At 34.1% G+C, this 144,179-nt stretch overlaps 3 protein-coding genes and 1 long non-coding RNA gene across 5 annotated transcripts; 3 read left to right on the plus strand and 1 right to left on the minus strand.

Annotated features, from left to right (window-relative positions):
- Positions 1–22,879: 22,879 nt before the first annotated feature.
- On the minus strand, positions 22,880–33,131 carry LOC123541306 (E2F-associated phosphoprotein-like). The gene is made up of 5 exons (XM_045326734.2): positions 32,970–33,131; positions 30,923–31,101; positions 30,038–30,139; positions 28,338–28,554; positions 22,880–23,682 (listed from the first exon to the last, which is right to left on the minus strand). Exons 1-5 carry the CDS (start codon positions 33,050–33,052, stop codon positions 23,433–23,435), a joined length of 831 nt encoding a protein of 276 aa, XP_045182669.2. The 5' UTR covers positions 33,053–33,131; the 3' UTR covers positions 22,880–23,432.
- Positions 33,132–33,898: 767 nt separating this feature from the next.
- Positions 33,899–36,999, plus strand: LOC123545360 (uncharacterized). Its single transcript, XR_008369852.1, has 3 exons — positions 33,899–34,375; positions 35,802–35,950; positions 36,889–36,999. It is a non-coding gene; the product is annotated as an uncharacterized LOC123545360 (long non-coding RNA).
- Positions 37,000–42,640: 5,641 nt separating this feature from the next.
- Positions 42,641–72,152, plus strand: LOC123523350 (multidrug resistance-associated protein 1-like). Of its 2 annotated transcripts, XM_053544755.1 has the most exons (32): positions 42,648–44,244; positions 44,418–44,594; positions 45,996–46,130; positions 46,574–46,702; positions 47,722–47,838; positions 48,408–48,472; positions 48,794–48,922; positions 49,677–49,940; positions 52,018–52,213; positions 52,451–52,589; positions 53,396–53,577; positions 54,058–54,195; positions 54,685–54,831; positions 55,120–55,204; positions 55,382–55,451; positions 55,910–56,036; positions 56,307–56,483; positions 57,490–57,657; positions 58,138–58,324; positions 58,786–58,828; positions 59,548–59,689; positions 60,353–60,584; positions 61,139–61,283; positions 61,908–62,073; positions 62,447–62,646; positions 62,845–62,968; positions 63,596–63,697; positions 65,281–65,427; positions 67,003–67,161; positions 68,161–68,327; positions 69,080–69,274; positions 69,699–72,152. In XM_053544755.1, the coding sequence occupies exons 1-32, from the start codon at positions 44,203–44,205 to the stop codon at positions 69,811–69,813; spliced, it is 4,611 nt and encodes a 1,536-aa protein (XP_053400730.1). In that variant the 5' UTR covers positions 42,648–44,202; the 3' UTR covers positions 69,814–72,152. The 2 variants fall into 2 exon arrangements, with proteins under 2 accessions (XP_053400725.1, XP_053400730.1); XM_053544750.1 differs by lacking the exons at positions 52,018–52,213; positions 67,003–67,161; positions 68,161–68,327; positions 69,080–69,274; positions 69,699–72,152 and adding an exon at positions 50,757–50,952 and having other exon boundaries at positions 42,641–44,244; positions 65,281–66,528.
- A 4,458-nt stretch (positions 72,153–76,610) lies between these two features.
- LOC123541299 (multidrug resistance-associated protein 1-like) lies at positions 76,611–102,537 on the plus strand. The gene is made up of 32 exons (XM_045326723.2): positions 76,611–76,801; positions 77,978–78,154; positions 80,250–80,384; positions 81,168–81,296; positions 82,016–82,129; positions 82,985–83,049; positions 83,577–83,717; positions 84,282–84,551; positions 85,530–85,719; positions 86,249–86,387; positions 86,737–86,918; positions 87,507–87,644; positions 87,992–88,138; positions 88,628–88,712; positions 88,930–88,999; positions 89,367–89,493; positions 89,798–89,974; positions 90,373–90,540; positions 90,875–91,058; positions 91,675–91,732; positions 91,995–92,133; positions 92,439–92,670; positions 93,127–93,271; positions 93,997–94,162; positions 94,736–94,935; positions 95,270–95,393; positions 95,752–95,853; positions 98,656–98,802; positions 99,217–99,375; positions 100,003–100,169; positions 100,684–100,878; positions 101,568–102,537. The coding sequence occupies exons 1-32, from the start codon at positions 76,766–76,768 to the stop codon at positions 101,680–101,682; spliced, it is 4,623 nt and encodes a 1,540-aa protein (XP_045182658.2). The 5' UTR covers positions 76,611–76,765; the 3' UTR covers positions 101,683–102,537.
- Positions 102,538–144,179: the final 41,642 nt, after the last annotated feature.

Genomic DNA, 144,179 nt, shown 5'->3' on the forward strand with positions numbered 1-144,179 from the left:
GAAGGTTTTGTAGGGGAAATCGTAGTACCGGGTTTAGCACTTTCAAATAGGTTTCGAATCATGCGCATGATATTAACACAATATATTGAATAAAAAACTTACGCCCTGATTTATATTTTTGTTTACCTTTCTACTTTCACTTTCGAGCTCAAAATGACATAGCGCGATCACGTGATTGGGCACACTGAGATAGTCAAACTGCGATCTCGACTCTTATCTTGTATTTGTCTTGCGACGACGAATTTGAGAACAAAATTGTTCATGCTTTGTTTTCAAAATCAAAGGCTGCTTCAAAACACATGCGAAGTCCACTTAAAATATATCAATATACTGACAAGACATGTATCTACACCATGTCACCATTTAAAATATCCCGTTGTTGTTTAAATGTTTGACAATTTAATTAAGCTAAAAATGTACTTTATAATGCTTCAAACGATTGTTTTCATCGTCTTTTGTTGACACTTTTAGTTACTATATGAGGAGAAATCGAGTCCAATCCTGCCAAATAAAATAAAGGATAGTTATTCATGCCGTTTACTTTAAGGGATAGTTCTTTGACAATGAGAATAACATTATTTGAATCTCATTTTCTACCACAGTGACTATATTATAAGGAAAAGCATAAGTGCCAGATGCGTTTTATTTATTAACTCGAAATTTCGAGATACTAACTCGAAATTTCGGGTTACTAACTCGAAATTTCGAGATATTTAACTGGGAAGTTCGAGATATTAACTCGAAATTTCGAGTTAATAAATAAACGCAAAATAACACGAAATTTCGACTTCGTATCTTGCCCTTTTTATCCGCAACATTTGAACGTCTGTCCGTCTGTCAAAGGCCAAAAATGTAATGGACGACTTTTGACTCTTCGAAGTGGAATCATCCATCTACACATTCATATATTGTACCCAACATGTAGCGACTTGAACATATACCGCCATACATCAATGTATGACCTACCCCATAGCCTCTAGAGCTACTCCAGATTTCGAACTGTATCCAGGATATATACCGTCATTTACATGTATAGTATGTTCAGGTGGTAGGGGCTCGAACTAGGTCGAAAACCTTTCAGATAGGGTCAAAATATTGAAATATTCTAAAGTTGAATACTTCCCGCCAACTTCAATAACCTCTCCTCAAAATCTAGATCTATCCAGGTACCCAATCTTGGTTAATCGTTACTACACGTTCATGTAGGGTATGTCTATATTTCCTTGCCATATGGGCTCAAACTAGGTCGAAAACCTTCCAGACTTAAACATGGTTTAAATATTGATATTTTCTATGAGCAAACGCTGCCCAGTCATCTTAATCATATGACCCTGTAGGGCTACCCGATGGATACACCAGGTACCTAATCTTGGCCGGAAACCGATCTTTTTACAAAATATCGACAATTTCAACAGTGTGTCTTTACAATTGCTGTTCATTAATACTAAAAATTTTACAGCATTTGGATGTTCAAAATAAAACTTGTCAATACACTTCTTTCTTGCATTAGATACATAACTACAATTAACAAGAGCTGTCACTAATGGTGACAAATGCCCTCGCAGCGCCTTGACCTTTGACCTGATGACCTTGACCTTTGACCTGGTGACCCCAAAGTCAGTAGGGGTCGTGTACTCAATAAGTACTATCAGCATGTGAAGTTTAAAGGTCCTGGGTACAGTGGTTCGCGAGTAAAGTGCCTTCATGCAAAAAGTTAACGTTGTGACGAACGAACGAACGAACTAACGAACGGACGGACAGTTGAAAACTAATATGCCTCCCTTCGGGGGCATAAAAAGATTGTGAAATTCATCACCTAAAAGATTCGAAGCACAATTTCAAAGATGACAATATCTTAATTCTCTGGGAATATCACTAAATCTACCCTTCTCAACAGGTAGCTCATGGTTAGTGCATCTAAATTTACATAACGTAATTGCAAGATCAGTTGGTAAAATTTTAAAATATTTTTCAAATACAAACTCCCCATTATACATTCTAAAGTTAAGGCATTTATTTGAATCCTATTCCAGTTCTGTATAAACTGATCTTTGACTCTGTTTTTAACAATTTCCTTAAATACATTACTAGATTCAACATTGATTTAACCAATAATAAGAAAGTCCAAGACTGTTCCCCATTGGTAGGCCCGAATGACAAAACCTATGATAATTTCATTTTTCGGTTCAGTCTTTCATCTTTTTATTCTTTCGGCACTGAATGTTAGTAGCCCTTAATTTCATTTAGGAAATGATATATTATACTGTATTTTAAAATGAGCCGCGCCATGAGAAAATCAACATAGTGGTTTTGCGACCAGCATGGATCCAGACCAGCCTGCGCAGTCTGGTCAGGATCCATGCTGTTCGCTAACAGTTTCTCTAATTGCAAAAGGCTTTGAAAGCGAATAGCATGGATCCTGACCAGACTGCGCGGATGCGCAGGCTGGTCTAGATCCATGCTGGTCGCAAAGCCACTATGTTGGTTTTCTCATGGCGCGACTCAAATATCGAAATAATACGAAGAGGTTATACACATGCAGAATAATTTCACGAAGGTGAACATTTATACTGCACTAAGAATCTGCATTCATTGCTGCGGGTACGGCTTAGTGGTAAGTTAGTTGGTGACAGATAAGTTATTGATGAATACGTAAATTCATACGCTTCCATAATAAAATAGTGCTTAAAAGAAAAGCACTCATTTCACTTTATTTCTTCTATCAAATGAAAAACATGGTATGTAAGAAAAAAATATATCGCTAGTTGAAGGTGCTGGAGGAAATATCTAGCTCTCGGCTAATTCACCGGAGCCTTGTTACCGCCTAAACAGTTATCCTCGAGACCGATATTTCCATCCGCACCCCAATTCATGAACTGACTATGTGCGGGATTGAAGTAGAATACATAACTTTTTTTAAAATTCGTTCTGTCTGTCTGCTAAAAAAATGAACAGTCTAGCAAAAAGTAGATCGGGCAACAGCATAGAAAGGACTTCAGGAGGTATATTTGAGCCGTGCCATGAGAAAACATACATAGTGGCTTTGCGATCAGCATGGATCCAGACCAGACTGCGCGGATCCATGCTGTTCCCTAACAGTTTCTCTAATTCCAATAGGCTTTGAAAGCGAACAGCATGGATGCGCAGTCTGGTCTGGATCCATGCTGGTCGCAAAGCCACTATGTTGGTTTTCTCATGGCACGGCTCATTTATAATTCATACGAAGTGTGTAATTAATTGGCGACAATACTTAAGCAATGTCATATTTACTACAAATGCCATTTTCTGTACACGATTCATGAATGGAATTGGGCCAGAATAACGATACTGGAGTCTGATACCCGTGAGGGCTACTTTTTTTAAAATACAGTGTAAATTTATAAATAATAAATTATCGTAAATTACGTCATAATTAATAATGAAACCCTACATCATTAGTTGATATTATTAGTTATATGGCACTCGTTCCGAAAAAGCCAGTTCGTGAGCCGCGAGCTAGTTAAATGAATGGTCACCGACTTCTATCCGCATGGCACCTGGCATAGTGGTAGGAGTTGGGAGGTAATTGGTACGCACAATAAAGGTGTCCCATAAGCCAAATTGAATGGCCCTTTCAAGGGGTGACACTATCATAAACAAGACCTTTACCTTTTATTACATATGTATTTGTACTAACCGATTAATTTCAAATTTGTGATTGTACGGATATAGACATAGACATTACTTATTATATATTATTATAAAACATGATAAAATATCCAAATCAGATCATCTAAAACGAATTTCAAAACAAAACTAGTCTGCACTAGAAGAAGTAATGAAATTCCTACCGGGAAAAAATGGGTTGCAGACAGATTTGAACAGAGTCTGCTTGCTCACCCAACCGGGCATTTTTGGCGATAATGTTTTATTGTGTATCAAACTTTAAATAAAAACCGAGATATAAAACACTCTTTCCTATATCAATAAGGATATTTTCTCATGTGATTCTTATAATCTTGCTTGATTTTTCATGTTATTGTATGGACAGTTGAAAGATAATAAAAAAATCAATCAATAAATGCAGTTTTGCCTAAAATACCACAAGACTGTCAAAAGGTTACATTATACTTATTCAGTTCCTTCTTTATTTCATATAAACAATTACATCTTGAGACTTTAGAGCATTTCAATGATACGAAAACCTTATAAAGCGAGTTAGTATACTAAGATGACTTCTTACCAAAAATAAAGATATGTTGAGATGTTACGTTACATACAAGTACATATAAGAAAGAAAACAATTCCCTCTGTAAATTATTTATAGATATCAACCTGTTTATCTCTGTTACTGTATTGCCACATGGGTAGCAACTTGTGAAACTAACGCAAATTCATATTTTCAGAAATGTAGAAAAACATGTTTACCTAGAATATATGCGATGGTTGTCTCTCAAATATCATAACCTAGTGCTTATAAAACATTTTTTTTTATATTTTGAATAAGTCTTTAACCTTTAGCCTGCTGGCAGCATGTGATTCTGCCTCTGTGATCGGTGCAGACCAAGAGCAGCCTGCACGTCCGTGTCAGTAAATTTTCAGTGGACATCCATTCGAATAATAAGTGGTATTGCCCAAATTGAATGATGGTCCAGTCCATTTTAGAAATTTAGCAGGCCAAAGGTAAACGTTCTTTAGACGAGCCTCTACAGAATATGTTAAATTCAGAATGACACTAATTAATAGAAATCATGAATATGTATTACCCAATGGCCTCCGGTAGCGTGGAGTTATCAATAAAACATATGTAAACATGTAAATATATATAATAAATGAATTATGCATTACAAAGTTTGGAAATATATATAATTTAAAGTTTTACTGCAAATATAGGTACAAATCCGTGTTGTTTTTATAATAATAATGATGATAATAATAATAATAATGATAGTTATTAATATTATAATATCATGCACTCTTTTCGTGCACATATACATGTTCGAAAGTGAAATATAGATATATTACCAAATAAGTCAAACATATACAATATTATTAAATTGAATGACTTTAAGATAAAGTCCTGTTCAACGCTTTCATGTGAAGAGACGTATCGGTCAGTTTGGGAAATGTTGTACGAAGGAATGGGAAATAAGCAGACTTTTAAAAGCACACAGCGTATCAGTTTTTTCTAACCTTGAAGGGAAGAGAGCTCCCAAGCTTGAGGACAGTAAAGTGAAAGCTCCAATTGTTATACATCCGTGACACGTTTAGTCTTTGGCTGTATTCTGCATTTCGTTGGTCCTTCAATACGAATGTGTTATGAGTATAAGGGACATTCTGGCTACAACGAGTTCTTGACATGTTGCTATTTGTCCAGTGCGGTGTTTGGAATGCCACTCGGCAAGGCATTACAGTAATGAATCGTGAGGTACAGGCAATTAACAAGGTACTTTGTGGTACCACTGGTTAGATACCGTTTGATTTGACATATTCATATTTATAGACATCAACTTGTTTATCTCTGTTACTGTATTGCCACATTGGTAGCAACTTGTGAAACTTATTTTCAGAAATGTAGAAAAACATGTTTACCTAGAATATAATGCGATGATTGTCTCTCAGACATCACAACCTAGTGTTTATAAATCATTTTTTTTATATTTTGAATATTTCTTTAACTTTTAGCCTGCTGGCAGCATGTGATTCTACCTTTGTGATCGGTGCAGACCAAGAGCAGCCTGCACGTCCGAGTCAGTTAATTTTCAGTGAACACCTCTTCGAATAATAAGTGGTATTGCCAAAACTGACTGATGGTCCAGTCCATTTTAGAAATTTAGCAGGCTAAAGGTTAACGTTCTTTAGACGAGCCTCTACAGAATATGTTAAATTCTGAATGACACTAATTTTGAAATAGAAATCATGAATATGTATTACTCAATGGCCTTCTAAACATTTCTCCGGTAGCGCGGAGTTGTCAGTAAAACATATGTAAACATGTAAATATATATAATAAATGAATTATGCATTACAACGTTTGGAAATGTATATAATTTAAAGTTTTACTGCAAATATAGGTACAAATTCCTGTTGTTTTTATAATAATGATACTACTACTAATAATAATGATATTTATTAATATTATAATATCATGCACTCTTTTCGTGCAAAGATATACATGTTCGAAAGTGCAATATAGAAATGCAGATATATTACCAAATAAGTCAAACATATACAAAATTAATAAATAGAATGACTTTAAGATAAAGTCCTGTTCAACGCTTTCATGTGAAGAGACGTATCGGTCAGTTTGGGAAATGTTGTACGAAGGAATGGGAAATAAGCAGACTTTTAAAAGCACACAGCGTATCAGTTTTTCTAACCTTGAAGGGAGAGAGCTCCAATTGTTATACATCCGTGACACTTTTTGTCTTTGGCTGTATTCTGCATTTCTTTGGTCTTTCAGTACGAATGTGTTATGAGTATTAGGGACATTCTGGCTACAACGTGTTCTTGGCATGTTGCTATTTGTCCAGTGCGGTGTTTGGAATGCCACTCGGTAAGGCATTACAGTAATAAATCTTGAGGTACTGGCAATTAACAAGGTACTTTGTGGTACCACTGGTAAGATACCGTTTGATTTGACATATTCCGCTTGAGGCTGTTTTCGGGAACAAGCCTGTAATGTACATGTTAGCCAGTTCGACGGAGAATACGCACTTTTTTGCATGTCTTCGAGGCGACGAAAACACTGTAGAATAAATGTTGCGATGCCGCTAATTCTACACCCTTTGTTAAAAGTGTGTTTGATATATTTCAGGATTATTTGGAACACCTGGTTGGCGAGTTTCCATTGACATTCCAGTTTAGGATGAAAGTTCTCCACGCGATGAACATATTAACCTTTTCAGTATGCTGCTCAGGTGTAGCCACTTTCTGATTTCTAATATTTACCACTCCAGCTATATGGTAACGTCAAACAACTTTTCAGACTTTTAAAAATTCGGCGTACCTTCTTCCTTAGATGTTAAGACTTTTACCTTTAAACGTTTTCATAGACAACATATTGGCCTACCAAAATGATTTCTCCGTTGAGAAGTGACATGATACTTGGTTTTGTTCTCCTTTCTCACGAACGAAGGAATGACCCAATCTTTCGAGTAAAAGTATTCGTATTTTCTTATTCAATCTAATACGTGACAAATATTCTTTTACGCATGAATTTCTTTCTTTCTGTATTTTGTTAAAAGGTTTTCAGATTATGTAAAAAAATGCATGTCAGCAAATATTGTAATAAAAAATGCTTAGTAAATAACCGTGGTGCTAATGCAATGAATTCTTAAAGACAAGCCTTATGGCAATACGACCCTTCCTCTTTATAGTGTTATTTGGACGCAGACTGTCAGTAGTTTGTGTGTGAGAGATATTTTTCTTAAGAAATCAATACGTCTGCTTTAATATGTCAAGTCAGAAGTCAGGCAGTTAATGTATAAGGAAACAAATGGAAAATATTTATTTTATCTGACATAATTATGTTAAAAAGCAGTTATTATTTTTATCATTATACCAGATTTATATAACGCCCTTTTCATGATATACAGGTTCAAAGGCGCTTTTCATACATGTATAGCAAATGCAGCCACGCAGGGCGCGAAATTCACCCTCTACTAGTACAGACACAGAGCGACCAGACCAGCGGGACAAAGTGAGATGAAGCCCCCAAAACAGATAGAGAGAAATCCTTTTCAGATACAGGCCTGTCCGGCTAACTTAGCCTAGCTCTTTTCTAGACAGTCTGGTTCTTTAACGTGCCCTGTGTATAGCACCGATACACGCGGAGCCGTCTTTCCTGGGAAGAACCAGAACCTCTTAGTTAGCTGGGAGCCACTCAAGAGCATCTCAGAAATTTCCAGTGCCTGGACCGGGATTTGAACCCCGGACGTCTGGATTGACAGTCAAGCGTGTTACCACTAGTGCACCGGCCCACCTATATAACTCATTGTTGTGATGATTTTTTAAGCAATCATTTTGAATCATGAAAATATACAACAAAACACATGTACATGGCGCCAAAACTTTAAAACTAGCCAAAGAGACGTCTTGAATTTGTATTTAAAAAAGAAACAACAGCAAATAATGCATCCCTGTCCGAGTATTTCAATTTATATTCTCTAATGTATATCAAATTCACACATGGCTTTGTATATTTATGTGAAAGGCGGTTCACATTTTCCGAAAAATGGCATGAAAACTGAAAGTCCTCAAATGGAGTAAAGAACAAGTTTTCTTTCAAAAAGATGTATTGTTTTATTAAACTGCACGAATATTTTGCAATTTATTCATTATCAAAGAAAACTTTTGACCTATATTAAAATATTTTTAACTTTACGGGTATAGGACACCTTCAGTTATTATCAAATTTTAACATAAATCTGAAACTTTCAATACGAGAACAGCTGTCGACCACAATAAAAAATTACCGCCATAAATTCTGCAAGAGAAGCCGGACCCGTTGTCAATATACTTTCGTGGACCTAGAGTGTGCTCGCCACTAAAAACATACTACTATGTGATTTAAATATGGCAAAAATGTTCATTTTCTTAAACCCCCCCCCCCCCCCCCCCCCCCCCCCCCCCCACAAAAAAACCCCCAGCTCTTTCAGCAATACTCGGTAACATGTTGTGAACAAAATAATAAATATGTTTATATAAATATTTCCTGAATATACTCATTCTACCTTGTTGTTTTACCTCTGTTTACTTGATACTCATTCTTGAATTGAGCATATTTTGCAATTTTCGAAACCGCTGCAACGTTTTATAAACCTTTCAAGGCATCATTTTATTATATATATATTGATAATTCTAAATAATTAATGTTATTCTCTCTATACACACTTCACACTTTAACAGAATATATATTCTAAAAGTTTCCGAACATTTTTGTCCCTTCTATTGAGAAGGAACACTTAGAATTGGTACGTCACGTGTTGTACTAGTAATTAATGGCCAGTTAAACTCAGTGACCTTAGAAATAACCTCTGACGTTAAAATTATTCTTTCCTAATTGAGGCGACTCTCTGACTGATCGCGCTCTGCGGATTACATATTACTAAACCTTAAAGGATGGAACAGTGGCTTTGCTGAAACATGCCAAACATGTTATTTATCAAAAAGGTTAACATACGTCGTTACCTTCGAATGCATGGTTAATATAATAGAAAAAATAAAGCGAATCTGTATGTCAATAAGGTAGAATGGTCTTGTTCTTGCGTCCAATCCTGGGGTTACATACACTGACGACAAATATTTAAAACAGACATTGCAAGATGATCATTATATATTTATATAGATATGCCCTAGAAGGAACTTTTGCTATGCTTTAACTTGTTGAATATATGTGAACAAGTTGTTTTCACATTTGTTTAGTATTGTTGGCATAAAACGTAGCCCTATCCAGTACTGAATGTAATCATGGTAATGCTTCTTGTTATTCTTTGTATATTTCCGTACCCTATACAAAATACACTCCAATTCCTGAATATTCCTATCAGAAACACCTAAATTTGAGATAGATAAAGCCGAATGTAATTTTTGAAGAAAAAAAAGGTAGTCATCGATGCTGCATACTGATGCGCAGTTTGTAATATTGGTCGACCGTATTAATATGGAAGCCCTGGAGGAACAATTGATTTCTGTACTTCCCACTTCTGACTTCTAACTTTTGCACTTCTCACTTCCAACTTCTTGAGTTCCTACTTCCTACTTCTAACTTCCGCACTTCTGACTTTTAACTTCCACACTTCTGACTTCCAACTTCCTGATTTTCGACTTCTGATTTCCAACTGCCACACTTCTTACTTCCGACTTCTTGACTTCTTACTTCCTTCTTCTAACTTCTGCACTTCTGACTTCTAACTTCCGCACTTCTAACTTCCAACTTCCTGACTTTCGACTTCTGATTTCCAACTTCCACACTTCTTACTTCCGACTTTTTGACTTCTTACTTCCCTCTTCTAACTTCCGCCCTTCTGACTTCTAACTTCTGCACTTCTGACTTCCAACTTCCACACTTCTGACTTCTTACTTCCCTCTTCTAACTTCCGCACTTCTGACTTCTAGCTTCCACACTTCTGACTTCTAACTTCCACACTTCTGACTTCTAACTTCCAACTTCCGCACTTCTGACTTCCAACTTTCCCTCTTTGGAAGTCGGAAGTAAGTAGTGTGGAAGTTGGAAGTCGGAAGTAAGAAGTCAGGAAGTTGGAAGTCAGAGGTGCGGAAGTTAGAAGTGCGAAAGTTAGAAGAAGGAAGTAAAAAGTCAAGAAGTCGGAAGTGAGAAGTGTGGAAGTTGGAAATCAGAAGTCGAAAGTAAGGAAGTTGGAAGTCAGAAGTGTATAAGTTAGAAGTCAGAAGTGTGGAAGTTAGAAGAAGGAAGTCAAGAAGTTGGAAGTGAGAAGTGCAAAAGTTAGAAGTCAGAAGTGGGTAGTACGGAAATCAATTGTCCCTCCAGGTTTCATATTACAGATATTGGTAGAGGTCTGTTTAAATCCTAGTGAGGTAAAAATACATCATTTCCAAATGTCTAGAGGACGAAATGAATAGTATTCGCATTTTGACATTAATGTTTTATTAAAAACATTCTTGGGCACCCAATTTAGTTTGTATGAACAATTTAATAATACCTCTAAAAAGCCATTCAATTTTCTCATTTAGTATCAATCGTTTCTTGCATACCGGACGGGAGGTTCAAGTGTTACACACCTCGGTGTTGGATGACTCTGGTATTGTATGCATTATTTCTACATGGGACTCAGTGAGATTTGATTTGCTGGTGCATTATGACCATCTACAGATCCAGTTCCCTTTTGTTCCGGTTGGATAATTGTGACGTACTTATTTCTCCACTTTTTATGTCATTTAAGAACTTATTCAATTGATATTTTGGTGTGTAGGTGCGCAATAAGACTCATCATTCTATAGTTCAAGTTTAAATTTTGGATTTTTGCTGAATTCTAGTTATAAATTTTATTTATACTTATTCATTTAATCCTCGAAACTAATATATATGGTACGGCAGCGCGTAATAATGATCCAACGACAGGGAATATAACATGATTTTTAAATATTCAACACTATCGGGGAATAACCTTTTTTGCCGCTATTATACTTTATACCTTCCTATAATGTGATTTTTCATTTTTGCTTTAATAAGTAAATAAAAAGATTAATATATTTTATGTTTTTGTTTGGTGTAACGTCACACCAACACAATTATATGTCGCATGGCGACTGTCCAGCTTTTGATGGTAGAGGATTTTCACATGCTCCTAGTTAATAAATAAATATGGGGTATATCAGTTAAATAAATATTGGGTATATCAGCTAAATAAATATTGGGTATATCAGTTAAATAAATATTGGGTATATCAGCTAAATAAATATGGGGTATATCAGTTAAATAAATATTGGGTATATCAGCTGTAATCAGCTAAATAAATATTGGGTATATCAGCTAATAAATATGGGTATATCAGCTAATAAATATGGGTATATCAGTTAAATAATATTGGGTATTCAGCTAAATAAATTGGGTATCAGTTAAATAAATTGGGTATATCAGCTAAATAATATTTGGGTATATCAGTTAAATAAATATTGGGTATATCAGCTAAATAAATATTGGGTATATCAGTTAAATAAATATTGGGTATATCAGCTAAATAAATATTGGGTATATCAGCTAAATAAATATTGGGTATATCAGTTAAGATATTAGATAAAAACTGAGTACGAAGGAATTGCTTTCCTAATGGATCTTCAAAATTACATATCCATGTTGTGATTAACATTTATTGCTGTTTCTGTCTACAAATACCACGCATTAGTATGATGTTACAATAATAAACGTGTTGAAATATTACTACGATCGGAGTTATTAGTCTTGAAATTAGCTCATATATTCCCTTCTTTACAACCTTTTTTGTATTTAGTTCGGACCAAATAATTATTTGAGCCGTGTCATGAGAAAACCAACATAGTGGGTTTGCGACCAGCATGGATCCAGACCAGCCTGCGCATCCGCGCAGTCTGGTCAGGCTCCATGCTGTTCGCTTTTAAAGCCTATTGGAATTAGAGAAACTGTTAGCGAACAGCATGGATCCTGACCAGACTGCGCGGATGCGCAGGCTGGTCTGGATCCATGCTGGTCGCACACCCACTATGTTGGTTTTCTCATGACACGGCTCATTTGTTTGTTAAAATGTCAAGAAGGATGAGTAGTCGACATTACGTTTATTTGTATGAACTTTATATTTCACATATAATATAAATCGCTGGTCCACAGTTTGTGCTAATGACCATGTTATAGTCAACGCATGTCTACTGGGATAAAGTCAACACTTGGAAAACAAAAAACAAAACAGATTTGAAACTTTGTTGCGGATGTCATGTAAATAAGAGTGTTGTCAGTTAATAGTCAAGACTTCTTTTGAAATCTCTTGAATTTGATTTTTTAACATGTTTGATATCATTGGAAATTTCACTTCGGACCTCGGGCAAATGGCTTTAACTGCTTACCAGCAGGTCATTTAATAGATGATTGCAAATCATTATTATCATATCACTCCTTTGATTACATGTACTTTCAAAACTTTCATTTCGCGTGTCAATCCAAATATTATCCACTTCCTTTTAGATATGTCTTTAAATCGGAGTTTTAATCAAACACGCTAAAGAAACAAAACGTTTCTAGTATGTGAATGAATTCCAATTGTGACACTGATTTTGAAGCTTAGAGCCTTGGTTGTGTGCCCAGCAAATGGCAATATTTATAGGTTATGAGCTTTGTATCGGGAAATATGCAAGAGTTCAGCGGAAATATTGCGCGACTTTAGGAGCGCAATATTCTTCCGCTGAAGGACGAGAGCATATTTCCCGATGCAAAGATAATAACCTTTTTATTACATACACATCTACACGTATAAATATAATGTAAATATTATAAATTTGTTCAATAGCCTGAATAGGATTGACAATACTGAACTAAATAGAAAAAAATAGTGCAACTACAAACACTGAATTACGTCACGCACCCAATATGAAATTCAGGCGTCATTGTATGGAAAAATATTGACGTTTCCGGTACCAGCGTAACTTAACGGGAAATAGAAACGAGTATGTAATAAAATGGTTTATTATTATACTAAGAGTTTGATGCAAGATGAATTAAAGTCTAATGTAAAAAACTATATATAAAAAATAACCCCCGGTCTTGATTTTCGTAACATTATTCAAAACCCCTTGATAAATGAAAAAGATATTGTTTAGAATGAATAATTATAGGTTATTAGCTTTGTATCGGGAAATATGCACGAGTTCTTCAGCGGAAATATTGCACGACTTTAGGAGCGCACTATTCTTCCGCTGAAGAACGAGTGCATATTTCCCGATGCAAAATAATAACCTTTTTTATTACATACGCATCTACACGTATAAATATTATGTAAATATCATAAATATATTCAATAGCCTGAATAGGACTGACAATACTGAACTAAATAGAAAAAAATAGTGCAGCAACAACACTGAATTACGTCACGCACCCAATATGAAATTCAGGCGTCAGTGTATGGAAAAATATTGACGTTTCCGGTGCCAGTGTAACATAACACGGAATAGAAACGAGTATGTAATAACATGCAAAATCTTTAAACTCTTAAGAGTGACCTTGCCAGTAGAGCTACGAACTTCCTATCCGAAACACTGTCATATCGACCATTTTTTAATTCCTTGTTGAATTAAACAGTTATCGCCTGGACATAAATAGGACAGAATTTAAGCCTTCGATAAGTGTAACATTGACCTCGGAGATGGGAAAATTGGTAATGAGCGCGACAGGTCGTCGTGTTATAATTTTTATATCAACTGTTTAATGAAGGAGAGAATGAATGTTCATAAAATGTGCCCATTTGGACATTTTGATATGACCTTGACCTTGAAGATATTGATTACTATAATCTCAAACTCTTGTACATCGAAATAAAAAAGATGGTATACACATGTAATACACATAACAAAATGGGGTACGTACTAGACTCATGATGCAAAACAAACAACAAATAAACGAACGAACAAAGATAGAAAACACAGAAAACAAACTACTTGTATATATATATCCCTATCTATTCTATTCTCCGTCTATATCAAATGTTTTAACTGGAAAATTTAGTCGGAAACACGATACTATCAAATATAAGCCAAGTAATATTAAACAAAAATATCTTCATTAATCTGCCAGGAATTCTACATGCAAAATGAAAAAGAAAATATGGACTATAAATTGAAAGAACGCGTTGTGGAAACTTAAGAATGAGAGTGTGAACTTCTCGTAATCTATATTCAAATATTTGTTATTTTGATAACAGGTATTTCAAACAGACACTATTCAGTATCTGTTACAATATAGAAACTGGTTAAAACGCACTTAAAAGGGCAACAAAAAAGGTTTTATAGGCATTAGAACATCAACAACAACCCAGAATCATGTGGTCAACTACCGCTATTATCGAGAGCGTCATCATCCTCATCGGCGTAATTGGTAACATCATTTCAATTATTGTTTGGACGCGCGGAAGGAAAAGCCGACAAGCAAGCTGTTCCACCTACATGTGTTCTCTAGCATTTACGGATCTTCTTCTTTTGTTAACGTTTGGATATATGATCATAGCACAGTCTTATGGAGTTGGGAGTAATATTGAATGATGTATCATGTAAACTTGCGGCATACTTTTTGATCTATGTTATTCCACAAGGATCAGCGTGGATAACGGTAGCTATTGCCGCGGAACGAATGCTGTATACCTGCTTTCCATTACGATTTTATCAAAGCAACGCTAGACGGCGCTCTCTAACCGTGTTATGTCTGATCGCAGTATGTATCCTTACCGTTAATATGACAGTCCCACTGGCAATGGAACATAAAATGTTTACATTTTACAATGTAACGTATGTTTACTGTGCCTACAACCCCTCAATAGTGAATCCGAACTTGGCTAGAGCAGTTGCTGTATTTTCAACAGCTCTGTGCACGTTTCTTCTTCCGCTTCTAATACTGACTGCATGTAACAGTGTTGTCATCATAAAACTGTGTTTTAGTAGACCAGTCAGTCATAACCCCGGACAACAGAGACAAATTAGGCAAATATCAACAATCGTTGTAGGAATAAGTCTTTTACATTGCATCTGTACCATTCCAAGAGCGCTTGATGAATTAAAGGCATACATACCAGTACCTTTACCTCTTCTAAATCTTGTTCTGATAAATACTACGTACTTACTAAATAGTGGACTTAACTTCATTCTGTATTGTGTATGTGGAAGTGACTTTAGACAGGATTTGAAGGAGATCTGTGGATGTCTCTGTCATATTTGTGAACGTATATTTCGGAAGGAAAATGTGCGAACATCGATCGAGTTGACAAGATTTTAACTGATCATAATTCATTGCGGGACACTGTACCCGATTGACCTTTAGCCTGCTGGCAGCAACTGATTTTGCCTTTGCGAACAGTACAGACAAAGATAAGGTTGCACAGACGAACAGGCTGATCATGGTCTGCACTGTTCGCTATTCAGTCAGTAAATTTTCAGTGAACACCCCTTTGAATAACAAGTGGTACTGCCCAAATCAATTGGTGAAGCAGTCCATTTTAGAAAATTAGCAGAGTAAAAGTTAATAAATTTTCGACTGAATGGTACTGATAAAGAGTTGTATATATTATATTTTAATTGAATTTTTTAACCTTTTCTTGCTTTACTTGCTTACATACCTTTTGTATGGAGTAAATTTTGGGTTTAGATCATTTCATGATGATTAAACAAGAACTGTCAGTGGACAGCGCGCTCGACTATTCTCAGTGCTTGGTAGTATAATATAAGCAATGAGTAAAACTTTAGCATTACAATAAACATATTCTAAGTCGAAGAGGGGCTATAATTCAGTCAAAATGCTTGATAGAGTTGCCTCCTCCTTTTTACAGACTGGGGTCATGATGGTAAACAAGTATGCAAAATATGAAAGCAATATCTCAATGGACTTTGAAAATATTTGGGGTGGTGCTCAAACTTTAACATTTATTCTAAGTCAAAAAGGGGCCATAATTCAGTCAAAATGCTTGATAGAGTTGCCTCCTCCTTTTTACAGACTGGGGACATGATTGTAAACAAGTATGCAAAATATGAAAGCAATATCTCAATGGACTTTGAAAATATTTGGGGTGGTACGCAAACTTAAACATTTGTGTGACGCTCACGCTAACGCTCATGCCGACGCCGGGGCGAGTAGGATAGCTCCCCTATTCCTTGAATAGTCGAGCTAATGATATGCTTTATATACTCAAGTCGTGTTTTCATTTCATTCTACATCTGACAAGCATAGATTGATAATTTTTAGCAGTCAGAGGTAAAATTGAACATACTTAACAGTTTAAATGTGTAATATGTATGCAGATCAGAGTAGAAAATGACAAAACAGGGCAAAACTAGGCTACAGTTTGGATAACTGATTGAAAATTATGTCGCTACAGCTATTTTTTGGCAAAATCTGACGCATTGTCTTACGTTACTGAAAATGCCATAAAACCTTAGAAACTATTGGTATAAAGCTATAACCTTGTATTTTTTCAAGCATTTAGGTTGTTTTAGGTTGCTTGTACATTTCAAATGAAACTGGCACAATTTTAGAGAAAAAAGTTTTTCTAAATGACAGTTTGTGGCATTGTAAACTAGAATGTGTCTGTAGGACACAGGGTGTGCCCCCCCCCCCACACTGGTACATTTGTCACAAATAATTCAAATGTTTGCAATCTTAATGGGGTATAGCCTCAACAACAATTTTTTGAAAAGGATTCATTATTCTAGGCCATATATTTTTCGAGCTATGTGCATCACAAACAAAAAATGCACTATTTTGGCTATTTCAAGGGCCATAACTCTGTAATAAGAGCTAAGATTTTCAAGAAAAATGACAAGTGTGCAAGGTCACATCATGATAAAGACTCCAGCAAGGTTTCCTGAACTTACATCTAATACTTTTTGAGCTAGGCACATAATTAGGTGAAGAAGTGCATATTTTACTATTTCAGGGGCAATAACTTTAAAAATAGGGGGTGCAAGTTTATATCATGATAAAGACTTATGCAAGTTTTCAACCATTTATATTAAATACTTTTTGAGCTAGGTGCCTCACAAGGTGAAAATGTACATTTTTGACTATTTCAGGGGCCATAACTCTAAAAATAGGAGGCGGTCCCAAATGAAAAATAGGAGGTGCGCAAGTTCATATCATGATTAAGACTCATACAAGGTTTTATGAATCTATATCAAATACTTTGAGCTAGGCATGTCACAAGGTGAAAATGTGCATTTTTGACTATTTCGGGGGCCATAAATCTGAAAATAGGGGGTGGGGCCAAACGAAAAATAGGAGGTGCGTAAGTTCATATCATGATTAAGACTCATGCATGGTTTCATGAATCTATTTCAAATACTTTTTGAGCAAGGCGTGTCACAAGGTGAAAATGTGCATTTTTGACTCTTTCGGGGGCCATAACTCTGAAAAAAGGGGGCGGACCCAATGAAAAATAGGAGGTGCGCAAGTTCATATCATGATTAAGACTCATGCAATGTTTCATGAATCTATATCAAATACTTTTGGAGCTAGGCATGTCACAAGGTGAAAATGTGCATTTTTGACTATTTCAGGGGCCTTAACTCTGAAAATAGGGGGCGGAGCCAAATGAAAAATAGGAGGTGTGCAAGTTCATATCATGATTAAAACTCATGCAAGGTTTCATGAATCTATATCAAATACTTTTTGAGCTAGGTGTGTCACAAGGTAAAAATGTGCATTTTTGACTATTTCAGGGGCCATAACTTTGAAAATAGGGGGCGGAGCCAGACGAAAAATAGGAGGTGTGCAAGTTCATATCATGATAAAGACTCATGCAAGGTTTCATCAATTTATATCAAATACTTTTCGAGCTAGGTGCGTCACGAACTTCGGATGGACGCACGGATGCACGGACAAGACCAAATCTATATGCCCCCACCACTCATGGGGGAGGGGGGCACCAAAATACACATCGTGAGAATTAAAAAATTGTAATATATCACTGCAGTACAAACTGTCAAACAAGGTTAGCTTTTTGTAAAAGCTAGTCAGCGGGCTGTTTGTTATGCTGAATGATCTGTGAAGTACATAATACTGGTATACCATCTAGTAGTTACACAAAGCAGAAACAAATTTCATTTAGAAAGAGTCTCTTTGGCTTTATGTATTGTAATAGCTGCTTCTCAGCTTGTCAGTGCAATTGCAATTCAGGTGAAAAGATCTAGACCACTTTTCGGTTTTAGTTTTATTCATTGAGAAAATGTCTACATACACGTAATTTCTAAGAGAGTAGCATTTTCAGTGTCTTGTTTTCCAGAACAGATTACATTTCTTACATGTACATAACTTTAAATTTTTTTTTTAAGAGAACATTTCATACTAACTGGCTTTATATGATTTTCATATCAATGAAATGCTCTAAAGTACTGAAGTATGAGGTCTTAAGATTAAATTGTTTATATGAAATAAAGATGGAACTGAATTAATTAATATCATGTAACGAAATTACAGAAAATTTTAATCTGTAAATGTGTCTTGGTTGGAAAATGCTGTTCAGTCACTTTTAAAAAGAACCGTCTTTTCCCTAAATAATCCGGCTAGAATCATACCAAACACGATCTGAATTAACATTTGAGCCGCGCCATGAGAACACCAACATAGTGGCTTTGCAACCAGCATGGATCCAGACAAGCCTGCGCATCCGCGCAGTCTGGTCAGGATCCATGCTGTTCGCTTTTAAAGCCTATTGGGATTGGAGAAACCGTTAGCGAACAGCATGGATCCTGACCAGACTGCGCGGATGCGCAGGCTGGTCTGGATCCATGCTGGTTGCAAAGCCACTATGTTGGTTTTCCCATGGCATGGCTCATTTTACAATGCTATTATGGATTTCTGTAAAAAAAAGTACAGTAGTAGTGTTAAACTTGTTTTGACAAGTATTAGTATTTTATTGAAACAGTATAAAATTAGCGTTTTACTTCTAGCTTTAGTATATATTTACTTCCCTTTCATATGCAAATGAAGTATAGAATTGATGTTTTGTTGTAGGGTTTTATTGATGTTTTAATATTATTGCTTAGCTCCTTTGCATGATATTTTTAACACTATTTCTATAAAAATAAAATACTGTGCCCATTCCATTATGTTTTACTAAAATCCTATGAACCAATTCTGAGATATGACTCCTTGACAGAAAAAAACAAGACCTGTCACTAATGGTGACAAATGCCCCCGCAGCGCCTTGACCTTTGACCTGGACCTGGTGACCCCAAAGTCAGTAGGGGTCGTGTACTCAATAAGTACTATCAGCATGTGAAGTTTGAAGGTCCTGGGTGCAGTGGTTCGCGAGTAAAGTGCTTTCATGCAAAAATTTAACATTGTGACGAACGAACGAACGGGCAGTTGAAAACTAATATGCCTCCCTTCGGGGGCTTAAAAATGAATAAAAACACCATGTATGTACTATATATAAAATTACAAAAGCCATAATTCTTGTCTTCCTCAACCAATCTAAGTGAAACTTGCAGGGCCATATTGCCCTATAGCATTATCATTTCAGCCACATTTTAATGAAATCCTTCAATCATGCCGCAGATATGACTGCAGACAGACAGAAAATAGAATAAACACTATATATATATATATATATATATACATGTACAAAGGGCCATGTAATAAAATATAGCTTCTGACAGAAAGACGGAAAGACTTCCAGAAAGAGGCAGTCCATTTCTTTGTCCCCCTTTCTTCTTTGAAAAAGGCGAGGGCCAAAAATATTCCAATAAAATCAGTGTATCATTTGAAGAATAAGAAAACTCATTTTCAACAAGATATCAATCTCTGTTACCTAAAAAAATATATCTAACTGTAGCATGTAGAGATTTAATTGAGGGTAATATTCTGACCAAGTTTCATTAAGATTTGACAAAAATTGAAACCTCTTTGTTAGCCATCATATTATTGACCACAACGGTGGACACAAGGTGATCACAATAGCTCACCTTGAGCCTGCTTAGCTCAGTAGGTAGAGCCTTGGTTTCGGATCACAGGGTCATGAGTTCGATCCTCGTGCGGGGCATATGTTCTCCGTGACTATTTGATAAACAACATTGTGTCTGAAACCATTAGTCCTCCACCTCTGATTCATGTGGGGAAGTTGGCAGTTACTTGCAGAGAACAGGTATGTACTGGTAAAGAATCCAGGAACACTGGTTAGGTTAACTGCCTGCCGTTACATGACTGAAATACTGTTGAAAAACGGCGTTAAACCCAAAACAAACAAACATCAGGTGAGCTTAAAATTTTCTTGGAATTAGCGGATGTCATAAATCATGGTTAAATAACAAACATGCCTAAATATCTAAGAAATTACTTATGAAATATGCATAACAGATGAAAGTATTAAAGTAGTAATCTTACTGTGCTAAAAAAATGTCACTACCACTCATGAAGCTCATATCTGTATATTAGTTTTGCTCCAATATACAGAGACTCGGTTGTTGGAAAAGAATATCAAATATCAAACTAGAGCTGCTTTTGAGAAAAGCGCATGTCTCCCACAACTGCCTAATTATCTAAATAGCAAGTCAGTCTTTATATACTGTTTACTCACTACAAAGACACCTTTGAAGAGTAAAAAGGCTGATTTTAGGTAATTCAAGGGCCATAATTCTGAAGTGCCTCGGGCGATTTGGCTAGTTAATGAACTTGGCTGAACGCTGCAAAATACCAGTGTATGTGACATTCACGTAATTTAATATGTTTACCAGGTGATGTCAAACATGGAACTCCAGATTCAGCATGTTCTCCCGTAATGAAATAATAGGATTTCGTTTGATATTGTCATGTTATATAATTTCAATATAATATTTTGAGAATTGCCCAATTTTGATAAAAATTCTATAACTATGTTAACAACTAAATCCTCGACATATATTTTCTTTGACTTACCTAATGGATTTAAATTTATAGGACAATAACCTAATATTCTTTATATATACAGTAACAATATGGATAAAGTATTTTTAAAGTTTAAAAAAAAAAAGTGAAGTGTTGGTTAACAACTGTGGAAAGTTTCATTAAAATTTAATTTGTTGAAAACAAGAGCTGTCTGTGAAACAGCCAATGCTCGACTATTGGAATTGTTGTCCCAGAAGCAGGAATATTCCTAAATGTTAAAATATCTGTATAGTTTCAATCCAGTATCTGCATTAGTTTTGGAGATAGTAACTGGCATGCAAAACTTTAACCAGAAGTATTAAGTTCAAAAGGGGACATAATTTTGCAAAAAAAAAAAACATGTCAGAGGTACTTCATGCTATGACCTAGTTTTATAAACCCGAAAATGTGTGAAGTTTCAATTCAATATTTGCTTTAGTTTTGGAGATAGTAATTTGCATGCAAAACTTTAACCAGTATTTTCAAAGTCCAAAAGGGGGCATAATTTGGCCAAATTACATGTCAGAGTTATGGGTCTTGAAGTAGTAAGGTTAGTAATTGACCTAGAAAAAGAAAAAATAAGTCTCAAAGCTATATGCCTTTAAATGATAGCTATATGTACTATGGTGTGTATAATAGCCCCCCCCCCCCCTCCCCCCCGTAGTATATTCTAAGTTTTGAAAAATCAGGGTTTATTTGTAGAAAAACAAGAGCTGTCGAGGACAGCACGCTCGACTATTTAAAGCCTTGTCGCTTGAATGAATAAGAAAGTCGAAAAAAGGGGCATAATTTAGTAAAAAAGTAAAATAGGGTTATGGAACCTGCATAGTGCTTATCAGCTCATGACAGTGGACAAGTGTATGAAGTTTCATCCATTCCATTAGTGGGTACTGAATACCAGCTTACATATAAAATTTACCAAAAAGTCCTAAGTTGAAAAAGGGGCATAATTTGTAAAAATGCAAAGTTGAGTTATTGACCCTTTGCACTGCACGTCATATCATGAAATGAACTAGTGTGTGAAGTTTCAATCCTTTCCCATTAGTGGATACTGAGATACCAGCTTACATACAAAAACTTAACCAAAAATTTCTATGTTGAAAAAGGGGCATAATTTTGTAAAAAATCAAAATAAAGTTATGGGACCTGCTTTGTGCATGTCAGATCATGACAGTGAACAAGTGTGTGAAGTTTCAATCCATTCCCATTAGTGAGTACTGAGATACCAGCTTACATACAAAACCTTAACCAAAAAATTCTAAGTCGAAAAAGGGGCATAATTTTGTAAAAAAGCAAAATAGAGTTATGGAACCTGTGCAATGTAAGTCAGTTTATCACAGTAAATAAGTGTGTGAAGTTTCAATCCATTCCCACAAGTGGTTACTGAGATACAAGCTTACATACAAAACCTTAACCAAAAATTTCTAAGTCAAAAAAGGGGCATAATTTTGTAAAAAAGCAAAACAGAGTTATGGAACCTGTGCAATGTAAGTCAGTTTATCACAGTGAATAAGTGTGTGAAGTTTCAATCCATTCCCACAAGTGGTTGCTGAGATACCAGCTTACATACAAAAACTTAACCAAATCGGGACGCGGACGCGGACGCTGACGCGGACGCCGACGCATGGGCGAGTCCAATAGCTCTACTATTCTATGAATAGTCGAGCTAAAAATTGATCCATAATGTTGAACTACCTCATATAGCCATTATCTATATGATACATAATTTGGTCATTTCAAACTGATTAGAAATATCAACTTCAAGAAAATACAAGTACAAAATCATAAAGAACATACAATTACTAAAATAATTTATTCCATCAAAAAGGCTAATTTACCCAACAAAGTTAATTTCTTATTATTCAATCAACTGTTTGTATGATAATATGACATATTTATGGACAGTCATTACTACTGTATGTGCATACCACTCCCTTTAACTGTTAAATATTTCATTAAAAAGAAATAAAATACACTCAAGACCCTAGCAATACATCCTTACTTATGCATTATCGCTACATGTGAATTGTGACGAGTAAGCAGATGGATGGCCTAAATCAGGATCACAACCACAGCATTATTACAATTATACAAATAGCATATCACTAGAAGCGATATCTTTACAAGTTATATATGTATTTTTTTGTCAGATGTGGTAACTTTTCTTCTTCAAAATGAAAATAATTTCACATATTGAAGTCCCTTCTTGTGCTACTGTTTGCTGCAGTCATTTCATGCACTTCACTGTGGTAATATGGTAACTTTTTAGACCAGCCCTTCATTTGCTAAAACATTACAATCAAGACTTTGATGACCTTAACACATAATTTGACTCACATGAACATTTTCAGTAACTTGCCAGCACGTTAAAGAAATGATACACTTCATCTTCATCAAACACAGCAACAACAGTGTTACATTCCTCACATTTCACAGGGTGGAATTTATCAACATTAGTATCATTGTCACTGTTCTGACTGGCTTTCTTCCGTTTCCGAGATCTTTTATCAGTTTTGGGATATTTAAGAAATTCTGAAGTGTCAACTTTACAATTTGTCACAAACATTGCCCTATACTGGTTGTCATAAACATCATGTCTGAAAAACAACAACAGAGAGATGAAAATATGGTATGTATAGACTCATGTAATTTATGTTTATTCAAGAGAAATAATTCTTACTCAGTAGTCAGTACAATGTTTAGCAGTTTTCTCCCTTATTCAATATGAATTATTATTATTCAACTTTACAATATTACACACTGTATTAGATCAATTGCAAGCATCATATGAAACAGACAGAGCTAATACAAAACATAACTGAGCCAATATGAGAAAAACAGGGCCAATACGAGAAAAACAGGGCCAATACGGAATTCAAGCATTTTGATTGGTTCAAAAGAGAGGGCCAATACGGAGAAGCCACTTCCTTTAGATTTTTAAATGATGCCATTTTGTTTTACATCAGAGTTATAGATTACATTTTTTTCACATTTTGACAAAAAAAAAATCAACCATCATGTTCATTTAATAACCAAGTAGATCTATGACTGAGCGGGATGTACGTCTTCAGAGATTACAACGGTACTTTCGCTAGTCGGTATTGTGTAAAATTCAAGTGTTTCCTGTCAGAAATTCTGGCAGTTGTCAAGTAAAAATAATAATAAAATATGGAAACTCAGATTAATTAAAAGGATGAGACTTAAAATTATCTTTAACAAACATTTTCATAGTGTGGACTATTTGTGCAATGATAAATAGTGATTCAAGTGCTGGAAAGTGGATAAATAAATTGGCGAACAAGAGTGTCAGTTGTGAACTGCAAACAATTTCGGATAAGAATTAAACGAGGCATGGGACTATATAATATGTGCTTGGTTGGTTGTATTATCTTGATCAACACATATGTGTATAATTTTGTGTCTCGTTGCTTGCAGCCTAAAAGGAACTGACTTTTAAAGCAGTTTTTATCACAGTTCAAATGATAAGATACTCGCTAAAGAAAATAAACAGATAAATAGGAATTCCAAAAAATAAGGTAAGTTCTAGTTACTCTTGATTTTGTCGCATTAAAAATCTTCAATCTCAATACTCATAATATCTGTTTACTGCAAGTATATCTAATTATCTAAATCAGATTTTTCACCTGAACGTGCATAGCTGCCATAAGGTAACTCACAGAGTTCTTATACTGTTACCGCCAACAGTTGAAAGTTGAATAATAATATTATCATTAATCAAGCGATTTCATATTGGCCTAGTTATTTGTCCTCGGGCAGTCATATTGGCCCGAGGCCGTACGACAACCCTTGGACAAATAACAAGGCCAATATGAAATTGCTTGATTAATAACATTATATTACAGTTTAGCTAGTTTTTTTTCTTCTATTTTTAGCTCTAGCGGCTCCTAAAAGGGGCCAAGAGCCCCCATTTGAGCAAATTTGGGAGAGGGCCATACAATTATGCTACAGACAAAGTTTAATGCAGATCCATCAAGCAGTTCATGAGAAGAAGACTTTTAAGAGTATTTCTATTTTAAGATTTAGCAGCCTCTAAAAGGGCCAAGTGCCCCTATTTGAACAAACATGGGTGAGGACCATATAATGATGCTACAGACTAAGTTTGATGAAGATCCATCAAGCAGTTCATAATAAGAAGTTGATTAAAGGTATTTTTCGATTTTTAGCTCTAGCTGCACCTAAAAGGGGCCCAAGTGTCCCCCATTTGAAAAAAAATTTGGAGAGGTCCTTATAATGATACTACAGACCAAGTTTGATGAAAGTCTATCTAGTGATTCATGAAAAGAAGTTGTTTAAAAGTTTTTCTATTTTCAGCTCTAGCTGCCCGTATAATGCTACAGACCAAATTTGGTGTTATTCTGACCAGTAGTTTCAGAGAAGATGTCTTAGTGAAAATGTGGACGATGGATGCTAGACGATCCACCTATTCTAACTGCTCACTCTGAACCTTCTGTTCTGGTGAGCTAAAAACAAAGTTACATCTTTCACTCTTTTGCAATTCAAATAATCAACCATGCTTCTATTTTTAGTAACAGTGACCTTGACCCTCTATGGCCTTCTATACAAACTTTAGTTACTAATGCCTCCTTATAAGTTTTATATAACTTACATGCCAGTTAAATATTCCTTTTATTTTTTCTATTAACTTATTTTCAATTTTTAGTACAAGTAAACATAACCTAACTGGTATTTTCAATTTTTAGTACAAGTAAACATAACCTAACTGGTCCAATATGCAATGCCAGCCTTGCACATGAAAAAAAAGAGCTTCCAATTGTTTCAAAGTCAAATATGATTCTCTTTAACCAAACTTGGACTTACTATTTATATTGACAACACACAGTTTTTTTTCCTTTTACTAACGGTGGCAGGTCCCTGACCTAACTTGCAGCTTACTTGCCCTGTATGCAATCATAACCTTCATACTGATACAAGTTAGCCTAAGGTTCATTTGATTCCATTTATTCTTTACTTAACATAGTTAACAGGCACTATGTTTTCTACTTCTAGTACGGTAATAAGTTTCAGGGGCATCTGCGGCCAAGTGGTTAAGGTCGCCGACTTTGAATCACTGACCCTCACCGATCTGGTTCGAGCCTCACTTGAGGTGCTGCATTTTTCATTTGAGGGAGCCTTCCAGCTGGCTTAAGGAATGCCTCGAGGGCTACCTGGGGTCACCTTCGACCATCAATGCTGGAAAATCGCCACATGACCTATAATAGTGTCAGTGCAATTTTAAACTAAACAAGGAGCTGCGTTCAATAAACGCTTGATGCCCCCCAGTGGCATCCTTGTTGATAGATTTTGCAACCTAAGTCCAAAACGAGGTCAAGGTCAAACTGAGGTCAGGTGATGTTTGAAGATGAGGAATGGTCACAGGTTACATCTGTATTAGTATGAATTTATTCTTGTAAGGGGTATGATGCTAGACGAAACAGTCCCATTTGGTTAATCAAGAGATGGCCCATATAAAGCAACCTAAGTCCAAAATGAGATCAAGGTCAAGGTCAAACTGAGGTCAGGTGATGTTTGAAGATGAGGAATGGTCACAGGTTACATCTGCATTAGTATCAAGTCATTCTAGTAAGGGGTATTGATGCTAGACGAAACGGTCCCATTTGGTTAACCTCGTATGGACGAACGAACGGACGAGCGAACGGACAGGACAATCACTATATGCCTCCCGCATCAGTAGATGCTGGGGGCATAACAAATAAGTTTCACTGGTTTTTTTACCTGAGTAAGCAATCAAAGGGACACATTTCTTTGTTTACTTTAAGTTACCTTGATTACAACTCTACTTGTGTTATTCGCATTCACAAATTTGGTGCTATGTACTATATACAAGTTACTATCATAGCCTCATTTCACTATGTATACATTTGATTAATAGCACTTGAAAACAGAATACCTACATTTATGCAACATTTACAATAGCAGTAACATTTGTAGCCCACTACTAGTCAGCTATAATATGCAGTAACAAAAAAATTAACTGATTAATAGTTATACATAACATATATATTTTTTTTATTATATCAAACTAATTGGCATCTCATACTTTCTATAATGCAAACATTTCACAATGCCAATTATAAGCATAGGATTTGAATCAAATACCTTTCATCTAGCACAGTATTATAAGTTGTGCAATCCATAAGATCACTTTAACTTGTTTTGTGTATATTTGGACAGTAAATACGCTATTTATTTTCTTTTCATCATAAATTGTATACAAAGATCACTCGAATGGTTCTTCTTCACCTATTAATAACTAAAAAAGACTTTAAAAAAGAATGACGCTATTTTGCGTATTTCAGCAAAAAACTTGCGAACTTCCCATTAATTCATTCTGTGTCAAGACCTGCTATTTAAAGATTCCCTATCCAATTTCTAAAAATACTGCTTATGCAAAATTTTCCATATAACTAAAAACATGTTAACTTTAACGGCTAATTTGACAAAATGTTAAGTTTTACAACTGTCATGTAAGGTCTTTGCAATGATTGGAAAGTTTGAAAGGCCATCATGGCTAGCGGTTCTAGGAACGCTTCTGTAAACATTTTGACGCCCATAAAATGTACACAGAAGGTGCAACAAAATTGTTGCAAAACAAAATCACAAACCCAAAATTGTGGTATATTATTTTGCGTGCCTATGATTAAGGTTTGCTGTTAATTTGACCTCATTGTGTGGTCGACCATATACGGATGAACATCTTGGGAAGCATCCATGTATAGGTCGGTGGACACCAGTCCTCGGATGAAATGTGGAGGTGACTGATCTTCACTCGCATTAAAGCTGAAAGTGAAAGACATATATTGGCAAACATTAACCATACAAATTAAAATAAATGTTATATATAACATTAAGAGACGTCATTAAAAATATCTACCTAGCATGTTTAATGTATGAAATTAGCAATGTAACTGTGAGTAAAAAATTATATAAGTTTTCATTAGTCAGTATGGTAAATACTGCAAGTGTTGTTTTTATGGTAAAGATAAAACATTATATCTAATTCAACTTATGGGATCTGATTATTTATTGTTTAACACAATTTGTAATATCATTACATATGCATTATTAGACAATCAACAAGTATGGGTAAATACCCAATTGCATCCAAAATTATCTGGTAGCTCTGAGACTTGCAAAACAGTTGCTTCTTATGAAATGCTCTAAAGTTTATCAATGGGCAATTTAGGAAAATGTGGAAGTGTTCAAAGTTTACCTTTGACAATCTAAGCACAGGGTAGTCATACAAGCAGGGCAGTCCAGTACAGCATCACTGTGTGGAAGACGTCTGTGTTTCTGTGTGGAGATGCCATTGCCCTTGGACAGGTAAGATCGCCGCTGATTCTCCATCCATTTCTCATTATCATCATCAATGTTGGGGTCATAAAGTAGATCATCATTGCTGAGTTGTTTTTGTTGTTTCTTCTTATCACCTATTAAATAAACACATAAAAACTATGACAAAAAAAGAACGAACAGTAAACTATTTTTTCAAACAGTCCAGCAAAAAACTTGCAACTTGCCCTGTGATGTCATCTCTTGATGTCAAGATCCTTGTATGGTGTTTGAAAGCATTCCGCCTATCAGTTTCTAAAGAAACCTGCTTACATGCAAAACTTAACCAAAATTCCAAGCTAAAAAACATTTTAATTGAAAAAGGGACATAACTTTGACAAAAAAAGCTAGAGTTATACAACTTGTCCTGTAAGGTCATCTAATGATGCCAAAGGCATGTGTGAAGTTTGAAAGCATCTGGCTCAGCGAGTTCTGAGGAACCTGCTTACATGTAAAACTTTTTGTGACGCAAATACTGACACTGACAGAAGGGTGACAACAAAATTGTTAAAACAGTCAAAGCTAAAAATGCACTTATCACCAGAAAATCTGCCCTGGCCTTATATTATTTATGGGGCCCCCGTGGCCTAGTGATTAAGGTTGCTGACTTCAAATCACTTGCTCCTCATTGATGTGGGTCCGAGCCTCATACAGGGCGTTGAACTCTTCATGTGAGGAAGCCATCCTGCTGGCTTACGGAAGGTCGGTGGTTCTACCCAGGTGCCCCCTCGTGATGAAATAATGCACGGAGGGGCACCTGGGGTCTTCCTCCACCATCAAAGCTGAAGTCGCCATATGACATATAATTGTGTCAATGCGACATTAAACCCAACAAAATAAAATAAATGGCCTTATAATAATAGACATAGTACTAGAGATCAATCAATTACCCAAATAATAATCCTACCTTGCATTTACATTTACACCTGTATGACAAAAATTAAAAGGCAGAATGCAGTAACTGTATGGTTAAAAACTTAATGATAAGTCATTTCATTTAAATGTCCATTTTCATGGTAAATACTGAAGAGTTTTTTCTTGTTTTTATATATGATGTGTAATATGGTATAAATAACATTATATCTAAATTTCATCTTAAATAGTGGATCTGAATTTATTTTATTAGTCTTAAAACATTTTGTAATATCATACAATATGCATGTATTTGACAATTCTTTTGCACTGACATAAGTTTTTTCTGCAGTAATCCAGTTATAATTGGGGATTAAATATTTATCAATGGCTAGATAGGTAGGACTATCTGCAAGAACGAGTACATGGAAATTAAATAAGAAGTTTCAGAAAATCATCAATAACATGCCTGAAAATGATCAGGTCAAGACTTAAGTATTTTATTCGGTCTTAAATTATATATATAAGCAATCAACGTTAATTTTTTAATTGTTTTTCATAATTTGAAATTTTAAGTACTATCTCTACCTTATATTATGAAAAATACATGTTTTATTTATTATTTGTTAATAACAACAATATTCTGAAACTGACAACAAATAATGAAGTTAAAAATCTTCAAACTGCTTATTTTCATAAAGAATTGCAGACAAGGGCAGATAACTGTACCTTGTGTGACCATATCTTCCTCATCTGAATCACAATAGACATCATCATGAAACCTCTGTGGTTCTGTGCCCTCTGTTGTTGAGGTACCTGAACATCCAGCTTCTGTATCAACAGAAACAATACTAGCACATTCATTTATAGATAATTGAATATTTTTGCAGTATTTTTCCTTTAGCAATTACCCATACTCACATTATGTAAATCACAGATATAGTTTTTACATAATTTTTATAGACCTCAGTACAAAGACCAGTAAAGTTTCATGGAGATGCAGTCAAAGAGTGATTTCAAGAGTGTTAATCATGTTTTATAATGAACTGACATTATAGTGACCTAATATTTCCACGAAGGTGACCTAAATTCAATCATGCAAAAGATTTCAAAAGACAGACATTTAACCAGATTTAAAAAATATAAGGTAGACAATGCCGCCTCTAATGTTAATAATGTTTTTCTACAGCTTGACATATAAATGTCCTTGTTTTTGAAACCAGGATGTAAAAGACAAAAGGAAAATGTGGCTTCTGGAGACTTAGTAATGTTTTCTATGACTTGATCTAGTTACTTATTTTATGACCCCAGATGACCCAGTTTTGAAAAGAACCTAGATTTCAAATGACAAAGATTCTGTGTATTCTTATAGAAAATGTGACCTTTGGAATGCTAACTAGGTTTTCCTAAGATTGGACTAAGTAGCATAGTTTTTTGACCCCTGGGCTGACCCAGTTTCAAGAACTGAGCTAGATTAACGAAAATATGGTTAGACATAATCAACAGAATAAAGCACTTTTTTTTAATGATGGGCTCAAATATATCAGCCTCATGTTTCTTTTATAGCTGATCTCTTTCACAAAATTTAATTCGGATCAATTTTTTCCCAAATACCTGAGACTGAGCCCCTCCGACGTTCTATTTCTTTTACTTGGCCATTTAATTCAGCATTCATTTCTTTTTCAAAATCATCTTCACTGGATGAATCTCTAGTGACACTGGAGCTGTGGCGAACCATTTTCCTCTTCTGCTCCGGGGTGCCATGTAGAAGAATGTCAATTTCATCATCAGAACTTGAAATAAAGAAAAATCATTGTAAGGAAGCAAGGACTAAAATAAAATAAATTTCTAACCACAGATTTTCCAAATAATGTTTGCAACTTTCATTAATAACAAGCTTCTGGCATATCAAATAAGCCTAAAGTGACTCAGAATTTAGGATACACCATTTCTAAATGAGATAAAGAGCAACACCGCATATAATAACCTGAAAGAAAAAAATAATAACAAAAAACAAGTTTACTATCTTATCTTGATAATCTACATCAAAGTCCTAGCAATATATTACAAAACCTTGCACAATTACATTTAGATATTTTTTTCATTCCCATTTCCAGACAGACTAATCACAATGAATTATGGCACCAAATATGTCGATTTAAAATAATGAAATTTCAGTTCTACCACTTTACCATGCAGCCATTTGTTGTTTTTGCTGAACTCATCATAATCTCGGTGAGGAAGGTTTAAACAAAGAAAATGTATAAAAAATGTTTGCAGATTATCGGAGGACGGGATTTATTCTATGTCGATTTGGAGATCCGTACCTCTAGAATCAAATTCTAGAGGTAAGGATCCGTACCTCTTGACAAGCCAGTAAGGGGTACGGACCTCCTTTTACTAGAGATTAGGGTTATCTACATCTTAAATTTTGTTCAAAATAAAATAACAAATAAGACTTAACCAGTGTTCACTTAAAACTTGGATCTAAATGGTTTGCAGATACCAGCGTTCACCCAACTGTTTACCTTTTCTTTCAAAACCTAAATAACCGAGGAACTCCAAATGATCATGAATACACTGTTCCGTGCTGATTAGTTTATTGTAAAATAAACTGTTGATTACAGATTAATGAGTGAATCTAACCCTTGCAAGAATTATATTTGAAATTTAGCAAAAAAATAGACATAATAATATGCACCTATTTATTTTGTTATTTAACAACATATAATTATCGACACAGAACTGATTGTTTCATAATCAATTAACTGACATATATTAAATTTAAAGTAAAAGAAACTGTTTGTGAAAACCGTTAAACGTCCCCTGTATCTCATAACAGCTGCTAGACAAGCTTACTGTCGCTGAGTGACTGCTTTTTAATTTTTGTTACAGTTTGACCGTCACAATATAAAAACAAACTGTATACGTCGGATTAGTTCGACTAAACAGCTGCCAAATGTGTAAAAAACATAAATACCCTTACAGTAGGGTTAATTATTGTTAAAAATAGTTTGTTTTTTCACAACATAATTTAATTAACATTATTTTGTTTAATCTTTAATCTTTTTTTTCTGTCAGTTTGAATCCTCGTGATTTATTTGGTGTTCTCGGTTATTTATGCTTCGAAAGAAAATGTAATAAATCAGGTGAATGTTGGTATCTGTAAACCGTTTAGATCCAAGTTTAAGGTGAATACTGATGAAAGCTTATTTAATTGTTATTTCATTTTCAACAAAATTTGAAATGTAAATAACCCTAAATCTCTAGAAAAATTAAGGAGATCCGTACCCTTAGAAAACCCCCAACAGGCTTGTCTAGAGGTATGATCCGTACCTCTAGAATCAAATTCTAGTACCTCTAGAATCAAATTCTAGAGTACAGATCCGTACCCCTACTGGCCCTAGACACTTCCTAATGAAAACGCTACAAATCTGTCTAAACTATTTTCTTTTTGATTATCAGTTATTTCCATATTTTACAATTGCTATTGGTTTTATATCTATTTCTAGATATATATATATATCCAGATTTATCTTTATAGCTAATTTGTGATTTTTTTCTGGAACCTGATTATGTAGGCAGTGTAATTAGGACAATTTTGGTCGACAATACTTGTGTACGTATCGTTTTCATACTAAATAAATAAGACATATAATACCTGTCGACCGCTTCTTGATCGCTTTCATCATCAAGATCAAGATAATCAAGGTCTCTGTCTGTATTCATTTTAATTAGCGGCATTTTAATCTGAATTTTTATTATTTCACGGAAACGTTATGAAATCGCCATTTCGTGCCATTTTCGTACCCAAAAGTTGTGCCTATATACCGTAAAATACCGTACCGTACCACACCCGGTGTGGATCTTGTTTCTTTGCATATCATTTAAGGCTATATACCAATAAAAGAAATTGTTCTTTGTTTCATATAAAATTCAGCTACTTCAGACCAATTTTGTTACAGTTTCTAGATTTTCACTCCGTCGTAGACCTATTTTTCACAAGATATCCATACATTTGCTTCAAGAAAACGAAAAGAACAAGGGGTGTTGAATAGTATGCAGTGAAATGCAAATCAGCTGAAATCAGGTACCCTCATATTGCCGCATTTCAGAAAGCGGTCCGCAGAATAAACACCCTACTTTCGTTTTCAAGTAAACAACTCGAAAACATACGAGTATTAGCATGAAACGTGTCCTTTTTTATGTAAAACTCATTCCACGAATGAAAATAATGCCCATTTGGCCCCCGATTTACGCGCAAATGCGCGAAAAATGGAAAAATTAGGATCTATTTATTAGGGACTTCTTTCTTAAGTCAACAATTTTTCTGTTAAAGTATATATATGTAAAAGGATCCGTTACAATTAAAAAAAGTCTTATTTGTTATCTAATTTCCAACAAAATTTGAAACGTAAATGGCCCTTAATCTCTAGAAAAACGGAGGTCCGTACCCCTAGAAAACCCCTAACACTTGTGGTGTCACCCCGGTATTGAAGTACTTCTGGGTCGTTGTATCCTAGGAAGTAGTTCTTTGAAATTTCGAAGTTCCCATTTTAAAGCCATCCCTTCTTTGACATGTTATATTTTAAATGTATTTACTGACACTGTGTACATTTTGTGCCATTTCTGATGTCTTTAACAGTTGTTTTGTCTGTGTTTTTCAGGACTATATTCCTGTGCGGATGGATTAAAAAACTACTCCAGACTGGTAGAGACATGACATATGTGTATTGGAAATATAAACATGGACTTAAAACTTTGATGTGTAGCAAAAAAGTTCATCGTTGATGATAGTGATTTTCTAAGCTATATTGACTGGAACAGGGCCATTCTTCAGAAATACAGAGCTGTCAATGCTGCAATTTTGTTGTGAAAGTCACAATCCATGTCAGAAGTTGCTTGTTTTACTATACAGCCAAGAAGAAGAAATTGTACTGGGCCGACACCTATATGGGAAATAGTTAATTTTGAATATCTCAGCAACCAAAGGGTTTACAGCAATGAAACTTCACACACTAGTAGCTGATAACAATAAAAACCAGTGGCTAAAAGGATTTTATCAAGGTTTGTGAAATTTTAATTTTATTGAATTTTTAAAAATTTAATAGTTAAATTTTCATTTAAATTAAGTAACAGTCATCTCCCTTTGATTATTCAGTCGTCTGCAATAGCGCAAAGACTTTCAACAAGAAAAAGACTATTAACCGGGCTATATAAGAGAAAATCATACAGATTTTATTAATTTAAAAAAAAATAGAAAAAAATTAATTTGTTTACTTTTTTAAAAAAAATCACTATTTTTGTGTATCAGTTTTTCGAACAGTTTTTTTTAGGATGGATGACCTACTGGAACATTGCCGCAACAAACTGCAGATCAACAGTGTCTTGCATGAAAATGGAGAATGTATATTTTGGACTGGTTGTATTAACAAATTTGGCTACGGCCAGTTTCGTTACAGAGATCCAAGAGACCCACCGTCTGCCGGTTATAGAACACGAACCAGTCACCGTGTGGCATTAATGGTTCATTATAGAGATTTTGATATTTTAGGCAGTCAACAGGCATCACACTTGTGCAATAATAAACTGTGCATAAATGTTGAACACCTTGTTTTTGAGGGAAACAGTACAAATAATTTAAGGAAAAATTGTTTTTCTCATTCTAGGTGTTATGGGCATTTTGATGTGGCAGGGCACCGCTTAGCAGACTGTCTAGTGCATTTATCAAGACATTGACTATAGTTTTAATTTTCTGTTATTTTTTTAAATTTACAGGGCAATGTTTGTATTACAATGAATTTGAGATGGATATTAGTTATGCCTGCTGTTTTGGTTCTTGTTGTTGTTGTTATTTATGTATTATTTTAGTTTCAGTAAATGTTCAAGAGCTCTTTCCGTTTCGGCCGGCATCAGGCCATCATCAGACATTCTGCCATGAATGTGACGGTGCTCTTTCCATTTTTTTCTGTTTCTTTTTCTTGTAGGTGAACAACCGCAGTGTTTCTAAGGCATTAAATTTTAGAAACACTGTTTTGCTGATGGAGCCTCATCAAGTTGTCCTTTCACGTACTCGTCCGGATACTGGCCTGAACTGCGGGCTTGATGATAGGCATATTCCAGCTTTGCTCGATTATTTTTTCTGCTGGTCTTGAACTTGGCTGTTGTTTGATGATTTCTGTGTCTCTGTGACCTCTTTGAAGTTGTTTTCAGATAACTTTTTGCCCGTGGTGAAAGAGCCAGTCCGGTAATGCTTTTGACTTTTTTTTTCCACAGAAGCTTGCAATGAAATGTTCAGCTGAAGTGTTTTTGATGCCAGACTACCAGCAAAGTTTCTGGACAGGTTAATATCTTTCGGCATAGTAGATAGTATTGCCCTGTTGAACCCCTCACATTTCTGTGTTGAAGTGTTGTTTTTCACACTCATGATGGCACACTCACTGAGTCTGATCTCGAGAATTGTTGACAACAGCTCACGGTCATTTTTGTTCAGTTGCAGGTGATGAATTCCATGGGTTGGTAGAAACTTAGAATGGTACCACCAGTCACCAACACCCACTAGACCAGAGCAAACTATCGAGTCGTGTGGACAGAAGCTGCAGTTTCCAGCGTAGCACTGTATAGTAGCTGCTCTTATTGTCGGTAAGCGATTTACTACTTCTTCTGTCAGTCCATTTCCATCGGTTCGAAGTTTCTCTATGATGGCGCTACATCTGGCCTTGATATCTTTACCCAGAGCGGAAATGGCTTGTTGTCTGGCACTGTCTGTCAGTTTCTTGCCTTCGAATACTGTCTGGCTCCAGTTGGAAGTCCGGTCTTTTCTCACTTGCCTGCTGCCAAGATGATGCGGATCTGCCTGGCGGTTGACACTCCAGGCATAGCCTAGCTTATCATAGAAGTCATTCATTCCCAGATGAGCTGCCGTGTCTCCATCAGTTGTCAGTGTGCGGACAAGTAGGTCCTCATTTGACAACTGCTCAGCAATGCCATATGCCATTTTGGCTGCATGTATGATATTGTGGCTGTGCATTCAGCATGGCCACCAGGACAAGTTATGTCGAACCCCTTGTTCCTCAGATAGGCCCCTGTCCAGCAGAGTTTATTTTGTACAGCTAGTCCCACTATATACTTGTAGCTTGTATGGTTTTCAATGGCAACTCCATAGGCTTGTGAAGCTGCCTGTCCAGGTTTGTAAGAAGACACCATTCTTGTTGCATTGTAGCGGCCATCAAAGGACAGGTCTAGAAGTTGCGGGTTCTGATGTCCTTGTTCCAGATTATGCTGAATGACTAGCTGCCTTTTTTCTGCCATGTCCTCCTCATTCAGCTTGACAGTGTTGAGGCTGGCAGCATTCAGTAAAGTTTGCTATTCCGATGGCAGTATCCTGAAGGGCAGAAGCAAGTAACATGTTAATTGCTGCTTCTTTGCCGTCCCGACGTTTTTTTTATATGTTTCCATTTTATTTGACAGGAAATGGCAGGAATTACACTTGAACTGCAGTTTTGAGCCTAGTCCATAAGGTAAATTAGTTGGTCCAGATTCACAACCCTGTTCCCTAATGGTTCACATTCCATTTTCAGATCCAGCTGTCGTGGTCGAAGTTCGGGTTTCTTTGGGCAGCCCCTATCCAGCTGGTCTTCACTTACAGCTGAACTACATCCAGGATCGGTTGCAGCCTTAGAAGGAAGAAGGTAAGCAGGTGATTTGTTATTTCCTGGCTTGAAATGTCCGCCAGCAGCACGGCGCTTAAGTTTGCCCTTTGCCATGTTGAATTCTATACAGTTGATGTAAGATTTTGATGATGTCTGCTTAAAGACTGGCAGTATTGTAACTAGAAGTCTTTTTTGTGCCATTATTAACACATTCAGGTTGTTTTTTCAAGGATAATATATGCTAATCCAGCTATCAGAAAGTCTGTTTGAAGTGCAACATTAAGAGGTGATAAGTCTTAGATAATCACTTTTGATCTTAATTGATATTATTAGTAAATAGTGTGGTGTATGGGTGTGTTTTACTTTCAGATATTAGTTGCAGTAATCCTAATTGGTCTCAGTCATGGAATTTTGTCCTTTAAATCTTTAAAATATCAATTTATTTTCATTTTAGTTAGCAAATTCTGTATTTTTTAAATAAAAATGTCTTATTTTTTTTAGTAATTTCTTATTTGATATATAAGTTTACTGAATAAATAAGACATACTGTTATATAAAAGATTCTACCAGACAAGCCGGTGACACCAAACTTTATTTCATAAGAATCCATCAAAATTTTTTTCAAGATATGACAATTTTCCTAATGTGTCTATTTTCACTTGAAATACCGGTTTCCGAGCCAATTTGTCCGCAGAGTAAGCCTCATGTTTAAAGTGTTACTACGGTACAGAATTTAGTATGTGGTGAGAATGCCTTGTTGAGTATTTCTCGCAATACCCTAATTTACCAGAATATGGGTAAAAAATTTGGCTTAATTCAAATTTTGGTTAGATTTAGGTGTCACCCCGGTATTGAAGTACTTCTGGGTCGTTGTATCCTAGGAAGTAGTTTTTTGAAATTTCGAAGTTCCCATTTTAAAGCCATCCCTTCTTTGACATGTTATATTTTAAATGTATTTACTGACTGTGTACATTTTGTGCCATTTCTGATGTCTTTAACAGTTGTTTTGTCTGTGTTTTTCAGGACTATATTCCTGTGCGAATGGATTAAAAAACTACTCCAGACTGGTAGACATGACAGATGTGTATTGGAAATATAAACATGGACTTAAAACTTTGATGTGTAGCAAAAAAGTTCATCGTTGATGATAGTGATTTTCTAAGCTATATTGACTGGAACAGGGCCATTCTTCAGAAATACAGAGCTGTCAATGCTGCAATTTTGTTGTGAAAGTCACAATCCATGTCAGAAGTTTGCTTGTTTTACTATACAGCCAAGAAGAAGAAATTGTACTGGGCCGACACCTTGTCTAGAGAATCAGATTCTAGAGGTACGGATCCGTGCCCCCAGACACTTCCTTTTAGCAAGGCTGTACAGTAACTAAGGTGTGTGCATGTAAGATTTATGACCCACAATCTCGTTGGATTTGAAAAGGTATGAAAGGAAAATGCCACAATCCTCAATCACTTACATGTATATGTATTTAGAAAGAGGTTCACGTAATTTCAACATTGTACCAGTTCATATTCATCCAGAATGGAACTTTGATGAGGGAGTTCTTTTGAAAAAAAAAAACCTGGGTAATAATTGAATAAATTTAAATCAATACTTTTTTGAAAAAAAATGTTTAAACCCTTACCCTGCTAAATTTCTATAATGAACTTGCCCATCTTTCAATTTGGACAGTACCATTAACTGTTAAAAGAGGTGACTGACTGAATGGCATACAGTGCAGATCATGATCAGACTTCAGGTATGTGCAGGCTGATCATGATCTGCACTGGTTGCAAAGGCAGAATTAATAGTGTCCAGTATGATAAGGATAAAATGCAAATTACAACCCCTGAAACCATTACCAAATCAATTAATCAAGTCAGAAAGGATATGGTTTAGATCTAATCTGTTTTACAGTTTTATGTTCGATCTACAATTTCCTAAAAAATGCCGGTCGATAAAACTCCTGGATTTTCATCAAATCTCCTGGATTTTCAACTGATATCTCCTGGAAAATTGTCCCGGGAACTTGACATGTATGAAAACATATGGACGATGATAGATAGATAGATTTATTCGTGTAAATATATACATCACATTGACACAATTATCACGTACACACAATTTATAAAGCACATATTTTAACACAGTTTGGATATCACAGACATTATTGGTGACTAGTGCACGATTATGACATATATAAAAACACAGGATAACCTGTAAAAGCCTTGCGGTTTATTTCCAACAGGGTCTTTGAACATATTGTCATAATGGACAAGAGTATTTAAATAATATAAATAATAATAATAGATACAGTTATGCAGAATTAGTGCACACTGATGTTGTCAGTACATCGACATACATATATTACACGAAAAATATTATCACAATAAAAATCATATCACATAAATTCTACATTTGACTATTACTTATAATTAAAAATAGATATAACTGGAATCTTCAGCCAACTTCATATCTTAAATCAAGTGTTTTTAACTTCCTTTTTAAAAGCATATGTACTCTTTGTATTATGAATAACTTGTGGTAACTGGTTCCAGTCTAAAGTACTATTATAATAAAAAGTTGAAGTTGTAAAACCATTTACAGCTGGTACATAAAAATTGGTACTACTACCTCTACTATTATACTGGTGTTGTTCCTTACACCTTTTAAAAATTTTTTTTAAGATATGCCGGACATTTATCATTAAATATTTTATACACATGATTAAGTCTAAGTTTCTTGCACCTGTTTTCAATATTTAAAAAACCTAGATAACTAAAATCTGAAACACACAGAGAAGTTCTACATTCATAATTCAATATATATCTCACAATCTTATTTTGGGCAATTTGTAGTTTACACTTCAATTGTTTTGTGAGTCCACGATACCATGACGAACTAGCATAATCAAAATGGCACTGTAAGAGTGCATTACATAGAGTTTTTCTTAATGATGCATTTAAATAACTCTTTTGCCTATATAAAAACTTTAATCTTGAATTGACTTTATTAACAATATTATTAACAACAGTAGTGGCAGATAGGTCTTTATCCAACATAGCTCCCAAGTATTTAACCGAGTTCTGTTCCTTAATTGCATGTCCATTACAATGAACTGAAAAGTCTTGAATTTTATTGAGCTTACGTCTAGAGCTGAATAGAATACACTCTGTTTTTTCCTAAATGTAATGATAGTTTGTTATCTATCAGCCATTTACTACAATTAGCAAGTTCATTACTTAAAACAGAACTGATCACATCAGGGTTTTTATGAGAGAAAAGAATAGCGCTATCATCAGCATATAAAATTAACTTGCAAGTTTTACTAATGCTAATACCCATATCATTCACATAGCACAAAAACAACAATGGACCCAGTATACTACCCTGAGGAACACCGCAAACTATATTATCAAAATCTGACACAGTATTATTCACATGACTAGCTTGAGTCCTTCCCGGTTAAATATGAGCGAAACCACTCCACCGACTCGATACCCATCGCCTTCAAGTCAAGTGTATCAGGCATGAGTCAGAAGAGTAGTTTCCTCTAAAACCGCTTTGTAATTCATATAATAAACCATTTTTTGACTAGAGAAGATTATAACTGGTTATAAACCGCTCTTTCAAGAATTTTAGATACAATTGACAAAATGCTTACAGGTCTATAATTGGACACATCAGACCTATCATTTTTCTTAAATAATTAAAACAAATATGAAAATAAATGTCTTCCTGATATTACAGATCATTTATTTTTAGCATGTACAAGTTTCTATGTTTCTAAAGACTACTTTTTAAAACAACACTTTCTTTCCCTTCTCAGTCACGGTTGATAATGGGTACTTTTTACATTTTGATAGCAATTTTTGGAAGTTTCATAATTAAAAATAAAAGGAAATGGTGACTTTCTCGGAAGCACAGAGCACAGCAAACGTAGTCGCAGGTATACATCTCAAAGTAGACCTGCTGTAGTGGAGAGATATTAGCGGACGGGTTACGTTGAAAATCCAAGAACAAGGACATGCTAATTTAAGGATCAATATCAACAGAGCTCAACAAACCACAGCGGTGTAAGCACGGACGTGTATAAGACCAACATGCACACACACGTACACACGCGCAATCACACACACTTACACACGCACATAGCCGACAAAACAAAATAAACAGACAAGTAAGACAAAATGAGCAAACGAAAGAATACAGTGGGGCATCACAGTGGGGCGGCTTGTGGCAAAATTACTAGCTGAGAGCTCCAGTCAGTATATTGAGGGCACTTTACCTCACTAATGGTAAAGAGGAGAGAGATGGATGAGGAAAGTTACACCATCAACATACAAGAGAATATACATTGCATATAATACGAAACGGACAAAAAAGAGAAAAAACACACACCATAAGAAAACAACAAACAGACAACAAACAAACAAATTGAAAATATGGGCACCCGTAACGGTCAGTAACCTATATTAAGGAAACTGGGGTTTATATCCGTTTGGTGCGTGCCAACTTGCACTTGCACTATTTTCAACAAGTTGCAAGTAGTCAAGACAGTGAAAATTTAATACTAGTAATTCCCCGCTGAGCAATGCTCCAATATTAGTGACAAAATTGCATTAAGTAAAACGTATAAATAGGGTCAATCCGAGGTATGAGTAAACCAATGTACTCAACAACTTGTCTGAAGTCAGAGCACTAAAAGTCTGACCTTTAAGAGCACGACTAAGCAACTTGCAAGCCAAATTCCACTCTCTTATTATATCTTTATAGGATTTAGGAAAAAAAGCATTACAGAATCTTACACCTTATTAGTCATCGGATAATCAAATAGGAAAGTGTAGCGACTAACTGTACAGGGGTCAGTCACCAAATATTCACTGTGCTTTTCGATTTTTGCATTGTGTCTTCTTTTTGTAAACTTTCTAACATATTTTACAATTATCGTGTCTCCGTTTTTCGATTCTAATGATTTTGTTCAAATTTAGCGCCAACTATAACGTTTTGACGGTGGCGACATTTTGCGTAACGTCTCGTGATCTTCAACTATACAAGATGCAGTTAAAAAAAAATAGAGTCGGGTATTCAGTAGAAACCGTTACTTACGAATATCTGCTAACAGACTTAGTAAGTATGATCATCGCGTCCAGTCGTTACTTTGAGAAACCGGATAAGAAACGTATGATCTCGGATCAAATAGAACTCATTTGATGATTTCGCTTTAGAAAATTATTATTTTTTTGTTAGTTAGACATAGGTGTCAGTGACGACATACTGCGCAAGAGGTGCTACCAAATTGCAGAATACTTGTTACTATTAATTTTCCAGCAAATCTAAGCACCTTTCTCAATTACATCGAGAAAACATTTGGAAATAGCAGGTAAACAACGACGTGACTCAGAAATAAAACATTTCTTCCAGTACGGTCTCCGAAAAATACAATATTACTCTTCCCGCTTGTGTTTGAATAATGCACACTGGCATTCCACTATCAGTAAAGCTGGAAAGTCGCTCTTAACTGATTTGTGCCGGTGTAGCAAGAAAAACAAAATTTTCCTTCTTGCAGCAAGAATAAAACAATTTTCAGTGACTTCAACCTCTTTTTCGCAAAAATGTAAGTTCCTTTGTTTTTCTTAAATGACAAAACGAGGGCTCAACGCGAAACTAGTCTAAGTGTTTATAGAAATAGAAGCAGATAGACTAGTTTCGCGTTGAGCCCTCGAAAAGTGTTTTCTAAACATAAATAACTTTCTTGCGAAATTAGAAAGAATGTTTCAGAACTTGTCTGTGGATTGAAAGGATGTTTCGGTGGAACAAAGACCTTTATATTAAATCAGTTTATATAAATTTGTAAGAAAATAACTTGTATCATATTAAGTAAATTTATTATCATTTACTAAAGTGTTTCTTGATAACCCTCCTCAACTACCGCCGGCCCGCTTAGCTCAATAGGGAGAGCGCAGATCTACGAATTAACCTCTCGCCGTTATACATAACTGAAATAAAAACAAACAAACAATCCTCAACTACCAGTTTATCTCAAATACTAATCCTTTATAAAACATTTATAGATCTCGACTGTTTCATTTTTAATGCTCAAAATTGGTGTACAGTTGTAGTTTGTTTGAATTTTAATTGCTTGGTTTATGGATTTGATTCTAGTATTTTGTTTCAATGATATTGCTAAGTTGCTATTTCGTTCTTCCTTAATATAGTTCTTTTTTAGCCTGTGAAGTTTCAGTGAAGATTATTCCAAAATTCTCTTTCATTTTTTTTACATAACTGCATAATACACATATGTTGTAAAGGACTTAGCAACGTAAACTTTGGCTTTTTGGTATGTAAAAATGCGCATGGCGGATTAATAGTGATAATACAGAACCTGTTGACGTCGTTTTACCAGTCAAGCTCACTGGCACCAGATCAGAAATAAATTGACATTGTATATAATATCATTTCCCTATGTATCACAAGACATACATTGTACGTGATACCCTTCCTCTACGTACAAGAAAATATACATTTCACGTGACATCTTTCCCCTAAGGTAGACAATCGTTGTACATGATACTCTTCCCCTGTATGTAGATTTACATGGTATGTGAAACCCTTTCCCTTTGTATAGCAAAGTAGATATGTCTGTCGTACTACACGCAGGGTATGGGTATCGAATTTGATTGCATTTTATGTGCAATGTTATTTTATTTCTGGTCTGGAGCTAGTGGTCAAGTTATGTTGCTACGTTTGTTACAAAGTCAAATAAAACTTTAAATGATACGAGAAGGGTTGGGACATGATTTCTTTATCTGATTACGATAAATCGTGTCAAGATATATTGATATTGTATACATGTATGAAATACCGATGGATACAGCTTGTTAAATCAAATAGACAATAAGAAAGATAGTATTCAGGTTAACTCGTAACGACATAAGTGATATTTACAAAAGAAAACTAAATTTCATACATCTCATATGAGTTCAGTGAATATTGCTAGTTAAGCAAGAAAAAATATTTAGGATATATGTATATTAAACTTTGATATTCTTGATCTCGTTGATAATCAGAAATATTATATATTTTTGCTAGTTCTTAAATGTATGGGAAATGAGATGATCATGCTCAGTTCGAGTGGCAGTTTAATGTGCACTGCTTCTGAATACAATATTTTCAAAAGGGAAATACTTACGGACGGAAAAAAGATTTAATAATGACAATCATATTCGGATAACTACTATAGTTGTTATGGATTTACTCGATCGATTTTGCGGAGAGTTTCATTTATGGGTAAATATTTTGTCAACAAAATTCATATTACATTAATATTTCATTTTATAGTCAACTTAAAAAATCTCTTCATTCTTATATCTTCAGGTCCATTTGAGAGGTGTCATACATAACCTTCTTTGATAAATCCACTGTTTGTTATTAAAAAGCTTATCTTTTTTAATCTTGCAAAGGACACAGACTCTATACTCCAAGACAAACCAGAGATCAGTCCGTGTTTCGAAGACACTCTTCTCGTATGGATTCCTTACGGTTATCTGTGGGTCGTTCTGCTTCCGTTTGCTGTATATCTGTACAGAAAGGAACGGGATCCGCCGTTGCCATTCCACAAGCTGCTGATAACCAAACAAGTAAGCAAAGAACTTTATACATTTATAAAGGGAAATTTATAGAAGTGGCAATAATTCATTGTACATTATATAAGTCAGTAAAGGTCGGAAACTAGGTATATATTAAACATATTATGTCACAAAACTGATATAGATTATATACGGTATATATACAGTTGTTATCACATAGTAACGAGCTATTGTCTAGTCACATGTGCTTGAGACTATCTCGTTTCGCTTATTTTACATATTTACACAGAGAGCAGTCATAATTATAGATGTACATTGATAGATATTTTCTCTACATATTAAATAACCCTAAGATATAAAAAGAAATAATCAGAAGCATGTCGTTTACAAACGATGATAACTCAAATGATAATGAAATATGATACAATGAATAGATACAAAAATAGTTGAAAAAACAAAACAAAACAAAAAAAAAAAAAAAAAAAAACAACAACAAAAAACAACACATTTTATGCGAGATACTACTTTGCTTCGGGGCGTTAATTTTATTGCTTTTTATCAGGAAATGTTCTGATTTCGCATGTCTTCTAGTTAACTTTCTCCGCGTTGATAAGAATTATTCACGAGACAGAAAGTTAGCTAATATTCACGCCTGTTTTATTTCTCCAGTTCCCCGCTGTTAGTGAAAATAAAACCCTTGTGAATATTACGCAGTCTGTTGTACCTAAAATGATCAAAATCCACAGTTTAGATTTTTTGAGCAAATTTTTATGCTTTGTCTATTATATTTTACGAAATATGTGTGAAAAAAAAACAAACAACAACACAAAACAAACAAACTATGGACAGCCAAACTCGACTTTGGTGGTTTATTTTCATTATGATATGGTCATTTTACATTATAATATGGTTACATCCACAATGGTTACTTGTAATTCGTTAGTGGTAACTTGTCATTAGGCCGAATGGTAAGTAACCAGTGCCGAATGACAAGTTTCCACTGCCAAATAACAAGTAACCACTGCCGGACGACCTATGCACTGCCGAATGACATCATACCAATTCAGTGTGGAATGTTACCACATCATAATGTAAAGTGACCACATAAGGATTAAAAGTATCAGCAGCCGACATCAGAATGAAAAGGTACTACAGTATAAGGTAAAGTGACAATATCAGGAGTAAAAGTAGTCACAGTATTTATCATCTGACCATATCAAAAAGTAATATTAAATAAAAATAAATAAATAATAAAAAACAAAAAAGTAACAAACAACAACAACAAAAAAAAAACAAACAAAAAAAAACAACAAAACAAAACCAACAACAAAACAACAACAACAAGAAACACGTCAAAGAAGTATTTGCTGTTCCGTAGAAAACGGTCAAGACCTCTTTACGAAGCGGGTGCATAAACTGGAATAAATAGCATTAACATTTTATATATTACAGATGCTGACACTCGTTATTTTTATACTGGTGATAGCCGAGGTTTTATTAAAGAGAGGGACGGGCTACAGGTGCTCTGGTGATTCGAATCTCCCAACAGCTGCATACGTAGCTGCTGAAGTAAAAGCAGCGTCGTTTGTAAGTGACATTCATATTTTGTACAATTTTACCAGTTTACACATTTAAGCAGACCCAGTTTCATTAAGTTTCTCATGGCAAGTAAAGTGCATCGTCCCTTACACCCATCTCATCACATCACAGAACTAAACGAAACTCTGTATTAGATATACATTGAATAGACTCCATAACCACAAAAGAACATGTATGATAACATTGCCGGGCACAAGGACGGGGTGAAGCTGGGTTGACGCATTTTGTTTGCGTTTAAATAGATTTATTATGTCGGTTTGACACAAAATCCAACAAAACAAAGCATGAAATAATTTCGTTTTTTTTGTAGGCCAAACATAATTTTGAATACCACTGATCATTTTGAAAAACCTTAGAAGTTTTAATCGCTCTTATATTAAAATATCTTCAAAGCTGACTGGGGTTTAGTATGAAAGAAATTTGTATTTTAGATATTGATCTTGGCAGTGGAAGAGGGAATGCGCCATGTTGGAGTGAAGTCTTGTATCATCCCATTTGTTTTCTGGCTTCTTATTGCAGTGGCAGAAGTTATACCAGTATACTCTTTAGTAACAGCTAATGTAAGTATATTGTGCGTGTCAAATAACACTAAGATACACATGCCATTCAGCCGTCTCTTATTTTAATTCATAGTTTTCAATAATTTCGCTACGAAAATTGTTGCCTACTGTATATTCAGTATAGTTGTAAGGGTTGTTTTACATGAAAATTTAACAGCATGTAAAACATGTACATGTATATACATGTAATTCTACAAAACAAGTGTCAATTAATTGATATATACATTGAATTCCGGAAAGGGACTGCATGAAGGGATCACACCTTCGGACGGTTCAACGCCTTTAAAAACTCGCCATGTTCAAAGAATTGTTACATGCATTTGCAATAATGTTCCTATGCTGAAATTTCACATAGCTGGGTGGAACGTAGTTTTCAGCAATTGTTTATTTTCATTTCTTTACAAGTGGTATGCATTTTGAAAGGAGGGCAACTTAATTTAAGAAGATTTTAAGTATCTAGTAGTATGGGACAGTGCGATAGAACATGTTATGGGCAGGTAGATTGTTGGTAATACTATTTTTCTGTGTTTTGAAGATATACTCCTGAACCTTAATAGGCCTGTGTCTTTTTCAGGTATTTACTTTCTATAGCATTTTCCGGGTCCTTACTACTTTTTGTTTTACTTTTAACTTAGGGCAATTGTTACAGACATAATTCCTATATTTTATACTTGATTAGCTATAAAAGATTAAAGTAACCGCTATTTCCATCCAATATTTTTGTCAATCTGATTTGTCATTAATGCTTATATTTCCTGAACTGAAATTCATAGTATTGATGAAAGCTACAAAATAATGTGCAAAGTTAGCATACAATCTTTTTTTTAAATCTGTTTGTAATTAAAATATGTCCACACACACAAGTATATAATTCGATCCTAAAGTATTTAGAAGGAAGAAAATTATGCCAGTGCAAGACAAGAAACAAATACTGAATCACAATACAGTCTATTAAGGAAACGCAGAGACACGTTCATGCACTAGAGTATTACATACGAAACGAATTTCTTTCCTTGCAGACATGGTGCTTGGCAAGTACTATCACGTGTATCAAGTTAGTTTTCATTTGGATTCAACTGATACTTCGTTGTTTTGCTGACCAATATGGTGAATCTGATTATCAGACTTTGGAAGATGTACGTGAGATATACCGTTTCGTGTTTATTTATACTCCATCTTTTAATTATGTAATCGTAAATATTAGATTATATGATACAAACTGTATGGAATCCTATAAAGTTTTTTAAATTTTTATCAATGATTATAATACTAAACTTTCTCATTTGAACAACTACTACAAATAGTTTATGTCAAGTTTATGTGTACTAACAGTCTTTGTATGTCATATAAAAAGTAGACACGTAATAAATGTATGGTTAAACACAGTGTAAATGTGTACTAGTACTGAAACTGGAATAACATATCATTATGAATATAGCTCTACATACGCAATAAGGTCATGTATTTAGTACAGTTAAATAATTTGATGAAGATTTTTCTACGTTTTAAAAGATAAAGAATGCCTAATGGAAGATGAGCATTGGATATCTTTAGTATCATTATAAACAATACGATTTGCATACAGAACAACACATACACAAACTGTTCACGATTAATTGTTTTCTGTCAGGAATCTAATACTAGTATGTAGCTTTATTTACAGTATAATGTCCATTTCTTATATCCAGTATCTTTTGTTTCACAGGGTATTCAGTGTCCACTTGAAAATGCGTCATTTATAAACAGACTAACATACACATGGATATTTCCGTGAGTTCACAAAGTATGGATTTGTTTATTACTAATTTGCCTTGGGAGTATGTCTTTGAGATGACTCTATTTAAATTTCAGGTCAGTAGTTTATGACATTGACCGGTATATAGTGTAATACAGGTTGGTTAGGCTAAAGCCAAAAGTTGAGGAGTAAAACTTTGAAATATATTTCTGATGCTATGTGATAAAATACTGGGACCTCGGGCAAAAGTTTTTGCTATTGACCTGCAAACCATTTTATAAATGTATACTAGACAGAGAGTGCATTTTTACAAATCAAACTCCGATAATCTACCATCACAATTTCTAATTGTATAGGTTAGTTGTAGATGCATACAGGAAACCTTTGACTGCTACTGGCATATGGAGGCAAACTAAGCATCTGAAAAGTCAGTATGTGGTGGGAAAATTTTTGAAGAACTGGAACCGTGCGCACGAGCAATATGAGTAAGATACTTTTCAAAATAGGAAAAAAAATCTATATATCGATATCTAGTTTGCATTTCAATTTACTTTGCTTAAGAAATATAGATCTCAAGTCTTATAACGCAGTAATACACGTACACGCACACTACATAGTTCTGTTTGTTTTGCACCTTGATTAACTGTTTGGCAACATTGTTGGTGACGCTCGATACTCGTAATACTTAAATATTGCATCCATTTGAATATTTGTTTTTGTTGGATTTAACGCCGCACCGACACATGATAGATCATATGGCGACTTTCCAGCTTTAATGGTGGAGGAAGACCCCAGGTGCCCCTCCGTGCATTATTTCATCACGATAGGGCCCCTGGGTAGAACCACCGACCTTCCGTAAGCCAGCTGGATGGCTTCCTCACATGAAGAATTCAACCATTTGAATATAGATCTGACAACCTATAAATGGAATGTAAATTAAAGGTATATTACTTCATTAAGTTTTTTTAATAGAGGCTGTTACAGACACGGTTTGGTCAGAAACGTATTATCATAAAAGTCCCTTAGCACTGTTCATGTTAAATAACTCATAACTATAGTATAGTATGAGCTTATATCAAAATTTAAACCCGTCTAGGTGGCGTGAGAGGTGTTGCACATTTAATTACGTCTCCTGAACAGACTCAAACCAAGTCTGCTATTATTTTGCTTGGTTGCATTCTTTCTATACTTCCAAAGGATCTTTTGATATACTTTATTAAATTATATCTGTTTACATAGGGCGACAATGTCCAGACGAAGAAGATCATCCATTGATTCTGAATATGAAGAACCTAATGAAAAAACTCCTATTTTGTCAAAAGCACGTAATGCTAGCATACAAAGAGACGGGTTACAACGCTTTGACAATATCAAGCCGAAAAGAGTCAATGGACCGTCAATATTTCTAGTGATGTGGAGGACCCACCGTGGTCGATGGGCAGAAGCGACAACTTACAAAATCATAGGGGATACGTTTGATCTTCTACAGCCGTTCATATTGAAGTAATGAAAAACTTCTATATAACTAAGTTTGGAATTTAAATAAGAAAATAACGACTGACATATTATAATTAATCAGTCTTTTAGAGTAAATCATGTTTAATCTGTTATTAAGTGTAATATCTAAATGAGAAATTGTTTATGCAGTTGTGCACAGAAATTGCACTGAAAGCTTAGAACCGTAGCTAACCATCCGCCGTAGGACATATATAATAACTGCAATAATTGTAGTCTCTTTCGTCGGTCTGTTCATTTTATGTTTTATTAAGAAATAATCACAGTTTTTCTGCAGTTAAATGCAAAGTAGATTATTCTGTTGAATGGACAGACAAAGTCATACTCATAAACGCTTTGAATATTCAGAATAACAATGTCTATATTGTGTCTTTTTTCTCCAGAAATTTTAACATGATTGATAAAGTATTATCTGAATGGTCTATGTTCACTTGAAAAAAGTCATACAAAATTATATCATGTATATTCCTGGCAAATCCTTTAAAGAAATGTCTCTTTGCCACCCAAAGAAGCCTGTATATACTGGTTTTGTTAATAATAATCAGCAAGACAGCAACCAATCAAATTTCATTTGAAGCCGGTTTACAACAGATTCAACAAATGATACACATTGGTCATACGTTTTCATACTTCATCTTAATTGTAAACATTGCAAAGATAATACATTTTTTTCAAAACAGGATTTTAAACAAGCTCGTAAAAGGAACATTAATTACATCTCTAGTGCTACCAACTTAATCCTACTTTGATAATTTATTTATCAATGTTAAGCTGTTGTGCTAAAGGATAATTTGCTTGCTTTAGTTTCATAATAGAAATGATCGAAAACAAGGGATCCAACAATGCTATTCAATACCCAAAATGGATAGGCTTTGCATGTTCATTGGCGCTGTTTGTTGCTAGCATGATGAAATCATTCTTCTGGAATTTTGCTCAGTATCATCAGATGTCCATTGGCCTGAAGATGAAAACGGCCGTGATAGGAGCGGTATACCGCAAAGTGAGTATCAGGTCGTTGTGTAAAAGATCTGATCAAAGCGGTATACCGTAAAGTGAGTATCAGGTCGTAGTGTAAAAGATCTGACGAAAGCGGTATACCGCAAAGTGAGTATCAGATTGTAGTGTAAAAGATTTGACGAAAACTCTATAGTACAAGGTAAGTATTATGTCGTAGTAAATAAGATCTAATTAAAACGGTATTCCGTAAGATAAGTGTCAGATTATAGTGTATAGAGTTTGAAGGAGGCGATATACCGCAAAGTGAGTATTAGTTCGTAGTGCACAATAACCGAGGAAAGCGGCATACTATAGGATGATTAAGAGGTCGTAGTGTAAAAGATCTGATGAATGCGGTATACCGCAAACTGAACAACAGGCCCTTGTTTAAAACATCTGAGATTGACGAAAGCAGTATACTCAAGAGTAGGTTAAAAGTAAAGGAAAGCGTGTTGTTAACAGTTTACTTAAAAGTATAAGTTAACCAAGTATACGACAGAAAGGATATTGCTCTATTGAAGAAGCACTTGAAAATGTTTGAGGAAAGGTGTTAACTTAGACAAGTAATTAAAACAGATTACGATCATGGGAAAATGTATAGTGTAAAACTAAACTGAAAATCCAAACGGCTGTAGAATCGCTGGAAAAGGAGCGGTTTTGAGAAAAGTTGTTAACATAAACAAGTAAACTAACATAAACCAAACATAAATAAATTTAGAATCGTACACCATAGTCTTTGAAGGCATTATGACTCTCCAATAAGCGATAGTAACGAGTTAAACAACTAATACAATAATTTTTTTATGAAAGCCTAGTAAAAGTAGACAGCGATTACAGACTTGTATTCTGGAAAATAAACGTATCGTAGTGTAGGTATCAACAAAACATGCAAAACGCGCAATTGACACGCATATAACGCCATCTGCGAAATCACTATTGTTTTGGCAAGAAATCAGTAAGTATGAAAGCTAACATAAAATGTCCTGAGAACATGGACAAGCTGTAAGTAGTGTGTTGGTATACCTTTTATTCTATATATTTGTCAATTGTGCTTACTTGCTTGCTTCAGTTTCATAATACAATTGATTGAAAACAGAGATACGACAAACTCGAAACATTACCCTAAATGGATTGGTTATGCGTGCTCAGTGGCATTGTTTGTAGCTAGTATGATGAAAACATTCTTTTGGAATTTTGCACGATTCAGTCAGAAGTTCATCGGACAGTCAATGAAAGCACAACTTATTGGAGCTGTTTATAGGAAAGTAAGTTTAATATTGGGAAAACCAAACAAACAAGCGTTAGCCATTGTAATATCGAGACTAATAATGAGTAGGTCCTTGCTATCTTTCAGCAAACCTCATTTCTGTGTGTAGACATTTATGTTTATGTTTTTGTTCTGCTTTTTAAGCAAACTTACATGAAATATTTCTACACTAAATGAAAATAATTTATTGATATATTCTTTTATAAAACGGTATTTGAGTGTAATTGTTTTACAGACTTTCGTTCTGTCAAACTCTGCTAAGAAGACATCAACCGTTGGAGAGATTGTCAACTTGATGGCTGTAGACTGCCAAAGAATACAGGACTCTATAACGCTGTCACACCATGTCATCTCCATACCTTTCGTCACCTCCAGTAATGTCTATTTTTGTTAATCTTTCTAGATGACTAAACGTTTACTTTTCTGTGTCCACATATTGAATTAGGAGGGGTTCAGAGTTGTCATCCTCTTCTCTATTGATAATATCCACAGTCCTACACTGATGTGTGTGGTGCTGTACATTTTATTTCCTGTCGTGAACAGTCAGTAAAGCCAACCTTCTTTGTTTTTCACGACTGCGTTCTATGCTTCCAACGGATCTTCTTGTAGATTTCATTTATTGATTTGATCTGACAGGCTTCTGACAACTCGGAACCAACAGAACCTTGAATAGAAATATATTAAGTAAATTTTCCCATTCACACGTAGCGTCGACACATTTATGTAACTACAAGTAATTACTTTTCTCCGTCATCAGTGTAGACTTTAATTCAACATGACCTCTATATCTTTGAATTACGTCTCGTGTTGTTCGATGTAATTATCGAGTCCATTCAATGTTAATTCGGTGCAAGAGGGGCGTGAGGGCTGTTTCATATTCAGTTACTTCCAAATGAACTGTTTTAATCCCACCGAGTATGGTGTTATTTTCAGAGTATTCCTCAAGCTTTAATTACAGACAATGTTGCGGAAGCTGAATTTGTATAGAAGTCGAATTTGTCTTTGAAAAAATCTTATTATATGAAATTCATTGATGGTAAGATATTGCTTTGTCTCATTCTATATTCACAACATAGAATTTATTATAATAAAGCGTTTCCTTACAACAGTTATTTTATACATTGTATATTATTTTAACATACCGAAGTGTTGCAGCTGCGGTCTTATTTCATCATTTCAGTCGCCATGTTACAATTGTGGTATCTGATTGGTCCAGCCACATTTAGCGGTATTGGTGTGATTATTGTAATGATCATTTTGAACGGAATTCTTGGTAGATGGCAGCAGGGTCTACAAGGACTTGTTTTGGGATACAAAAGTAACCGCATCAAGATTTTAAACGAAATTATAAACGGAATAAAGGTTTTTATTTTTGTGAATTAGTGTTTACAATTTACTTATGAGAATCTGTCAAAAAATAAGAAATAAATCATTGTATGCTTGCTAGACTTACGATCGTTTTATCAGCACCGAATAGTTTGCTGATATTTCATTTTGAGGAATACCTCGTATCCCGACAAATATAACGTTATTAGATGTATGTATTTAATAGTCACAATTAACCCTTTGTGTTTTCAGATAGAAAAATAATAATCCAAAGTCGATACCAAATCAAGAATTATTGGTATTCGTATTTAAATATGTATTTTCTCTGACAGCCTCCTCTAATAGAGAGCAATAATGTGTCCCTAAACTTGAAACTATGGTTTTGACATGTGCAATTGTTTTTAAAATTGTGATTTATAATAATAAAATTTATAAGATGCAAACCAAATTAAATTAATATATTATATGTTTACTATTTGTATTGCATAAAGCAATTATTACTTTTGATTTTAACAGGTGCTTAAAATGTATACGTGGGAGAGACCATTCCAGAAAAAAGTTTCTTCGTTGCGAAATAAAGAAGTTTATATACTTAGAAAAGTGGCTGTTGTTATCGCAGTGGCATTGTTTCTCTCGTTTTTTAGTCCTTTCATGGTAAAAATATTTCTGTATCTTCACATTTTTATGATATGTTTATACTTCAATTTCATTTGTTACTTTTTATCTTGTTTTACAGGTATACTCTTTACTTCAGTAAGTCACCGGCATACATGAATTTAGTATTGTCAATACGATTATAAGCCTCTTCATTTGAAAAACTGAGCTTTTAAACCATTCTTGTTTGCCTTGACGAACTAAAGTTTAAAATCAAATGTACATAAATTACGACGTCACTAGTGGGTGTTCTACGTAATGGTTTGCTCTGTCTCTTCTGTTTGAATATATCGACAACAATTAAATTTCTTTATCTCTTGGACATAGAACACTGCAATGGTGAAAAAATATGTTAAACCAGTCATAAATCTATACTCACATGTAATTGTTATGTCTTTGGAAAGAAATGAAAAACTGTATATTCAATGCATTATCAATTATGCCTGGAAGAAATATTTATGAATTTACAAAATTAAAATATTCCTTCAGGTGAGCTACGCCTTTTACGTGGTATACACTTTAACACAGCCTATTCACTATCTAGACGCTCGTACAGCGTTTGTAGTTTTAGCTCTTGTCAGTACGATCCGCCATCCAGTCTCTCTCACTTCAGAACTGATCAACGGTTTTGTTCAGGTAATTGTATTTGCTACAGTTTAAAATTTTACTGATACATTTTACATTTTAGAAGTTCTTTTACCTTTTTTATCATGCCATATAACGATAGAGAGTAATAAGGTTAATATGAAAACTTTTAAGTTCCTTCTTTAGCTTCTTAATGCGCAAAATTTATAAAGATGCACGGGCAATGGCCCGCAAACACGCGGTAACAATGTGCTAAATACTTAAAATGCTTTTAAGCCAGCTTTACGTAGAACTCCTCATTATTCTATTACAATAATGAAATTACTTTTTATTATACAGGGCTACGTATCACTGAACAGAATCCAAGAATTCCTATGGAAGGAGGACATGGATACGAGTAATTTAACCATTTCGGATGCATCTGGTAAACAGAAATTTGCTTGTCATATTTCTCAGAATAATAACCATGTACAAAACGAATGTTAATGACTGAAAATATTTTCTTTATGATAGAATTAGAACAATCGTAAAAACGAATATATGTGACAGTGTTTTGACAGCATGGAAATGCATTACTTATTACTATGTTGTTTATTTTAAGAATATGCTGTAAGCATTGAAAATGGCATATTTACCTGGAACAAGGGGAGAATGAAGGCAACACTTAGAAGGTAAAGCGATTAGCAAATATTTTATAAGGCAAAAATGATGCAACAAATTTAATGATGTTATACTTTTAAATAAAATAAGAAGCAGTTATATAACGAGTTTGGAAATGAAAGAATGTTCTATAACGTAGAAACAATATAAAGAATATATAAGATAAAATACATGTACTCGTTATCAAGAATATTGAAAGATATGCATTGTAGGCTTAAATTTACTCAATACATTAAAAAAGTATCTTTTTTACCTGGAGTGGTATTAAATTGCAAGAAAGATTATTGTTTTGGTTAGTACACATATATATTAGGACAAATGAATCGCGTGGTAGTTTAGTAGATAAAGTTACTATCGTGTTAAATTCTGTTCTTCTTTCCTTGTACCCCAATGTAATTCAGTGTAATGTTTGAAATCCAACGTTTAGAAACGTATCAGGAATAGAAACATGATTTCATTTACTTTGTAGAATTAATCTGAATGTGTCTGAGGGTCAGCTTATTGCTGTTGTTGGACAAGTGGGAAGCGGAAAAACATCGCTGCTATCTGCAATGCTCGGCGAAATGGAGAAAATTCATGGACACGTGACATTAAAAGTAAAAATATTATTTACATACTACATGCTATTTTCTTATACTTTTTCAGACTGCGTGTTTATTTTACTCATTTGCAAACAAGTATTTTCATAATACAATGTATGAGGTTTGAAAAAGTTTTGGTGCGTGCATTACTGTAAGTAAGTTATAGTTCGTGTTTTAACGCCATTTCGCAAAATGTATGAAACATTTCTTTCAAGTACTTTATGTAAAACATGTATATTTCAATCAAGTATATTCCCATAAATTCAATTCTTTAACAAATCACAGGGCAATGTAGCCTATGTCCCACAAGAAGCATGGATTCAAAATTTGACAGTCAAAGAAAACATTGTGTTTGGTAATGCATTTGACCAAATCAGATACAACAAAGTCGTCGCTGGATGTGCTCTGATCTCAGACCTTGAAATGTTCCCTGGAGGTGACCAAACGGAAATTGGTGAAAAGGTAATACACCCTTGTATTTAGTCGTTATGAATTACTATTCAAACAATTGCTGGTATGTGTATGAGCTCAAATGGAAACACAGTATTCGATTAGCGTAGGCAGCTGATTACTCACCAAATGACTCCTACTTCCGAAAGTTTACAAACGATCTCTAATTTACTATGTAATTGGATATCTCATTAGTAATTTCCCCTTGATATTGTCATAAACATTCTATTGTTCTTCTTTGGAAGTTCAATGTAAAAAGAATGCTAATAAATAATGTGCTAATTAGGTAGGTAATGTCTGATCCAATGATTTTTGTTAGAAAGATTTTTCATGATCTCTGTTTGAAAACAAGACAATAACATTTATTTCCATATCAGTCAAAAGAACTCAAGAGGTGGTAATAGGAACCTTTTTAATTTTCAAACCGTTTTTAGTTTTGAATTTATCAAAAAAGATTTTGATGGGGCAATTTCCACTGGAAATTTCATCCGTGACACTATTTTTTAAAATTGAATTTTGACTTTATTTGCTAATGAATGTAAAAGTTGCTCAGAATATTTTAGTTAGCGTTAGCATGAGCACAATATGGTCATGAAAAAATTTTGAAACATGTCTGAAAGTGTGGTCAAGCCTGAATTTTACACAGTAAAAATACATTTTTAGTCAAAACATTGACACTTTCGAAGATCCTATAATCGCCCATCTTTGGTATGATGTATAATTTAGTTTATATTTGAAAATTGCAAGATAAAGCAGTCCTTCACACATTTTCAACTATTACGAACTATTTGGTCAAAATATTAGGTTAATTTTTAAAGTTTCCTTTCTTCCACAGTTTTGTTTCTTTGTAAATAGTGTACATTGCTTCATGTACGTTCAATGACCGTTTATTAATTGAAATTTTTATTTACTTGTAAAATGATTACTGGACAGTTCCTCCTTGCGTCAATTCTATTACGATGAAAATGTACATTTATTGCCCGTTCATTTGTTAAAGTTTTATACATGCCATTCATAGGGCATTAATTTAAGTGGTGGACAGAAGCAGCGGGTGAGTCTTGCACGAGCAGTCTATAGTGATGCAGATATTTACTTACTGGACGACCCTCTTAGTGCTGTTGACTCTCATGTAGGGAAACATCTATTCAACAACGTTATTGGACAACAAGGACTTCTAAAACACAAGGTCAGTTGCAATTAATACATCACCTATTAATGACTGATGTTGGATTTGAAATTCTACAATGCTACTTGACACACACACACACACACACATTGTTTAGCTGGCTGAGATGTACAAATTGTTTAAGGCACCTACATTATTCTATTAGATAAACGAAATTCAAACTTATTATATCTAATAAATTATAAATGATGTCGATGAAGCTAAATATTTTGATACATTTATACAGAGTAATAGTGCGGATGTCACTTAACGGTTTTAGAAATGCAACACAAACACTACAAAATTAGAATTGTAAGGAAATTTACTGAAACTAAATATTCTAGATAAAACAGAAAAGGGGATATAAATATATAAGAGAGTCTGATAAAACATAGCATTAATGCATCTGGTCTTTAGCATAAAAATAAATTTGATCGCGGTGCTTTAACTAATGTTGAAAATGATACTCTCTAATTTTAAAATTGTCTCGTTTACTTTCAGACTCGTATCTTGGTAACTCATGGTATTCATTGGTTGCCGATGGTTGACAACATAATTGTTATAGCGGATGGTTTGATATCTGAAATGGGGACTTACCAGGAGCTTATTTCTCGAGACGGACCTTTCGCACAACTTTTACAGACTCTAGAACAAGATGATAGTGACTCAGACAGTGACTTCACTGAAGGTATGTCTTTTGACAAGAACACAGTGTGACATACTGTTACCCGTACAGTATACACTGCCTACAAGTATAAATTGGCCTGAATTCCAGCAGTTGTGAATTTTATTGTGCAGTGCTTATGTGTTAGTTAATTATTATACATTTTGATTGTGATACCGGGAAAAAAACTAAAAACTATCATAAATAATACTGAACTACACCGTATACTTCTAAAGTGACCCCAAAACTTAAATTTATTCAATATTTTAAGCTGCCTGCATATTATGGCAAGCGCTGATTTACGAATTCATGGTTTTACCGTCGCCACATGATTTTCGCGGTGGCAGGGATGATTGTTTGTCAATATTCCTGCTCGCAGAATGGCAAATCTTTATTACTAACGATGCACGTATGAAGTAGGATTAGTTAAAATAAGTTTGTTTTCTCACATGTGGATGAATGTCTAAAACCTCTCTCCTTTTCAGGTGAAGAAACCAAAGAAGATAGGAATGTTGAAAGTATCATTAGGTTAGGTTGATTTGATGTGTGATTTGATGTGTGATCTATTCTTAGTTTATACAGAATTTATTTTAGGTCGATTGTGAAGGAAGTTCTACAACTTATATTAATCACTCTCGACACCTCATTCCTGATGGAAACCATCGCCATGAGGGTATGAGAGAAGAGGCCAGTTTCCCTTTTAATGCTGAGCGCCAAGCAAGGGAGCTACTGGTACCATTTTTCACGCCTTTGGTATGACGCGGCCGGGGATCGAATCCACGACCTCCCGCACTCGAAGCGGACGCTCTACCACTAGGCTATCGATCTATTCTTGTATGAAGAGTTTTCAGTAACACATTATATATATATAACTAGTAACGTACGCTGTTTTAGACTGTACCATAAGTTATATCAACAGTAAAGGTAATATTGCTATTTTTCAAGACATTAAGAAGCAAATAGACTAAAATTCACAAAGAAAAATAACAATTAACAATAAATTAAAATGTATGTGATCTATTAGTACTAAAGATGCTCCATTCTCCACGCATCGAACGAATCCTTTGTAAATATCAGTCATTGTATTGTAAGCAAATATATAAAAGGAAAGTTAAGAGAGCAACATTTCAGGAAAAGATGAGCTAAACTAACACGTATCTATAATCTACTCTTACTATGATTAATTACATGCAAATTGATAATAAACTGAAAGCAAAAATGATTTCACTTTCTTTGTTAAATTTCAGGAAACGTAGTATATCATCAGAAAAAGATAAGCAGTTTGGAATGTCATTTTCCAAAGATCAAGGAATGCACTTTGACGATGAAATTGATGATGGAAATAAACGGCATCAGTTAATTCAGGAAGAGACTTCTAAAGAAGGACATGTATGTTAAAGCTAATGTATCTATTAAAGTAAGAATGTCTCCGAAATAAGTAATCTAGTGTGTGCACTTCTTTTAACTAAATCTAAATTCTGGCCATTTGGGATCTGTCGGAGAGTCTACGCACTGTTACAGTAAGATAGCAAAATCACTGACAAAACTCCAGTAGGAATAACCATGTTCCAAGAGCGCAGCGAGGAAAACTTACAGACGTGTCTGAATGGATGTGTAATCAAAACGCAAAACTACATCAAGTTAAACACTTGAACAACTAGGACAACTCAAGTTCCACTTACGCAGATGCTATTGAAAATGGAACATGAGAATTGTACCCATCATATTTAGTCAAAATCTCAATGTCAAGTCCATTGCTTGACACTCAGAATTTACAGGATTGCTCTTGGAGTTAAACTCAGGCAAGTATCTGTTAGCGGATACCAAGTTTGTCGCCCCAGAGTTTTGTCCATATTGTTTCTTGGTCATGTGTGGCATAAAGAAAAACTGACTTTACCAAAGCCAAGCGAGTCTGCTAAGAGTTTGCCTTTGCGTTCTATGCAGGATGTTTTTTTTATAAATTTGATTGATAAAGCCTATCTATTATAGGTAAAAAAAACCCACATCTGACAATATTTAAATTCATGTGATTGATTTGCTTTCATTTTCCAGGTACAACTTGATGTATTCCGAAGCTACCTTAAAGCTATGGGATATCTTGCAACAACAATAGCATTAGTATTTATGACAATATTCCAAGCTATGAGCGTTTATTCAAACTACTGGCTTACGTACTGGACCGAAGACGCCCTACTCAAGAACTTATCTCTGGGTCATACCCGTGAATATGAAAATAAATTTGTGTATTACTTGGTGGGCTATACTATTATTGGGATTATCCAAGGTAATTATAATATTTGTGAGCGATGCAGTACTTTTAAGAGCAGCAATAATAAAACAGATTTGCGATTCATTTGCGATTTATGTTAAATTTTTTATATTAAGCATATTTATTACACAGAAAAGGTTGAAGTATAACCGCACTGCGTTAGAGCGTTCAAAAATACCGACGAGGACAGTTACTTGTACAACAATTGAAAAAGTGTCTTCGTGAGATGACTGTTTGCTTTGTTTGGAATGCCCAAAAGAAATATTTAACAAACTTTGTTAGGTAACGTGTATAAAACTGTTACCTTAAGCTTTGCTTCAAATATTGTAGCCTTTTTGCGATTTGCGCGAAAAAGGGTACGTTAGATATTTTCATAATTATGCGTATGCATACCAGATTTCGAAGTCTACAGATATATAATAAGAGCATCTTTGTGTGATGAACCACTGTTATAAGCAGAAATTTATTTTGAAAAACTGAATACTTGTATCTACAACGGAATATATGCATATCATTCGGAAACATTATTAAAACGGTTAAGAGTAATGTATACTTTCTGAATATTTTAGGCATTGCCATGATTTTATTTGGAATTGTAATTTCAATACGTATGGCTGTTGCATCTGGTATCATGCACAAAGCTATGTTGAAGTGTATTTTACGGTCGCCAATGTCATTCTTTGATACGACACCGGTTGGAAGAATCATGAATAGGTACGTAAATAATGCAGCGAAAAGTGGTCTACAAGGGACCTAACCAGTTATTTTGTAAGTGGTTCGTAATATAAGCTCCTACTTTTGATACAATCATTTTGAAAATATGCGCACTGAAGAACTGTATATTTCTGCAACAGCAGAATAATGTAAACCGCACTAGTTATGATGAAAATATCATTTTGCATAAAGAATGTCGTGGTCTAATATGTAAATGATACATATAAATGTATATCTTACTAGCTTAATGTAGCGCCCGGTTCATTATAAATTCTAAATTCAAAGACAGCCACTCCGGGCTCCAATTTATCCTCTGCTAGTACATTCACAGAGCGATCTGTCTAGAAGAACAATCCGGAAAAAAAAACAGAACAGAGAGAATACATGCCTACCCGGCTAACGTAACATAGCCTTTTGCGAATAGAAGTGATTCTTTAATATTACCGATACTCGCAATACATATTAAAACATAACAGAACATCTATGTATTTCTGGACATAAAATTGCTGTCTTTATGCAACACAAATTTAATGAATGAAACATTTATCAGTTTTTCATTCTAGTTTCACTGAACTACAATTTATTTGGGAAGTATCGTAATTTTATTTTGTTGTGTAATTTAAGATTTTCCAGTGACATAGACATCATGGACGTAAGAATACCTTACGTCATAAGGTGGCTAAACACGCAGATATTCCAGTTAGCGGCAATCCTTGTTGTAGTTTCTATCAACACACCAATCATCATGGTCGTCATCTTTCCTGTCACTTTCATTTATTACATGCTATTGGTACGTTCTGACCATTATAGTTCCTTGCGAAGGCAATCGAATATTTCTTCATTTGCTATTTTCTTTTGTTGCCTAATTTCTTTCATGCTTGTAATCCCCATTCGCATTTCTGTTAAACTATTGTCTGTTTTGTCTGTGATAAAATCTATAAGAAGGTTCCATAGAAGCATAGAATGCATCCAAGCAAAATCATAATAGACAAGGTTTGACTGATACGAGGTGATTTTCATAATAACATTTTAAATTTTTTTTAACAAATCAGTAATTATATAAGTTATGTTGTTGTTGCAGTTTTGCATTCCAACTAACTTGGATCATGAAATAATTCCGATTTTGGTAGTAAACAAACTTTCTATTTTTGTATTTTTTTCAGAGATTTTATTTGCCGACGGTCCGACAAGTTACTCGACTAGAATCTGTGACAAGATCTCCGATTTTCAACCATTTCAGTGAAACAATAACCGGAGCGGGTGTGATCAGAGCATACAGATGTAAAGAGAAGTTTATCACTGAACTAGACAGAAGAGTTGACCAGAACATCAAGTTTATGTTTGCTTCCATTTGCTCCGCCAAGTAAATATTAAGAAATATTAAGATTGGTATTATCCGAAAATATGTTTAGATTTGATATAACCTGCGTAATAACACTTTTCTTCATGTAAACAATAATTTGTTCTTCCTATTCCAGTTATAGAATGGAGAACCTTTACCTCGAACTTAACTGAATCAGCCCCTTTAAGGCCTCAATGTGTTCTACTTTATACATTTCAGATGGAATGCAATTTGTTTGGAAAGCTTAGGTAATCTTCTGATACTTTCAACGTCCATATTTGCATTTACAGCAGATGGATTGAATGGTGCACAAATTGGTCTTTCTATAACGTATGCATTACAGGTAACGTTATTAGTAACCTAAACGTATAAATACGGCTCACCTGTGGCTAAGTGATAAACGTCGCTGACTTCGAATCACTTTCCTCTCGCTGATGAGGGTTCGAAAACCTGACTTTGGGTCTAGAATTTAATCATGTGAAGACCTACGGGATGTTGTTGGTTCTGTTCTACCAAGGTGTACAACCATGCCCGAAATAATGCTCGGACGGGCACCTGGGGGTCTTCTTCAAACGTCAACAGCTGCAAGAGTTGCTATATGACATACAATTATGTCGATGAGACGTAAAACCCAAATCAAAAACGTATCAGTATTTGCTCATTCTTGGGAAGCAGTTAAAATATCATTTATTATATCTTTTAAACTTAAAGGCTAAAACTGGGAAGCTAGTAAAAATTATTTGTTCTGATGTTGTCTGTGTCAAATGTTTGCACAAACATATTAGTATTTGAATTTTATTTATTGTTTTTATTTAATAATCGTTTTTTCCACCTGCATTTATTTAAGACCAGGGAAATGACCATACACTTGAGGAATTATTCCAGTATCAACTTTAAACGTTATTCGATACATCGATATACTAGGTCCTCTTTTACGATACATATATTTTGTTTTAAACGTTTCTTTAAGGTGACACTGAGTCTATTGCGTGGTGCACAGTTGTTAGGAGAGTTGGAAATGAGAGTGATCTCCATTGAAAGGGTTAAAGAATATACTGAACTTTCTTCAGAGGTAAAATATAGTAATAATTCTGTATTTTTATCACGGTTATAGAACAGAGGAAACACATGCACACTGAGAGGGTCATTTAATATACAATGTAACCTTTGCTGTAAATACTTTACAGTCTGAATAAATGCATATCAGTTTGTACTAGAAGCATGATCACTAGCAACGAAAGAGTGCCTGTAAGTTGTACAAATAGTATAACATTAAAGTGCTCACGGTGGAGCTCCACACAATTTTGATTAATAAGTTCTTTTCTTTTAATTGATATGATAAAATTATTCAACTGCAGATTATATTTATAAATATATTCTATAAGATCTTCAGGTACATTTCTGTCATAAAGATACGTTTGATTAGTCTATTGTGAAGACTTCTTTTTACATAGCAACATCTCTGACATAAGTGTCACCTAAAAACGGAAGGAATAACATTAATTTTTTAAACATGACTGTGCTGCTAAGCTTCGATCTTATGAAGCATGACTTCATTTAAACTTTTACAATGTTATTAGACAAACATGTAAATCAACTCTGGCTTTGTCAGTTGTTTTTATCAAAAAATAATAATGTAATTTTGCTCCGTTTTCATTTCTCGCTAGATGTGTAAATACCGATATCATTGACCTAGTATATATGTTACTACTCCCGCACGATAATTTAAACGGCAGCATGTTTATATTATTGTTTGATTGTTATGGTTCTCATGCTTCGTTGAACTCAAAAAGGTTGTCAATGATAGAAGTTAAATGCATACTGTAATGTTGCACAAAAATAATTTCTGTATTGAAACGTTTTAATGAAGAAAAATCATAATTTAATATCAACCATGTTATCGTTTGAGTCACTGTGCGATTTTTTTACGTCCTGCAGTAGTATTTGTTTATATTTGTCCAATGTCTCTTCTTAGAGACACACTTAACGTGATGTACGGGTATTAGACTTAACGTAATGTTCGGGTATTAGATTAAGTCGGCAGCCCGCTTAGCTCAGTAGGTAGAGCGTTGGTCTACGGATCGCGGGACCGCGAGTTCGATCCTCGGGCCGGGCTTATGTTCTGCGTGACGATTTGATAAACGACACTGTGTCTGAAATCATTCGTCCTCCACCTCTGATACATGTGGGGAAATTGGCAGTAACTTGCGGAGAACAGGTTTGTACTGGTACAGAATTCAGGAACACCGGTTAGGTTAACTGCCCGACGTTACATGACTGAAATACTGTTGAAAAACGACGTTAAACCCAACACAAACAAACAAACATTAGATTAAGTTTTATTTAATATATTTTAAAAACATTTTGACAGATGCATTATTTACTGAATGACTCTCGTATTTTGCCTTTTGAGGGTCTATACTGGGTGTTTTATCTCTTCCAAGCTAGAAATCAAAAAACACATATCAACACCGTCATATACTGGAATATTTTTCTTTTGAACATTTCCGACTAAATTCCCAGGACGTCGAATAATATTATAAAGCAAACGGAAATGTTAGGTTAAATAGAATAACTGCTACTTCACTGTTCTGTAATTGCGACGTGTAAAATGTTGTTTTTTTTAAACCTTTGTTCGCATACCATACTTTACAGGCGCCTTGGACGATCGGCGCTGAAACACCAAGTGCTGACTGGCCACAAACTGGGTCTGTTGAATTTCACTCTTACACAACTAGATATAGGAATGGACTTGAACTGACTTTGAAAGGAATCAATTGTCAAATAAGATCTGGCGAGAAGGTAGGATAAAGGAAGCATGCCGAAGTCATCAAAGTATAATGTCTCACGAATATCACATACTTCTTAACGCTACTTTGGCGCTTCATGGAATCATTATATACCCTACTATAAATAGTTACACAACTGAATAGGACAAAATCTGTAGCCCGCCAACTTACCGAAAGTGGGCATTATAATCAGTTATTGGCCCGCCACTGATGATGGACGTCATTTTTTACCCTGTGTCGTCACGATAAAAAATCATTAACGTCGATATTTTATATAATCAACTTATTCAAGCAATCGAGTTATCATTATTGTGTTTAGGTATATAATAAACAACTCGAACAAACGGCAATGGCGTTCCTCACGTGGTAATTAGCTTTCTTAAACCTATATTAGGATTCGGGCTACGCCCCCATGCAATATAGGTTTAGTCGTGCTAATAACCGCTTCAGTCCCGTCATTGCCGTTTAATAAGTGTACATAATGACATTAGACTGATGCTCCTAAAAGCCGTCACATTCCAGTTGATGTATGGTAACCAGATGTAACAGGTGTTGTAATTATTATTTTAATATACATTGAATGTACGTTTTATATTTATATATTGACATTTAGTTGACCAATCGTTTCTTCGCACATTGTGGTTCATTGGTATGTTCTCTTATGCCAACTGTTTGGTACTGCGAGTTATCTTGAACCTGTATCATGCAATATGAGGAACAATGACAGGAAGAACAATTTCTTGCTAGTACAATTGTCTTGTAATAATACGGTGGACATAACGCTACTGTGAATTAGGCTTAAACTGGTGTTGTTGTTGAGTTGTATTTATCAGGTGAAATAAAATTATTTCATATTGTTGGTAAGATATGAAATAGAATAATGGTTAAATTGTTTAATATGTTTATATACCTATTTTATGAAATACCCTGAAATTTAGGTGAACAATTGCAAAAGTTAAGTAGAGAATAGAAGATAAGGTTTTGTTTCTTGGTAACAATCTGGTGTTCATAAAATTTCAGTCTTCATGTAAAACCCATATTTTTGTTTTATTTCATGTCTGATCAATGGTTTTAACCAAATTTTACCCATTGTAGTTTCGTATAAGTGCAAATTGTATTTTAGTTTTTCCACTGTAAAATAAACAAATCATAGAAGTTCAGAAAGAATAAGTTCTCAAGCGTGGTTTATCGTAGAATAACCCGTGTTTTAAGTTCTTATGTAAGAATATATCACGAAGGCCGAAGACTTGAGTGATATATTGTTTCGAATAAGAACGAAAACCTCGGGTTATTCTACGATAAATCACACTTGGGAACTTTTTACTTCGATTCTAACACGACATATTAGTATCAACAGTGTTAAAAAAATGGTAACTACTTTTTACGACATGAACTACACTTCGTGCTTCTCACCTGGATCATTCTATACACAGAGGACGACGTCACTACTTTGCAAGTGCATGGGTTATCACAAAATAACCGTTGATCAATTTTCTCCTATCTGTATATAGGTTATTTGCTTGTCGTGTTAGAATTTTACTTATACAAGTGGTTGGATCTCATTGCTAGTGCTCATGAATTGTTTCAGATCGGCATTGTTGGTCGAACAGGCGCAGGCAAGTCATCTTTAGCATTGTCGTTATTTAGATTAATTGAATCCGCTGGTGGATCCATTGTAATTGATGGACAAGATATATCAATTATTGGACTACATGATCTCAGGGAGAAACTAACGATATTACCTCAGGTTTAAACATTTTGTTTAATAGAAAATAATTTATGATGTAAATCGTGTTGCATGTGATTTTATTTGATTAATTGATTTTCAGCCTAAGACGTTGTGCGTGCTGTTGCTGCCAGTTAAACCTTTTTGAACCACTCACGTCACTCTCAGCAGTTAATATATTAGCTTTAACAATAATATTTATATTACAGGAAAGAACATGCAGAATAATTAATTTGCAAACTATATACAACGAAACGTCAGTTTTTTACGTCCTTATAAGTAACACGACGTTTATGCTACTCCAAAAATACTGATATTGTTACTTATGTTCATTGCATTTTGGCTAGTTGTTGCCTTCAACATAATTAATGTCATTAAGCGAAGCATTGAAGTAGTACTGGCAGCAAATAGAGAAAAGTTCAGTTCTCGGATGCAAGAAAAGCAATGCCGGTATAAACAGGTGCAGCCATTTTAGATGTTTATAGCCTGTTTATGGACTTGCAAAGCTTTCATACAAATATGTATATTGAAGTCTTGAAATTTTCACATACACTAAATCAAATGTATCGAAACTGAATACGGTATGTCTGGTACCAGCTTTGCTAAGGGACATAGTAGTCGCCAAATTAAAACCTGGAAACTATATATACTGTATTTTCCAATTAGATATAAGAGTATTAGAGTCCTGAAATTGATGTTTAACTGAATTTTACAAACATATATATCAAAAGTTTCTTTGAAAATTGAAATATTTCAAGAATGCTTGGTAGTGTACCTGTTGCGATATTGATACTAGAACTTTACAAAAAAACATGGCTTTGTTGCAGTGAAACTGACAACCTAGAACATTCTAATTCAGAACTTGCCAATAGTGTTATATCTTTCTATAATTACAAACAATTTTGTTGTGAATATCGTAAAAGATACATTCGCCAAGGTATTGTGCCAAACATCATCTCTTCAAATTATTATTGCTGCCCAAGCACCATCTTGATTACAAAAGTGCTATTTTTTCTGTAGGATCCAACGTTGTTTTCTGGAAGTTTGAGAGAAAACATAGATCCATTTGGCAAATTTGCTGATATAGGTCTTTGGAAAGCATTAGAATGTGCTCATCTCAAAAGAACAGTACAGAATATGCCTGGACAGCTAGAGTATGAATGCGGGGAGGGTGGAAGTAATCTCAGGTATGTTGTTATTGTAACAGTATTTTATTCATATACTACAATGTAAAAAAACAAAGAAAAGTATCGAACAGGGAATGCCACGCACTAAAAGCGCAGCCTCCTCAAAACGAACCCCCAGCACACAAACGCGTGCACCACATACACACACACACTCAACCAACACATAAGGACAAAACGAACAACACACAAACACACGCCACACACACTCAAAGCCAGCACATAAGGACATAACGAACAACACACACACACGCGCACACAAAATCAACACATAAGGACAAAACGAACAAACAAAGGAACACAGTGGGGCACCGCCTTGGAACGGTCAGTGGCAAAAACACCACTGGGGAGCTTAAACCGGTTTATGGTGCGCACCCAACCTCACTCTTACCCCCACCATGTTCCAAAGACATGGGACAGTGTAAATAAAAGTAATCCCCTCCAGGTGAATCTCTAACACACGTAATGGAAACAAAAAGGCATGTGTCCTGTGAATAATCTGAATTATTATCACCAATTACTTGTACTCTGCATGTAACTGAAATTTTCCGACTTAGGTCATTTAATTTCTTAAAATAGCAGTGAGGATGACATTATCCTGCTATAGCCATGTTGGAAAAGAAATGAACGGATGGAGTTTTTGTCTAAATTTTGAGTCAGTTTATTAAAGAGTAAACGTTTATGACAATTAAGGTATTTTTGAGGATAATTCAATGGAGAGGCTTTTTCTTGAATATATTTACTTTCATTTTCAGTGTTGGTCAAAAACAACTAGTGTGTCTTGCGCGAACATTACTTCACAAAACAAAGATCTTAGTGTTAGATGAGGCGACGGCAGCGGTAGATCTTGAGACAGATGAATTGATACAGACAACAATACGAACTGAATTTAGTGATTGTACAATTCTTACGATAGCGCATAGACTCAATACTGTACTAGATTATGACAGGTAAGGCAGTATAAAGTGTATTAATACTGATTTAAAAGTAGTTGCACTAGATTATAACACGTAAATAGGTACTAGAGACAGAACATAGTTCGTAAAAAGGTACATACAATACGTAATAAAGTAATTGAGTGTTAGATTATAACCTGTAAGACAACGAAATGTCAAGTTAAGGTTTATGTGGTATGTATTAATAAAGGCGATTGTTAAAACTCGCAAAAGACCACAAGCTCAATTTTGTGGTTTATAATGAAAAGTAATAAATTTTGACCAATAGAAGATTAAACAAGAAATCATTTATTGTAATAATTCATCATATTGCATAGTAGGTTTACTGTGAAGGTTATGGAAAGGCAATAGAAATTACAATGAAATGTCCGTGTGTAAGTGTAAAGCGGTATTATTGCAGAACTGTTCAATATTACAGAGTGATGGTACTATCAGAAGGAGAAATTGTTGAGATGGACGCACCAGGTAAACTACTTCAAAATCCAAACAGTATTTTCTTCAAAATGGCAAAAGATTCAGGACTAGTGAGCTAAATAGATTGACGATGTTCGCTGCAATTGTTTCAGTATTTGGTTGACATTGTTTATGTTTCCGTATTCTGGCTGGTACGAGTATGACTGTGAATCATACTTGTTTCTGATTAGTCCCCTATTGGTTAAAAACCAATTTCGGGGACCATAGGATTGCACTTTTCCATCCGTCCGTCATTCCGATTTTAATGTTACTTGGCACAAATGTTTCCCATCAGAGACGATTTTAATGTTACTTGGCACACATGCACAAAACCCGGACCGCTAGCTCAAAAGTCAAGGTCACACTTGGAGGTTGCTTAGAGGTCAATGTTCAACACGGCATTTTCCTGTCAGGTCTGTAACTCAACAATACATGAAGGGATTTTAATATTACTTGGCAAATATGTACTCCATAATAAGATGATGTGTCAAGCACGACTTTCAGACCCCTAGCTAAAAGGTCAAGGTCACACTTGGCGGTCAAATGTTAACATGGCATGAACAGGGTCTGTTTCGTGTCCGGACAAGAACTTTGTCATCCATCAAATGATTACAATATTGTTTGGCAAATATTTTCTCCATAATCAGACAGTGTCTTATAAGGGTTAAGGAATATGTCTTATGCGCAACACCCAGAACCCTAGCTCAAAGATCGAAGTCACACTTGGAGATCAAAGGTCAATAGGGGTTTTTCCTGTCCGGTTCATAACTTTGTCATTCATCAAGGCATTTAAATGTTACTCGGTATAAATATTCTCCAGAATGAGACGTTTTGTCATAGCGCAAAACCCGGACCCCTTACTCAAAGATCATGGTCGCACTTTGAGGTCAAAAGTCATAACTGATCTTTTCCTGTCCTGTCTGTAAAATATTTTAACAGGACATTTTCCTGTCCGGTCTGTAACTAAACAATTCATGAAGGGATTTCAAGGGACTTTCCTGTCGGGTCTGTAACAACAATACATTAAGGGGTTTTGATATTACTTGGCAAAACCCGGATCACTGACTCAAAGATCAGGGTCACACTTGGAAGTCAAAGGTCAATTTTGATCTTTTCCAGTCCTGTCTGCAAAATATTTTAATAAAAGTTCATGTGTCATATGGACCCAATTAAAACAATTGTTGGTGTATTTGTTCAGGCTGGTACGAGTATGACTGTGTATCCCCTGTTTGTTGAAAACCAGTTTCGGGGACCATAGGATTGCGCTTTTCCATCCGTCCGTCATTCCGATTTGAATGTTACTTGGCACAAATGCACAAAACCCGGACCCCTAGCTCAAAAGTCAATGTCACACTTGGAGGTCGCTTGGGGGTCAATGTTCAACAGGGCATTTTCGTGTCCGGTCTGTAACTCAACAATTCATGTAGGGATTTTAATATTACTTAGCACTAACATAGCCAATAATAAGACGATGTTTCTTGTACTACTTTAAGACCCCTAGCTAAAAGGTCAAGGTCACACTTGGCGGTCAAGTGTTAACATGACATAGACAGGGTCTATTTCATGTCCGGCAAGAACTTCGTCATTTGCCAAGTGATTACAATATTGCTTAGTATAAATGTTTCATAATCAGACGACGTGTGATGCGCAGCACCCAGAACCATAGGTCAAAGGTCAAGGTCACACTTGCAGGTCAAAGGTCAATAGTTTTGTTTCCTATAAGGTCAATAACTCTGTCATCCGTGAAAGGATTTAAATATTACTTGGCACAAATGTTTCTCATAATGAGATAACGTGTCTTACGCAACACCCTAAACCCTAACTCAAAGGTCAAGGGTCACAGTCAGAGGTTAATAGATTTTTTCCTTTCTGGTCCATAACTCTGTCATCCATTAAGGGATTTTAATAAATCTTGAAACAAATGTTCTCCATAATGAGGCAATGTGTCATGTGCCATACTCAGACCCCTAGTTCAAAGGTCAAGGTCACACTTGAAGGTCAAAAGTCATCACTGATCTTTTCCTGTCCTGTCTGTAAAATATTTTAATAAAAGTTCATGTGCCATATGGACCCAATTGAAAACATTGTTCGTGTATTTTTGTTCAGAATTTCTTCCCTTTAATATGATGATTTCTTACATGTATTTCCCATATTTTCCCACCAGTTTCAAAATGAAATGTTATCAGAATTGAAATTAAATACTTCTTTTATATTTATAGATGTTATAAGCAGTCAACAACTGTAATCCAAATGTTGTGTTATAACATATTGTATATATCGTACAATATTGTTTATGTATCATTGACAGATATCAGATCATCATGCTATATTGCAGTGCCTTCCAGTAGGGGACTTTGTATTGCATGGTAATACTTCATTCACTTGTTTTGTTATGTATTGCAATTAATGTCAGTGTATAGTTTTGTATCGTTGCATTTACTCTAAACTTTAAAGTGTTTACTGTTAAAAGTAATCATTGTTGTATACATTGAGCATGAATAAAAAAGAAAACTACTTTTGGTTGTTTTTATGCTAACAATGCATTTTCTGTCCGTTCATATTTTTGTCGGATGCTTTCAACGATGAATGAAATGAACATTTTTTAAAGGTAATTACATATACTTTAACGTTTTCATTGTTGTGGTCATGCCTCTATGTTAGATATACAATTTTTGACTATATAAGGATATTCAAAGTTTGCAAATGTTTACTTGCTTCCGTTATGCCCGTGTTGAAATTATATAACATTTATTAATAACAAATCATTTTAAGTGACTTCTCGGCAATACCTTGTTGATGTATATATGGTATACGTTCTCTAATTGTAATCAATTGTCTTTGATTGTGAATATGGCTAGGTATAGCTGGCTAGCTAGCCCTTTGGTTTTACTTTGGCATGGACACATTGCCTTCATAACTGATAATCATAATTATCAATGTTGTATTGTAAAACCGAATCTCTTTAAAACTCACTGCTAGTCCAAACCAGGCACATATTGTATATACATTTAAGTACTTATTTACACTAAACTGCTTCCAGATGTAACACAGTGTATGTATGACTTGTCGGCTAATGACTGGTTGTATAGTTCTTATCTTTTCTGCAAGGGTCATGTTCGGCATTAATTCTCCCGCATTGAGTGTACGTATGCACTGAACGTACACTATTAAACCTATGTTAAACCTTACCATAACCTTAAGACTCAATACGTGCATACATCCAATAGGGACGATTTAATGTTGGCCTATTGCTTGTTTACCCATTAATACTGTGTTTCTATCACATAGATTTAGGGATGTTCAAGTTAAATACATTATGATAGAATAGCAACAAATCCAATCACTGTTTTCTCAACCACTTTTACAATATATTTTATTGTAAATGAATAACTGTACAATCTTTGCCGGAAAGTCGTTCTGTTCATACAAACCAGGTACAATAACATTTACTCCGAGTGGTCAATGTAGCTACTGTTACGTATTATTTAACATACTAAAGTATGTTTTTAAAGAATATAATAATTATTTTAGACCTTTCTAGCGCATGATACGGTGTCCGGTTTACCAACAATTGCCTATCTGTCCTATATTGTTGGATTTTGCAATATAAATAGCCTATTGTAATTGGAGAAACCGTTAGCGAACAGCATGGATCCTGACCAGACTGCGCGGATGCGCAGGCTGGTCTGGATCCATGCTTTTCGCAAAGCCACTATGTTGGTTTTCTCACGGCCCGGCTCATATGCTATTCAGAGCAAACAGATACATTATTACTATAACAAATTGACCTGTACATTAATGATAAAATGTCAACATTTATAGGTTATTAGCTTTGTATCGGGAAATATGCACGAGTTCTGCAGCGGAAATATTGCGCGACTTTAGGAGCGCAATATTCTTTCGCTAAAGAACGAATGTATATTTCCCGATGCAAAGATAATAATCTTTTTATTACATACGTATCTACACGTATAAATGTAGTGTAAATAAAAATTTATTCAATAGTCTGAATAGGATTGACCATACTGAACTAAATAAAAGCATTAACGCAACAACACACATTTAATTACGTCACGCACCCGATATGAAAGTCAGGCGTCAGTGTATGGAAAAATATTGACGTTTCCGGTACCGTTGTTACTTAATGGGGAATAGAAACGAATATGTAATAATTGAAGATATTGGAATTCATTTGTGCATATAACGGTGATAAGCAATTTAAGTTAGTTTTGCAAGTTTGACAAACCGGAAGTAATGGCGTAACGTTATTTATCCGGATAACGTAAAATAGAACCTGGACTTGGCATACGGGAACGAAAATAATGGCAACATGTGACTAATTTATTAAAACGTCAACGTTACTACCTTTCTATAGGTAAAATATGATATTCAATAGTTTGACATGTTAAATAATTCCAAATAATGTCTCAAAGTCAGCTAGAAATTTGCGGATCTCAGTCTTTAATCATGAGCTGATATCTTAAGTCCATATGTTAGTTTAAAGGGACTAACCAACACATTTAAGGCGAAAAATAATTTCTCTCAAATATCCATAAAAAAGTGAATACGATGAAAGTGACTAGTGGTACAAACTTATTGACGTAAGATTTTTGCAAGATATTCTTATAATTGACCTAAAATATTAGGCAGAAGGTAGTAAATCGTTGCAACGCTTTTGAAATAATGCAGAAAATTTGCATTCTTCTCGAATTTTTACCAATATCTAACTTTTTTTCCACCCACTTTATCATTTTTCAGTGCCATATATACATTCAATGTCAAATTTGGTGGAAATAGATACTATGGGCGAGTAGCTTTAAAAATCTACATTGCATGAAAATAGACTCCCATTATGAAAATTTGTGTGAGGTCATCATTTTTTCAGTTTAATCTAGCAAAAATTCAAGCTCATGACCTTACTATTTTTATTTGCCTAATTTTAAGTATATTCTTAAGTTTTGAAAACTCAAGGATTAAAACAAATTCTACATTGTACAAAGTATTTTGATAAGAGCGTGCAGAACTTCCATAAGGGGAGATGGGTACGTATTTTTTATGTTGAAGTCTTAAAGTAGTTTAAGAAATAATATCTACCAGTTAAACGAGTAATTAGTGTTAGTATGTAATACCAAGACAAATTTTCATTGCGCAACTTTATGTAATGAGATGTATAATGTAGACTCGTTTTGATATATTCATGGCATATCATTTCAAATGACCACGCATACGTTGATCTTTAATGAAACGTTCTTATCTAATCTAGAACATAACTTTTGAACTGATAAACATATGAGGTGAACAGATTTTATCTTTCTTTGTGTAAGCACAGTATGTCAATGACTATATTTTCTGCCACACAGATAAAACAAAAAAAGTAAAGTAAAATATCGCTTTCGTTCATAATATAGTCTAATCGCCTTTTTTAAAAAAATATATAATAATAATTATATAATATATATAACAGATATAATTTATAAGAACTAAATCACCACCACAGTATACCCGACCAATTACAGCAAAGCGCCTAACAGTACAAACAAGCGTACACATGCCACAGCAAGTCCACTAACCCGAAGTTAGATTCGATGCTGTTTTATATACACGCCCGAATTGTACTACATTCCTACTGACTGACTGACTATTTAAGTTTAATTACGGTCCATCCGCCCTTTCAGACACAATGAAGCATATAAATGCCACGTAGAGTATAGACCGCGAACATGCCCATTATCATGTTCTTAAAGTGAGTTTTGGTTCTAATGTAGGGGTCACATTCCTACTGGTTCAACATTTGCATACATATACACAAATCTCTGTTCATGTCTCACAAATCAGCAGTGACATTTAAGTCCTTTAAACTGATTGGGACCAGAAAAGCTATATTTTCTCTCTCTGAAAGTTAACTCGATCTCGAGGATATACTGAATCTATAGAGATGTATATAGATAATATAAGTGTACGCTCTGAAAACAATTAATTTAACATTGTTTTATTTCATCAAATACCTGTGAATATAATAGGGTTATTATAACAGTAGCTTGATCTGGGATGCAGTATTCGGCTCGAGTGGATTTTGCTAGATCGGATCTCACGAGGCGCGCAAGCGCCGAGTGTGATCCGGCCTTGCAAAATCCACGAGAGCCGAATACAAAGTCCCAGATCTAGCTACTGTTATAATGACCCTTTTATTATATACCTTTACCATTTTGATTTTTGTTTTGTTCTTGAACAAAATCTTCAATGTTTATCGATATTAAATGGAACTTAGTGAAGTTTTTATGTACGCTATTTATAGAACTGCATCAGGTTATGCATATTAATAAAAAAAGTCCGACAGCATACAATACGGAAGGTACAATACGGAATTTAAAAGGTACAATACGGAATTTTTGTCTGTCTGTTCATATTTAATTGTGAAATACACGCCAATTTTTTACAGAATTTATATAGGTATATAATAAATAGCTTTAATGGCCATTGTAAGGTGCTATTGAACTAGTTCAAGGCACAAAGTCTATTCATGCCTTTACGTTATATTAAAGACAGTGATTACTGATGACAACTAAATACTCAAAGCCAGTTGAGGGATTTTGAATAAATTACAAGTTTTGCAAAATTCAGAAAATTTCATGAAAACAATGCTATTTTTACAAAATACACGCTCATGTGCCTACCTATCAAGATTAATATTCATTATATACAGCGGGAGTGGACACAGATTTATGAAACTGTAACTTTTACTTAAACAGCTGCGGCTAATGGCTAAATATGCAACTGTAAAATATTTCTCTTTGGTTTGATCATGATGAACTATATATCATATCACATTCAAATATATTCATATGCATGAAAAAGTAAAAAACAGGACAGAGATATACAGTACATTCCTCAGCGTTTCCGTTGCAACAGCATCATCAGGATCGTTTTATGACTGAGGATAATGGATAACTAATGAATTTAACTGGATTCTGAAGAATTTATACGATCCGGATCGGACAATATCTTGCATAAAGGCACAAAGTAAAGGGAACAATGTTCGAAAGTATCTGCAAAGACTATTCTTTTTGGGTAATTTATTACATTTTCATTTATGTTATATTGTGTAGTATGCACCAAACATTATTAGATTGCTAATAACTGTTTCAACTGTGTTTTCCTTTCGTTTTGAACAACTAATATATCATAATCATTGAGTTTTTAAATGCGATAATACAATGTATAGTCAGGTTTTGTTATAAGCAAAACTAATATAACCGATATGTGAAACAAACACCACCAATTAACTGATGACAAAACTTGAACTTATAAATTAAATTTGAAAGAACGTGTAATAAAAACCAATTTACGAAACACGTTTTAACTAGTTCAAACATAGGTTAAGCTCTGACTCTAGGATTTATGATCTACCTTTTAACAGAAATAATATTCGTTGGTTGCCAGTCTGTGTCTCATTAGCTAGTTTAATAAAATGGGGCTGAAATCAGAACCAATAGATAACATGAAATTATTTTCTTATTCTATATATAATTAATAAACGATAATATCGTTATTATGTCTGCTTGCAATGTTTACATCAATTCATTGTTTGTGCCAGAATTTGAAGATTTGGCTAGCAACAAAGTCAACTATTCAGTTTGTACAAAAAATACATGTTCCCCTAAACATCTAAAAAGTCATTACATTCTCCGATTTTTATATTTCAAGCATTACCTTATCTCCTTGGAGCACAGTTTTTCCTACCTATGAAGTTGGACTCTGAATGCAAATGTCTTAAAATATAAATGCCAAATGTTGTTTTTTTTACACATCAATCTATTTTTTTTTCAAGTTTATTTTAGATGAGGCAGAATAAAGTTATTTCTGTTTGACACGCCTGAGTACTTTATCCTGACAGATTTTAGAAACTTTCTTTTTAACTAATTACTGTTGTCAAAACTGAGCTATTCGGAAATATCTATAAGGATCTTGATATAATATATATCAAAGAAAGTCGTTTTATTGAACAAAAGAGAAGAAATTCTATTAACTTATTTACAGAAAAGAGGTATTTACTTGATGACAAAATCAAACTTAAAAATATAATAAATGAATTATCATTTTTTTTCGTTGTTATTAAATTATGTGGAATGACGCAGGTCGATAGAAATCTATAAAAACTAAGTCATTGGCGGCTAATAATGATGTCACAATTTCTTCTATTAAAAAACAACACATTAATATATTTCTGCGATTTTCATATTGAAGGATTCTGAAAAAGTGCTTCAAGCTACCCCAGAATTCAGTCCATGTTTCGAAGACACGGTGTTGGTATGGATTCCATACGGATACCTGTGGTTAACGCTTGTACCATATCTCCTCTATCTGTCTAGGAGGGACCAGGATCCACCTCTTCCTTGGACAGCATTTATGATAACAAAAACGGTGATTTTTTAGCTCACCTGAGCACGAAGTGCTCAAAGGTGAGCTTTGTGATCGCCCTGTGTCCGTCGTCCGTCGTCCGTCGTCGTCCGTCCGTCCGTCGTCCGTCGTCGCCAACAGTTTGACTGTTAACACTCTAGAGGTCACAATTTTGGCCCAATCTTAATGAAACTTGGTCAAAATGTTACCCTGAATAAAACCTTGGACGAGTTTAATATTGGGTCATCTGAAATCGAAAACTAGGTCACCAGGTCAAAACAAAGGAAAAGCTTTTTAACACTCTAGAGGTCACAATTTTGGCTCAATCCTAATGAAACTTGGTCAGAATGTTACCCTCAATAAAATCTTGGACGAATTTGATATTGGGTTATCTGGGGTCAAAAACTAGGTCACCAGGTCAAATCAAAGGAAAAGCTTGTTAACACTTTAGAGGTCACAATTTTGGCCCAATCTTAATGAAACTTGATCAGAATATTACCTTCAATAAAATCTTGGACAAGTTTGATATTGGGTCATCTGGGTTTAAAAAGTAGGTCACTGGGTCAAATCAAAGGAAAAGCTTGTTAACACTGTAGAGGTCACAATTTTGGCCTTATCTTAATAAAACTTGGTCAGAATGTTACCCTCAATAAAATCTTGGACGAATTTGATATTGGGTCATCTGGGGTCAAAAGCTAGGTCACCAGGTCAAATCAAAGGAAAAGCTTGTTAACATTCTAGAGGTCACAATTTTGGCCCAATCTTAATGAAACTTAATCAAAATGTTACCTTCAATAAAATCTTGGACGAGTTTGATATTGGGTCATCTGGGGTTTAAAACTAGGTCACTGGGTCAAATCAAAGGAAAAGCTTGTTAACACTCTAGAGGTCACAATTTTAGCCTAATCTTAATGAAACTTGGTCAGAATGTTACCCTAAATAAAATCTTGGACGAATTTGATATTGGATCATCTGGGGTCATAAACTAGGTCACCAGGTCAAATCAAAGGAAACGCTTCTTAACACTGTAGAGGCAGCATTCATGACTGTATCTTCATGAAACTTGGTCAGAATGTTAATCTTGATGATCTCAAGGTCCAATTTGAATCTGGGTCATTAAGGTTAAAAACTAGGTCACCAGGTCAAATCAAAGGAAAAGCTGGTAAACTCTGTAGAGGCCACATTTATGATCATATCTTAATGAAACATAGTCAGAATGTTAATCTTGATGACCTATAGGTCACGTTAAAATCTGAGTCAGGTGGGGTCAAAAAGGAGGTCACTAGGCCAAATCAAAGGAAAAGCTTGTTAACACTCTAGAGGCCACATTAATGATGTATCTTCATGAAACTTAGTCAGAATGTTAAACTTGATGATCTTTAGGTCAAGTTTGAATCTGGGTCATGTGGGGTCAAAAACTAGGTCACCGGGTTGAAGCAAAGGAAAAACTTGGTAACACTTTAGAGGCCACATTTCTGACCATATCTTAATGAAACTTGGTCAGAATGTTAATCTTGATGATCTTTAGGTCAATAGGTCAGGTGAGCGATACAGGGCCTTCATAGCCCTCTTGTTTAAATTTTCTTTGGTTTAAAGCAACACTGAGACAACTTTAGGCCATTTGGGCGATTTCCAGCTTTTAATGATGGAGGAAGGCCCATGGTGCACACCTTGGAATTATTTTTGGCACAAGCAGGTACCGACCTTCCATGAACCAGCTATATTGTTTCCTCACATGAAAAACGTCTACGCCCAGAACGAGGTTTTGAACATACAGCGTTGAGGCGCTGGTATTTTGTAGTCGGTAACCTTAACAAACCAAATTCGGAGATTCAACAAAATTCACTTTTACTGATTCTGTTGTTTAGACACCACACATGCAATTACCAACATCTTATGTCTTGTTCCGAGTTAAAAAAATCAACAATTGTATTCTAAAGTTTTAAAAGAGACAGTACGCTTTGAAAGGGATTGACACGTATATTAGCAAAGTGACGTTTAGTTGCTACATTTGGTTAATATGTAATCACTTCTTCACATACTTTTCGACATCATTATCTTACCAAAACAAGCATAATAAAAACAACAACATAAAACGAACATATGATTTAAATTTCAGATTTTGACAGTGTTTTTGTTCGCTTTGACACTGACAGATGCGTTGCTGACGAAAGAAAATGGATACAGGTGCTCAAATGGCGGTGACGTGCCACCATCCGTATACATAGCGGATGGAATCAAAGCTGGAACATTTGTATGTTTTATAAACATGGCATTTCAGTGTATATTTGAAAATATAAAACATTTTTATTTTTATTGGCGGTAATAAATGTCGTCTCAAGACAAGTAATCTGAATTTATCAGTTTTAGTAACTCCGTAGTGTGAAAGAATAGTCATACTGTATATTCCTTTTTGTTTCTGGCTAAGTCTTTACATCTACTGCATGAATTAGGATAAGAAAAATTAGTTACACCAACAATACATTTTCAAATTTAAAATTCTCAAACTGCACAGAAATATTCGTTGAAACATTCAAATTCCAACCGTTCGTGTTGCGAAGTTTTCATTGTATTTTGATAAAAGTATAATGAATATTATTGTTTTGATGCAGGTGTTTATTGGGTAGTAACCCGGTAACAATAAGGCATATGTCCGTTACTTTATAGAGGAAAGTAGATTGTTATTGAAAAAAGGGAAAAACATTAAAGTACCGACATTATTTTGTTTCACAACAAAGGCAAACACAATAACTTAATCGTTATATGAAACACGTCTGAATTACCGAGACAAGTTTCTAGTAGTTTATATATTTCTTGGACGAAATATTTCTAAATATTTAAACAATGAGATAACACATGTATCACATTTTATATATAGGCATTGTTTTTTGTTTGTTTTGTTTTTGTTTTGTTTAACATCGAATCGACACACCTTCAGGTCATATAGCGACATTCCGGCTTTGATTGTTGAACATCTTCTACACAATATCCTCTGCTATTTAGGTATTTGCTTATATCCAGGCTTTATCAATTTCAGCTTTTGATTTTGATACTGGAACAATACATGCGAGTTCTTGGAGTAAAATCATCTGGCGTCCCGTTTGTTTTCTGGTTGCTGATAACTGTAGCAAATCTGGTTCCATTGTATTCAGTATCAGCTTCGGGGGTAAGTCAAAAGTCATGCTTATCATCATGGTTTTGGTCAAATCAGTTATTTATTTCCTTCCTCTATATTTTTAACATTTCGTGTTTTCATTTTGGAAACAGTAATTGCTCTGTCAGTGCTCAATGCTGTTTCAGCTGGTATTATTTCAACCAGGACAGCTGTATCTGTACACGGTGTCGTCTGTTAAAAGTTTCCAGTGCTGTCCTCAACATATACCAGCCACCAAATATGCTTTATATTGATTTTAAATTTGTGTCTTAAATCTGGTTGAAGTGTAATTGTTCAGTGAGTTGACGTAATATTTGGTAATATTAGACGCGCTGGGCGATGCGAAGTTGATTTCGGGCGACGCAGAAACACGTTATTTATAGATTCTTATAGCAATTTAATCTTTGCATACATGTTTTGTTTTATAACTTGTATAAGTCTTGCCATTTTATTATCTATACATGTATCATAAACTACAAAGGTCTTTTAATGCATATTTGCGGTGATTATACTAGTATTCGAGTGTTTTTCGATATATTTCATCTAAGTGATGATGCCTTGTGTACTAGAAGTTCAAGTTTGACACAACATAAATACAGGAATGAATCAGAAAAAATATTATTTTTTTGTCATAATTTCGATGGCAAATCAAAATGAACGTGGCTTAAATTGTCCGAGAAATATTTCTTTGTTGCTAACTGATTCTTAGTTCTTGATGCTGTTGTTGGCAGGTCTGGTGTTCTACAAGTACTCTGCTGTGTATACAATTTGGGTTCATGTGTATCCAATTGTTTCTACGATGTTTTGCTGACCAGTACAAAAACAGGGGATATCACGGACTTGACGTATGCATGAATTGTATAACTTTAATATTTCTCTAAAATTTTCTGACTCCAATTGTTTCATAAACTCGTTTGCTTTAGTAAATTGAACATACGTATCAATTGTTTTCAATTTGTCATCGTTTACCTTTCAAATAAATGTTGACTGCTGCTTTTGATACAGCCAACCTGTAACAGACTTTAATGAATCTTGACATACAAATAATTAAGATCAGGATTCCCGATCGTTCGTTTCTGTAAACTGTTTGATAAAACAATGAACTGTTTAGACTGACCAATAAATGAAATAGAAAATATCATTCTTTGTTACTGGTAGGTTTGTACGATAAGATTTTCAGGTTGTATCGCAGCTTTTGTACCTTTATATATCATACAATAAATTCATATAAATATACCTTATAGCAAAAATTGCACAACATAAATATATACACATTATACATAAATCGTTTATCATTTGTAATTATTTACTTATACATTGTAAGAATATATTTATGTTTTGTGTTTACATACTTATCATTTGCAATCAAGTACTTATCTTTTGTAATTACGTACATAGCAATTGTAATTATGTAATTGTTACTTGTAATCAAACACCTTCCATTTGTAATTATGTTCATATCATTTGTAATGAAATAATTATTTAATCATGTATTTACATTTGTAATCGACGACTTTTCATTTGATAATTACGAACTATTATTTTTTATAACGTATTGATCATTTGTAACCACATACCTATCATTTGTATTACACACGAATCATTGGTAATAAAAAAACTGATCATTTGTTATTACGTTCCTATCATTATAAGTACATACTTATCATTTGTAATAACATAATAATTATTTGTAATTATAGCCAGATCCCTGTCCAGAGGAGAATGCATCAGTTTTGAACAAGATAACCTTTTCATGGATTACTTCGTAAGATTGTTCACTTCTTTTTTTCTGCAATCCGAATAAAGTAAAGCTATAAACTTCATGATTGTACTCGAGGTTGCTTTGTTGTTAAATCTGCCCATTTGGGATCATGGAGTAAATTCATTTTACTATAATAGAATCGTTCTTAAACTGTTGTTTTGGGGGAATGAGGGTGTTGCCCATTTCATTACCTCTCATGAACAGACTCAGTCAGATTGATTATGCTATTGTTTTGCTTGGTTGCGTTCTTTACTTCCAAAAGTTCGTTTCACAGATATATTATCTTTTGTTCAAAGTACATCTATCATATTACTAATATCGGTTTCTATATTTTTGTAATTTATTCTAAATAAAAATATTATATAACGCTTTTAAGGTTTCATCCATTTGTTTCGGATAAACGAACCGCTAATGGTATTTAAAATAAGCAACTACTTTGCGTAATTATACAGATATAATATAATATAAATATAGCATTGTTTACTCTAACGGTTATGCACTGGTACTATCAGACTCTTTACTTATTTCAGACTTGTGATAAAAGCGTATAAACAAACATTAACAAGTAAAGATTTATGGACGCAAACTAGAAGACTTCAAAGTAAAAGAGTTGTTGGCCATTTTCTAAGAAATTGGAAATTAATAAAAAATAAAATGAAAGAACGAAAAATGTAAGTTTTGCAATCTTGATTAATTTATTGATTTCTTTCGTATATGGCGAATGTTAAAAGAGGTGTGATAACTTTGTAATTTTCAATATGTTATGCTTCGTCTATAAATATACCCAGTTTAAATTACTCTTGCATCCTGTTAATACTTCCACGCGAAAACAGTGGCGCGGTTTATGTTCTATATAATGGCAAAATGAAAACATTAGGACCGTCTTATCAATATCGTTATTTACGAAAAACTTGCAAGGTACGTCTCTCGTATCTATTTTTATAAGGCAGCAAGGGCCATTGGTCTAAGGTGATTCGTCCCGTGATTCAATTGTCAGTTACATTCGGAGAACATGTTGATAAAAGTATGACATTCAGAGATAGTTTCAAAGTCATCTGACCTCCATACAAAAACTGATATTCCGTTAAAAACTACGCAACACTCATACAAATATAGATACAAGAACCAATATCTTTATAACATTTATATACGAGCATACTACATGTATGTATATACAGTATAATATTTACCTTAAAATTGTTTTCTATTTTGTTCTTAATTGCACTCGTATATAGTTCTAGAGCCAAGGAACAGTCGCATACATACAGCAGATACAGCAAAGATGACTATCAGTCAGAACGGACACCGTTGCTAGGCAACGGGTATGGTGAAGAACACGGTGCAAATAATGTTTCATTTGGCACTTTACATGCGGATACCGACATACAGGAGGGTCCTTCTATATTTAAAGTTGTGATAAAATCGTTCGGTTGGCTTTGGATTGAAGCCTGTGGTTATAAAATAATTGGGGATGCAGTGAATCTATTGCAGCCTGTCATTTTAAGGTAAAGTTCATATGTACCGTTAGTTTACATCGAAATATGCTAATATACAAATATGCTTACATGTATATACACATAAGGGTTAAAGGTCAGTAATTCAAATCCTTCTTTGTTTCATATAAAAAACGACAACTTCATATCGTCTTTACGTATCTTTAGAGAACATCACTTTTTCCTACACCTATTTTTCATGAAAGTTCTATCACAAATTAACGAAAAAATGAAAAGAAAATAGGGGGTTATGTAGTTCCTAGTGAAATGCCAGTCAGTTGTGGTCTGCTACCCTAAAAATGGCGCATATTTACTCTCGTCCGCGCAATAAACACCTACTTCCGGTTTCGATCTGCAAAACTTGCCATGTGGGGTGTATGAACATGAAAACAGTCTCATTTCATGCAGAATGTCTTCTAGTAGTGAGAAACGGTGATTAAAGCACTCGTTCTACACGAATTTGCGCAAAAAATGGGAAAATTAGGATCTATTTATTATGGACTTCTTTCGACTACACCACGGAAGCACATTTTCGACCGAATTACTGACCTTATTCCTATAATACAAATATGCAAACATACAAATATGCTAATACACAATTGATATACAAACATGTTTTATTAATGTTTGCAATAACTTTTGTTAATGCAAACATTTAGTTTAGAAAATTAGTAGTTGGGATAAAATATGTATTTCTCTTTGAATATAATCCTGCAACGGCGGTTGTAACAAATTAAACATTAACTGAGGATTTATAAGTTTTGCGATTAAATTTGCTTTTATTTTAGAGAAAGGTGTTCTCTTTAAGGATGTACACTTCCTTTAATTTCTGTAAATTTTGCAAAGCATTGAAGGCTGTAAAACTGCATAATGTTTATTAGATCAACATGTTTAGCACTAAAATAATATTTCATAATTATTCCTTAAGTTATAAAATATGAAGTAATTTCAGCATGATATGTTATTGATCCACCTTTCTTTGTCATGTAGATACATCATCGACGTAATAGAGAGGAAAGATGACGCCAACGCTTACCCAGCATGGATCGGTTTTTCTTACGCCGTGGCTCTGTTCGTAACAAGTATGATCAAGTCCCTGGTTTGGCAGACTTGCCTACACAATATGATAGGTCTTGGACTTACAATTAAAACGGCACTCATAGGCGCAGTTTATCGAAAGGTGAATTAATTGTTTTTCTTTGATTGTTTCAATATTTGATAGGGTATACAGATATACATGTAACGATGTGCTTACTAAATTTGGAAAGAAATCGACTGCCATTTGTAATAACTCATTGGTTGCAGTTCATGGTTTTAGTAATACTTAGTAGTTTCAAACTTACATAAGTTTAGATACAATACTTAAACAGCAATTTGCAAAAGGTATTAATGAAATGTCTGTGCAGAATAGTAATCATTTATTCATAAGTTTCGGTCTGTTGTTCTTTTTTTAAAGAAATTGGTTATATACATGACTCATCTATGACTCAATGACTCATCTATGACTCAATGAATATGTCTGCCTTTCTAAATGCCATTTTCTTTATTTACTTAGCTGAGCATTTATTGTAATAAATGATCACAATCACACCACGTAGACTAAGACGGCGTTCGTACATACAGTAGTTTGGTTTGACCGTTACATTTGTACCATCTTACCCCACCCTCGAACGAATGTTTCTGATGTATGAGTCCTGCTGCATTTTCAGGCATTAACTCTTTCAAACTCAGCGAAGAAGACCTCGACTGTTGGAGAAATTGTCAACCTGATGTCTGTAGACTGTCAAAGAATACAAGATGCATTCACTTTTTCGCATCATATTATTTCTTTACCTTTCGTTACTATAGGCAAGTCGATTATTGCAGAAAAGTATTATTATAAAAATATAAGTATGTACAACGTAAGTATAAAACATATAGAAATTAAGATATAAGAATAAAGAGATATCCTGGAACAGGTTATTTCCCATTTTGAAATCATAAAAAGTTGTGTAAATTATAGAAAAACGTAGACCGAGTACAGATTTGTCAACATTTACCCCCGTTTTCCTGTTTGAAACGTTCATCATCTCTTTACTATGCTGTTGTGTGTGGTTTAAAGTATAACGCCAAAACTGTAGACATTACTACAAAAACCCGTCTTTTTCAAAAGTTTAGGACATGTTTTATAATTCCTTTGATCATGTTTCTGTCGCAGTTGCTATGGTACAGTTATGGATGTTAATGGGTGTGGCCATGTTTGGTGGACTTGCAGTAGTCCTGGTAGCAATTATAGTGAACGGAGTTCTCGGGAGAATGCAACAACGTCTTCAAATACAAATACTTCGTAACAAGAGTAAACGAGTCAAGATTTTAAATGAAGTCATTAACGGAATCAAGGTAATTAGTACACTTACCAGATACAGATTAGCTAACTTTTGATAGCTATAAAATGTCTATTTATCACCATCCCCACTTTAACCCTAGGTTACCTTACATCAGTTAAACATGTTATCAATTTCTAGCCACAACGTCCAAGGTTAATGTCTGACCCATTATCGGGTCACCCGTCAAGGGGTAATATCTGCTGGAGAGTAATTCAAGTACTGACCAAAGCTATAGTTTCATACCTGTGCAAACCACTGCGGACAGTTTAATCAAGGTACAGAAAAGCTAGCTGAAGAGCTAATACACAACCAAACGTCTATTTTCAGTAATCCAGGTACAAAACATGCTAATAACATTAAAGATGTAGTATTTAATACTGGTATAACTTAAAGCAGAAAAGTTAAAGTAGTCGTAAGGAACTATTGCTTGGTTACTTCTAGTATGCTCTCAAATGATTTTCTTTTAGACTGTATTAACATATTACCATATTTCTTGTATACTCCCGTTTGCTGTAATGGATAGTAACGGAATAATACTTTTTGTGGATATCGATCTCGAGTGTGAATTTGACTCTCTCTTAGTTGTTTAGTACCATTTCAGGTCTTGAAGATGTACACTTGGGAGATTCCATTTCAAAAGAAAGTGTCTGCAATCCGTAAGGAAGAAATATCTAGACTGTGGAAATATGCGATGCTGACAGCTGTTGCAATACTATTTTCAATCCATAGTCCTTTTATGGTATATTTCAAAGTCAACGCTTTTAGTGACTCTATTCTTATAATGTTTATCAAAATCAAAAAGTTTCCTAGTAACTCTTTCAACAGGTAGACCACACGACTTCCGCAGAGATATCTTTAAAGTAAAAATTAATGTTGGGAAGTTTATAGAATACAGATATAGAAGACAGACCAAATCAGTTAAATAACATCTTCACTTTAGTCAAGGAAATTTAACTTCATTTAACTTACAGATTTAGAAAGCATTGCATGAGAATTTTATATGATTACATTCTTTTCACGGCTTTATTTGTTATAATATTCACAAACACACACATTATGTGTTTTTGTTTTTATTTTCCTTTACAGGTGAACTACATGCTGGTCCTAGTTTACACCTTGATAAAGTCCGTACATTATCTTGACGCTCAAACGGCTTTTGTTGCTCTGTCACTTGTCAACATCTTGCGAGGCCCGATAACTCTTACTCCCTTCATAATCAACGGTGTTATACAAGTACGACGTAAAATTGCTCATTGTAGATTGGTATACATTTGCGAGGGTTTATTTTGACTAATTTTTGCAACAAACTTAATTCATAACCCTCGTGAATAACAAAAAAAAGCATTTAAGCAGTTATGAAGCATGATTCTTAATGACCCTAAAAAGTATGTTATCTATTATATCGCGAAAAGAAACTGACGCAATAATCATTCAAGTTGCTGTTGTTTATACATGGAATTTTCATTCTTTTTACTAAAGCCTTTAGCTGTTTTAAGATACTGTTTTGAAGAGATATATTCACATGTAATGGTTAAAGAAACCACTAGCAATGTAATTTCAAAACATTTGCAAAAGAATAAAATCTAAAATTTACTTGGCATGAGCTTCCTTACAAAGCTGTTTACAAAGCTGTTTCTATATAAATGATGATAACGTTTTTCAGTTTATGTTGAAAATTTGAAAAATGTTTGATTCTTGAATATAGCATATTTTATATTTTAGGGGTATGTATCATTGTGCAGAATACAGGCATTTTTATGGAAGGATGATATAAACGAAGATAATGTAGCAGTAAAAGAGTCTGGAGGTAAGTATGTAAAGGATTGTTGTATCAAAACGATTTACGTTTGGCATCTTTCTTACATAATGAAAAAGCATTCTGTAAACAAGATCTAGTATAAATTGAATTATTCCTTGTATTTATAGGTTCCTATCCAAAGTGTTTTACACTTATGTATATGCATGTGAACAATATTAAAAGCATTATGAATTGCATTACAATTTACAAATACTGATACTTGCAGAGTATATGATCAACATTGAAAATGGAAGTTTTACTTGGGACCGAAACGATCCAAAAACAACTCTAAATGGGTAAGAACCAAATAACAAAACAATGTTCGTTATAATGAAGACTTTTTCATTCTAATAATACCGTATAAAAAAAGGTTTGATTGCGTTGATTTTGTTCTAAGCTTTCCGCAATTCAGCTTTAGCCTTTTAATTTTGCTTATTCTCTTATATTACACCGTTACTGGTGTACCAGACGGAAGGTTTGATGTAATAGCTTGTTTAGCTGTTTAATTTAGTACATGTCCGCTTTATATATATCACAAAAACAAACAAGTTCAGATGTCATTGACAGACTTCTGGAAAATATAGGTATCAGATATTTTAGGTATGACCACCGTCACTGTTTTTTTTTGGACAAAAAACAAGTTCAAAATATGTACTTTTTCAGCATTGATCTAAAACTTCGTGAGGGACAAATATATGCTGTTGTTGGTCAAGTGGGCTGTGGAAAGTCATCTTTGATCTCTGCAATTCTTGGAGAAATAGAAAAACTGGAAGGAACTGTTAACCTACGGGTAAAAGCATTAGCAGTCCTGAAATAGTGATATGTATATATATATCGAATAACTGCGAAGATATTTGTCCTTATATGCAATGTATATATATATGATATACGCGACAACATCCGTCCTAAAGTTGAAATGTCGGTGTATGATTGACTCAGATACAAATAAGACTTAAATCGGCTTAGCTTTACACGTGTTTTAAATGCATTCACTTATCAAACCTTTTTCCGTATTTGTATATGTTTTCTTTTAACATGTGTTTAAACAAACAGTATACATGTATAATTGTTTCACTTGAAAGAATTTCTTTCAGGGTAAAATAGCATATGTTCCACAAGAAGCCTGGATACAGAATATGACTGTTAGGGACAATATTATCTTTGGAAATGAGTGGAATCTAGAAAGATATAACAAAGTACTAACTGGATGTGCAATGGTTCCTGATTTGGAAATGCTGTCTGGTGGCGATATGACAGAAATTGGCGAAAAGGTTAACTTTCTTTAAAAGTTTTCTGATAACGAGCTTCTTTTGGAATGGCTATGGTTTTTATGACTTCCCTGGCACTTGTGTGTTCTTTAAGATGACATTCGAATATTGTGTTATGCATTCAGAACTAATGATAGTTTTAAGTTTTAATGTGCAGAATTTGTTGTCGGGGTTCTCTCAGGTATATCTAAAATTGTATAAAAGTAAAGAACGTATTGTCTGAATTTATTCGTTCTTTTATATAGCTTTTGGTCAATCCATCGTTTTTTTCCCATATCATTTAAGAGTGCAAGCAAAGGGTGTTTTATAATTTCACTGCGTTAGATACCAAACAGTCATAAAGTGTTAGTATGTGCCACTACATTAGTAGTTACCATTATCCTACTTACAATATGACACAGGGTATAAACATCAGCGGTGGACAAAAACAGAGAGTAAGTCTGGCTAGAGCAGTATATTCTGACGCAGACATTTATCTTCTCGATGATCCACTTAGCGCTGTCGATTCTCATGTTGGTAAACATCTCTTCAAAAATGTAATTGGACCACAAGGGCTTCTTAAACGAAAGGTATAACACACACAATTTACACGACAGTTACTTATTTTTAAATATTTGAAAGTATTGCTAAAATGGGTTTATGTAAATCAATGTTGTACCAAATGTCATTTTAAATAAATTCATGTGAAAAATAGGTTATTTTGTTTATGATTTTATTTTTGAAAACGTGAATATACAATATGTTCTGATATATACGATGAAATATTTAAAATATACTCAGTTTTGAAATCATTTTACAATAAAATGTATACGGCTATATATTCATTTCAGACATTACGTGTACTACATACAGTAATGACTCAATAGTCATTTACATTTTTGTATGTTTATAAACATTTTTCAGACACGTATTCTAGTGACACATGGAATCCATTGGTTACCAATGGTGGATAAAATATTAGTAATAACAGACGGAAAGATATCAGAGACAGGGACTTATGAAGAGCTTATATCAAGAGATGGTCCCTTTGCAAATCTAGTACAGACGTATCTCGAAAACAACGAGTCAGATGCAGATGATACCGAAGGTAAATTTTCAGCTGGAGCATTTCGTTTTAAATACTCACTTTAAGGTTTCTCATTCAAACTGCAGTATCTGCCAGGCAAAGATAGACACAAACGCATTTATTACGAAGAAAAAAGGAAAAAGAAGAAGTTTAAGTGGTATAACCAGTATAACAATATCCATGGTGAAAGTTTCCTGTTCATTTTTCAAAAGCCGCTGACAAAAAAAAAAACCCCAAAAAAAGAAAGAAAAAAAACCCCACACAACTAAATAAACTGAAATATGCATATATTCATGCTGACAGAGGCCACCTTAACTTAGATACTTAAATACATCATCTCTTAAAGATTTTCAGGTATCCTTACTTCTTTTGTGTAGGAAACATAATGTCGTTCAGAATTAACTTTGGCTGATTTGAATGTTTGTGACATTACGGATGTCATTTTTCTCAAATATTCTTTGTCTTTTAAAAATTGTCAAGTTCAAACACTAAGATAAAAACAAGTAATCATTTAATTTATTCTTATTAAAGACTTCGATTTAGTTATTTATTTATTATATATGGATGAAAAAATCCTTTTAATAATCTAATACTATATATATATTATAAGAAAAACATTAAGTAACATTCTTTCCAGTACATACAGCAAACGGTGTTCCTGACGACATTGCTATGAGTAAATCTTCAACTAGAAGGTAAGTACTATAATATTTTTGTTTTGTTGTAGCGCTATAAAATGAACTTTAATAAACACAAAATGATGTACTTTCGTACTATCTCTAGCCGTAAAGGTAAACTGAATGGTCAGCCATCAGATAAACTTTTTAAAAAATGAAGACAGTCTCCGGTACTCTTCTTTTTATCTGATTTTCAGCTCATAACAAATTCTGCTATATGTTTCAGTCATCCTATGTTCTATGTAAATTGCTCAGCACAAACAACATGTGATTTTTTCAGACGAAGACATAAGTCCAGTGAGCGCGAAAAATCATTTGGAATGTCTTTCACAAAAGAGCACAGTTCAAACAAAGATATGAAACGTAATGATCAGCTAATGAGTCGCCTTGTACAGGAAGAGCAGTCACAGAAAGGGGCGGTAATTATCGGAAATTATACATGTTGTCACGTTGCAAAAGGAATTTCACTTCAGAAATCAAAATAATATCTTTTAAGTATTTTTCGGATTTGTTAATGCGCGCTAAAATAATTTTGGCGTTAAGTTACTTAAAGCGCTTCTGCAGAACAGTCGTTTTAAAGGTGAGGTATGGACCTCAGTGTGTAAAAAAGTAACAATTCTTGTTTACTCATCATGTAGGACAGATCTAGAAGTTTGTGGAGACACACTTTCATTTCGTAAGCTAATTGAAAAGATGTACATTAATTTTTGTTTTGTTTTGGCAGGTAAAATTTGCAGTGTTTCAAAAGTATGCAAAATTCATGGGGTATATCGCTCTGTTGTTTGTAATGCTGTTCATGGTTGCTTTTCAATCATTGAATGTATTCTCAAACTACTGGTTGACATATTGGACTGAGGATGAACTAATGAAGAATACATCGCTAGGTTATACATCAGACTATGAGGAGAAATATGTGTATTATTTGGTGTGTTACACTATTATAGGTGTAATTCAAGGTATGTTACATACATTTAACCCTTACCATGCTAAATTTCTATTATGGACTGGACCATCTTCCAATTTGGGCAGTACCATTTATCATTTGAAGGGGTGTTTACTAAAACTTTACTGACTGAATAGCGAACAGTGCAGACCATGATCAGATTGCACGGATGTGCAGGCTGATCTTGGTTTGCACTGGTCGCAAAGGCAGAATCACTTGCCGCCAGCAGGCTAAGGGTTAAAGCAAGGCTAACCGAACTATAAGTGTTCAAACATGCATCTGTACACCATTAAGACAAGGGCTCATTTAGAATGTTTCAAGTCTCATGACCGCATATATGTAAATATAAAAGAAAAGTTCTGAACATGTATATCCAAAAACTTCAAGCTGAAACTTTACTATTTAATATTTCAGATATAAGTAGCACAAGCATGTTATACTCAAAATTTCAAATCTTTTCATTTAACAGGTGGTGCCATTTTTGCTTTTGGAGCTCTTGCTTTAACAAGAATGGTAAGGGCCTCTGGGATTCTGCACAACTCAATGTTGGAATGTATTCTTCGTTCACCAATGTCTTTCTTTGATACTACACCTGTCGGCAGGATAATGAACAGGTAAATTAATATACGTTTTTGCATATATGCTGTCCCTTAACTGTGGTCACCAACATGTAAATAACAAATCCACAACAGATAACTAATGGTAGATGATGTCCATCTTAGAGTTTTGATTGACAGTAAATGATATAGAACTTAATGTTCTACCGGTAATTTATCTAATTTAAAGCAGATGGTATTGAACGTAATGTTCTAATTCAAAGTAGTTTATGTCATTCAAATTTATAGGAAAAATGAAAATGAACTTGATGTTTTAAGTTCTGGTAGACTATACAGAACTTATTGTTCTTTTTATCGTAGGTTATATAAAAGTTAATGTCCTAATTCATAGAAGATTATATAGTGCTTAATGGTTCTGATTTATAGTTGATAATATAAGACTTAATTTTTCATTTTATTGTAGATGATATCGAACTTAGTACTGTATGAGTTATTAAAGCATATGATAGCAAACATAATTGTCCATTTGAAAGTTGACGATAGAGAAGTTAATGTTGTAATCTATTGTAGATGATCTATTAACTAATGTTCTATTTTATAGTAAATTATATAGAACTTTATTTATACTATTTTCTCTAGGAAGTAACAAACAATATTTTTTTTTGAGGAACAGGTACTTCAATTTTTAAAAAGATATATACATGTACATATACACATTTTAAAACATATTATCAACACAAAATAGTCATTGATATGAATTTTCATGCCTTTTATCGTTACAGATTTTCAAGCGATATAGATGTGATGGACGATAGACTACCACTAAATTTCCGATTGTGGACTATCCAGATATTTAGCACCGTGGCAACAATTATAGTAGTTTCCATAAATACACCAATATTCATGGTAGTCATAGTTCCTGTCACTATTATCTACCTCATGTTGCTGGTAAGTGAATGCTACACTTTTCACGTGCTCAAAATCTTAAGATGCATCTGTAGAACAAAAAAACATCAACAAAAAAAAAACACTTAAAGGAGAACGCCTCAAAATTTACACCATTATAAAATATTTGATTTAGCAAGTTATTTATTCATAAAACATTTGACATGCAGAAATTGCTACAAAGCCATTGAAGTTTGATGTGATATAAAAGGACTTTCACTGTACTCTGTATCAAAGAATTTCAAATTTGACATAAAATATTTGTTCATGATTTTTGATACATAATATATGTTGCTTTTCCGTCTTTAAATTTGCTGTTCTTTGGAAAGCGCAGCGCGCACTTTAAATGCGTTAAACTGTTTTTGTCAAAAACGGAATTAAGATTAAACAACATTCAATAATGTACACTAAACGTTTAACCACGAACCGAAACAGTCCAAAACTTATTTAGAGTCAGCTTCCAAACGTAACAAATATATTCATTAGTAATATATGTTAAAACACGATAGTAAAGTAGAAAAAAAGGCGAGAGATTCTTTTAACTTTATCCGTAAATTTGTTCTTTTATTATAACAGAAATTCTTTCTACCAACCGCTCGACAAGTAAAGCGACTTGAATCCGTCCTCAGATCTCCTATATATAACCACTTCAGTGAAACCATTACTGGCGTGAGCGTTATAAGGGCATACAAATGTATGGACAGATTTATCGAGGAGTCTGAGAAAAGAATTGATACAAACATTAAATTCTTTTTCGCTGCTCTCTCTGCATCAAGGTAATTTTATCAATTTTATATGATTTACAATGCATTTGAGAAAATATTATGAACTTCAAAATATGTTGTTGTTTGTATACTCTAATTAACGTAGTAATACACTTAAGTTTTCTACTGTAAATAAATCTTAAAGTGACTCGTTTTAGCTAAAAGGAGAAATTCACTAATTGTATTTTAATCTTACATTTTTAAAAATGACTTCTACTCTCAATCTCCATGAATGTATGTATCGATCAGTTAGAGGAAATGTTTGCTACAAACATTAAATTCTCCTTAGTGAAACAGTATATTTTGAAAGTAACTTTTATGGTAATCTAGGCCAACAATATTTTAGATGGATAGCGATACGACTTGAAACTTTAGGAAATATTCTCATATTGGCTGCAGCAGTATTTGCGTTGATATCTACTGGTCTGAATGGCGCTCAAGTTGGTCTTTCTATTACTTATGCACTACAGGTAACTAAATGTTCTAACTAATCATGTTAGTATACCGACACCATCACTATATGAAATAATATAACGTTGACGCAACATAAATTGAGATGGGTAATTTTATTGATGAAGGAGTAGATATGTACGACTGAACGAAACCGGAACTTAAACCTTGTAAACTATCTTGTACGCATTCTCTCAGTTTTGTAGTTTGATACCCTGAATAGCCAAAGGTATGCTTATCAAACAACAAAGTATATATCGTCTAAATACTTATATATAAAATATATCTTTAAAACAGTTAAAATACACTGTAAATAACAACAATTTTTGCATATTTGTAACCAAATTCTAAATTTGATGATTATTGTTTATATTGTAGATAACTATTAGTTTGAATCTCGTGATACAAGCTGTCAGTGAAATGGAAATGAACATTGTTTCCGCAGAAAGAGTAAAGGAATATACAGAACTATATCCTGAGGTGAACCAGTTAAAGCCTACTTATTTTAAGACTAAGAATGCAATGAAAAGAAGCCACCAGAAGAATGTTAATTAAGCATTGTTTTGTTTTAATGGTTTTAGTATCGTAATCAGTTTGTATTCCAATATTGTATTCAGTACATGTACGTATAAGATTGTTAAAATCCTTACATCTCCGTAATCATTTACTGCTTACTTAAATCACTTGTAAAAAGTCAGAACAATATTATTTCTTTATGTGCTGTGAACCATAGCAAAATATTAATAGTATTGCATCGTATAAGAACGTTGCACATATGCACCGGCCTTTTTTTATTTAAATATAAACTTTTGTAGAATTTCGGGGAATGTTAGGGTGAGGTCAAAAGGGAATATAGTCGCTGCTTTGTCCTTCAATCCGCCTGTCTATCAGTCGATCCGTCTGTCTGTCTATCCATCCGTCTGTCCCGGAATCTTTGTCCGGGTACTTATCCTACAATTTTCGAGGCATTTGGCTCAAACTAAATACATCACTTCGAAGTGAACGCACGTATATTACCAGGACATGCATTTTCCTTGCTCGATGTAGGAATTATAGCTCTCTGAAAAGTTACAGACTGCTGTATATTGTTTAATTCAAATATAAGTCTTGTCTAGATAACTTTCCTACAGCTTTCAAGAAATCTGACCGAAACTCGGAAATATAGCGATATGAAGTGTAATTGTGCATATCGTCAGGACGTGAAAGAATCTTTCCCGGTTTAAGAATTTTGGTCCTTTGAAATTGTACAGATTGCTTTTTGTTGTGCTAAACTTATGTAAGTCTTATACGGATACCCCGGCCATACTCTACAGAAATATAGCTCTATGATGTGAACATTGTGGATATTGTCAAGACGTGAAAGTACATTGCCTGGTTTTAGGAGTTGTGGCTCTTTGAAATCGAATTTTTTTAAATGTGCTGTACTTATAACAATATTTTTCGGATAACTCCCATATAATTTTTAAAGGGATCTGACCCGTACTCACAGAATTAATTCATTATTGGGAATGGACGTAACGTACAATGCCAGATTTATGAGTCATTGTCCTTTGAAAATTTACAGAATGCTAGCTGTATATTGCCCAGTAATGATAGACCTGTCAAAATAACTTCTCTTACAGTTTTCAACCGATCTAGTCCAAACTTAGAGAAAAGTATTACTATGAAGTGACTTTAGGCATATTCTAAGAACACACATGAACCTTGGCTGGTAAGGAGTTATGGCCCTTTGAAATTTTACAAAGTACTATTTTGCTATATAGATTACTCCCAATAGAGCCAAAAGAGAACTGCATTGCTATTAATGCATCGGTCACAAAACGTCACGTACGGTTTTAAGAATTATTTCATTATTGGGAATGGAAATAACGTACAATGCCAGATTTATGAGTCATTTTCCTTTGAAAATTTACAGAATGCTAGCTGTATATTGCCCAGTAATGATAGACCTGTCAAAATAACTTCTCTTACAGTTTTCAACCGATCTAGTCCAAACTTAGAGAAAAGTATTACTATGAAGTGACTTTAGGCATATTCTAAGGACATACATGAACCTTGACTGGTAAGGAGTTATGGCCCTTTGAAATTTTACAAAGTACTATTTTGCTATACAGATACTCCCAATAGAGCCAAAAGAGAACTGCATTGCTATTAATGCCTCGGTCACAAAACGTCACGTACGGTTCTAAGAATTATTTCATTATTGGGAATGGACATAACGTACAATGCCAGATTTATGAGTCATTTTCCTTTGAAAATTTACAGAATGCTAGCTGTATATTGCCCAGTAATGATAGACTTGTCAAAAAAACTTCTCTTACAGTTTTCAACCGATCCAGTCCAAACTTAGAGAAAAGTATTACTATGAAGTGATTTTTAGGCGTATTCTCAGGAAATACATGTACCTTGGTTGGTTAAGGAGTTATGGCCCTTTGACATTTTACAAAATACTATTTCGCTATACAGATTACTCCCTATAAAGCCAGAGAAGATGTCCGTAAGGTTTTGAAAAATCGCACGAGTCCACCAAATCAAAAAATCCGTACGACGCTCGTACGAGTCAAAGACGTCCGTACGGACGCCGTACGAGTTTGCCAAACTTTGACTCAAAACCTACTCGTACGGAGCTCGTAGCGTTTTTGTGACCGGGTTATAAGTGAACATACACTTATTGTTAAGATATACATGTAATTCCGTAAACCCCATTATAAACACTCCAATTCCCTATGAAACACACCCTTCTCCTATTTGCATAAAGTTAATGAACAGTTTTATTCGTATTTTTTTTATATACTTGCACTACTTTACACTCCAATATAAGTACCAATTTCGTAGTAAACACATTCCTCCTCCTATTACCAAAGTTAGAAAAATAGTTCTGTAATTTTAATTTACAGCTATATTCACTTCACGCAAATTATGAAATATGCAGCGAGTTCCCTTTTGCAACATGCATATGCAGCTACAGAATAGAATTTCAGGTTTTTGAATTACTAATAAAATCAATGAAATGTAGTGCAGATATAACTCATTCCTAGATAAGTGTTGAGTCATCTCTCTCTCTCTTTTTCCACTTAATTGCATGTTTTTATGTAACATGACATGTATTGATTGTAATTTTTAAACCTATTATGCAAGAGCTTAGAATATATATTCGGGCAGAATATTTATTCGTTAATGATACGGATATACATGCATTTGTATGTTGGATTGGTTGAGTTTTGTTTGATTTGGTCTACGTATAGAATTTTACAGTACATGCCAATGATTTTATTACTTCAGGCACCTTGGTCAATTAAGTCACGGCGTCCAAGTAGCGAATGGCCAAGGACAGGTTCAATTGAATTTCGTTTGTTCAGAACAAGATATAGAGAGGGACTGGAGCTGACTTTGAAAGGAATAAGTTGTCAAATACGTTCCGGGGAAAAGGTAAAACTTAAAGTCTTAATTAAGATCGAAGTACAGTTTATAATATAAAGAAATATGTCTGATAACAATCCATTTATTTTGCTGAATTCAATCACACTCTTGACCTTTTCATGCGCACTCTTTATTAATTTTTTGCTAAGTTTAACGTCACATCGACATAAATTATAATGGCAGCTTCCAAGTTTCTGATAGTAGAGGAAGAGCTCAGGTGTCTCTCCGTCCATTATTTCGGGCATGGGTGGTATCTTGGGTAGAATCAACTACATGGCTTCCTCACATGGAAGATTTCTACACCCTAAGCCATCCATCCTGACCTAAACTGCATTTTTAGTATAATTTAATTTCACTGCTGTTGGCGCTTGTTACAAACGGCGGTTTTGTGGCTGCTTTGACGTTTTTTTTATTTCTATTTAGGTTGGGATTGTTGGTAGAACAGGTGCTGGGAAATCGTCTTTGGCATTGTCATTATTCAGACTGATAGAGTCTGCAGGCGGTGCAATTATTATTGATGGAAAGAATGTGGCTGATATTGGACTTCATGATCTGCGTAGTAAACTAACAATACTTCCTCAGGTGCTTTTATTCATCTTTATTACAACATTTATAGACAGGATGCAAACTATAACTGGAAATAAATTATTTCTTCGGGTGCTTTGTTATTAAAGATGATAATATTTATTCTTCAATGTCCTGCTTTGTAACTGTAATTCACTTACTATTCTCGCGTGCTTTGATTTATTATAAATCATAATAATTATTATATATTAATTTGTTCATAATTTAACCTAAGGAGGCACATTAATGTTGGAATAGTTAAGCGGAAGTCTCGGTTTCGAATCCCGGTTTGAATGGTGTTTTAAATCGTAAATCATACTTGCAGCAATCATGAACAATTCAATCGCATTTTATCAAAATTGAAGTGGAGGTGTCAAAAAAACAAAATAATGGGATATTTCGAGTAAGGTCATAAAAAAATTGTCTCGCAACCCGGGGTACCTGGCCATATAGTTACATTAATATTCGTGTAAAATGTTTGTGTATTACAAGTGTGTTCCCTAATAGTATATAGATTTAGAAATAAAAGTATGTGTTATAAAAGAAAGACTTTGGCTTATGAGACATGCATTTGCAAAGTTAAACCACACTCGAGGCTGGAAACCAACACATAACGTAACCTCAAGAGCATTTAAATCATTTCAGGATCCTGTACTGTTTTCCGGCACATTGAGAGAGAATCTAGACCCGTTTGGCAAATACGATGAACATTCTGTTTGGAAGGCACTAGAATGTGCTCATTTGAAACAAGCCGTAGATCACATGCCAGGACAACTTGAATACGAATGTGGAGAAGGGGGAAGTAATCTTAGGTTAGATGATATATTTACTCTGACATTTTAGCGAAAGATCGAACTCGCAATGTAATGGTAGCATGGGTGAACGAAACTACAAATCTCCCTAATACCGGTGTGTTGCTCATAAAATGCTGATATACCTAATTTTTGTATATTTCAGATGAGATATTTTCCCTGCTTCATACGTTTTACCAAAACAGTAATTAGAGATTTTGCTAAAGAATTTACCGACCAAACTGAAATTGTGATGAATACAATTCATATATTAATTGTAATAAAACTGTTTATAGATAAAAAAGTGTAAAGATGCATTTTATTTCTTGATTAAATTATATGTTATTAAATGTTTGTCTGTGTTTATTTTTATATTGACAATAGCAATTAACAGTTATGTCATAGTTCAAATAAATATCCCTCTATTTACATTATTCTAACACTAACAATTCGCGACTTCTCCTTAAAGCAAAGTAATGTTAATATTCATCATTCTTATCATTGTCCAATATATGATATTCATTTTTGAACACAGTGTAGGGCAGAGGCAACTGGTGTGTCTGGCTAGAACATTACTTCATAAAACAAAAATATTGATACTGGACGAAGCAACCGCAGCAGTTGATTTGGAAACAGATGAACTTATACAGGAAACGATAAGGACGGAGTTTAGTGACTGTACCATACTGACTATTGCACATAGACTAAATACCGTGTTAGATTATGACAGGTAACAAATAAATATATTACCACACTAAATGAATGAGTCTTATATTTGGGAAACTAAGAATAAAGTTGCAGTTGTCTTAAAAGCGCTCAGAGTTTTTTTAACGATACGTTCTTTTAAAGGTTCAGTATTGAGTTACCTGTATACGTAACAAAACAAAACAAGACGACTTGTTTGAACTGGTTGCCTAGGCACCATATTAAAATTTAGACCCTATATTTTGAATAAGTTAATACAATACATACATTAACTGTGAATCAACGAATTTTACTTATCTTAAGCAGAACATAATATTATAAATATAGTTTTGAATGTGACTTATATACTGGTAATAACACAGGAATCCTTTTTTATGTCAACAGCTGAAGAACTTAATTAAAAGAATTAAACTTTGACAGTTTTTATGTTAAAGATTTAATGGTCAGTTTGTGACTGGCAGTTACATGCCTGCTAGAGCATATAGTTCTGAATTGAGAGGACGAGAGCAATCCAGGCGCGGCGAATTATCTCCGTGGTGATTCACCAAACGGCAATATGACTTCCACCTGCCATTCATTTCAGGAACAACTCTGCATTGGTACCGTAACTGGTCACATTAACAAAGTACATATAAAATAAGATAGCGTTACAAACAAATCAAACTACGGCAATAGTATGATCATGTTTCTGACGTAAAATTGTTTGTCTTGCAGGGTACTTGTACTGTCAGAGGGAAAAATACTTGAATTAGACGCACCTGGAAAATTACTGCAAGATCCCAACAGTGTGTTTTTCAAGATGGCCAAAGATGCAGGCCTGGTGTCATAATCTGATAGAATAAATCATTTATTTATTAAACACTTTCTAACTGTATCGGTAACTATCTATCGAATGTCGCACTGAACGAGTATATTGTTAAAAGAAATAAACAACAATTAGTGTTTTTTTTAATTTGGTTTTGAATGTCGTATTCGTGGTGTGTCCTCTGTATTGAAGTGATTCGCAAACTGAAATAATGTTTTGTTTTATGTCTGAAAGGCAACTGTTTCTAAGCAGAAGTTGCTGCAAGTAGACGAACCAATAAGTATTTAATGATTTCAGTCTATGAAATAAACTTTAACTCAACTTTTGTTTTTAATTTTCTATTACCATCTTATGTATCTGACTCTTTGATTTCTCTCTGGACTATATCTGCATAGACTTCGATTTAGTGGTGATATCTATATATTATTGTTTTAAGTTTGACTTATTACTACATTTGTGGTATATAGCAAGTTATTTTGGACTTAAAACATATTTAAATGAAAACAAATGAAATTGCAATTATACCTGTAATAATTTGCATAGAATATGTAGAAAAATAGTACATGTTAATATAATTTCTAAAATCGCAGGATTCAAAAACAGGTTTCGGCATTGATTCATTGATATCACTTAGAGCAATTGATTAACCAAGAACCTATCTGACTTGTCGTGTGGTTCTATCAAACAATCATTGGCCAGAGGTACGCCTTGGAAGGCATACATGCTTCAGTTTGATTTTTCTCTATATTTTTGAAGTACAAAAACACATTACGTTGCATACCAAAATCAAGAGGAAATATTGAGCATTTCCAGGATACTTTTGGTATGAAAATCTATTCATTAAATTTCATCTGAGTTAATAAAACATGCAAAACTCTATTGTTGTCTCCAGATAGATCAACTCCAAATGAGAAACATGTTTGTGTCCTGAGAGGGAGTTCCATGAGCTGTCAGTTGAAAACGTACTAAATCACCAAGAAAGAAAAGAGATACACTCAGACAAATCAAATATTTTCAATATAAAAATTTCCTTCCTCAAGAACTCAAGAACGCGTCTATTTCAAAACTGTTATACACCTTCAAAGAAATATATATTGCTGATTAAGGAAATGAATCACATTTAGTACTTTGCAAAGAAGTAAATCTTCATTCTGAAAAAAAAATACTGCATGAATACCCTTTGGCCCTCCCCTACTTTATTAAAGACTGGATTGTCGCACTTCTTTTACTAGCGAACCAGACAACTTTATTTTACACATTCATGAACTGTTTGATTGAGAATTATTTTTTATTTGCATATTCCACAGCTAAGAATAGCCACATACAATTCTGTTATATTTGTTTGCAGAAAACCGCCCAGATATTTCAGGTTATTATTTCTATATTATAGCTTATCAAAATGTGTTATGATAAACAAAGGTCAAGTGCTCACAGTTTAATCCCGAAAATCTCTCAGTAAAGATTGTAAATTTGAACTTATAAATGTAATGTTTTGTTTCTTATCTGATTAATGTATTGTTTAATCTATTTTAAAATGCGTGTCTGCGAATTAAATAGTTGCATTTGTAAAATTAGATTTTAACAAACATTTTGTTTTTGATTGTTGGAAATATGAAATACAGTGTAGATCCTGAGACTTATTAAGATTTCTGTGATAGAAGAACATACGAATAGACATATAATAATCATTCAAGTGAAATCACTACAGGATCGGCTATAAAAGTACATTGTAATATTAGTACATGTAATTAATTTGTTAAAACTGCACATTTATCTAAATAATAAAATCTATAAAACGATGGACGTGACCAAGCAGTACAATAGCAAAAACGATTTTACTTTGTTAGTTCCTGAGAGGTTATGAAACAAGCATTACTCTGAAGTCCCTTGCAACGGCTTAAATGCGACATTATTATGTACTTTGACATACAGAGAAGACTCTAGATAAATGCAATTTTTGCTAAAAAACAAAAAAAGGGTTTGCTTCTTTGAATCTTAACAAAATTGTTACTGTTCACGAAATATGCATTTGATTTTTCTATTGGTGCTATTTATATTCTAGACTTTAATCTTTTAACTTCTTTAAAATGAGCTAAGATTGTAAATATCACAGTTAAAATACATTCAGCGAACCAACCATTACAGACATTTAAATAAAATATAATGCAGCAGAAGGAATAACTATGATAACGTGACCTAACAGTTTTATAAAAATATGCAGTGATTTAAAAGTCATTGTTTATTGGGCAATTTTGAATTGTATGATGACAAGAAGAATAATTACCTTTTAATGTTTACCTTCCTTTATTTTATCGTTCTTATTTGATGGATATTGCTTATTACATAATAAAAGAAAAAATCTTATGAAACAATTTAAACATACTTATGTAAAGTCAACGTTGCAAAGAAATGACAACTAACACTCAATTATTTGTAAAGTAACATGAGATTTGTCTCCCATTAAGCACACAAATTTTATCTTGAAGATAGAACATAGAATGTAAAGTAATATAATGCATCAGTAAATCTTCAGGAACAATGCCATGTTAGTGCACTGTTTAATGTTTCAGCTTGAGCATTCTGACTTGGGTGGTTTCAATACTCCTGCTGTAATAGCTCTGGGTATTGTTTAATCACCCTTGGATACGGAGCCTGCCTTTTTAATTTGTCTGTTGACAGTTTCTGTGATATGCAGGCTTCATAAACACAGATCCCTCTCTCAATTCCAGTTTGTTTAGTTCTGTCCATTATTTTCTCATTTAGGGCAAGCGCATTATTTGAACTAGGGACAAAACGCCACTTTTCATGAAATTGAAGGTTCCATGTGCACCGCCGTATGAATACATCTTCGGGTGATTCTAAATTATATTCTGATACTTATATGCAAATGTTGAGTTCTGCTCAACCTGGGGCTAGAGGGCGTGGACGGTAACTTGCATTTCCACTACCGTCCACGAACAGGCTCATTCAAACCTACCCTGCAACATGTTCGTGTATGTCGTGATGGGCGACCTGTCGTATTCCACTTTTTATATTTTTATACATAATTTGAAAAACAAAAAAGCTTGTTCATCTCGTTTATGGACACACGCGATCTATTAATTTCTCAATGGACCATTTGCCTAAAAGTTTCTTTTTGGCTTTTGTTTTGTTGCTTTTGAGTCTCACACACGCACATATTTGGAATATGGCAACTTATGGAGGAAGAGATCTTGGCTCCGCTTGTTACTGGCTAGGGCATGTGTCTTTGTAAAACCAACGAGTTTCCACAAGCTAGCCGGACAGCTTCTTCACATAGAATTCTAGACTATAGAAGGGTTTAATCCCATAGAGGAGACAGGAATCCGCCTTTTGTAATTTGTCTTCCATTTTTGTTAAAGCCCACTAAAGGATAAATTATGATAATAGCACATACACGTGACCTAGCAGTTTTATAGAATATATGCAATGATTAAAAAGTCATTGATTATTGATCAATTTTAAAAGGTATGATGACAAGAAGCATAAATACATTTTAACGTTTACGCTTTCTTATTTGATGGATTTTGCTACTTTTATTATAAGGGAAACAATCTTATAGGACAATTTAAACATACTTATTTAAAAGATGTAAAATCAACGTTGCAAAGAAATGACAATTAACACTCGGTTATTTGTACACTAACATGAGATTTATCTCCCATTAAGCACATAAGACTGCACAAAGAACCAAATATGTTTCGTTTGAAATTGTTTAACAGAATCTAGTATTTACTCGTATAAAACAAAAAAAGAGGTTACGGATATTTTAAAAACACATCTAATGATAGGAATCATGAAACTTAATTAAAGGTGGTCATTTTGAATTAAAGATGGCCGCCAAATAATGATGATCAAAAGTGTCACCCATAAATGAGCCGGACGTATATTTGTGCATACGGGTTCTTGATATTTTGATTGAAAATGAACATTACTGAACTTTGTTTACAAAATGACCACATGCAGGATTCGCCCGTATGACTCAACAACATGTTTTTTTATTTCATCTCCCTTGTCTGCAAAAATAACGATGAAATAGAAGTGAAAAGCTACCGTTATATTTGTTTGCTAATTGAAAAGCTGATAATATTTTAGTTTCATTCATGTTGAGAAAGTACAGGTATAATTTTATATTACCTTAAAAATCAAAACACCTCCGCTAAGTTTGAATTTTCAAGGCTTTTTTTTTCAAATTGATTGAAAACTACGGTCATGTTCAATTGGTTCAAACTCAGTTATAAACTATACAGAACTTTTCCGCTCTCATTAATAACCATGTATTTTCTAATTCTCCTAAAGAATATACTTACACGACAGACTTCTATCAATCAAATAAATGTAATGTTGTTCGCCATAAATTGATACTGCTTTAAAAGCTGCAGATCACACAATTCCACGTTTTACATTTTTGGGGCCCCTTTAGGCAGTCCTTTTCCGGAATTCAATGTTTATATCAGTATACTGATATTTGTTTTGTAGTTTTTGTAAGGAAAGCGTGTATATTACTCTACAAAACAAGTGTCAGTATACTGATATAAACATTGAATTCCGGAAAAGGACTGCCTAAAGGGGTCCCAAAAATGTAAAACGTGGAATTGTGTGATCTGCAACTTTTAAAGCAGTATCAAACGCCTTTAAAAACTCACCATTTTCAAGGAACTGTTACACATGTTCGTTTTGATGCATTTGCAATAGGTGCGAGTGTTGAAATTTCACATAACTAGGTGGAACACAGTTTTCAGCAATTGTATATTTTTATTTCTGTACAAATGGCATTCATTTTCCAAGGGGGGCAAGTTTTTCAGAATCTTTCAAGTACGGGACAGTACGGCAGAACATGTAATGGTCAACTAAAATATTGGTAACGATGATGTCCGTTTATAAAATATTTGTGTGTTTTGGTGATATACTCCTAAACCTTAAACAATTATCAAATTAAACCTATTTATTACGTCTTTGATATTATCTTAGACATTAGGATGAAGTCAGCTATTTTATGTAGGACATAGGCTTTTACAAACAGATAGAGAAGAACTAAATTTTTCAAACGTTCTACGTTTCATTGAATAATTGTGTGTTTGAGGTTAATAGTCCTTTGCAACTGATCACCCGTTTGAGAGATAACCAACTTGAAGCAAAACTTGCAATGTGCAGGAAGTGAATTTAACTCGCAATTTCAGACGAATCCGTTTTTCAGACGTGTCTGGTATTACGTGTCATATTTTTTATCTTTAAATCCCTCAATGACAACATCTTCTTATCACGGCAGACTGTAGAACAATAAACCTTGTTTGTGTTACAACAATCGAATACAATTTCAGTGTCCATTATACACATGTTTTCGTTTGACGACGTGAAGTATGGACGCATGTTTTTTCCACAAGAACTTAGTCACCTCGCGAATGTTTCGCATTCAAAGGCCAATATAGTAAACAGAAATTGAAATTGATGTTTAAAATATCTTAAAAGGAAAATCATTTATCAATTTAACACGAACAAATATTCATTTAATGTATCAGTGATATTTCTTAAAGCTTCTATCCATATGTCAAAAGCTTTTTAGATATGACCTCCGTACTTTTTAGAAGGCAAAAAAAGTCAATTGTTTAGTTACTGTCAGTGGGTAATTGTCATTAAAATCAAGTTGTAGAGGTAGAGGTTTAAAGAAAATATATGCCATATTATTGTATTTCCTTTGCTAAAATGACTGAGTTGCTAACTTTATCTTCCTTAAACACTTGACAAATATTCAAGTAAAGTAAGTAAGTCAGTCAGTCAGTCAGTCAGTCAGTCAGTCAGTAAGTAAGTAAGTAAGTAAGTAAGTAAAGTAAGTAAGTAAGTAAGTAAGTAAGTAAATAAAGTAAGCAAAGTAAGTAAGTAAAGTAAGTAAGTAAGTAAAGTAAGTAAGTAAGTAAGTAAGTAAGTAATAGTAAGCAAAGTAAAGTAAGTAAAGTAAGTAAGTAAGTAAAGTAAGTAGAAGTAAAGTAAGTAAGTAAGTAAAGTAAGTAAGTAAGTAAGTAAAGTAAGTAAGTAAGTAAGTAAGTAAGTAAGTAAATAAAGTAAGCAAAGTAAGTAAGTAAAGTAAGTAAGTAAGTAAAGTAAGTAAGTAAGTAAATAAAGTAAGCAAAGTAAGTAAGTAAAGTAAGTAAGTAAGTAAAGTAAGTAAGTAAGTAAAGTAAGTAAGTAAGTAAGTAAGTAAGTAAAGTAAGCAAAGTAAGTAAGTAAGTAAGTAAGTAAGTAAGTAATTAAAGTAAGTAAGTTAGTAAGTAAAGTAAGTAAGTAAGTAAAATAAAGTAAAGTAAAGTTAAGTAAAGTAAAGTAAGTAAGTAAGTAAGTAAGTAAAGTAAGTAAGTAAGTAAGTAAGTAAAGTAAGTAAGCAAAGTAAGTAAGTAAAGTAAGTAAGTAAGTAAAGTAAGTAAGTAAGTAAAGTAAGTAAGTAAGTAAGTAATTAAAGTAAGTAAGTAAAGTAAGCAAAGTAAGTAAGTAAAGTAAGTAAGTAAGTAAAGTAAGTAAGTAAGTAAAGTAAGTAAGTAAGTAAGTAAGTAAAGTAAGTAAAAGTAAGCAAAGTAAGTAAGTAAAGTAAGTAAGTAAGTAAGTAAAGTAAGTAAGTAAGTAAGTAAGTAAATAAAGTAAGTAAGTAAGTAAGTAAAGTAAGTAAGTAAAGTAAAGTAAGTAAGTAACTAAGTAAAGTAAGTAAGTAAGTAAGTAAGTAAGTAAAGTAAGCAAAGTAAGTAAGTAAGTAAGTAAGTAAGTAAGTAAGTAATTAAAGTAAGTAAGTTAGTAAGTAAAGTAAGTAAGTAAGTAAAATAAAGTAAAGTAAAGTTAAGTAAAGTAAAGTAAGTAGGTAAGTAAGTAAATTAAGTAAAAAAGTAAAGTAAAGTAAGTAAGTAAAGTAAGTAAGTAAGTAAGTAAGTAAAGTAAGTAAGTAAGTATGTAAGTAAGTAAGTAAGTAAAATAAGTAAGTAAGTAAGTAAAGTAAGTAAGTAAAGTAAGTAAGTAAGTGAGTAAGTAAGTAAGTAAAGAAAGTAAGTAAAGTAAGTAAGTAAGTACGTAAGTAAAGTAAGTAAGTAATTCTCATATAAATCAGCACTATATCTGTAAATATTTATACATATTTCATGAACTTTCGAACAACCTTGTTATCTTTGTTTACTAAAGTTTTTTCACAAATCAAATTCACAAAACATCAGAATTACGTTTGCAGCTTTAATGAAATCGCAGGTAAAGCGCACGATACCGTGGCTGGGTTGTGTAACTATAAACCACACACAAAATGTTTAGTTTTATGCAAAGTTATCAGTTTATTTTGATTGCAACGAGCAATCAAATTTATGTGATCTTGTTATTCTTAAAATTTTATATCTACATTTACAAATCAAACATCTCATTTAAAACAGTTAGGAAAATACCTGATTTTTACCTGACAATTGTGCAATGTTGTATACTATAGATTTGATCAAATTTAAGGGGCCTCTGTGACCGAGTGGTAAAGGTCGCTGACTTTTTAATCACCTGCCACTCACCGATGTTGGTTCGAGCCTCACTTGGTGCATTGACTTCTTCTTGTGAGAAAGCCATCCAGCTGACTAACGGAAAGTCGGTGTTTCTATCCAAGTGCGTGCTCGTGATGAAATAATGCAAGGACGGGCACCTAAGGTTTTCCACCACAATCAAAGCTGGAAGTCGCCATATGACTGATAATGTATACCTATATGTTAAACCCTAATAAAAAATAAAGAGAGATCAAATTTACTTAAAACGGATTTGTAAAACTATTTAGTACAAAAACTATTAAAACATCAACAACAACTTTTTGAAATAAAATCTGACGGCTAATTGAATTGAAGGCTAATGAGATATTTTTAGAAAATGTATTCATTTAAAAGTGGGTTTTCGTGCACAATGTGTCATCCAATACAAAATGACAAGGGTAGGATCATTATCAATATAATAATACAAACTCATTTTAGTCAGTGAAACATTAAACTTTATTCTTCACTCGTGTGGTTAATATGTTAATTTGATATTTACAAATACCCTATGCAACATACTTGTTACCTATTTGTTTACACTGTGCACTATGTATAAACATTTTAAATTGCTTACAACTATCTTAAATGTGATTATTTATGTCTTCTTGTTTTCTTACTTGACAAAACTCTTAGAGATTGTCATGAATTGTGACATAATTCAAAAACATCTACATTACAACCCTGACATAATTAGGGGTCTTGAGGACGATCAGAAATCCATTGAATGATTGGGGTGTTATTACAATAGCAATACACATCCTTGCATGACAAAATTAACTATGTGTTAAGGACAATAACAACACAAATATCTTTACAGTCGGGTCAAGTTATTGATGCTATGAGAAAATTAATTATCATAAAATTGCAAAGTATACAAATAGAATCTGTAAAAAGACCCTTTGTAAGCATAACACGTAACCAAGCAACATAATTGCAGACTCCGTTTGACTGCATCTGTTCATGAGAGGTAATGCAATGTGCAACACCCCTCACGTCCCCTAGCACCGGCTTAAGCGGAATTCTAATACAGTGAAAATGAGTGTACTCTGCGATCCCAAAGAAAATATTATAATTGGTACGCACAATAAAGGTGTCTCATAAGTCAAATTGGCTTGCCCTTTCAATTGGGGTGATACTATAATAAACAAGACATTTACCTTTTATAAACAATTCTGTATACAGGTACATAACAAGAGGGTCATGATGGCCCTATATTACGCACCTGAATTTAGTTGCTTCCTTTGATGAATTTTTCAAGTTAACATTTGAAATTTGTTAAAAATTATACAAATGGTCCAAATATCTCTTTGCTGTAGCTTCAAAAACAAGAAAGTCGTCAGAAGGTCAGGGTTAAGAATATTTAAAATGGAAATTGAAATCTGTATCAAAAGTTGTAAATGTGGTCCAAATTTCTAAGCTGTACCTACATAAGTAGGAAAGTAGGTCATAATTAAGACTATTCAAGATGAATATTGTAATCGGTATAAATTATACATGTGGTTTCTATGCTGTTACTTATAAAAATGAAAAAGTAGGTCAGTAGGTCAGTAGACATGAAGGTCATGATTTGAACAAACTTGATAGCTGACCACTAGACAATACTAAATATCAGATATCTAAGGTCTAGGGTTTATAGTTCTGGACAAGAATATTTCTAAATATTTTACCTTGGCTTAGTTTAGATTTAACGCCACGTTTCAACACTATTTCAGTCATATACATGCAGGCAGTTAACCTTACCATCTCTCCAGGAAAGAACTGGTACTAGAAACGCAACTCTCTCACCATAAAGATTCAAGGTCGACCCGGAGTGTGAACACATAGCCCTTATCAAACGTCAGTCAAATAGTGTTCGTTGTACAAAATGTGTTCGTTATAAAAACCTCGGTTACAAGGAACTAGTTCGCTATACGTATATAAGGTACCTCGGTTATAAGGTACAATTGTTGGAGGTCCCAAGCTGTTCCTGATACGCGAGGATTACTGTAATCAAGATAAACTGTCTGATCAAGTTTCGTAAAGATAGAGTCATAAATGTGTTAACAATCTTTTCCTTTGATTTGACCTGGTGAGCTAGTTTTTCACCCCAAAAGACCCAGTTTCGAACTTGGCCTAGAGAACACCAAGAGAAATATTCTGTGCAAGTTTGTTTATCCTAAATAAACCTCTATATGGCTGAAAGGACCATGAATTGAAAAGTATGCCTCTTTTAGGGGCAGTAACTCTAGCAGGGGCAGTAACTTAGAACCCATGATGGAATCTAAACGGTTCGTAAATTAAGTTGTGCGTAATTGTGGTTAAAATCGAATGTAAAATTCTGTTGTGTATCGTAGCTCTTTCAGAGGTCAATCAGGATCAATAACTCCGGAACCTATGATTGGATCTAAAGGATTCATCATGGAATCTAAAATCTGATCTATTGTTGTTTAAGATATTTTGCAAGTTGTATCAAATCAAACTTAAAATGAAGTTTCTATGTGACTGGAAAACCAAAATAGCACATTATGGCCCTTTAAGGAATCATATCTCTTGGACAAATGATGAGATCTGGCCATTTTTTAAAGAAACAGAAAAATTATGCAACCACACAAGATGTGTGCAAGTTTGATTTAAATCGATGCAAAATGTAGTCTCTATCATGTTCACAAGGAACTGTGGACGGACGGACGACGGACGGAGGGCGATCACAAGAGCTCTCGATGTCACTACGAGACAGGTGAGCTTAAAGCAGGAGAGGATCTTTAGCACAAATCATATCCTAGGTACAGCAATAAAAGTCATTTGATCCCTACAATAATGCCTCAACAATTCATTAATGAACAAAACATAATTTATTATACCCTGGAAAGTATTTCAGTTTATGTTCATGAGCATATTAACACTGCGAATCTTTGGTTTGTTATAATATGGTATCATTCTTATGTTTCTTTTTTCAGATTACAGCTGCAGCTGAGTTGCTATACACAATTTACAAAATTAAGCCAGTAGAAATTTAGAATTTTGCTCTACTGTTTTTCTAAGTAAAAATAACAATTATCTTATTTTAACAGTTAACACAGGTGTGGAGGAGGGGGGTGGGGGGTGGGGGGGGGAACAGTTTAACTTAATATTCTGTAATATACTGAGTACATCTAGAAACTCAACACTTGGTCTACAATCAATATTTTTTAACCTGATAATTGAAAGAAAACTGCACTTTGATTTTTTTTCTTGGTTTGATAGTCAGGTTTCTATACGATTTTTACAATACTGCTACATAAAATTCAAATATACATATGCAAGGAAAGTATAAAACAATCGAGAGTAAAACGTTGCGTTTCTAGATGTACTGAGCATATATCTGTAGGTTGATAGGATCACAGTATTATCTTTTAATTTTTGACTATTTGATTAGTTCATAGTTGAAAATATTGTACCAGTAAACCACAACATCTCATTTGTGAAGACTAATTGTTGTTTAAGTCGTACTAATTCCTTTAGACGCGGGTGCGCATCACGTCACCGGGCTCGAGAAACCATGTTTTTGTAAACATTTTTAGACGATACTTTAACTTCTAGAAAGTTTTGCATAAAACACATGCGCAATTTTGATGACAACTATTGCATCTTAAAGACAAAGAATTTATTTTACATGGTACATTTGATGTTTTGTCAAATATCAGTTTTGAGACAATTGTTTTGTTAACCCACCGGAATTTGGGCATTCCATCATAAAACGCGGGTGTTTTTTTGTTTTGCTGTTGGTTCAAGCCCCATCAAGCGGTCGATTTACAGTGTGAAGGTCATTGAATGATTCTAATACCACGTTTGCGTGTGTCTAAAATACAACAAAATCCATGGGCCATTTTAAAGATTTGAGCAAAGTATGTGCAGAGGTAGATATATTAAAAACCTAACAAAGCATTTAAATCAACGTATTGTGTTGCAGCTTATTTTGACTTCAGTAAACAATTAAGTCCACATACTCCGTATAAATATGAAATTATGATGACACCATTCATATAAAACCTATCTTTTCAATGGTTTTATTCATTTGATGAATATGTAATGTTATACATTGACATACAAATAAAACTGATACGTGCGCAAATTATAAAAACACGAACATTCTTCCTGTTCCATGAATTGATAAATATTCAAGGCTAGCGAGATATTTTCAGAAAATGCGCTCGACGATGTTTTTGCAAAACCGGCTAACTTTAATGTAAACAAATACGACAAGTTTGCACGAATATTGATTAATCGAATGCAAAATGACAAAGTCAAGGTCAATATCTTATCCGCTGATTTTGTCTGCTTTTTACGGGAGGTCGAATAATGGACCAAATTACTGTTTTATACAATAAGGACAGTATTGTGGCACCTCCGTTTTCGCAACCATGCATTTGTTACAGATGTGAAAAATACAAACGCTTTTATATCATGTATACAAACATTCAATTATATTCAGTACACAAGTATGCAAAAGTCAAAGCCTTTTTACGCTACTGTTGGAATTTGCGTTTCCAATCAACCATATTGATGCATTCCATTTTTCAGGACACAAACGTACCCGCATAAAGAGACAAAATGTCAAGAACGCATTTTTCGACCATAATGTTGATCATCGTCATTCTGTTTGAATATACATGGTTTGCTGACAATATGCAGTTAATATTTTATAAAAAAACTTATTACTTGAGGACTGTGTAATGTGTTTAACCAATATTTCAATAGTAACACGGAATTTCAACGAATATGCCGAAAGGTCATTATAAATACGTCTGTATTAAGGAATAATACCCGAATTACTGCCATTGCTTGGAATACTTGTCTTCACTAAAATAAAAAGTATTCATTATTTTATTTAAGAAAACTAGAAAAAAGACCATAGGATTTAATAGAAACTTTATAAGAATACTAATTTGATCATTTTAATGTTGTAATTGTTGTATCGCATTCTTTTTTTTTTTAAATTCAAACAGTTTGCAGTGTGCGCTCATTACTTGATATGTTTAGATTAACTTTCGAGTAAAATAGACGTCATTATGATTGAAATAGTCTTGATTCATCAGTGTTCTTATTCATTGTTTATTCAAAGCAGCAAAAAAGTGGAAAAGCCACAGGTCGTCCAACACGACAAAAACGAAAAATATTGCAGGCTCGGTTTGATTTTGGCCTGATCATGAACGGTAGTGGAAATGGATGCTACCGCCCGCGCCCTCTAGTCCCGGGTTGAGCAGAACTCCGCGATGCACATAAAACTAGCGTGTAATTCCATGAAATGCGGCGTATGGTCCCAAATTCAAGTAATGGGTCAACCTTATGATTAGTGATTTTAGTGATCGAGCCCTCTACAGTTAATCGCTACGCTTTCCTATTTGATGGTGCGATGACTAATAAAGTGTAAGACTCCATGATGCTTTTCTCCTAAATCCTACATACAATGGACGGAGGGAGTTGAATTTTGTCTTGCAGCTTTCTTAGTCGTGCTCTTAAAAGTTAGGCTCTTGGTGCTCTGGCTTCAGACAAGTTGTTGAATACACTGGTGTAATTATACCTTAGATTTACCTTAATTTTATGTTTTACTTAATTAATCTGGTATTTTGCTCTAATGTTAGAGCCTTTCTCAGCGGAGAATTTATTTACATTGTGTTGTCTAACTTGTTGAAAATAGGGTAAGTACGAGGTAAATGCGTTTCCTTTATATAGGTTACTGACCGTTCCGTGGCGGTGCCCCTATTTTCAACTTGTTATCTGTCTGTCTTGTATTGTCTGTTGAATATGTTTTCTGGATTGTTGTAAGCGTTTTTTTCCCTCCTCCTCACTGCCCCTATCGCCCCTTCCTTTCCCTTGCATTTGCACTCCTTTTGGCACCCCCTCCCCCTTTACTTTGAGCTAGTTATTGTGGTTCCCCTTTATTTTGGCTGCCGGAATCCTAAGGCGGTACACGATTTTTTTCCTGCTTATAGGGGTGCGTTTGTGGGCTTTTGAGTCTAAAGCGCTGCTCTGATGTGTTTTTGTATCTTACTTGTCTGTTTTTCTATGTTACTTAGTTGGGTGTGGTTGTGTGTTTATCTTTGGTACATGAATGTCTGCGCTATTGTGGTTTACGTTGTAGTGTAAGGAACGTAACATTCTCTTTGTATATTCATCCTTATTCTACTTTCCCTTTCAACTCCACCCTTTTTTAGCTCTTACCATTTACTCCCCCTCTATCTATAATTGGCTTAAATTGATATGTACATGTTAGATTTTTGAAACAATCCGTCTGTAATATTTTTACATTCCAGCTTCTTTTTGTTGTGGGCCTACTTTGTAAATGCGTGGCTCTGAGGCTGTGTTTTTGGTGCTCTGTGCTTCCGAGAAATCTACCCTTACCTATTATCTTTTGTGCAGTATATCAGAATAAATAATACTATAAGTACCTTTAACTGGTATTTAATTAACTAAGATATCACACACAATGGTATATTGTTATGAATATAGGCATTGCCCATACATTTACAAAGCCTTGTATTCTTTAGTGAAAACGATATATTTCTCTACTTGACAATATTTATTGGCACATGCGCAATAACACTGTCCTGGATGGCTGATGTACGTGAAGGGCAAAAGATTTTAAAAACAATTATTTAAAAGTTGAATGTGATAATTTAAATTGACAATATATTGTAGCAGTGAACTAAGGTTATGCGATTACATTATATGAAGGTTTGTCAATATTTTGATTTGTTTTTTCTAATTTTCATTTCATTTTTCACTTTTTTAAATGTATTAAACCAGTTTATATTTTTCTAGATAGCTTCTATTAATTTGTAGATATTCGGTTGAGCAACGTTGTTGAGAAACTTTTTACAAGCGAAGCGATCCGGAAATTATCAAAACTATATGCTTGCCGAGTGTTTCTATTTTACTGATTATGTGAGGTTGGGTTAAACTGTTGCACCTACGTTCCTCACAATAGCTGAATATTTAAAGCATTTGTTTTCAGGATGTAAACTTAATCGAATATTGCCATGTAATAAGTATTATTTGGTCCATTATGTCAAGTAAATGTACATGTCAACTGCTGTAGTATGGTATGCTGACAATGCAATTTTAATACGATACAGCATTTATATGACATAGAATAGTTATGAAATAGAAACAGAAAGTTGAAAATTCTTAGAATCGAAATATTAGAGCTTACCACATCTTGGTGGTAGAATGTGATTAGGTACAGAATCCTGTTAGAGTCTTCGCAGTGTCGTGTTGTTGTGTCATGCGCGACGGAAGAATATGATTGGCGACAATTTGATTATTGAAATATCTCGTGGCGAATTCTACCCAAACAACCATAACTCATACCCTTCAAAATTGATAAGTTTTCTTCGTCTATAGGGTCTTTACCCTTCATGGTTACTTTACGTGGACCGATCGTTAGATTAGATGGCATTATATAACTCCTTCACAAGTTAGAACCTGGCCGGCCAGAACTTAATTTTTTTCATTATTTTGAATACTAGTTTATTGAAAGGTTTCCAGCCCATGTAATCGAGATATACACCCGTTTTATACATATATGTGTAGGATAAGGCAATAGTTTGACAGTGTGAGACCAATATCAGGTACCTAGATAAATCTATAGGTCATGACAGGTCATACATTGAGTCACTGGCAGAGTTATTTAAAGTAAACTTCAGTATAATCAGTATAATAGAAACTCTGTTAAGTTTTGATCTTTGTTTGTGTTCCTACATGCCAGGTACATACAAGTGCCATATATGGATATGTAGGAAGATTACTCGCTCCACATTCTGTGTAGAAGTCCATATAACATCGGAGGTCATGGGGATTTTATTAGATAATTAAATATATTAAATATGATAGGCTGCTGGTCCCCACTAGTCTGGCTCGACCCAAACTACAGCAAGGGTTGTTCCAATGCCGTTACTGTATTCAACTAAGATAATCCTTATATCCCGGAAATACAAGAAGCGCATATAAATAAAACTTCAGATGTTTGGAATATCTCTGGACTTCGACCTATGACCTTGTACGCTCAAAAAACTTCAAAATGCTTTGACCTATAATCTTCAAATTGATAGGCACATTGCTTCGGGCGTATTTTCCTCCCCACAGTGGTGCTCTTGTATGTTTGGTATGCGGACACAAACTTTATCCTGGTTGTCATACAGACTAAGTTTGTAATAAATAATAGAAAGAACTTGTTTTACTGTATCTTTTGATGCTAAATAAACATTTTAAGAATGTGTTTTCTTATCTTGTGGCTATACTTTAGAGGCAATATTCTAAATACTCTAAAAGGCAGCTATTTATCCCCCGACTGGACGGCCATTGGAAAAATGGTTATTCTTGTTTTCCAGTAGACTATTAGAGCTATACATTAAAAAAGAAAGTTAACCTTAATATCTTGATTATTCCGCTTTCTAGAAATGTTTGATTTTTCAAAACAATAACAAACAAAAAATAATGTAATACGGTCCCAAGCAAGTGCAGACAGAAAACATTTCCCCGTAGAAGTCCCCGTAACATTTAAATTAATGTTAAAACTATGACTTAGTTTATGTATATTTACACAATTCATAAAGTGCAGATATACCGTATTGCAAACGATTCAGATAACAAATTGATAAAGAAAAACATCACAACGCAGGGCGGTACGGCAGGATGCATGACAGTTTATAATGCGACATGACAATACGATGCAACATGCGACATTTTGATACGACGGTACGACGTGCCGAGCGACATTACAGCGCGCCGTCGCATTGTACCGTGACAAAAATGTAAAGATAAAGTTTCTGGTTTAACGTGGGTAATCAATGGAAGTCCCCACCTGGAATAAATGGGACAACTTATTTCAAGGACGTGATATCTATCTCCCAAGCATCCAGTCTAGGCCGATCCTGTTGGAAACAACACGACACTACGACAACACTTGCTGGATTCCGTAATAAAAAGAACATTAAGTGTATGTAAGAGATTTTTCCGAGCTTGAAACGATAAAAAGTGTTGAAAGATTAAAAACCGCTTTTCTAGATGAGAATCTTTGATAAACAAATTCAAGTTCATAAATTGGAAGTTTGAGAGTAGAAAATGTTAAATATTGCAATGAAACATCTAACACCCATTTTACGCATAAAGTAAACCGAAATACACACAGCTATCGATTTGTGCGTGATACTGAAAATAGCTAATACGAAATACATAAACAGCGACTGCCGTCCTTGAAATGTTGACTCAATCATGATTTTTTTTTGTTTTCAAATCTAGATCAAAAACGTATTAGTTACTTGATATTCTTATCGTTTCTATATTTATGTCTTCAATAACACTGACCTGGATTAAAAACGCAACGTCCATATATGACAAATATAATATTCCATTCTAACAATTTATATCTAAATATTTGGATGTTCATTTATGATTACAATGCAACCTCTGTTGAGCAACACCCTTTGGGAGATACAAATATTGACTGTTATGTAGAGGTAGTTGTTCTTGAGAGGTAAATTTGATAGTATATTTCAGCTAAGGGAAAGTTTGATGATGTTGTTATTGGGAGATGTTTGCTTAAGATAGGGCTGCTCTGTAGAAGTCGTACTGTATCTATTAAATTATAATATCGTGATTTATTTTGTGACGAATAAACTTGTGTTATAATGAATGTTAAACAAGTGAATGAAGTATTGCCATGCAATACAAAGTCCCATACTGGAAGGCAACAACTTTTCCCTACCGCAGTATTATATCATGATCTGATATCTTTCAATGTTGCACTGAATATACAATATATTATAACACAACATTTGGATTAAACTTGGCATAAACATAAATCTACAGTTGTTGACTGCCTATAACATCTATCAATATATAAACCAATATTTAATTCCAATTTTGATTAACATTTACTCTAATATTGATGGAAAAATATAAAAAAGTAAAACAAATCATCATATTAAAGGGAAGTAATTCTGAAGAAAATACACAAACAATTTTCTTTTAAATGGGTCCATCTGACACATGAACGTATATAAAAATATTAGACTGGACAGAAAAAAAGAGCAACGTTGACTTTTGACCTTGAAATGTGACCATTACCTTTGAGCTAGGGGTCACATGTGACACTCATTATGGGGAATAATTGTGTCAAGTAATATTAAAATCCCTTAGTGAATGGCATCGTTATGGGCCAGAAAGAAAAAGTCCCTATTGAAGTTTGACCCCAAGTTCGATACTGACCTTAAGCAAGGGGTCTGGGTGTTGCGCATGCCATGTCGTCTTATTATGAGTAACATTTATGCCAAGTGATATTAAGATCCCTTTGTTCCGATTATTAAGTTACAGAACAGACAGGAAAGAAGCCCTCTGACCTCCAGGATTGACATTGACCTTTCAGCTAGGGTCTAGAATTCGCGAATGAAATGTCGTCTAATCCTGGGAAATATTTTTGCCAACTAAATTTTAAGGACGCTAGGGACAGTTTTGTGTACAAATTCCCAATAATAGAATTTGGTCAAATTAAGTATATGAACACAGTGCCATGTTAGAAACAGAATTATGAAAAAGATCGAAGATCACAATGTTAGTTTCGGAGTTATCTGCCCTTGAATAAACAAATTTGAAGAAAAAAATCAGTTTCAAGAGTAGATAACTCCTGAAAAAGCTAGGTGACACATGATTGTTTTGCATTTTTCTGTTTCGAACATCAAACTGAGTTAATATACAACGTTCGAACAAATTCTTAAATTGGGTCATTTTTGCCCGTCTCTCATGCAAGAAACTGCAGCATGTGTTTTATATCCGGTTTTACAGGACAAAGTTATGGATAACAAAGGAAAATAAACCCTATTGACATTTGATTGCCAAGTGTGACCTTGACCTCTGAGCTAGGGTTATGGGTGTTGAGCAAATATTTACTATTTATGTTTCTTTGGAACTATCTAAGTCTTATTTGCGAGGCTCCGGTGCCAATGCTTCGATGTAGTGGGACAATTGGTAAATTGCGCTACGAGGTAATGACTAACACCTTGTAATTAATGGGGACAGTTGCTTGCTATGGCTTATCTTAATTAAGGACATAATGAGTACAAAGTCAATTAAGTGCATTCAAGATTAAAGAAAATTAGTATACGTTCATGTTATGTCTATCTGAATTTGTTTTTTTCCTAAATGTCTTAAAGATTTGTACTAACAATATTCATAAAAGATATATTTACTCCTATACTTTCTATATAAATTGACCTTGTTAGTATAAACTGCTGATAAATCTAAAAACGTTGTATCTGATTTCTACGGGTCTGTCGCAAAGCATGGCTCATTTCAAATTCACAATGAAGCCAAAGGTCGAAAAGCTAATTCCTAGAATTGTCTCCTCCCAAACTAACTTTTGCATTTATTAAATTGAACGTAATAATCATGTATCTGCAATTCAAATATAGTTAATGTATATCATGCACATCTAATAATACACTTTTTGAAGAACACGTTGTTTAAGATATTACATGTACATAACAAATTACCATCAAGTAATGAACCTTAAGGGAGACTTTTACCTTTTCGTGTAAAAATACGGGATAAAAAGACTGTTCTCGCATTTTCCTTCTGCAAAGAGTCTCGACACCAGGTCACTGAACAACTGTTGTGGAAACTGAATATGCCTGGAAGGATATATTCGACCGGTCTGCCGTGTATGGAAAATATACGGTTTTCACATGGTGTCAATTTTAATCAAAATAAATGGGAGATAAAATAAAAAGTTTAACATTATATTATGGGACTGGTTTGTTTTTGCTTTATTGTTTATATTTTTTTTTCATTTTGTTTGTCTCATTTCTAATATATACCAGTTATAAGTTAATGTGCAGCGACGCAAAGTTATAAAGTAGAAACATTAACTAATGAAAACTATTTATGAACACTCAAAACAGCGGATCTTATGATTTTTAAAGTTATAATCGATGTTCAACTATCGCAGTCATATTTCACTCCTTAACCTTGTTTATTGAAATGCACACACAAATACATTCTCATTAAAAACGTATTGAATTAGAAATTCAAATTTGAGAAAAAGTCAACTTAGAGGTATTGAATGAATGTAAATACTTGTTTGTTCTGGTAGCAAGATTTTGTTGATAATTCTTCGTATTATCATCAGGCAATAGATATTATAAATGAAAATATTGGTCCTTTTCGTGCATTTCTAGCTTTTTAAAAGTAACTAGCCTTCTTGTGTATTTTTTTTATATAAACCTTGTAAAACTTCATAGTTGAAATTTGTGAAATTTATTCCTTACATTTGTCCTAAGTATTTCATGTCTTGATATGGCCCCTATTTGTAAACAATTACCGAACTTTGAGCTGAAATAAATCAAGGATATTACAATTAGTGACTAAATAGTGAAACAGCACCCAATATTAATATCCCTTTTACAACCTGATGGCAAGTTGCCTTACAATGTAGGGATAATCAACTTTTTGTGTATTTACGTCGGTTGGAATGTCCGGTCGGGTTACAAACATATCCCAATGGTTTCTGCAGACGATAGTACAAAAAACAAACCGTTTTGTTGCTATTCTTGCATAAAAACATGACACTATGACTAAATGTATTGTTTTCATATGTGATGACTATAGGATTCCAGTAAAATTTCTAATTCCCGTTCTGTTGTTCTTGGAAACGGTAAACATAATTTAGATATCCGTAACCGGGCACTGCAAATCAACAACTCTACAAAAACATGACACTAAGACTAAATGTATTGTTTTCATATGTGATGACTATAGGATTCCGGTACAATTTTTAATTCCCATTCTGTTGTTCTTGGAAACGGAAAACATGTTTTAGATATCCGTAACCGGGGACCGCAAATCAACAACTCTACAAAAACATGTATTAAAGGTTTTCAAACGATCTTTATTTCAATTTTCCATTATTACAAACATGACCTTACCAATAGTTTTGCACATTACATAAAATTCTGTAAACAAGAACACACTTAAAAGAGTAGTAATTTTTCATTTGAGTACGGATTAGTACGACAAGATTTCAAGATTTTCATGAATTCTGTGAGAAATTAAGTACAAACATACTGACTGATACAATCACACAACTTACACGCGATTAAATACATTCACGGTTGTCAGCAAAACTGAACCGAGGCCGAGTTCAAAACGGAGTAAACAGAGGGAGAAGCTAGTTATAGCGTAATAGGGTATATCTCTAGTTATAAAAATAGGTTTTTCGGGACATAAATAATTCAACTTCTTTCAATATTTTAAGTAGGTTTATTAGATTTAATTTCTTAAAAGAAACGAGTATACCTGTCAAACATGTCAATTAATCAAACGCCACAGGATCTTATCTTATTTTATGATTCGATTTATTTACGGAAAGAAACCGAAAATACCCAGAATAAACTAGGAACATCACGAGATAATAAAGTAATACTGTACTTGCCTGTCTAGCATTTCTCCTACATATAAACGTATTCTTTGAGATGTAAAATCAGACAGAGACAGGAGAGATAGCTACATGTTTATAGGCTTGAGGTTACAATGAAATAGAATTATACTGTCTGTTAGATGTAGTTAAAATGCTGTTATGTTGAACTTTATCTATGAAAAAAAATCAATGTTGAAACTTTAAGAATTATGTCACACTAGGAAGCACATTGTTGACCCTGTAGGAAAGAGAGAAGTGCATTCGTTTGGGTTGGTACTGAAACAGCAAAACATACCAAGGATTAGATTGCATCTTTTATGCTACAAAAAGAGGTAGATGTCCATCTGTCATGATCTGGGAAGCAATACATATACGTCCCTGGCAAAGCATTTCAAAAATAAAATTATGTATTAAAAGCACATGAATTACCTTGTTTTACACAATTTTTCTCCCGATAAAACATGGGCGGACTCAGTGAAAAAAGTATTTTATATGCATTAATGCTTAATGATTTGCACGTTGATGACAAAATATTATTGAAACGCCGATGTTAAAACATAGCTTGAAGCCCAAAAACACAGATGGCTGTTAAACTTGAATACATTTCTTTACCAATTTCATTTCATGACCAGTTATAACAATTGTATTACTAGCTTTTATTCATATTCCGTATACATCAATTAAGCACTGCATAGGTTATTGTTGAAAATACTAACACATTCAAAAGAAATTTATAGTTTAATGACAATTACAACTACAATTACTTTCATAGTTTGGCAAAATGCATACTTACAAATAATTCTTTCGGAATCTATTGGGTACATAACGTATGCTTTAGAGACATGAGACATACATGTATATTATATAATGTGACATTTGTTGTTGATATTACACTAAGGAGAGCAAAAAAGCGGTCATTATTTACAGGTATAAATACAAATAACTCTTTAAAAAAAGAAAAAGGAACGAGGAGGTACTTGTTCAAATCTATCTGTCATGTTTAAATCCATTGACATGATTAAATCGAAATAAGTCTTGCAACAGTCTGTCGGGAATATGAAATTGTTCTTGCCTTTAAACGTTATTATGCCCCACTTTGAAGAAGGAGGGGTATATTGTTTTGCAGATGTCGGTAGGTCTGTCGGTAGGTCTGTCGGTCGGTCTGTCGGTCGAACGGTATGTAGACCAATCAGTTTCCGGATGATAACTCAAGAACGCTTGGGCCTAGGATCATGAAAGTTGATAGAGAGATTGGTCATAACCAGCAAATGACCCCTATTGATTTTGAGATCAGTAGGTCATGGTCAAGGTCACAGTGACCTAGAACAGTTAAATGGTATCCGGATGATAACCCAAGAACGCTTAAGTCTAGGATCATGAAAAATGACAGGAAGGTTGATCATGACCAACAGTTGTCCCTTTTGATTTTGAGATCAATAGGTCAAAGTCAAGGTCACAGTGACACGGAACAGTTAAACGGTTCCAGATGATAACTCAAAAATGTTTTGGCCTAGGAACATGAAAGTTGATAAGAAGATTGGTCATGTCCAGCAGATGACCCCTATTGATTTTAAGGGCAGTAGGTCAGCGGTCAAGGTCACAATGACCCTGAACAGATAAACAGTTTCTGAATGATAACTCAAGAACGCTTGGGCCTAGGATCATGAATATCGATGGGGATGTTGATCATGACCAGCAAATGACCCCTATTGATTTTGAGGTCAGTAGGTCAAAGGTCAAGTTCACAGTGACCCAGAACAATTATATGGTTTCCGAATGATAACTTGAGAATGCTTGGGAATAGGATAATGAAACTTGATAGAGAGTTTTATCATGATCAGCAGATGACTCCTGTAGATGTTGAGGTCAGTTGATCTAAGGTCATGGTTACAGTGACCCAGAACAGTTAAACGGTTTCTGGATGATAACTCAAAAACGCTTGGGCGTAGGATCACGAAACTTAATAGGGAGGTTGATCATGACCAGCAGATGACCTCTATTTATTTTAAGGTCAATAGGTCAAAGGTCAAGGTCACATTTACCCAGAACAGTAGAACTTTTGTATACAATGACCAAATAATTTCTGTTCCTTGTGCAATTACAGAATACATCAAAGGGGGCATTTCGTGTTCTACGAGCTCTTGTTTTATGATTAGAACTGTATCGATATTTGATGAAATGAAATTGTCATTAAGGTATCCAGTCCAAAAATAGGCCACTTTTATATAACAGTGCTATTGAAATATATCATATATTGATACCCGGTAAGCTCATATAATTTTGGTATCGTTTGAAATTTTATTGTCTGCTGAAAAAGAAAATATAAATTACATGAAAAAAATATGTTATAGATTTGTGTACATTATAGTTTTCAATGATACTAAAACAGAAACCTGGTTATCACATTGCAAGATACAGTGCAAGATTTATCATTTCACAGTCAAAAACATTTGACTGTAGAGATTCGTGCATATTATTATGGTCGTCTTATTTACTAATTCTTGCAGACAAAACTCTTTAATACAAAAAAGTATGAGGTCACCAGGCATAAAAATGATATCTATTTGTAGATCGGATATCTTAAGTCGCTATAAATCCAGGAATAAATCAGAAACTTAAAGTAGAATATCTTTAGATGTAGCTTAATTTATTTATCCAAAAAATAACTAAACTCAACTGTATTCCCAATTACTATTTCAGTTTCATTTTCCCTTTTTTTTGAGAATCTGGTTGAGTTTTTTATCAATACTATTTTCAGTTGTGGGACTCACAAAACTTGAGATGATGTAAATAGTAATTAAGAGCTAATTTTTTAATGTATTTCAAAATCGAGTTTGTGTGTTTCACTTGAGAGATCCCTTGTTTATTGCTAACACGTCTTGCGACTGATTTCTGTCGCCCCAGCTGAATCGAAAAGAACACATTTTTTGCTGTTTTGTTTTGTCGTTGTCTTTTCTTTTGCCGTTTTTTTTCTTTGATTCTTTCGTTGGTTCGTTCTAAGATATACAGCGAGACAGAAAGAAAAAAGAAACGAAACGTGTCGTTCTGTCGTTGAAGCGACAAAAACGTGACAACTAATCAATGAGGACAGAGCCGAATGGCGTTCTTTGCGCCCCACTCATTGCTGATTTATTCTTATACTGTTTAGAATGCTCGGTTAGTCCGCTGAGATGCAGTTTGAAATTTTCTAAGCTTTAAATGGAACCTCAACGTACATTGATGGCATTTCAATAAGTGCCAACCTGTATTTTTAAGAAATTGTGAAACATATTTATCTAGAGATGGTACCTAACCATGAAGATCTAAGAGGAACAATTTTGAATTGACCAACAAACTGAAGCCAGCAAATAAAAAAAACAAAACAGTGGTCAAGAGAGAAAAAAATCTAAATAGGCTCTTTTCCCAACAAATGATCAGGTAGACAAAATTTGACCCACATTTGTTTAAAACTTTTTTTTATATTCGAAAAACTTCAAAAAAATGTTAAATTGGTTTCACATATATGTAATACTGTTATATTCATCATTTCAATTAATCAATTCGGAAGTGTTTCTTATGCTTTTCTCATTTGAAGTATTTCTCTGAATGTTCAGGAGTACTTTTCTGAAAATACAAAGGGTCACAGTCATCAAATATAATAAAACATTTTAAGGTAGTGGATACGTAATGACACCCGACAATCTCCGTGTGATAATATATTTGTAAGCCATTCGGCATTCCCTGGGCATAACAATAGCTTAAAGCAATCATTGCTTTCCGTAAAAACGAAAAATGCCGAAATAGCATATTATTATGGAGAATACGTAATTTGCCGAAATTTTACAACCTTAAACAATTTATAAGATATTATATCTATCGTTGCAAACAAAAAAAATGTAAGAGGGGAAACTTAAGGTATTCACATTAATATACATCGTCATGTGAGCGCAAAAACTGGATAACTGACATTTTCATAATTTTTCAGGAGAGCCAAAAAACTAATAACTCCTACTTTAATTTGAGCTCCTTTTATATGTGTATAATTTTCCAACAGTTGAAAATTCATGACATTATACCTTAGATGTATTTTTTTATAAAATCATTACTTTAAAAGAGTTTTTTGTTAAATATGCATATAGCTTGATTTTGTTCCGAAATTGTTTTGTGCAAAAACAGGTTAAATGCTCATAACTGGATTTTGCATCATTTTTGTGTGTGCAAAAAGTAGCTATGTGCACTTCCTAATGCATATTTGCACAACCAAATTCAAAATAAAGCTTTGTATATGCTAAGATAACAAGAAGAATAGATTTCAAAGTTGACTCACACTCATGACTAGTATGTTTAGAGAGGATCTGCATGATTAAAGATACTATGTTGTATAGTGGAATATGTTTAACTTTACTACATTCAGCTACAATTGGTGTTACCAGTAATTATTATAATTATTTATGTTAATGACTTTAAAATGTAGAAACCTAGTGCAAGCCAGTGACTGAAATTGATTACTTATTAATCACAATAATCTTAATTAACAGTCCAATGCAACATAACAAAGGGGTCCGGCACATGAGTGGACTGAGTTATGTGACTTATTTGTGTGTCCTAGAGGGTATAAAAACATACTAATATGACTACTCCATAGAATATAATATGGCTCAGCGCTCTAGGACACAAAAATAAGTCACAAAACTCAATCCACTGATGTGCTGGACCCCTTTGCAACATAATATAGATAGATAATTTTATTCCTCCAATAATTTAAAGTATAGCACAATACACTCTCCAACAAAAAAGTTGTTAAATAGAATGATGGTAATTGTCATTTCCTAAATAATTCATAATCAACATGCAAATGTTTTATTTTACCTGTCAGGACTACAGTAATGTGGTTGATAGCTGCTTAATAAAAATGCTGGTTAATGGAATGTATTTAATAATATGTATTTATGAACTGAAAACGTTCTGTGGAGATTTTGACCAGTCGTTTAATAAAAAAAAATCGCTTAATAGAGGTGTCGCAAGTACAATGGCAACTGCAATGCTCCAAGTCAGATTTTAAAAAACTAGAGCTATCACTAAAGGTGATGAATGTACCCCCCGCATGCACTGACACAGTACATTGCAATTTGACGCACACAAGATTGCATAATTATGTGGACTGTATGTATATAGACTATATGTATACAGTATAATAACAAAAAACAAAGACCCATAACTATGCAGAATATTTATCTAAAAGAATGTAACATGCACCATGCACAACTAGGGTTGGTACTGATCACTTGTGTGAAGTTTCATTAAATTGTGTGTAAGGGTTTGGTAGATTAGGCACGCACAAGATTGCATATGCAGACTGTATGTACATAGTATGTTAACAAGAAACAAAGTCCCAGAACTCTGCAAATTTTGTCGCTGAAAGAATCTAACATGCCCCATGCACAACTACTGTTGTTACTGATCACTTGTGTGAAGTTTTATTAAATTGTGTCAAAGGGATGAGGAGAGATGGTGCGCACAAGATTGTGTCTATGTATATAGTATAGTAACAAAAAAACAAAGTCCCATAACTCCGCAAATTTTTTTTTCTAAAAGAACCTAACATGCCCCATGCACAACTACTGTTGGTACTGATCACTTGTGTGAAGTTTCATTAAATTGTGTCAAGGGGATGAGGAGAGATGGTGCGCACAAGATTGTGTCTATGTATATAGTATAGTAACAAAAAAACAAAGTCCCATAACTCTGCAATTTTTTTTTCTAAAAGAACCTAACATGCCCCATGCACAACTACTGTTGGTACTAATCACTTGTGTGAAGTTTCATTAAATTCTGTCAAGGGGATGAGGAGAGATGGTGCGCACAAGATTGCGTCTACGGACAGACGGACAGACGGCCAGACTGACAGACAACCTGAAACCAGTATACGCCCCCTTACAACTTTGTTGTCGGGGGGTACAAATATATATTTATTACTCCGGAAGCCATATTCTTTGTTTCGAAACTCATTAGATTTAATATTTTATAATTACATAATAAGGTTAGTATAATTAGTATATAATTTCATAGCATAACACTTTTCTTGGCAGCATTTCATTTAAACATTGGACACTGCTAAAGATGAGATTGATTCTATGTAGTTTAATTGTGAATGCAATATGTTGTACCAATAATTTCAGTATTACTATATGAACAGTACCCTATACTGCAAACTTATGCATTTGTGCAGGGAGTCGTGTTTGGGGAGGGGGGGGGGAGGGGGGAGGGGAGTACCATTTCTTGAGTATTATATATACCGGTATATTTTCTTATGTATAAGACCATACTGATGATTGCATCCTAAAAGTTCACTAGAATTCAGCAATTGGCTGTTTATTTCAGAACCATCTGCAGTACTTCAAACAAACATCTTGTACCCAATAAAGATTTCTACATAAAATACATTTTTTTGCAAGTTTTGATGACAATACATAACAAACAAAAGTTATCAACAACCATAATCAGTGTTGAAATTGCAAAATTTTACATCTGCTCCCCCCCGAACCCCCCACCCTATACAGAAATAATACAACAGTTTCTCAAAATAAAATGTAATATAAGATGTAATATGCCTAATGCAAGTACATATAGCTATTATTTTAAGGCATTTATTTTTTTCTTTTTGTACGTCAAAATATCAACCCCACAGTATCAACTCCCATAATAACTCTGACATGCATCATGCCAATTATGCCCTCTTTTGGACTTTGAAAATAAATCCTGTTTACTGTTATAAAGTTTGGGTACAAGTAACTTTCTCCAAAACTAATGCCTATATTGATTTGAAACTTCACTTGTGTCTTCAGGGTTATTAAACTAAGTAATAACATCAAGACCCATAAACCTGAGATGCATTTTGACCAAACTATGCCCCTTTTTGGACTTAGAAAAACCTGGTTAAAATTTTGCATGCAAGTTCCTATCTCCAAAACTAATGTAGAAATTGAATTGAAGCCTCACTTGTGGCTTCAGCCTAATAAATCTAAGTGAAAAGCACAAGGCCCATAACTCTCACATGCATTTTTGTCAAATTATGGCCCCACTGGATATAGAGAATATCCTGGTTACAGTTTTGCATTCAAATTAACTAAGGCAGATACTGGATTGAAACTCTTTAGATATTTTAACATTTATGGTAATATTCCACAATTAGAATACTAGTAGTCGAGCTTTGGCATTAGGACAGCTTTTGTTAAGAATAGCCCTCAAACACACAGACTAAATAATGTTAATAACAGTATCTATTTCAACTCTTACAATACACAGAATTCATCACAGACTGTGATGAATTGATTATAAACTTTGTGTAAAATTTCATTAGCTTTAGATCTGTAAATTATGAACTACGACATTCTGTCATTTGTTGTCACTGGAAATATGTTGAAAAATAATCTTAACTGACTGTCATCAAGAACTGGCCATAGCTGAAAACATCTAACTGTCGAACAAAACATAACTCAAGACGTTAAGGTATTGGACCCCTAATAGTAATGTTGAAAGAATGGCATTTGCTTGGTATATTCTTAAAGTTGACCGTGTTTCGCACTGTGTTGCAATTTTTAAACAACTTATATATATAATTCATGATTTTTCCTCAAGTAGAGTCAAATTTCAAAGTGATGACTACTATCCAAAATATTCGCAGAGAATTATTTTTGATAAAAGAAAAGAAACAAAGAATTATAAAAAACAAAATAAAACTGTCAATATATCTTTTTTCTAGGGTGCCTTAAGTAAACAGAATTAATGAGACAGAATTCTAACTCCAACATTGAAAAATTAAGGTTGAATCCTGTGGGTGTTTTGAATTTTGCTCACTACATTCAAAAATAACCTTGGGGCAGAAGTAAAATCTACCTACAAATTTTCTTCCACAATATGTAATCTAAAGAACTTATACCGCATTTAATTCAGTATTTTTAAAGATGTCTAACTCTACCCTTTCTATTTCAGAGTACAATAAATATTAATTTGTACCTTTAATCAATAATAAGTCTTGAAAGAAGTAAAAACTTACAAGAAAAAAAAAAGAAAATAAGGAAAAAAAATATTTGCTCCCTTTGGAGCTTGAACCAAAGGGGTACATCACATAATTTTAAAGGTTTTGGCTGGCTTTGTCCCTTTGGGGCTCATTTATCTTTTAGGTATCAATTATATAATTAATGTATATGAAAACTAAAAACCATTTCTTTTTATCATTTTTGCTCAGAGAAGTTTATTACTATGCTTTAATCATAGATACTTGCATTTAGCTATTTTATTTGTACTTAGGCAAATTACTCAATATACAGAGTGTACGTCTTTATCGCGTTTGTTAGCTTTGAATAACATAAGTATAACAAAAATATTTTGAGCTAAAAAAACAAATTAAGATCAGTAAGCAGTACAGATTGGTGTTCAAACTCACTTAATGTTAAAATCATAATAAAATGCAAATTTACTATTTTGTTTGCCTATCTGTTATATTGTTTTTAAACAAATTATTGATTCAAAAACAAGTTAAGTGCACTTAGCTTGTTTTTGCATTTAAAATTTATGCATTTATATGATATTTTTAGAGTGCAAAAACAAGCCAAGTGTACTTAACCTGTTTTTGCTCTTATTAAAACTTAGTTTGCAGATAGCAGGTTTTTGCAAACTTCCGAAAAAAGTTTTTTTTTTAAATAAAAACTTGAAAAAATAAATGGTGGGCATATGTATGACATCATTTTGGACTAAAATATGCAAAAAAGTGATTTTTGAAAAAAATGTCAGTTATCCAGTTTTTGCGCTCATATGACGACATCTTAAAGTGTTTACAGAACTTGATTTTTTTTTGAAAGCCGCTTCTCTTTTACAATTATATCAACAATTATCACCTGCAGTGAGTGAGTGCATTAATCGGTAAAAATGTTGTAAGGAATTGTTTACATTATAAATCTTTAATAAATTCTTTTAGATCAATTTTGGCATGGTTTTGGTGAACTTATATCAAGAGCATGTAATTCCCTTTCATTTGTTTATACTTTTGGCTAGTCATGGGTTTTGAATTTACTAAAAGACAGTGACAGTTAAAAGGGATACCAATAACCTATGGTCACATATGGAGTTGTAAATAATATTTCGTCTCATTGTAATAAAATAAATGCTATTACTTTTCATACATATTACAAGCAAACGAGCTATGCTATTAAGTAAAACAGTTTCCGAGAATGCAATTTACTACTTGAATTTTATATTTCTGATGGCAACACATAGTTTGAATACAACTCAATATTAAGACAGATGGAAAAATAACTACTATTATTTCCCTTACACTATTTACATAAATAGCATACCAGTTACTTTTCTTTAATAAATGCATCTTCGTCTGACCAAACTTGTAAGGCGGTTCCATTTTAGATATATTCATTAGCAGACGGATCTTCTGTTGGTAGAATTATTATTATTATTATTGTTGTTGTTATTGTTGTTGTTACTAAGTTAGTGTGTATATGTATCCAAACGTAACATAGGCAGGTAATTAAGGAACATTTTTCACGGGAGGTATTTAGTCTGAAAAACATAGGATCATGATTTAAAAAAAGAAAAAAAAATGGGTTTCCTCAACCTTGTCAGTTTTCGCTTTTGTATCGTATACCGAAAGGTTTCCTTTTGTTTGAATAAATATCAAATGCTGTACGTTGATGAGTTGCTAGTGTATATGTTGAACTATTGCTATATCTGTATTATATGAATTCTATTTATTTCGTAGTAATAATTCATTTGAATACATTGTAAGGCTGGTAGGCGGATGTTCCCCAATTCCTATTATACCAGTGGTGGAGAAAATAAATGGGGTTACCCATATGTGACCTGAAAAAACATAGTTCCTCACAGTGTATGATATATGAAAATATTTTACTGATATCTTTCAGTATTTTATCAATAAGCATAAAATAAAAAAAAAATATATTGTTCTACGATTTCGGTGGAACATTCGACAAGCATAAAATCATAGGATCAAGTTAGTTTGACCTAACGTTCAATTACTAGTTTTTGTTGCGAAATATATCTGCCTCGTGTTCTATTACAACAATTCAATATACACCTATTAAACGGTATATATGACGTGTCTTTAATGATCATTAGGGGGCCTCCGTGGCCGAGTGGTTAGAGTCGTTGACTTCAAACCATTTGCCCCTCATCGATGTGGGTTCGAAACCTCATTTGGGGCGTAGAATTCTTCACGTGAGGAAGCCATCCAGCTGGCTTACGGAAGGTCGGTGGTTCTACCCAGGTGCCCGCTCGTGATGAAATAGTGCACGGAGGGGCACCTGGGGTCTTCCTCCACCATTAAAGCTGGAAAGTCGCCATATGACCTAAAATTGTGTCGGTGCGACGTTAAACCCAACAAAATAAAATTAATGATCATTAAGAACAAGCCTAAACCTATTTAGCCGGAGTGCAGGTATAGACTTAGGAGTGTTAGTAACCATTTAGGACACGTCTTTGCAATTTTGTAAGTTGTTTGTTATATACCTAAACGCAATAAAGGACTCGATACCCTTAATAATTTTATCATATATAATATTTACGTTAACGACCAGACAGAGACAAAATGACGTCACGCACCTATGGCGTGTCAATAACCAGATATTGTGCAGGCTTCAAGTGATTTAAAATTTTCAACGAAATCAAACTATGTCATCATATAAAGTTATTCATATAAAGACTTCAGCCAATTATTAAAAAAGCACTAACATGTCAGGCATTTACAGACTAGCGAAAGCAATACATGTATATGAGACGAAAATGATAACAAAAACAAAACACCGCCGTTTCCGTGCACTATTTAAAACGAATATTTACTATTTGTGTGATATTCAATCATTTTCTATTAAAATCGGCATATACAACTCTGTATTCTTACACATTCTAAATCACAAAGCTTTTTTCTTGTATTTTTATGAAATTTTACAAATAGGATGAGTTAGTAATATAGATAAAAATATATATCTTTGTCTGTCTGTTTCCATATATTGAATTTCTATATAATATTAGTAACAGTTCTAAAAGTGTGCTATTTTTTAATGTATTGTTAGTAATTTTTAGGATATTGGCAAAATATCAATGACGGGTAAATTGTTTGTTCTGTATATAAATTTAATACTTGATCATGAAACTTAATTGCGACAAAATCAAGGGTAATATTTCTGCTTCGGGTAAACACCGTTGCTATTATCTACCGGTGTAGATAAATGAAGATAAATTCATAGTGTATCAGAGATATTTAATACAGGTCTAATTCAACATTTTGTCATATTCGTGTCTCAAACAAAACTTTTATATATTGATAACCTACTAAATTGCATCCGACATACTTCATGTACTTAACTGATACTGATTATGATGAGTGTTCAGCGTCGTGTTCTAACAGTAATATTGAGCTATTTGCTTTATTTCATTTAAATCTTGAAATGTAATTTAGACTGTACTTTGCAAGGCAAATGCTTTATTCAAATTTCATTTTATACAAGTAGTTCTTGCAGCAAAAGGGTAATGTACGATGCACGACGATAATGAAATACATATAAGATATTGAAGCAAATACAACGACGGACCTTTGGGGCTCCTCCTTTCCTTCACTCTTTTGTGTTGTGATAAGTTGACCTTTTGTGCGTCCATGCCTACACTGATGTGGTTTGTTGTCTTTTTTTCCCTTTACCAACACCCACACCCCTTTCCCTACACCATACCTGTTTTTTTATCTTGTAAATAATTAAAAGTGTACTTGTTTTTGAAGCAAACGGTCAGCTTTATTTGTCACTATAGTTTCGATTTGTTGCGGGCCTACTAGGCGATATATGGCCCTGGCTGTGTTTGCTGTGCTCTGGGAAACTACCCTTACCATTTAATTTTTGTAGTTTTAGTTTCATTGAAGGTACATTTTAGGATATGTTCATGTTTTCATATAGTTTACCAATTATTTTCATATATGTGGCTGGATAACACCTACGTAGGCATTTCGTGAAGATGCAACTTTTATGTGTTATATGTAAAGTATATGATATAAGTAGTTCATTGCTGCCGGTAGTCACAATCCTAAGGTCAAATTAAGGTCAAGAAATTAGGTCAAAGGTCATTAAGTGCAGTTTTTACAAATTTCACTTATTTGGCATTATGTCTTCGCCATTTGATGAAATAAGTGAGCAAAAATGGTATTTAATTGAAGCGAATGTATTTAACTATGAAATAAAATAACTATATGCAAAGTAGCTCATTTGCATATTAATTAATGTTAATGAAAGCGGCAAAATCGTATAAAATTACAATAAAAATTGGCATGCATGTACAGCTATACAATATTCATAGTTTTATATATAATTTTCATGATTTGAAAAACAGAAAGGTAGCAAATGATATGTGGGATAAATATCTATTGATAAACGCAACTGTTTTATATCGCCATCATATGTGTTTTATGTGTAGATACTGCTTGAAGTGGGTAGGGTGAGTTGACTTTTGCCCAGTAGTTATCTTTAGCACAATTGTGTATTTGTTTTCACAATAGCAAGGCATTTCTTTTTTATTAGGTACATATCTACCGGCTACTAGTATTTCAAAATGTTAACCTATGTCACACAGCCAATATGGCTGCCATTTTTTCAAAATGGCGACCAACATGACCACCAAAGTAAGTATGTTCAAAAGTATGCATATATATGAGCGTCTACATATGTTTTAATGTAATTTATTGCAGTATTAAGATTGATATATACAACTGATAATAAGACCATACACCATGTAGGCAACCTCAGATAACCAATATGGCGCTCATTTTTCAACTTGGCTACCAAAAGTCAATATGTTAAGGTTTCTTTGCATGCATTACAGAGTTTACATAGTTGTTTTATGTAGTTTAGTAAAGTATTGTGATTAAAAAAAACCCCAAAAAACATTTCTATTTTAAATCGGGTTGACACAATCTCAGACAACCAATAAGACAGGCACTTTTCACATAGGCTGTCAAGAAGTCAGTATGTTCAGTTTTTCTAATATATTGGAGAATATAAAGGTTTTATGTAAGGTTTTGCAGTATTTTGACGGATAATCAAACAATATACTATTTAAAACATAATATTGGGTTTACAGACAGGATAGCCTAAATTGGTTACTTGGTATAACGACCGGGCCCCCATTGTATCTAGGGGAATAGAGAAGGCAACTATGGATATCTTCGGTATATCGGCAAACTTGGCTTTTCATACAGGCCACTTTGAATATTCTTAGGATACAGACATGCAAACTGTGTATCAGTGATATATAGCCAAGCCATTTTTGGTATCATTTGTTTACAGAAACGCCATCCTGGCTAAATATTGATGCCACACTATCGGTATCGAGGGTATACAGACATGCCACCCTGGGTACACTGTGTATACAGATTGGCCCTTCTTGCTATACATACAGACATCTAGGGTAAACCTAGCTATATATATGTGCAACAATAGGTAGCCTGGATATAAAGACAGATAAAATGGATATTCTAGTTATACAGGAAAACTATCATGGGTATACATACATGTACATTCCACTATGGGTATCTTAGTTATATAATCATTCACTCTGCGTGTTTTGTGCATACATGTATAGACACCCTGGCTATACAAACAGTCCACTAAGGGTACCTTGGCTATACATACAGGTCACTACGGGTATCATGTGTATACAGAAAGGCTTATCTGTGTATTCTGTGCATACAGACAGGTCATATTGGCTTAACATGTATACATACTGGCAAATACTGATATACTGAATGTACAGAAAGGCAATTCTGGGTATTCTGGACATACAGAAGGTCCAGCCGAGTTTCCTTGCAACTCTGGATATTCTGGGTATACAGTCATGTCATCCTGGCTATACAGTTGAATATATATAGGCTACTAAGGGTATCTTCGATTTACATACACACCATTCTGGGTATCGTGGGTATATAGACATGTTATCACGGCTATACATTCAGGTCACTTTGGATGGCATTGGTATACAGACAGGTTACCTATGTATCCAAGGTATAGAGCCATGCCACTCTGTGTAGTCTGGATATACAAACATGTCATCCTGGCCGTATTTACTGGCAATTATGGATATCCCGGTTTTACATATAAGCCTTTCTGGGTAAAAAACCTGGGTATACAGGCAGACCATCGTTGCTATACACTAGGCCAGTATATGCGTCAAGTATAATTGGTATATAGACAGGTCACCTGAGTGCATCCTTGGTAGGCCACCTTGAGTATCCTAGGTATACAAACAGGCCATCCTGACCGTTTACTTAATGTCACTACTATGAATATTCTGGGTATAAATACATGCCACCGGTGTACCCTAGGTATAGAGGCAGGTGTATCTGGGTATCCTTAGTATACTGTTAGGTCTTCTTGGCTATAAATACAGGCCACTATTGGATCTTGGGTACCGCTTTTTGTAAACTTGTTTTAAATAAAGACCACTCTGGGTATACTGGAAATATAGGTCTTCCTGGGTATATATACAGAAAACTATGGGTATCCTAGGTGTACAAACAGGCTTCTTGTGGTATTCATTGTATAGATACAGGCTATCAGGGCTATATATGTATGCTAATACGGATATCTTTGGTATACAAAAAGACCGCCAATGTATCCAAGGTATACAGGTCACTCTGGGTATCATGGATATAATACAGGTCAGTTAAGCAATAAATACCGATACACTATGGGTGTCCGTGTATTACCTTATGTATAGGTGCAGGCCATTTTGGGTATCAGTGTTATACAGACTGACCACGTGTGTATCCTGTATATACAGACATACCATCATAGCTATACATATATGCCAGTTTGGTCTTATACTAATTAAGCTTCACAACTTTGAATCGATAGCGTAAAATAATGGACATAAGTTTGCATACAAAGGATACCACGGATGACATGTATGATTGTATTCCTACAATACCCAAAGTAACATATCATATTATACTAATGTGGATTGCAAGACGAAATGTGGCAGTTCAATGTGCAAATGCTACCGATCCTACCAGGTTTGCTTTTGCATTTTGAATGTGCATGCGCGGCTATTTATATACAAACTGTAGAAATGTATATGGCAACGAATACAATAAAGTTGTGACATTTTTAAAACAATGTCCTCTGGTATTATATATAGAGAAAAGACTATGAACAAGATTGAACTGTGTGAACTACGTTGTGCAGTATTTGAATAAGTATTAGATACTACTTATATTCTTAATGCATGGAATATTTACATTCAAGCTTTACTTGGACATTAATAAAACTGATAAGATTCTTATTAATGGTTAAGGACAGATATGTGTACTAAATGAACGTTTTAAATACATATTTGATACATTTTAATTAATATTCATGAGTATGCAAATGAGCTGAAAAACTCTTAATTAATACTTATGAAGAACATTATTCCAAAATCAAAACAAATTACTATCTCAAAATATGTTTTATATGTGAGTTATGTACATATTGTCAGTTTTTAATATTTGTTTCCTTAATTATTAATATACCCCACCCACTTTTGACAGAATTTACTCTTGGAAACAATAAATTATGCTACAAACAGATATATATTTATATAAAGTAATGTTTCAAATGTGATATTGCTTATTTTTTGTCCATTTATAAACACAAATAGTGAAGATTTGATCTTAGTATTATTTGAAAACATCATTTTTAACGAATTATCTGCCCATTTTTTAAGATTTCATGAATATTCATAAGTATGTATATGAGAAAATCTTTGAGTAAGTGTTTGTAAATAAATGTACAAAGCCCTGGCTTCATTTTGAAACCATTGTTGTTACTCTACACCGAAAAATGACCACGATACAACGTATTTTATGTGACACACATGAAAATATGCACCGAATGACCTTTGACCTCGTTTATTTCACTATAAAGGGCCTCTCAAGGGTGACTACCGGGCAAGTCTTTCTTATGGCACCTAGTAGATAACGTTTAACATGGTAGTCATCCATCTTCAGAAAATGCCTACGCAAGTCACAATTTTGAAAATTCTAGGCATACTAATAGAAATATTTGAAACAGAAAAGAAAATAATAATACTTTTTTGAAAATACAGCCAATCATATTTGCACCCTCTGTTGTTCTAAGATCTCTTAACAGTCGCTTCTTTCTTTAATCTTTAATCATACAACTTACATACACAGATAAACAGACAACTATGAAAAAACAACACTATAGGGCACCGCCATGACACACACGCGCACACACACACACACAACAGCCGGGAAGGTTAAAATTATGATTGGCACGATAACTTACTCTTGGTAAAAGGAGTGTGGCAGCAAATGGAAGGAAGCGTAAATGCAATTAAGGGATGGAGTGAGGAGAAAAAGAAAACCGCTTACAATAAACAAGACAACATACACAACACAAAGTACGAGACGGACAGAAAACAAGTTGAAAATAGGGACACCGCCTCGGAACGGTCAGTAACCTATAAAAAGGAAAGTAGGGGTTTATACGCGTTTAGGGCATGCCAACCTCGCACTAACCCCATTTTGAATACGTTAGACAAGACAGTGTAAATTAAGTCAAACCCCGCTGAGAAAGGCTCTTAAGTAATCTAGTCGGATTTAACAGCGCAACAGTCGTGCGTAATCGAGACAAAATAAGCCAGAGTTAATTTGTTTACATTTTTATTCTTTTTATCATTTTCGAAAGCCTAAACTTATGATATATGTCATTATTACATTAGCATTGAAATATGCAATCAAACATAAAACAATATAATGACAGAATATTAAATAATATCAAACGAAATAAAACGTTCAAGAAGTTTAAAAAGTTTAAAGCAATTAATTCACATGTAGTGTAGCAAAAGGAATACGATATATTTGACTTTCAAAGAACTGCATGTCGTGCAGCGAACAAAATACAACCTTCAAACTTTATTTTTGAAAACAATTGATCGCGCTAATACCCCAGTCACACATACGGCGCGGATAGCTACGTCTAGCCACGGGAAGAAACGTAGTAATTCGTATCGATCCGTACCTGAGCCGAACCTTAAAGTAGTAATCCGTACCAATCCGTACCAATCCGTACGGTTCAGGTACGGATCGATACGGGTTACTACATTTCTATCCGCAGCTAGACGTAGCTATACGCGCCATATGTGTGACTGGGGTATAAGCAAACGCATACGACATTTCAAAGGTTTGAATATCCTGCAGTGAACGATAAATGAGATTCCAACTTACAATATTAACCATCACTAAGTAAATATTTTTCTCTTATATCAAAATGCCCCTCTGAAGTTAAATCATTAGTTGCTAAGGAATTTGCAAGTATTATTCTTTCAAAATAAACAATTTCAAATATTTGAATTGTTTTGAAGGAGAGAAAACTATTGACAAATGAAATTGGAATAAAAACAAACTTCACAATAAGTTGATTTCTAATTAAAGTTAAATAACACGATTCAACAAACAACATAAAAAATGCGTTCGTTCCACTCAAACTTGTGTGAGAAACAAACAGAAGCGCTAAAAAGGTGATACACGCTAGGTTTATTATTCTCGTAGACCTCGGGTACAAAGTCCTTGCAAAAAAGAGGTGATTTACGTTATGCACAGATAAAGTTCTCAAATCTGTGGAAAAAAAACATAAAAGCCCAAGTAAAGGATTAAATGCTATCCAACTTATTCGTGACAACCCCTCAGCTAACAAAAATCATTTACTTCGAGTCTTACTTGCAAATTATTCAACTTTGAAGTTGATTATCCATCTTATTCTCCGTATTCTAGTCTTTGTCATTCTTCCGCTGAAGACAATGAAATTATAGCAGAGAGCAGATGTGTATAAGGAGCGTGTATATTGCATTGTCCAAACTGTATGCCAAAGGACTACTTTGCACTAGCTATGTTAAGGATGTCGCGTATAAATTCCTAAAAATAATGATGAAAACAACATTTTGGCAATGTACATTATAATCATTTCAATGAATGTACCATTCTTAATTTGAATCCAACACTCAATCTTTATAAATATTACTCTGTCTGATTCAATATAGTAAAGCATAAGCATGACGCCGAGAAAGTATCATTTGCACAATTTGGATTCTGAAGAAATTTTCAAGTATGAAATAGAAAGAAATAATAATGCTCAGTCCTTCTCGGTTGATAAAGTTCAATTTTGTTCGTCATTAAACATTATTTGAGATACTCATGGAATCAAGGCTATCAATAGGCGGATTCAAAACTACATTTCATAAAGTTGTTTATACAATAGTGTAACAAGCTTGAGTTTTTTAAACTTAAAAACTTGCTTCCCTCTCGGTACAGTTGCCTGTACGAACGTGGCAGCTGCACAGCTTTGTCTAGTACACACATGTATTATGAAAATAATGAATATCTATGAAAAGCATAAATACAGTATGGAAATAGTTGTTAGCTAGGGAAACGTATGCTAAACCAGTGTAGTAAAGTTGTAAGCATATGCTGTCCACCGTTGCAGTTTGTTGTATGTGAAAATACAACGCCTATTGCATCAGCAAAATAATGACGTTAGTAAAACATTCATTTAAATGAGTCTTGAACAATACGCTTGTGTTATAAATTTTCGTTTTAATAGTTGCGGTGGCTAAACCACTTGGTAAATAAACGTATACACAACAAAGCCAGTTTAACGACTTGCAAAATCTACTTCTTCATTGGTTAGATCAAACGCTTGTTTTGAACCTAAGAATGTAAGACAAAAATAAAATAATGTGGTATGGCTCCCGTTATCAGTTATGGTTGCAAGAAAGTGAAAGCGATAACACTTTGAAGGTACTTTCATTATTGTGTGAAATTGAGAAATTCTTGGGATTTGCTCGTGTACCTCACTGACTGTCTGGAAAAAGAACATTATCATTTTGGCTATGAATAAGGGAGAATGCTGTGAGACTCAATAATGATAAGCCGTAGCCATTTCACGATTTTAAACAATATTGAACGTCAATGATTAAAATCCCACTTTCATTTTACAACTTTAGAAAAATGTTAATGGTAAACTAGTGGACTTAACTAGGGGTCTCTATGGCCCAGTGGTTCAGAGCGCTGACTTCAAATCACTTGCCCCTTAACTAAGCAGCTTCGAGCCCTGCTTTGTTCATCATGTGGGCAAATTGGCTTGCGGAGTGTCAGTGGTTCGATCCAGGTGCCCCTCCAGTGCCTAAAAAGCTTCCACATGTCGTGAACTGTGTCGGTATTCTAAAACTAATATACTACAAATTTTAAAGAAAATCTTCTGGCACTGGGTCATGTTTAAGATAATATGTAAACCAACATAGCTTGTTATCTCCCTTTTAGTTGTTCTTGCATGTGTAACATATCTACTAATCCCTCACTGAAGTATTGATTAAACGTTTCTGGTTTGATTTTGTTTTGTTTCGTTTAAGTATCACGTACGCAGTCATCAGGAACTATGGCAATTTTGTAACTTTTGATGATGGAGGAAGAGCTCTTGGTACCCCTTCTGACAGGCGTGGGCGAGCGTCATTTAAACCAGCGGGTTTCCAAAAGCTAGCCGGATAGCTTCTTCACGTGGAAGAATTCTAGGTTTTGAAATGATTGATGACAAGAAGAATAAATATCTTTTAATATTTACCCTCCTTTATTTTATCTTTTTTATTTGATGGATACTTCTTCTTTTGTAATAAGGGAAACAGTCTTATGGAACAATTAAAACATACTGCCAATTTCAGAAAAGCTCGCCGAATGGGCGTTTACATCAAACGCATGTAGTAAATGACGTAGCTGTCACTCTAGTTGTCAGTGAGAGGATCACGCGTGTAGTTTGCTCCGCCAAAAAGTGTATTTCTATCGATCGCAGTGGTTTAAAATGTACAAAAAACGATGTAAAGGGTTAGGTACAAAAGTAAAATATTGCGGGAATTTATTTCAAGATAATCCTGCATAATGCGTACATACTTGTGCATGACACGTCCGCAGCATATACACATAAAATTATTTAGATTAAAGATTTGAACTGTCTGAGGATTGACACTGATGTACTCTAAACGAAATACAACAAAACTTATTATTTCTTAGTTCGATTCTTTCAAACCAAATCATTCGGAGAAGTAACAACAAACACTGTGATGTATTGAGTAGGTACAGTCTCGTATTGTGTACTATACTTTAACAATATTTCTTTACAATTATACCTGTAGCAGTGTCACTATATCGTTAAAAAACAAAGTTTTGTGTAAAAAGTTTTCAGTCTGTTAAAAACTAGATCTATGTGTCTTTCAATCTAATCATGTGTCAACATTTTCAATGTTCATTCCAAATGTATTAGATCTACATAATGATAAGCACAGTTCAAGTATCGAAATTGTAGAATGACAATTCTCCTTATATAGTCCAACATAAACAATTCATCATTTGTTTTCCTAGTTCTTGTAAACGATCACTTCAATCATTTGTAAATTTAATGACTATTAATAAACTTTGATAATGTAGCAGTTGACCTCTTTACAATCGACACCGTTTACTTTCAAATACAGGTTGCAATATAGCCCCAAGGTAATTTTATGACGGATATCTTTCAACACCCCTGGGCTTATCAAGGATACATACAATACTCCAACACCACTCATTGAGTACACTCAAATAAATTGCCTAACGGTCACGTCTTTACTCAGGGAAGATTCCATTTGTATTCATAAAGGTGAGTGACAGTCGAGCCAACTCTCAAGAGTGAGTGACTGTTGAGGGAGGTCCTGTGGACCCTTGAGTGTTTCTCAAGGTCTCATAATGTTAGTTTAGATGATAAATTTTCAATATCTAATTAATTTGAACGTAAGATAACAGTGTCATGTTAAAGCGGAAGTTCATATTTGTGCAAGGTATTTTGGAAAAATATAATATGTTCTTTTTTAATACATGTTGTTGAGAACGATGAAAACACAAAAAAAGGCCCAGCAAATCAAAAGACTGTTTGAATATACAATTACGAAACCTAGCCTAACGGGGCTCATCAGTCACTCCCAGAAACACACGACGTAGTAATAAATATTTACATTTCACAAGCTTAGATATCCGTTAATTTATATTGAAATATATACAATCCGTCAAATTAAATGTCATGAAGAACCTATCATTATTAAATCTCATTGTTTAAGTGACAACGGAAACATTTAAAAAATATGAGCCGCGACATGAGAAAACCAACATAGTGCGTCTGTAGTCTGGTCAGGATCTATGCTGTTCGCTTTCAACGCCAATTGCAATTAGGGTAACTATTAGCGAACAGTAAGAATCATGAGCAGAGTGCACCGATGCGCAGGTTGATCTGGATTCATGCTGGTCGCAAACGCACTATTTTGGTTTTCTCATGGTGCGGCTCAATTATGTTTTAACTAATACGTATTTCCTTTCCTACATGGTAAAAAGCTACATATGATGAGATGTAATCCGATTGTCGGTAAAATACAATGTGATGAGGTCACTACTAGTATAATTATGCGTCTATCTGGGT

Source organism: Mercenaria mercenaria, chromosome 1, assembly GCF_021730395.1.
Source record: "Mercenaria mercenaria strain notata chromosome 1, MADL_Memer_1, whole genome shotgun sequence".
Classification (NCBI taxonomy): domain Eukaryota; kingdom Metazoa; phylum Mollusca; class Bivalvia; order Venerida; family Veneridae; genus Mercenaria; species Mercenaria mercenaria.

Excerpts from the sequence above, each read along its gene's own strand:
- LOC123541306 (XM_045326734.2), bottom strand. The coding sequence starts at position 33,052 with ATGCCGCTAATTAAAATGAATACAGACAGAGACCTTGATTATCTTGAT. Across the intron at positions 31,102-32,969 it reads GATCAAGAAGCGGTCGACAG|TTCTGATGATGAAATTGACA; the intron begins GTATTATATGTC and ends CTTTATTTCAAG. Across the intron at positions 23,683-28,337 it reads CTGTGCTTAGATTGTCAAAG|ACATGATGTTTATGACAACC; the intron begins GTAAACTTTGAA and ends GTTGTTTTTCAG.
- LOC123523350 (XM_053544755.1), top strand. The coding sequence starts at position 44,203 with ATGGATTTACTCGATCGATTTTGCGGAGAGTTTCATTTATGG. Across the intron at positions 48,923-49,676 it reads CGTGCGCACGAGCAATATGA|GGCGACAATGTCCAGACGAA; the intron begins GTAAGATACTTT and ends CTGTTTACATAG. Across the intron at positions 54,832-55,119 it reads TGATCAACGGTTTTGTTCAG|GGCTACGTATCACTGAACAG; the intron begins GTAATTGTATTT and ends TTTATTATACAG.
- LOC123541299 (XM_045326723.2), top strand. The coding sequence starts at position 76,766 with ATGTTCGAAAGTATCTGCAAAGACTATTCTTTTTGG. Across the intron at positions 89,975-90,372 it reads TGACAGAAATTGGCGAAAAG|GGTATAAACATCAGCGGTGG; the intron begins GTTAACTTTCTT and ends AATATGACACAG. Across the intron at positions 91,733-91,994 it reads AGTAAATCTTCAACTAGAAG|ACGAAGACATAAGTCCAGTG; the intron begins GTAAGTACTATA and ends TGATTTTTTCAG.